This window comes from Herpailurus yagouaroundi, unplaced genomic scaffold (assembly GCF_014898765.1).
Source record: "Herpailurus yagouaroundi ecotype Mexico unplaced genomic scaffold, PumYag 162, whole genome shotgun sequence".
In the NCBI taxonomy this organism is placed as follows: domain Eukaryota; kingdom Metazoa; phylum Chordata; class Mammalia; order Carnivora; family Felidae; genus Herpailurus; species Herpailurus yagouaroundi.
Window position 1 is genome coordinate 40,468,180 of NW_024412403.1, and position 130,791 is coordinate 40,598,970.

Here is a 130,791-nt window from a genome sequence, read left to right on the forward strand (position 1 = left end):
TCTTCTTCTTCTTCTTCTTCTTCTTCTTCTTCTTCTTCTTCTTCTTCGTATAACAGCTAAGGGCAAAGGGTATAAAAGCAATAGAAAAGATGAAATAATAAAATGTCACATAAATGCTGATGGAGTACATTATGCAAATCGATACTATGCAAGTACTTGAGAACAGTCTTAGTGATAAAGAGATGTGAAAACACGAGTAAATTTCCTCAAAAAGGATTGCCAATCATCAGTGACTGATTACAAACACAAAAACTAACCCTTGAGGAAGAATAATGGTTCTGTTCTCACAGGTCCAAGTTTTAACCTTGAGGGAAATGCTGGCTTCTAGAAATAGAATAGCAGTAGTAGCCACATTTAACCAGGACTGAGGGTCAAAAAGGAACTGCCCTGTGTACTCACAGAGTGTCTGTTTCTGAGTGTGGTGAGGAAAAGGATCAGTTTTCACAAACTTAGCAGTTAGGCCTAGGGATTTCTATATTTTTGTTGGAATTGTATGCTTGAGAATTACTTTTCTCTGTCAAAACTACTGTTGAATAATAACGTTGAATCACTCTACCAGGAGTAAAATTTCAAATTATTTAAAACCCCTACTTACATTTATGTATGTATGTATGTATGTATGTATGTATGTATGTATTTATGAGAAAGAGATAGAGACAGAACAAGAGCATGAGCATGAGCATGAGCAGAGGAGAGAGACAGAAGGAAAGAGGGAGAGAGAGATTCCCAAGCAGGTTTCATCCTCAGTGTGGAGCCACACAGGGCTCAGTAACACACGCCTGGGACTATGATCTGAGCTGAAATTGAGAGTCGGAAGCTCAACAGACTAAGCCAACCAGGTGCACCCAAACTCTTATTTACTTTTAAATTACATTTTCTGGACATGATTTTAATTGGGGGATCTCTCATCCCTCCTTCTTTAGCAAAGGATGGAACATGTGAACTAGTCAACTCTCAGGAGTACTTCTGTAAGCTTAAATTCTGAAATTCTGGTGTTCTCAAACACCCATTGCTCACCTCCTCTCTCTGAGTCTCTTTCTCTAGGCCACATTTCTTCTTTGATCCCAACCAGCCGTTCTATAGTCAACCCCACCCTGCTTAGTAGTCTCATACTGGTATATTTCCCCATTATGATATTTTCACCACTTTCCTGAACACTCTCCCTTTCTCATCTCTCTAGTACATTCTCTGAACCAATCACTGTCCATGGATTAATACAAGCACCAGCTTCTATTCTCTTTTATCATCAATGCCTTACACACTGGGAAAGGTGAACCACATAGCAATGTTTATTGATATTCACACAAAGTTATGGTTTCTACTTTAAACTGAACCATTAATGTGCTTGCTATTATAATTCAACAAAATTATAATATTCAAAGAATTCAAAGAAATTCTTCTTTTCCAATTCTTTGAGACATTTATTATAAATATTTACTACACTCTTTAAATCCCCAACCTAGTCCACAGTTAGAAAGGATGAATCTCAGTAAAAAACTCCATAACTTCACTACCATATTCAGTTGTCTATATGTAATGCCACCCATTCCTTTTTCCTTTTCTTCTGTGTCTGAGATCAGATTTATCCTATTCTCAGAGAGTAAGCCTTTGACCCATGAACTAAAAAGTTTCTTTTCTTTCCTTCTTTGGGCTCTCATTTCACTAATTATTCTCTTTCTCTTTTGCATTATTGAAATTCTGTTTCACTTATCTAATTAAAATAGTTTAAGTCTTCTTCAACCTAAAAACAACTCTGCCTCCTACCACCCCTCCAAAAAAACCAAAACCAAAAACAAAAGAACAAAAACCCAACCCTCGCCGCCCCCATAATTTGCCTCAATATTACTCCCTCTTCCAGGAGGTACTGACTTATCTCCCTTCCTCCATTTGTGGTCAAATGTCTCGAAAGAATGCTTTATACTTACTTTTGTAAATATCCAAAATTTCCATTTATTCCTTGTCGATGGTGTATATACTAGTGTAAACTCAGTTTAGTGTTTGTGGAAAGCTACCTGTCTTTGGGCAAGTTATATAATTCTTCTAAGCCTATACAATTTTCATACCTACCATGAAAAAGTTGGTAGAGGAATTGAAAGGCATAATGTTATATAACATTTGCACAATGCCTGGCACTATATAAGTGTTATGTGTAAATGTTCCATAAATATTACCTATTATTATTCATATGCTTTTATATTTTTATTCCTATTATTTCTGCTATTGTTCTTCTGTCCACTTCTGCCTATAACCTCATCCTGGCCAGAGGCATCAATGACCTCTCAATTGTCAAATCCAAAGAACAATTTTAAAAGCTTTATTCTCTTGGAATGTTAATATATGATGCTTGTTAGATGCCTTTGCCACTTGAAATACTTTCCTTATTTGAGGTTTACAATGTCTTTCTTAGTTCTTTTCTCTGCTATTCCCACACAGTGTCCCTTATTGACTCCTTATTCTTAGTGAGCTCTTAAAGGCTGAGTTTCATCAAGATTTCATCCTTGATTTTATTTCCTTCACTTTCATGCAGGTTCCTTAAGATAATTCATTTCAACAAGGCTAATGACTCTAGTTCCACATCTTCCCCGAGCTCTGAAACTTTACTTCCAGTTGTATACTGAAGGGCTTCCCACAGATGTTTCATAGACATATCAAAATGAAATGTCTGCAATGGAACTCATTGGTATTCCCCTCAAATAATCCTCTTCCTGCAAACTTTGTTTTAATTGTCTCCCTCTTAACAGTAGTCTCCAATTCTAACTTTACTCCGATCATATCTCAATTGAAATGTTGAATTCATCTTTTATTTATTGGCTTTGAATTTCCAGTTCATCCACCACAAAATTATCTCAAACATCAAATGTCAGCACCACCATGTAAACGTATGTAACAGTACTGAACTGTACACTTAAGAGTAGTTAAAATGCTATATATTTTGTCATGTATATTTTACCGCAATAAAAAAAAAATAAAATACTGGGAAAACTTCTTTAGTATTTCCCATTACTACAGAGGATATTTCAAAACCTGGTTCCAATTTACCCCTGAGAGTTGCTGCTAATGTTTCCGTGATTGTTATCTTCACCCTACCTGTTGAACATCCTAGGACCCTTTACTACCACTGGGCCTTTGGCATATATTGTTCTCTCTGCTCAAAATAAGTTCCTTGTTTTATTATTATTATTATTTGTCCAATGAACTCTTATTCATGATTTAATCTCTATTTTCTCTTCTGTTAAATTTTCTCAAAATCTCCCAGGCAGAGAGCCAGTGACTTCCTTATAAACACTCCAATAATAGCATTATTACATACACCTTATCACCTTATAGTTATTTATGCTAGACTGAGAACACATGCATCAAAAGACTATACCTCATTAGCCTTTTTATCCTTAGTTTTTAGTGGAATTCCTAGAACAAAGTTGCTACTTATTATGGGTTGCACAGATCAATGAATGAGAGTACATAGAAAAATGGCAAATAACATCACAAAAATTCCTGTTACACTACTTCATTTAAGATGCCATCAATTCTTAGAAGTGTCGTTATTTTATTTGCAATTGAGAAGGAAGCAATTCAGCCAATTAAGCTGTGATATAATACCTTCTTGAAACTTTTATTTTCAAAAATTTTATAGTTATCGCATGAGCTATTTTAGGCTTATTTAGATGTGCAAAAGTTTTGAAATGTAATTTATAAGCAAACTGTATCATTTTGGGCAGGTTATATAACTTTTCTAAATCTCAATCCCAATTGCTTTTGGAATTTCTAAAATATATTCGCTTTCAGATTCCACTCTTTTGAATCTCTTTTTGACTTATTCATCAATGAGCATGTTTTCATACCAATTGTCATTCCCTGGGCTGCTAAGTATGTTGTGGATGAAGTTACTTCTTCCATCTTCACTATTTTCTTCAAAATTTTCATCTAGACTCTTGACTTCCTTTTGGCAGTTTTTCTACATTTTTTTAATGTTTATTCATATTTTGAAAGAGAGAGAGAGAGACAGAGTGCGAGCAGGAGAGGGGCAGAGAGAGAGGGAGACACAGCATCCGAAGCAGGCTGCAGGCTCACAGCTATTAACACAGAGCCTGATGCAGGGCTCAAACTCAGAAACTGTAAGATCATGACCTGAGCCAAAGCTGGACGCTCAACCGACTGAGCCCCTCTGGTGTTCCCCATTTGGCAGTTTTTGATATCTGATACTTTATAAGTCTTACTACAATGTGTTAATAGAGAGTTTTCTTTCAAAACAAGGACCTGCTTCAGATGGTGACTACATGGTTAGCTGATTGAAAATCATGAAGTTGCGGTTGTTCACTCACATTGGCAGGAATAATGACAAGTCATTATAGTTTCAGTAAGCTTATTTTTAAACTAGTCCAGTGGATGTACACTAAAAAACTAAAATCAAGAAATAAAATATTGGGGCACCTGGGTGGCTCAGTCGGTTAAACATCTGACTTCGGCTGAGGTCATGAGCTCATGGTTTGTGAGTCCCAGCCCTGCGTGGGGCTCTGTGCTGACAGCTCAGAGCCTGGAGCCTGCTTCGGATTCTGTGTCTCCCTCTCTGTCTGCCCCACCCCTGCTCATGCTCTGTCTCTCTCTCTCTCTCAAAAATAAACAAATATTAAAAAATATATAAATGAAGTAAAATATTAACACTTGTGAAGAAAGCTTCCTAGTTACCTCTTTCAGAAAGCATTTATCTCGTTTATCAGCTTAGCCATTCACCAGCCATCTGCATGTGTGCGTGCGTGTGCACAAGTGTGTACCCATGCATATGTATGCAAATACAGAGTAGCATTTTTGAGGAGATATTTTTCAGAAATAGCTTGAAGTTAAAATTCACCATGGAGGAAACATTTGGTCATTGGCAGTTATGCACAGCGTCATGGTGATACATTGCCTTTCTTTATCAATGCCCACGACCTTCATTTAGTGTTTTGGTATTGACACTATAATTTTACAGCATGTCAAAGAGCTCCAGTATTCATCAGCTTATCCTATTTGACTCAACATATATTTATTCAGTTTTCTGCAGTTGAATCACATGTTGCTGGAAGTGAACTGACCAGCAATTAGCTGGAAGTTTCTGACCAGCGGATGTGAAGGACCTTAAAGATAATCCTGGGCTACAATTGGATTGGTCACACCAATTTCTCATTGATGTAAAAGTGCATTCATCTGTTCTGAGGTGTATGCAATTTTCCTTTCCTTCAGTTGCGTTGCTTGGTGTGCGACAGCCAACCTTTTTATAAACAACTCGGTAATAAATATATGTGTCTTACATTCTTGGATCTCATTAGAGCTTTTGGTTGTTCTTTACAAGAAATTTATAGAGTTGTGTTCATCTTCCCCCCCCCCCCATGAATATTTGCTTCATTAATATCTAATTCATGCTCCACTGCTCTGAGTACATGCCTTTCTGAGTACAAAATAACTTATTGTTTCAATACTGAATCACAAAGTAAGTAATCTTTTTGATGACATTTTCAGCAATGCACATAACTCAATTTAAGTGACAATATGAATAGCCATGATGGAGTTCCCATATGTGCTGGAAACAGCAGTTACATCAAGACTGAGCCAGCAGTGATGCTTAGTTGCCATCAGTTGTTAAAATGTTAGGGAAAAAAATTGTTCCTTATAAACAACAAAATATTGTTGATTCCAAGGGAACTCAGCACAGTGACCCTTCTAGAACTTCTCTGTTTTTTTTCTCCACTCACAATTCCATCCATTTACTTCTTTCTCAATAGATGACATCACTTCTTACCCTACTTGGAGAACTCTCAAAATTTTGAAGTGTATTTTATACCTGCTGACTTTGCTTTCTTTCTCACCATCACTTGCTCTTTACCTCAAAGTACTGTGACCTTCTGCACTACACTAATGAAATGGCAGGTGGGAAAGTCACTGATGGGAATCACAAAACAAAATGGCCCTTTTCTCTGACCCATGCTTTTCATTCACTATTCATGATTTTCACAATTTTGACTACCCATACTTGACATTATCTTTTCTTCCTACTTTCCTAACACTTAAAGCAGGGTTTTTCAACATATTTAATTGTGTTACTTATCTCATTTTTCTTTTAAGAAGCTCAAATTTCAGGGCACCTGGATGGCTCAGTTGGTTGTGTGTCTGACTCTTGATTTCAGCTCAGGTCAGGATCCCAGTGTTGTGGGATCAAGCCCCAGGTTGCTCCACGCTGAACGTCAAGCCTGCTTAAGATTCTCTCCTTCTCAGGGACACCTGAGTGGCTTAGTCAGTTAAGTGTCCAGCTCTTCAGCTGAGGTCATAATCTCACAGTTCATGAAATCGAGCCCCACCTCAGGCTCTGTGCTGACAGTGAGGAGCCTGCTTGGGATTCTCTCTCTCTCCCTCTCTCTGTGCCTCCCCCACTCATGTGCTCTGTTTCACTCTCTCTCAAAATAAATAATAATAAAAATGATAATAAAACAGGGGAGAGATGTGACACCCTCCTTAAAAAAGAAAAACAGACTCTCTCTTTCCCTGTACCTCTCTCTCTCTCTCCCTCTCTCTCACAAATTAAAAAATAAAATAAAGATAAAAAAGAGAAGTTCAAATTTCACAAAAGGAAGAAGCCAAGGGAGGTTGGTAAAAGAAAGAGGTATGTTGAGGGCAAAATCCTCCCAGAAAGTCATATAAGGAAAGGGATTTGTAAACACAACTTTCATCTCTGCATGTCTTAACTCTGATTTTCTCCCATGGAGGGTAAAGGGGTTAAGGCAAAAATTGTTGGGCTACAGATGGTAGCAAATGTCCTCTCAAGCATGAAGAAAAGGAAGTGAGAGTGTTATCTTTCTCCCATATACCAAAGGCTTACTAACATTCAGTAATATGCTTTTTTTTAAAGGATTTTTAAGTTTATTTATTTATTTTGAGAGAGACAGAGACAGAGCAAGTGGGGGAGGGGCAGAGAGAGAGGGAGAGAGAGAATCCCAAACAGGAACCCTGCTGCTGGTACAGAGCCTGACTCACGGCTTAAACTCATGAAATCTGAGATCATGACCTGAACCAAAACCAAGGATTGGTCGCTTAACCAACTGAGACACCCAGGCTTCCCTAAAGTTTTTATTTAAATTCCGGTCAGTGGGGCACCTGGGTGGCTCAGTCGGTTGAGTGTTCGACTTTGGCTCAGGTCATGATCTCCCAGTTTGTGGATTCGAGCCCTGTGTGGGGCTCTGTGATGACAGCTCAGAGCCTAGAGCCTGCCTCAGATTCTTTGTCTCCTTCTCTGTCTGCCATTCCCCACTCACACTCTGTCTCTCACTCTCTCTCTCAAAAATAAATACACATTAAAATTAAAAAAAAAATAAATTCCAGTTAGTTAATATACAGTGTGATATTCATTTCAGGTGTACAGTACAATGATTCAACACTTCCATACAACACTCGGTGCTCATCACAAGTGCACTCCTTAATCCCCCCTCACCTATTTAACTCATCCCCCCACCCACCTCCCCTCTGCTTTTAAAATTTTTCTTTTTTTAACATTTATTTATGTTTTGAGAGACATAGAGAGACAGAGCACAAGTTGGGGAGGGGTGGAGAGAGAAGGAGACACAGAATCCGAAGCAGGCTCCAGGCTCCAAGCTGTCAGCACAGAGCCCGACGCGGGGCTCAAACTCACAACCCATGAGATCATGACCTGAGCCGACGTCCGACGCTTAACTGACTTAAGCCACCCAGGCGCCCCTAACTTCCCCTCTGCTTTTTAAAAGTCACCACCTGGGGTGATTTCCTGGTTCACAAAAATTTTTCCTATTTTGGGAATAGGCCATTAATAAGCAAAAGTGGGAGCTTAGGGAACATATGTGTACTCTGAATATCTGGGGTTAGCTGATCAAATTGGGCATGTATATTTGGTATCCTTGGAATTCAAAATTTAGAAGGGAGAGAAACAAAGGCTGTCTGGGCATTTTACCTGTGTGTTGTAATAAATGTCAACACCTGGAACGAAAATGCGTTCCTTCTACTCTTCTTCTTCTTTTTTTATTTTGTTTTATTTATTTATTTTTTTTGATGTTTATTTATTTTTGAGAGACAGAGAAAGAGCATGAGCAGGGGAGGGGCAGAGCGAGAGGGAGACACAGAATCCAAAGCAGGCTCCAGGCTCCGAGCTGTCACCACAGAGCTCGATGTGGGGCTTGAACCTGAACCCACAAACCATGAGATCGTGACCTGAGCTGAAGTCAGATGCTTAACAGACTGAGTCACTCAGGCACCCTGTGTTCCTTCTACTCTTAATAGTTGCCCTGGTCCATGCTCTTCTGATAAAGTATACTGTTCAGTTTTTCAGTTAAAGGTATAATTTCATATTAAATACTGCATAGACCTATAGTGAGAATCTACCATTAGCTGATCCCTCAACAGAGAGATAAAAAAACAAAACAAAACAAAAAAAACTCTGTAGGTTCAGGATGTGTTTTCTCCTTTCCTGTCCCTTAAAGACTTTGGAATAAAAATTTTTTTTTTTTTTATTTTTTTTTCAACGTTTATTTATTTTTGGGACAGAGAGAGACAGAGCATGAACGGGGGAGGGGCAGAGAGAGAGGGAGACACAGAATCGGAAACAGGCTCCAGGCTCTGAGCCATCAGCCCAGAGCCCGACGCGGGGCTCGAACTCACGGACCGCGAGATCGTGACCTGGCTGAAGTCGGACGCTTAACCGACTGTGCCACCCAGGCGCCCCTGGAATAAAATTTTATTCACAAAGTATACATGATTTGGATTTGGAATTTCACTTTATTTGGAATTTCATTCCAAAGTCCAAATCATATATATTTTGCAAATAAAGTTAAGTTATATGAGAATTTTGGTAGGTAAACATTGTTAGATAATTTTTTTTATATCAAGTTAAATGTGATTCTCAGAATTTTATTGTAAAGTTCAACCCATTTGTTTTGTATCTCTTAACCATTTGTTTTCCTTATTATGAGGGCTCTGAGGATGGTTGTATGTTCAGAGTTACTTTTTATTGTCTATATTTTACAACACACCTGTGAGTTAGCAAAATATGATTATTCATACTGTACAGATGGTGGGACTAAGGTATAATGCCATCTAAAAGCTGAATAGCAGAGTCGGAACCAGAATTTATGATTCCCTAAACCTTTATGTAGAGCAGTATTTCCAGTGCTATCCCTGCCCTCTCTTTAGTGTTTGTGAACAAAAGGCTGCATATAATTGCAGTCTCTAACAAAATGCCAACTACTTTTTCAGGATGGCTCTGGCTCTTTCACTTGAATGGAAATATATAGTTTATGGAAATGTAGATCATGGCTATCAGTAGTACTCAGGCATCTAATCTTGTATAAATGTTTCAGTTTTCCAAACTTGGTCACAAATATAGCATCAATTCATCTTTATATCATCTTAGGTTTGTTTTTTGTTTTTTTTTAATTTGTTATTTGTCTTCTCTAAAGAGTGTGTCAAACATATGTTTGTTTAATTCTTACCTTATTTGATTTCTTCTTTAGGGTATGTTTATTAAAACAAGCAGTGATCTCTAGTAGGAAAAAAAAAAAAAAAGAAGCTGAAAGAAAATAGCACACGGCTAAGTCTTTAACCCTATGTGCCAGTTTTGGAAGACTACCAGTTTAGTGACCCAGAGAAAATCATGTTTTATGACAAGAAATCTAAAAATTCAGATTAAACTTATTTTACTATAGGTAGAGAAGGAAAGGACAGAGGGAGAAAAATAATTTGGACTTACACTTTTGTTTTACTTCTAAAGAAGCTGTATGTCAATATTAATAAAAAAAGTTGTTTTCCTCTTGAAAAACTAAGTACAAAAAGAAGAGATATTGGGCTAACCTAGTACATGTTTTTCCCAGAGCCAGTTTTGGAGTAACTAGATTAACGAAACACATAGGATAATATTACAGTTGATTTTCCATAATGCAGAAATAGAAATAAATCTTTGCTGTATGTATCACCTATATAATATCTAACTTAAGGTTCCTTAAAGGGTTTTCAAAGTTAAGTTTACCATCCATTCCATGTCATTCAGACTCTCTTTCTGTCGGTTAATGAAGCGCAGGGGCTAACCTAATTCATATGATTCCCATCTGTCATCGCCACAGCGGTGACGAAGCCCAAAATGAAATTCCATTCTTCATTTAATTCCTGTAGCTTGATATTAGTCAGGTAATCAAGCACAACTCCTGGGGTCTTGTGTTTTCAGATGAGGAAACTAAGGTCAAGTGACTTGCCCTGGGTCACACAGCAAGACATCATAAGAACGGGGAAAAGATCCAGTAGCCTTGGACTTTTTCAGACGTTACCAAGACCGCTGAACCATACTACCTTCTCAGGTAATTGCCTTCTTTGATATCAAGCGGGTCACATTACCTCTTTTTTTTTTTCTTTTTAAGCAGAATACTGTGTTTTGTTTTGTTTTGTTTTTTCTTTCTTTCTTTCTGTCTTCTTCTTTTAAATGGGCATTTAGAAATGCTGTTCTCCACTTAGCATTTCTGGTAATTATCTTCAAGGAAACCGGAATACAAATTTAAAGTACTCATTAACATGCTGATTAGAAATTTCTCTCAAAGACTCAAAAGGCTAGAAGAGACCCCCAGAGATCATCTGATCCAGCCCCTGACTTCAGGCATGTTTCACCTAAACAGTCTCCAGCAGATGGAAAACTATATTTATGACCCCCAAGGAGAGAGTCTCCAACCTCCTTTGGTAACACAATCCTGTGCTTAGATCTGCTTTACTATGTAATGGATTATGAGCGAAATGTAGAAAAAGAAACTGCCCTCTCTTGGAATGTCAGATATTACTAAATGACTAATATTAACCATAATTTATATTTGTTTTAATATAACTGATCAACATTTTTTATTCTATCTTGGAAAAGTCTAGTTTATCATTAGGCATTCTCTTGACATAAAACCTGTTGTAATTTATTTTTCCAGGGTAAAAAATACTCAGAATATACTGAATCTTTGTAATGTTGAGTTATAATGTCTACCCCTTTTATTTCTGTGCTTTTTGCTTCTGCAATGCAGAATATGTCCCATGGAAATACTAGTACTTTCGCTCAATCCTTACCCCAACTCCTCAACCAGGATAACCTTAGGCTGGGTTTGAGAAAAATGTGAGAATTAAGAACAGTCTCTGATGGCTTAGACATTAATGATGATCTGGGTACAAGTTTATATCCTGACTTGTTCATGGGAATTGTCTTCATCACTTTCTAATCTCCTTAGCAGATTGTGAATGGAGCTTCAAAAAATCCCATCTCCATAATCCCAATCCCATTTCTGCATCATTCCTTTTAGGGAATAATCTAATCTCTGCCCATTTATGCTTCTGACCTAGAATAATTTTGTCTTCATGAAAATTAGAGTGTCTCTATAAAAATATTAATGAGTACTCTACTGAATCTCTATATTGAATAGCAGAGATTATTCTTTGAAAGAAAAAAAAAAATTCCTAGCTCAAAATACTTAAGAGAATGAGAAGTTTACCTTAAGGGCTGGCTCCTCATATCTACACAACCAGCTTCAATGAACATGAATTATATCCTGGGCACTGAAGGTGGTGGGAACATCCTGTCATTTCTTTATAAGTTAAGATATTTAAATGTATCAACAACTACTGCAGATTTCTCAGAGACTACCTTCCAGATCTTCTCTCTTCTTGTATATTCTTTGCTTCCTTATTAAGACAAATCTATGAGACAGGTCAAGTATTGGCTTCAGAGTTGGGTTATCTGAGTTTCTCACTGTAGACCTTTCACTGGCCAACAGTGAAGTTCAGCAATTCTTTGCTATGGGTCTTGATATATTTATTTGCAAAGTGAAGAGCTGATAATAGACCTATAAGATCTCTTTTGCCTCTAAAATTTTAGCATAGGGATGCCTGGGTGGCTCAGTCAGTTAGGTATCTGACTTCAGCTGAGGTCATGATCTCTCGTGGTTCATGAGTTTGAGCCCTGCATTGGGCTCTCTGCTGTCAGTGCAGATCCCGCTTCAGATCCTCTGTCTCCCCCTCTCTGTCTTTCCCCCACACGTGCATGTGTACTCCCTCACTGTCTCAAAAATAAACACTTAATAAAAATAAAATTTGAGCATAAGTGAATGAACAAGTGAAGAAATGAATGACAGAATAAACTTCTTGAACATTTTGATCTAGTTCCACCTAGTTTATCTTTCTTACAATAAAATTGAGTGATTTGTTTAAATATGCATTTTTAAAATGTATTTCATTGTAAGCTAACTTTTGATTGGATATTGTTGACTCAATATTGCAATATTTATTGGACCCATATGTGCTAGATATATGAAAGATAAAATAAAACGCAATCTGTTACTTAAACATTTAAATATGTCAGTGGTTAATACTATGGATGCAGCTTGAGTCCAAAATTAAATATCAATTACATAAAACTTTGATTAAATACTAATGTGCTATATCCCTAGGGCAGAATTTAGAACAAAGTATTAAACCAGGTCTGTTTCAATAAGAAATTTCATGTCAGAATTTGTCCAGATATCTTTTACTGCCTCTCCTAGGAATCTGCCAGGGCTGATATGAGAAAGCATCAAAAATACTCCTGCCAGATGAAGGCTGGATAGATTAACATTTTGTACACATCTAACCATGACATAGTAATAACAAGGAAGAGCATAGCACATTCATGTCAGTAAGGTCAACAGTGCTCTTTATAATGTTAGAGGTGTTAGGGAGGTACCATTGAAAAAACAGTCTCCAACTAGAATAGCCCAACAACGTTATGTGGAACCAATGATTCATACTTGATTTAAAAATTAGTCTCACCTTTGGTAAGTAAAATGCTGTCCCTTCAAGATGTCCACATCCTACTGCCTAGAACCTGTGACTATGTGTTGTTAAATGGCGAGGGGGAATTAAAGTTGAAGATGGAATTAAGTTTGCTAATTAACTGACTTTAAAATAAGGAGACTGGGGCAACTGGGTGGCTCAGTCGCTTGAACGTCCAACTTCAGCTCAGGTCATGATCTCGTGGTTCGTGAGTTCGAGCCCCGCGTCGGGCTCTGTGCTGACAGCTCAAAGCCTGGAGCCTGCTTCAGATTCTGTCTCTCTCTCTCTCTCTCTCTCTCTCTCTCTCTCTCTCTCTGCCCCTCCCCTGCTCATGCTCTGTCTCTCTCTGTCTCAAAAATAAATAAAATATTAAAAATAAAATAAAATAAAATAAAATAAAATAAAATAAAATAAGGAGACAATTTGGGAATATCTGGGTGGGCCCAATGTAATCACAAGTGACCTTAAATGTGGAAGAAGGGCAGAAGAGTCAGAGTCAGAGACAGATTTAAAGATGCTACCCTGCTGGCCTTGAAGATGGAGGAAGGGGCAAGTAGCCAAAGAATTCAAGCAGCCTCTAAAAATTGGGAAGGCAGGAGGCAGATTTGCCCCTTGAGCTTCCAGAAGGAACACAGCCCTGATCAAACTTTGATTTTAGTCCAGTGAGATCATTTCGGACTTCTTGCCTCCATAACTATACAACAATACATTTGAGCTGTTTTAAGCCACTAAATTTGTGATAATTCATGACAGCAACAAAGGCAAACTCATAAGCATCCTTCTGATAGTAAAACCAAAGGTAAGCATTCAGTAGAGAGATGAGGAGAAAATAGCTTCTGAACAGGCTCCCTTATAAGACAATAGCTTGTGCCCACTAATCTCTGCATAGTACATGAGACTCTGCATCTCCAGAGGCAACAACTATTATCATAAAAACTGTTGTAACCTATAAAGTCTCTTCTGATGTGACAAACCAATGTGCCTTAACCCTCTTAGTACTAGTGACTTTGCTGGTGGGGTTAGTTGTCATCATCCAAAATAGATTATTCTTAATTAGGCAGAGACCCCATTTTAATACTTCTTTATATCTCTTTATGCTGTATATAGAGTAGGCCATCACTAAGTATGATTATTGATTGTGTTATCATAAGAACCTCATAATAGTCTTAGGTAGAGAGTAATCTCCAAACTGGGTGTAGATACATATTAAGAAGATTTCAACAAACGATGTCCAGGTCTTTGTTTATGAATGGTTATTTTAAAATTCTACAATATAAACATAATATTAAAATTTTTATTTTTATTTCATGTTTTGAAATAGTGCCTGTAACCTAAATTGTAATTCTCACAATTACAGTAGAAGTAGAGAAGGCGAGGATTAGCAATTCTCCTATTAAACCATGTAAAAACAATATAGTATTCTCTAGGAGTCTGAACATTATGTACATTCGGGTACTGTGTATCATTTCTGTTGTGTCTATCAATAAGTTCAGACTTAGGTAGTTTGGACATTCTTGTATGTCTTTGCATCAGAAATGTCTAAAATTATTTTCAAAATTGTTTTAATATTTCATCTGCTTTTAGGCATCTTTGAACTTCCAAATTACCTCCTTGAACATAAGAGAAACAGATGTATAAGGAGATATGTATTTTAATATATATGTAACATATATATATATTTTTTTTTAATTTTTAATTTTTTTTTTCAACGTTTATTTATTTTTGGGACAGAGAGAGACAGAGCATGAACGGGGGAGGGGCAGAGAGAGAGGGAGACACAGAATCGGAAACAGGCTCCAGGCTCTGAGCCATCAGCCCAGAGCCTGACGCGGGGCTCGAACTCACGGACCGCGAGATCGTGACCTGGCTGAAGTCGGACGCTTAACCGACTGCGCCACCCAGGCGCCCCCGTGTAACATATTTTTAAATGAAGATAAATTTCTTAAAAAAATTTTTTTTTACATTTATTTATTTTTGAGAGACAGAGAGAGACAAAGCACAAGTTGGGGAGGGGCAGAGAGAGAGGGAGACACAGAATCCAAAGCAGGCTCCAGGCTCTGAGCCATCAGCACAGAGCCGGATGTGGGGCTCGACCTCACGAACTGTGAGATCATGACCTGAGCTGAAGTCGGAAGCTCAACCGACTGAGCCACCCAGGTGACCCAATGAAGATAATTTTCTAAATTCAATATATTAATTATATTCCAGCTTTCCGAAAGATTACCAAGCATAAATTTACAGTCATAAATTCAATTAATTACATAATTTTATTAGTGGCCCAAAGTTTTTCAGCCACACATTGTTCATTGTCATCTAATTCTTGATGTACCTCTAATATCTTTATTGGACTTATAACTTCGTTAGAACAAAATTCATGTCTACTTTATTTTCACATCCCTCAGAGTTACTCACCAGCATTACATATTTTATATAGTAACTGCTCTAGAAGTGTTTGTTTCAAGACTGAATAAAACAATGAAGAGAAGGCCACTTAAATGTAGCTTGAAATAGGCCTTACAAAAAGGCCACCTTATTTGTATAGAAAACACAATGCCTTTGTTTTAGTAAATTATTTATACTTACTAATTTACCAAATTCTAACATCCAGAACCTCTCTTAATTTCTATCCATTTGAAATAGAAAGTGAAATAGCTATTAAGGTTTATTTTATTGAAGAACCAAACCCATTACCCCTATATTGAAGTTCATTTCTATTTTGCTTGGTAGTAGTTCTGCACTCTAGAGTCCTTATTGGATTGAAGAGCAAATATATACATATGTTCTGTTGTGCCAGGGGGCACAAATTCTGTCTTGATTTACTCATGTGCAACTACTATTAACATTGTGAGGAATTCAGGGCAAAGTTTATTTTATTTTTCAAAAAGGATCATGTTGTTACATATTCCAAATAACACATGAACTCTCTTAGACTATAAAACCAATGATGTGCAGCCACACACATTTAGGGTACTCATTTAGCTTTTTCATTGACTAAATGTCTGACTAGTCTGACTCATTCTTTATGGCATATATTTTTAAAAGCAAGATTTGACAAAGAGAGAAATGAGGTGAATTTCTGGAACTATAAAGCATGGGTTCAGAAATTATAGAAAAAATTCTACATTTTAACGTTAAAACATAGCGAACACTCTGAAACATAGGGAATTGTTGCACGCATTGTTTGGCTATAAATGTACAAAGCTTATCCATATGTTTTGAGATACTCTCATTTGAGTGTTGTTGTTTAGTCAAGTAGAAGAAGCTGCCTAACTGCTGTGAATTTGGAGAAGTTGATAGATGGGGATCCTTGTGGGGATGTTGAACACTGAAAAGAGATGGGAGCCAGGAAGGGAAGTACAACAGGAGATCCTTCTGTAGCTTACACTTCTCTGATAAAACCTTAAATTCCTCTGTGAGTAAATGTTGGAAGGAGCAACCTTAGACAGTCCACGCTCTTGGCTATCCTGCCCCCCGAGCTCATACAACCTGTCTAGTCACCGTCACAAGGGAATTGACAAGCAGACCCTACAGCATTGCCTATAAAGTTTAAGCACGCTAAAAGAGTCTGTCCTTATATATTCTGGCTCAATATCTTACTAACTAAAGGATTTTGAAAATCCATTTCATTTCTCTGTTGGTTATCTACCTTTTATATGAAATAGGAGATTTTTAGAATTTGCCAATGATTATTTCTGTCCTACACTTATGTCTCTAAATTTTTAAATGCCACCTAAGTTGGCATGTTACTTATAATTTTGTTTATAAGTAGTTATACTTTGTACTGTAGCATTATTGAATGTAAAACAAAATAAAGTGTAAGGTAGAGAATGAAATGGCAAAATATCATGCAGTATGCCCCAATTTAAACCAAAGTGTAACAGGAAACAAAAATGGGGATATCCACACAAAATCCTCACTTAGACCTAAGATACAATTATTTATTGGTTTTGAACCAGGCTCTTTAGATATATGTTGTTTATGGAGATATATAATGTTGGGTGCCCTTCACATATAGGGGGGCTTGAAATTGAGTATGTCAAGTCAGTACAAATATACTAAATACACATGTCACTTTGGCATTAAAAATATTAAAATATAGAATAATATAAAGATGTTATTGCATTGTCAAGTTTAAAAAATATATGTATCTTTCAATAGGGAAATGATTGAAGAGTATGACAACACATCCTTTCTGAACCCAAGGAGCTTAGGATCTGATGCCGAGGAGAAAAACAACAACACAAAGAAACCTGCAATGTATCTTCTTAGATAATAAAAACCAATGTTAGATACACATTCCTATAACAAGTCTATTATAAAAATAATGGAATCAAGGACAAGAAAAACAGATTTCTTTTTTAAATTAAGGAGAAAGAAATAGACTAAAGGTGGGAAGGTTGATAGAGTGAAGGTATCTAGGAGTGAGTGAATTTCAAAGTTTTTTTTTTTTTTTTTTTTTGATTTATTTTTGGGACAGAGAGAGACAGAGCATGAACGGGGGAGGGGCAGAGAGAGAGGGAGACACAGAATCGGAAACAGGCTCCAGGCTCCGAGCCATCAGCCCAGAGCCTGACGCGGGGCTCGAACTCACGGCCCGCAAGATCGTGACCTGGCTGAAGTCGGACGCTCAACCTACTGCGCCACCCAGGCGCCCCTAGTGAATTTCAAAGTAAAGATATTATTCGAGAAAATTGAAAGGTTAGCTGGGAACAATAATATAGGTAAGCAATACCTTGTTACTGCTTATTATGTGTTTAGGCCTATTCTGGGTGTTTTATATGTATTAGCTCATTTAATTCTTTCCACAGCCAAATTAAGGTGATATTATCCTGATTCTATATGCATGAAATGGGCATGGAGAGGTTCAGTGATTTGCCCCAGGTCTAATTAGCTGGAAAATGGCACAGTTGGTTACAGACCCAGGTAGTTTGTGTCCAGAGTCAGCACCCTCAACTTTGACATTGTACACCTCAAGAGCCAACAGAGTAGAAGAGGGCATCCATTCAAATTATAACCTAAGATACAAAAAGCCAGTAATGGCAAATATCCGGTTTTCAAAGAAGAGGAAACTATTTTATGAAATACTGTAAAAAACAATATTAAACAGATTATTAAATTATGTTTTGTTAATATTTGGAAAAGAAATCATTGATTAGAGTATTTTAATCATTGAAGTGAGTATTTTAATCCTCGGGTATGAATTATGCCAAACTCATCTCTTTTACCTTTATGGTTACTGTAACTATAAAGCATGAATATAAATAAGACAGGTATAATGTACCTTGATTTTAGCAGAAATGTCTTTCTGTCTTATTAAAAATCACAAAAATCTTCAAAATCATCTTAAAACTGAAAGTTAAATAAAATCTTGATGGTTTCGTATAAATGGATTCAGACATAACTACAATGCCTCAAAAGTGCTTATAAGTGAATAAATACAAAGATGAGTGGATGTCTTTAGTGACGCATGAAAAGTTTCGTTTTGGGTTTTTAGGTTAAAATTATCCATCAATCAAATACAGGATGGGGAGGACTAAGTAGGAATTTATATTTTTAAAAAAGTGCAAAAGCTTTACTTAACTAAAAGTTTGATATGATTCAAAGAATGGTAGTCAAAAATGCTAATGCACTCAAGGGGAGCGCTATCAGAAATATGGTATCAGAACAACAGAGGTAATGAATGGATGGTATAATTCTAAGATCACTTCTAAACAGTTATGTTCCACCTGAGTGACACATAATGAAGGGAAATAGGAGAGCAACCTGGATGGTAAAAATTTGGATGCTTAATGAATAAACAACGGAAGTTTAGTCTGTAGAACAGATGTGTGTGTGCATGTGTGTGCCCACATGCATGTGTGTTCCAGACTAAGTATTGGGAGTATGTTGATCTCTTTTTGAGAAACAGGCCAGCATGATCTGACCCACATTTTAACAGGACCACTCTGTCTGCTATGCTGTGACAAAAATGGAGTGATGTAAGGATAGATGCAAGGAAATAACATAGGCAGTAATGATCCAGATGAGAGATAAAGGTTACCTGAATCGGGATGATTCAAAATGATGAAATACTATGTCTTTTTGGCTTTAGCATAACTTTAAAGGTGAAGCCAATAGGATTTGGTAGTTTGGTAGTATTATCTGCAGGGTGTGAAACATCATATGCCAAGGTACTTTGGCCCGAGCTATATGTTATTCAAATAAAATTCCAGATTTTAAAGAAACCTTAGAAACTTTCTAATCAAGACTTTGATTCTTTAAAGGAATCCTGTCTACAACATGCTCCTGCTCCTTGAACACTTCCTTGACAAGGAATTTACTAACTCACACAGCACCCATTTTGGAATAGCTCTGGTTTTAAGCACTCTTTTTCTTACAAGGAGCCAAAGCCTACTTCTCCATGATGAACAAATGTGATAGTGTGTTTTATAATAAGAAATATATATATTTGATCTTCATCCTGTTTTTGGCATAGAGCTCCTAAAACCCTTGGATTTTTCTAAGGGATAAGAGTGAGATAAGGTATCTTGATATTCATGACAAAGCCTTTTCAAACCCACCTGACTTTATGTTAATGAGGTGACTTTTGGAAAGCACTTAAGGGTGGGGGGATGGTCACTAGGGAAACCAATATTGTAGTTTGGGTGTTGGAACTTTCAGTCCCATCCCTGCAACCTCGGGGGAGTAGAGAGGGGTTGGAGCTGGAGTTCAGTCACCACTGGCTGGTGATTTAATTAATCATGCAATGTAATGAAGCATCTGTGAAAACCCAAAAGGACAAGGTTGAGGGAGCTTCTGGGCTGGTGTATCAGAATGCCTCTATGTGCCGCTGTGCCCTGGGTTTCAAACTCCAAAGGGAACAGAAACTCCTGCATTCAGAGCCTTGCCCTTGGTTATATCTTCTTCTGGCTGTTGATTTGTATCCTTTAATATATTTTGCAATAAACCAACAATCTAGTGAACAATCTAGTGTTCCTGAGTTCTATGAGCCTATCTAGCAAATTAATCAAACCCAAGGAGGAGCGTGGGGAGGATGGGAATCTCTAATTTATAGCTGCTCAGTCAGGAGAACAAGTAACAACCTGGACTTGTGATTGCCATCTGAAGTGGGGGCAATCCACAAGACTGAACCTTTAACCTGTGGAATCTCCAAATAGTATCACTATCTCCAAATAGTATCAGAACTGAGTTGAATTATAGAACACCTAGGTGGTGTCTGAGAATTGCTTGGTGTGGGGGAAAAATACACACACTGGAATTAGTGTCAGAATTGTAACAACTGAATGAAAAAAGATGAAAAACCTGGTAGGAAGGTGGATAAAAGAAAAGAAAAGTGGGGAGGAACTGTATTTGTTTCTTCACTTCAAGCATGGTATGTGGCATTAGGTTTGTAATAAATATTCTTTGCTATCTGGGCAATTTGGAAGAAGAGCATTGGGTCATAATGATATGACCATAGGGTATTAGTTCATTTCTTAATGAGATTTCAAAAGAATCAAATTAAAATGTTTCCTCTATCCACTATGCTTATATATGTGTCTTATTGATTCAGTGAGTTTGTTTATGACAATGGTGTGTTTTTTCATGATAGTGGTTTTAAATAAATGGAAAATACCTATGTATTCTAGTTTTTTAGCTCCTTGGTATCTCAGCTTCTCAGCTATATTTAAGTGTACATTCCCTTTAAATAAGGAGCAAACACAAAACATACTGGTACAGTTTGGTCACCAACTAATCAGAATGGATGCCAGCCAGTCTGGTGTATATCAGCTAAATATCTGCCTGCTCAAACTATGGGAGAATCAAGCTATTAGAGTGGTGAGTTTAAATACTACATATTTTTATTTTGTCTTTATTGTAATGAACAAGCCCTGTCTTTAGCTCCTGCTGTGCACTTTTGGAGGATCTTCCATATGGTTGCTGCTAAGTATTTTGGCATTTTCCCAACTGTTACAATTGGGTCAGTGGGGGGGATTGTATAGGAGTAATAAAACAAGGGTGACTGCAGCAGGGAGGAGTACGATTACTACACACATAACAGCTTATTGCCTCATGCATTCAAGCACAGCTCAATGCCATTCATTACAACAGGCAGCCAGAGTAAACTGCCTTTTGCCACAGAGTTTACACCAGAAAGGCCAGGCTTTGGGCGCAGGGACTAAGTGTTCTTGTTTACATTTTTTCCCCGTTTCCTTACTTCTCCATTTTCCTATAAAATCTAGAATAATTTGAAGGAGTAAAACAATTACAGTTTGCATATTACCATGCCATTCTGAGAAAGTTTCTTGAGCAGTCTCTTAGCTAAATTTTAGCAACAACAGCAGGATTCTCAGTGGCACTGAGGATTTTGATATGAGAGAGAAAAAAATGGGGAAGTGAAGTCTGACTCCCACAAACACTTAAAAATCCTTGAGACATGATTCATAAATCCAGAGATGACTAATAGTATTGACACTATTCCTGAAGTGTTTTCCCTGACAGAATTGACATGAAACAAAGGCTACTATCATTTTTATCCTATGGAAGGCAGTGTTGCTTAAAGCACTAACAGATTGGAAGGAAAAAAGTTCACAGCAAAATTAATATTCTAAACAGTAAAATATTAAGTTGAAATATGCGAGCGCGCGCGCGCACACACACACACACACACACACACACACACACACACACATGCTTAAGTAAAACAATGAATTTAAGGTCTTGATCCTAAGATTGTATTTTCCATATTTATGCTTATACACATAAGTATTCTTTGAATAATTTATTATGCTTTTCCTTTAGGGGCTCCTCCCCCCCACATTAAGCACTAATATGCAGCTATATAGCATTCTAATAGGTTCACAGTACAGCCATGATTTTTTTTCACGCAATGGCAAGAAATCGAGATTTTAAGAAATAGAATTGGAGACGTTTAAACCGGTAGGCAAACGTGTGGATTTATTTTTTTTTAATGTTTCCAGCCAAGAATTGTAAATACCAAGTGTTGCATTAAAAAAGTTGCTCCTTATTCCCTTCCTGCCCCGTCATCCTCATGCTTAGGAACAGTGTACCCTGAGACACGCCGGGTGGTCAGATCCATGGGCCCAGGACTGCAGGTGAACGCCTCTAGACCCATGGGGGGCTGCGCCGGCCAGCGCCACGGAGATCGCCGGACCCTCAGGGCGGGAAAGAACGTGAACTTCGGGGACAAACACCGCTGGGGCACGGACCACAGCAGTGCAACCAGCCCCTGCACTTATGAGAGTACTGATACTGACAGCAACGGGATGGTCATAACCCAACTGGTTCCGGGACGACCCACACTTGTCCTAAAACGCTGGGAGCCCCACTTCCAGCTTCCCCCGAAGCAGGGAGGAAAGGGCTAATTAAGGCTCATCTCTCTCTATATTCGGCAGGGAACCCAGGCACAGAAGCTACCCGGCACCGCTCACGGTCTCCCGCGCTCTGATACCACCGCAAGCCCCCTCCTGACACGCCACGCGGCGACCCCGCCGGCGGGAAAAGCGGGCAGCAGCTGAGGTGAGGGCAGAGGCAGCAGCTTCAGGCGCCCCAGTGCGCAAGCGCGCGCGCCTAATGCGCAGGCGCCGCCTAGAAGTGACTTCTCCAAAAAGTGTCTTAGTTCTCGGTCACCTGAGCTCGGGGGTGACTCGGCTGCGGTAGGCTTCGCAGCTACCCGCCCTCTGCGGGTCCTGCCTGGTGACCCCTCCCTCTTCTCTTGCCCATCGCTCCACCACCCCAAACCCTCCAAGGGCCTGTCCTTTCCGTTCTGCCTTTTCCCAGCCGCGGGTCGGACCGGGCCGAGCCGGGCAGCCTGGGCGCGGTCTCCGACCATGGCGTCTCTCTTCAAGAAGAAAACCGTGGATGGTGAGTTCAGGCCGGGCCGAAGGGGCCCAGCTCGGCGTTTCCCTGGCGTGTTTTGGGGTCTTCCGGCCACGATTCTTTCTGCTGTCCCTAGGGGCGGGGCTGGATCAAGTGGGCCCCACAGGTGACCGCCCTCGTGCGTCACTTCTCTGCTTCCTCATCTCTTCTGACTCGCCACACCTCAACCTCACCTGGGCAGTCTGGCTTCTCTCTGATAACACGACACACACCACCTTCACCACCCCCACCCCCGCCCGATTTTTCCTTTAGCGAGGTGTTGAGCATTTTAAGGAGACAGGATTCAGCTGGCCTTAACTGTTAGACTGTGATTTGGTCAGTTGCGTGTTGGTTTGATCTGTTGGTTTGTTGCTTCTTCAGTTTGTAGCTGTGCTATTTACAGACGTATGAACAGGAAACCTGTACTGAGCTGGAGGATGGTGTAACAGGCTCCAGTTCCAAAATGAACCTGGGTCTGGGTCGTTTGGCCCTAAGAATATCCCATCAAAGAGATGTGAAACAAATGCTTTACTGGCTCCAGTAAAAATATAAAAGGAACCTAAGGAATGTGCCTTACTTAGGTTTAGTTTTCATAATGTATTTTTCCTTCCCTTTGCTTGTCTTTTACTGTCTAAAGTAAGAGATGTGATATGTATTATCTGCATAGACGTTTCCATTTTAAGATACTCGCATTGTTTTGGACATTTAGCTCCACGTCATCTTAAGAGGAAAAAAGTGAATGTATAGAAATATACAAAATGGTGTTTATTAGCAATTACTGTAATGTATATTTATATAACGCTGATTAGTTACTCTTGATATTTTCATTGACTGCCACCAGGAATCAAATTCATTCAAGCTATTTAAAAATCGTGTTTCCTATTACATGTTGAGTCTAGGTTGCTGCTGGTTCAACTAAAGAATCACTTCTTTGTAAGGGTCTAACTCTGCCACAAAAGGAGCAGTGGTAGCTAGACAGTGATTGGTACAAACAGGGTGCTGAGTCCAGACCTGGGGTAACTCCTTCTTTCCTTTGTATTGACTGTTCCAGTGCCAACAACATTATTTTGGTGAGGATAACAAAGACATCATTTTTACTTTGCCACTCTACCCATCACTTCAACACATAATGTCATTTTAGCCCTCATTTAGCACACAGCATAATACATTTTTGCTTAACCTGAGTGGGTAAAAAAAATTTTTTTTTCTTCAATTTATGGACTTTTTAAGTAACTAAGAAGTACCATTTACAGTACCTGGAACACATTCCAAGTAGGTATAGGATGTAGTACAATTATGAAGGATGGATTTTATTTGAGAATGCTGTCTAATCTTTAATGGGGTACTTCCCACCGCCCCCCTCCCCCCCCCACACACTGTTTCAGTACCAATATTGTGGTTTCCAGTTATTGTATAGTACTTCAGGGGAGAAAAGGTTTTTTGTTTCAGTTTTATACAGTGAGAATTGACTAAGCAGAGGAAAGGAGTCATACCTTTGTTACTGTGATGTTACCAATTAGATTTTTAAAAAACATTTTAATGTTAAAGGCCAAACAGCTTTAATTGCCTAATACCTGTCAAATATTTTCAAAGACAAAAATATCAGTTCTGTTTTCTCATTTCTGTGCTTCTTGGTGCTTTTGGCAGCCTAGTGACTATTGTACTTGAAGTATATAGAGCAGAATAAAAAAAAACACAGTGAGGATGTGCAGTGAGGGTATTTAACTGTATACTCATTTGCAGTTGGGTTAATTCATCCAAGAAATAATGTTTTTTGCTAAAGAGACTTATTTGTGAAAATAAAGTCTTAAGGACTTTAGCCAGGAGCTATACTACTGATTTAAAGATTTATGTGAAATTCTGAATGCAAATTTGCCCACCATGCACATTTACTATAACTACTGCTACTACTTACTATAACTGCATACTTGTTTTTTTTTTTACATTATCACGTCAATTCAAATCACTTAATGACTTTTTAATTATATATTTGTACTTTCATTACTTTGATATAGAGCTTTGTTGATATTTTTACTCCTTGTTTTATTAAAAAGGTGTTTTGTTTAAAAGGTGACAGCATTCTTCTTAGCAGTAATGAGGCTATATATTATAAAATGTAATGTATTTTTATGCATTTCTCCCAGATCCTTGGACTCGTTGATTATTGATCATAAGATCTTTTTGCTGTATGCTGCCTTTTTATCTGTTTCAGCAGTAATGAAATTCTGATATATAAGGGAAATATGTAACTGCTTATAGATCTGGAGAATAATTGAATCTTTTTGTCTCTTTGGATTGGCTGGAAGAGTTGCATACTATATCATTAAAGACTACTGCACTTGTAAATTAAAAAGGGAGACAACATTACAGCACTTATTACTATTCAGAGTTATGTTTAATTCATTTTTGACACAAAGATGAACAAGTCTCTGTAGTGTATACTTTGTTACAGAAATTAATGAGAATTGTACCTCAGTGCTATAGAAGAGAAAGATTCCTTTGAACTTGAAATTACAATTGAGTATTTGGTTTTCCTTTCACTGATTTTTAAGGTATATACATAGGGTAATGTGTGTACAGTGTTTTTCCCCCCTATGTGGACTAATAGTGACCTATTTATTGAAACTAATTATGAATCTGTAAATCAGGATGCATTGAGGATTTGTCATAAATGGACAACTAAGTGTGTCTTTTAAAAAGTGAAATTCTTTAAGCCATATGTGTGTGTGAGTGTGGTGTGTATAATTTTTGTCTGTTACCTTCAATAAAGACAAATTTGAGGTCCTACTCTAAGCCAGCATTGTGTTGGCATTTCGTATACAGCATCCTATTTAATTTTCACAAAACTTTTAAGTATTATTATTATTCTCACTTTATAGGTGAGGAAATTGAGATACAAAAGACTAAGTAATTTGCCCATGGTCACACAACTTAGTGGCAAAACCAGGACCTCATCCCTTGAGTATTATCATTGGTATTTTCTTATTAGAGATCCTATGGCATGATTTAATTTTGCTGTTCTTGCTAGTATATGGAATTCTCAACTTTTAGTAGGCACCATGTAATGATAACCTTTTGTCTGGGAATCAGTCTCTTTTTCTCTTGGAATTACTGGTAGAACTCTATTTTTAACAGTGTTAGAACTAGAAACAACCTCCTTTTGCTAACTCTCCTTTGAGCCAGCATTTCTGAGGAAGTATTTTCCAATCTCTTTCTGCTCTACACGTACACTTCTTGAAGGAGTAGTGTTGTCTTCTATCTCCACCCCTGTATTTCTCAGACACTCCCCCCGCCCCCTCCCGTTCTATAGCAGTTTGCTTTACATCTTAAGTGATAAGATCTTGCTAAGATCATCAATGACTCCTAGACTGCCAAATGACCATTTTTTAGTAATCATCTCTTGGGTCTACGTTTTGCATTTCTTTATTGAATAATTTCTTTATTGAATAATTTCTTTATTGAAATTCTCTTTTGGCTTCCATGAAACTCTTAATATTTTCCCCAAATTCCTCTGACCACTGTTTTTTCTTTTTTTTCTTACACATTTTTCTTTTCTTTTTTTTCCTTCTTCCTCCCTCCCTCTCTTCTTTCCTTTCTTCATTTTTTTTTTTTTTAAACTTGGTCCTTAAATGTTAGTGTTCTTGTTGGTTCTATCTTGGGCTACCACTATGCTAATTGTACACTCTCTCCCTGCATGATATTATCCAAACTCCTATTATTTTAGTTATTACCTAAGTGCTGATGGATCACAAATTTGAATCCCTAGTTATATTTTTCTAAGTTTTAGACCAACGACTTACTGAGTATCTCCACCTAGATGTCTCAAAGTACCTGAAATTAAAGGGACTCCAAACAATTCATCACCATCTCCTTGAAGTCAGTTCCTTTCCTGAGTCTCCTCCTCCAGTGTTGCCAGGTCCTGATTTTGCCTCCTACCTTTAATTATTACTAAGTTTTGCTCCTTTTGCCTCTTAAATATTTGACACACATGATTTTTCACTGTGTGCCTGCAACTTCTGCTCTAATTCAGATCCCATTTACCTCGTACTTTATTACATCACCTTTCTGCTTTTCTTCTCTATAACTTCATAGCTCTTTAATTGTTTATCTACAGAGTTGCCTTGTGATTTGATCCACCTGAAATCCGAATCAGACTATGCTACTCCCCAGTGTGAACTCCTTTTTTATATCACTGGTACCAACAGGATCAGTGAGAGCTCTTTGATAAGGCATATATGGTCCTCCTTGATTTGGACCTTGTCTTTCTTGTCATAACTCTGAACATTTTACTGTCCAGCAGTATTGTTCTTATATTTGTCAGAACATACCATAAATACTCTTTCTCACTCTGACGTATTTTTGCTTACGATGTTCTTATGCATAGGATCCTCTTTTTCCCTTCTCTGGCTAACCTGCACTGTCTTGGGTGTTTTTCTTCCCCGAGAACTTTTCTCTGATGCCATCTCAGACTACGTTAAGTACCTCACTCCTGTATTCTCATTTTTTTAAATCTCTGCTTCCTGACCTGCATTCATTGGAACTAGAGTAGATCCTTATGTCCTTGCAAAGTTGGATTATGCTTTTTCTGAGTTTTTCCTACTTTCCATATATGCAAGGTAGCAGAGACTTCAGAATACATGGAAGTATCTCTGTAGCAGATTAAATTTAGAGACACATTTTCAAAATAACAGTATTTACTAACCAAAAGTAGTGTTTCCAAAATCCAGAGCTTACTATAGTCTACATCCATTTACCATTGTCACCCACCTACAAGTTCAGACGTAATTGAGGAACCCTACTGACAAGACGAGGCAGCTTCTTGGTTTTTACCTTATTGGGATTGTATCCATGTACGCTAATAGTCCAGAGTTCAGAATCTGTGACATTTTGACTAATTTGGGATGAATCTCCTGTCAAAAGGCCACATTTGTGATATCTTAAGAGAAAATAAAACCCACTATCTATATAAACTGAATTCTATCCAGAACTTTTCTGCTTTCTACCAAATAAGGTAGATCCTTCTGGTGCTGTCTACAATACCTAGATCTTTCCTAGTATGCTGTGTGTTCCCTTAGTGCTTGTTGTTCTGGATATTTAAAAACTCAAATTTTACTTTCTGTTTGGCCCCTATGTTCTTGGCACAACAAAGAAAAATAACTGAACATGGGATTCAGGAGCACAGTACTCTCTTCTGAGCATTTTTCTCAGTAAATGTAGTATGGTTATTTCTGTAGGAACATGTCTTCCTCTTGTATTTCTCCATCCCTAGCATGACCCCAAAGACTAGTATTTCTTTTCATGCTACTGTTTTCTACTTTCCAAGTCCATTAAGTCTGTAAAACTTCCCTTTCATAGGAGCTTTCCTGGTCATTCCCTCACTTGCCTAAAGCAAGAAAATGCTCTTTCACAATTTTCTGAACTGAAGCTGTTATTGATAATGGTACCGAAGCCTGTGTCTTTGAGGACCAGTTGAGACCTAAAGATCTACTGACACATAGCCCATCTGAAAACCTTCCTTCAGCCTTTGAAAAACACTGATATTTTACTAATAATAAATTAATATGAATGAATTTCTCAGGGCTGAGTGAGTTGAGAGTTTACTGGGGGCGGGAGGTGGGGAAGCATTCCTTTTATGCTACCATAGGGCTAGACTCTCCTGTTTTCTCTTTAAGTTTATTTGTTCATTTATAGAGAGAGAGCATGAGTAGGAGAGGGGGGCAGAGAGAGAGAGAGAGAGAGAGAGAGAGAGAGAGAGAATCCCAAGTGGGCTGTCAACCAGATGCAGGGCTCAATCCCAGGAACCTTGAAATCATGACCTGAGCCAAAATCAAGAGTTGATCATCCAACTGACTGAACCACCCAGGTACCCCTCCTATTTTCTCTTTAGTATTCCAACTCTTCCTTCCAAGAAAGACCTGCTGAGAGTTTCAACTTCAACCTAGTTTTTAAATAGATCCTTGGCTCCCTGGACCAAATGTAGAAGAAATCTGTTAGCACAATCCTCCACAGTCCTTTCTCTTTGCCATAGTTGTTTTCTGTTTTATTTTTTGTTCTTATTTTTTCTTTACTATGTATCAAAACTGGTTAATTAAACTGATACCATTCCTCCCTGATTTTTTTGGTTTACCATTTCCAAAGCCTAAGAAACAGATTTGCTTGCATGTCGAATTCTGATTCCTCCCTACCCAGTCCCTCATTGTCGTTTTCCTTCTGCCTCCCAGTAAATTTGGTTCCCAGAGCCAGCATTTCCAGGAACTGACCTTTAACATTTCTTTCTTATCCCTTAACTTTTGAGTTTGTAGCATTTTTGCAGTTATTTTCTCCTCATCAACCCAAGAAGGTGGCACATCCCTGCATAGCCAGGACTACTGTCCTCTTTATTGTTGGGTGCGCTCCACCACACCTCCTTTACACTGGTGGTTCTTCTGTTCAGTCATGATCAGGGTGTATCTAATGCCCATTACCCTGCTATACCAGGGCCGCAGGCCCATCACCACTTCACTCACAGCTGCTGCAGAGATGGTAGATGAGATCTAAAGTGGATGTGCCCTCTCGTCTCAGCTCTTGATCTCCAGAGCAAGTTAGTAAAAATGGTAAAGCAGGATGTGGGAACATTTTGTGCTCCTATTTCAATTCATGTGATGGCTAAATTTAGGACGACTGATAGGCAATAAAATTGCTTAGATCAAAACTATTTTTTTCTTTAAAGAAATAACATTTAAAGCAGAAAATATGGTGTATTAGATTAAGATTTTGTTATGACCTTATAGTAAACATGACCTTGTAGTAAAGCACAAATCCTGTATACGGTAGGGAGGATGCTGTCCAGTAGACCAACTTGAATCCCACTGAATGGAAAACATCTGCATGTTGTGCCTCGGGGCTCCTAGGGCATAATTCTCAACTACCCTGTAAACTTGAGATAGGCTCCCTCCTTCTCCCCAGAAGAAGGGCACTTTAAACATGTTTAAAATATAACTCACAAATTAATGAATGCCTGTAATTTAAAGTTTTTTTTTTTTTTGTTTTTTTTTTTTTTTTTTTTTTTTTTGCTTTAATCCTGAAATGTATAAATTGTATATAAATAAGCAGGATCTGGAAGGACAGTCGTAATTCAAGTTGGGGCCTGGACTCAAATCCCAGTAGAGAATTCTAGTAAACTAGGCTGGACTACATTATGGAGACTCCTTTTGTTTTGTTTTTATTTTCGACTTTTTTTTCTGTAAGCAGATACACCTTATTGACTCAGAACCGAGAAGAGCCGAATGACCTTTTCTGTCTGTATCTTGAGCCCAGAATTTAAGTCTGTGATCATTCTAGTGCATACATGTATATTTCATTCAGTAAAAAAGAGTCTGAAAGGCTTGAGATAAGCTTTTAATACCTACAGTGGAATTGACTTGGGTGGCCTTCTCTAAATGTTGTGCTGGGTATGGGTGGGTAAAAAGGGTGATGGGTGGGGTGGCTCCAGACCCTTTTTATCTCTCAGAACATACCACAAAGAGAACATACCGTAGTCACAGCCATGTAGCATTGCCATTTTAACAATGTGGAAGTTTTTTATTACTACCTGTTAAGAAGTGCTTCACAACAACCCCACAAGGCAGATGAAGTGCTGGAATCTAAAAACTGGGACTGTTTGTTTGTTTTTGCCTGGAGAAGGAAGCACACTATGGACAGGAGTCCAGTGCTGCTCCATCTCCTAGATGTCAGCAACACCCAGTACATGTTTCTATTATTGTCTTGACTCAGAATGAAAAGAGGCAGTAGGAAATTGTAAGGGAAATATCTGGTTATGTCAGTGCTCTATTTTTCCACCGTACAAAGAGATCTATCATAGTTTGGTAAAAGATCTATCATAGTTTTGTTATTGTTAAATTATCAACCATCTTTCTTGGTAACAGATAGAGTTTATTATACATCTTAAAGGAATGTGTTAACTATGCCTATGAGGCACATTCTTTTACATTTCAAATATCTTTGTACTCCCTTAGGTCACTGCTAACTATACTATATTGGGACAGTAGTTGGCATAAAGTGCAGTCAGGATACAAATAGATAAATAAATAAAATACTTGTGTTCCTTGCTCTGAAAGAGCTTGGGAGGAAATTAGACCTACCAAAAAATAAATAGAATGGAAAATAAACTTGGCCTAAAAAAACATTATAAGTTTTTCAGAACCATATTCAAATTATTCCTTCTGAATTATCTAGAAGACCAAATCATTAAATGTGGGTTTCAGAGTTTTTTTTTTTTTTTTTTTTTTTTTTTTTTCTAAAAGGTAAAGGATAAGTTTTATAGGATATGCCTATCATCTCATATGAAGAAAATGTTTTACTATCTTTTTCTCATGATAATATGGTTTAAAGTGTTATGACCGTATTTTAGTATGCAACATTAGATGTTCTCAGTTTATAGCTTAGAACTGTTTAAATATTAATAGGTGTATTAACTATGATATGAGGCTATGGAATATGCAGTAGTTAATTTTCTTTATTTTTCTTTCTCTAATATACAGTGACAGTTATGGTACACATAGATACATAAAATTGAAGTAAAACTGTTTTGATTAAGTTATATGTTTTGGTAAAATTTCCTGTCATAATAATGTGTTTTGCCAACAGAGATAGCTATATCTATTTTCTACTCTATGGTTCTCTGATACCAATGGGGTGTCTCCAAAAAGTTGATCAGTCTTAACACTCGCTGGAGTTAGCACAGAGCCCACTGGTTCAAGGCTCAGTCCTACAAGACTGTCCTCATTTTAGATGCCAGTCACAAGTCCCGGGTTGCCACCAATACGTCTGACTAACCAGCTACCAATTCTAGAGTCCTCATAACTCTTTCCACAGTGTGATAATTTGCTAGAACAAGTCGTAGAACTCAGAAAAGTGCTTTACCTAGGAACAGCCAAATGGAAGCAAAGTTTTGGGGACTGTAAGTGGCACAAGATCTTCCCTGCCCTTTTTTGGGGCATGCTGCCCTCCCAGCGTATCAGTGTGTTCACCAACCCAGCAGCTCTCCTAATCTCTTTGTTCAAGAGTTTTTTATAACCTAGTCTTCAGCCCCACTCCCTTCTCCTGAGGTCAGAGGGCTGGGGCTGAACTTCCCATTCTCTAATCAAGTATTTGGTCTTTCTGGTAACCAGTCCCCTCCAGGAGCTATCTAGGGGTCCCCTTTCTTGAGTTAAAAGATATTGCTATCACTAAGGAAGCTCACTGAGGGTTTTAGGAGCTCTGTGCCAGGAACTCCAGACAAAGATCAAATATATGCTTTTTATTACATCACCCTAATAATGAAAAAGTATATATCGATAGAATTCTAGATCTTCTCCATCAAGGCTTTCAGCAGTTGCTTTGCATCTGTGTCAGTTATCTGGACACAATTTAATTTGTCAATATGGTGGCTTCTCTTTCATCTCTGTACTCTTGTGGCTTTAGAAGACTTTCATCACTATCTCAGTATTACCATTTCATTTTATATTAGTTGAGTTTAGGGACTTTTCAGTACACAAAGATGTTATACTCCAAAAGTTTATTTGTAATTTCATAGTTTTAAATTTAGAACATATTTTCTGTTGAAACAGTAGGGTAAGTGGTGAATGTTTTTATACCAATTCGTTGGCTTTGGCAAGATAGGGTGCCAAGTTCAAAAGAAGAAAATTAGGAGTCTTTGAGTGTTGAGGATGAAAAGGCTCGTGATCGCTTTTAAAGATAGGGAAATAAGAGCTTTGCCACTTAGTGTCTGTCTGCACCTGTCAGAGGAAAGATTGTGTGCTGTGGACTGAATTGTATGCCCACAAAATTCATGTTTTTTGTTTTTTGTTTTTAAGTTTATTCATTTTGAGAGGGAGAGAGAGAACACATGTGAGCTAGTAAGCTGGGGAAGGGTGGGGAGAGAGAAAAAGTGCAAGTAGGGGAGGGGCAGAGAAAGAAGGAGAGAGAGAATTCTAAGCAGGCTTCAAGCAGCACAGCATGGACTTGGGCTTGATCCCATGAACCATGAGATCATGACCTGAGCTGAAATCAAGAGTTGGATGCTTAACTGACTGAGCCACCCAGGCACCCCTGCAAAATTCGTGCTAAGTCCTAACCCCTAATGTGACTGTATTTGGAGATAGGGTTGTAAAGAGGTAATTGAGGTTAAAAGGTTATGAAGATGTGACCCTAATTCAGGGCGAGGGTGACCTTATTAGAAGAGAAAGAGGTACCAGGGATGGGCACACACACAGAAAAGGCCATATGAGAACACAGCAAAGAAGGCAGACATCTGCAGGCTAAAGAGAGAGACCTCAGGAAAAATCATACCTGCCAATACCTTGACCTTGGACTTTCAGCTTCCAGAACTGTGAGAAACTTAGTTTTCTGTTTTTTAAGCTACCCAGTCTGTGGTATTTGTTATAGCAGCCGTAGGAAACTAATAAATTGTGTTATTTTAGAACAGAATCCCAACCAGTGCTCCATGGAACATTAACATCTAGGAAATGTTAATAGAGATTCTTAAAAGGAATTCTTGACTTAACAAATGTAGGAAATAATCTATAATATGTTCTCCACTTAAGAATTGACTGCATATTCATATACTAAATAGTCTTAGAGGCCTTGGAGCAAAGAAACCTATTCAACTATTAGGGGCAGAGGGGCAGAGAGACAGGGAGAGAGAATCTCAAGCAAGCTGCATGCTATCAGCGCGGAGCCTGATGTGAGACTCCGCTCACCAACCATGAGATAATGACCTGAGCTGAGATCAAGAGCGGGCACTTAACCAACTGAGCCACCCAGGTGACCATGGTTATTTTTATTATGAGTAAAGTTATACATTATACACAGAAATGTATAAGGTTGGTGTTCCATCAGTAAAAGGATAACGAGTGTTGGCTCTGTCGTTTTATTTGAGGTGAAATTCACATAACGTTAACCATTGTAAAGTGAACAGCAGTTCAGTGGCATTAGTACTTTCACGATGGGGTGTAACCACCATCTCTAGTTCTAAAACATTTCATCACCTCACACCAAAATCCTGTACATGATAAGCAGTGACTCCGCATTCTCTCTCCCCAACCCCTGGCAAATACCAGTCTGCTTTCTGTCTTTGTGATTTGTCTATTTTTTCTTTTTTTTTTTAATTTTTTTTTAATGTTTATTCATTTTTGAGGCACAGAGACAGAGCATGAGCAGGGGAGGGGCAGAGAGAGAGGGAGACACGGAATCCAAAGCAGGCTCCAGGCTCTGAGCTGACAGCACAGAACCCGACACGGGGCTTGAACCCAGGAGCTGTGAGATCATGACCTGAACCGAAGTCGGACACTTAACCGACTGAGCCACCCAAGCGCCCCTATGATCAATCTATTCTGATATCTCATCTGAGTATAATCATAAAGTGTTACCATTTGTATCTGGCATCTTTCACTTAGTATAATATATTAATGGTTTATTCATGTTGTAGTATGTATCAGGACTTCATTTCTTATTATACTCCAGCTCTCATACCTAGAAGTGGAGTTGGTAAGATCATATGGTAATTTTATGTTTAACTTGTTAAGGAACCACCAAATTTTTATCCACAGTGGCTGAAACAGTTTACATTCTTACCACCAATATATAAGGGTACCAGTCTTCACATTCTCATAACACTTGTTATTTTCCTTTTTTGTTTTTGATTATAGCCATTCTGGTGGATGTGAAATGTCTCTCATTTCCCTTATGACTAATGATGTTGAGCATCTTCTTTTTGTGTTTATTGTCCATTTCTGTATCTCCTTTGTATAAGTGTCTATTCAGGTCCTTCAACCATTTTTAATTTGATTGTCTTGTTTTTGAGTTTTAAGAGTTATTTTTATATTCTGGATACTAGACTCTTGACATATATGTGTGTGCGTGTGTGTGTAGTCTTGTTTTGGTATTTTAAGAGTTATTTATATATTCTGAATACTAGACTCTCTATATATTAATAAGTTGTGTGTATGTGTGTATATATATATGTATATATAGTTTGTATATATTTTTTCCTTTTCTGTGGGATGTCTTTCCTTTGGTGCACAGCCTTTAATTTTAACAAAGTCCAATTTATCTTTTTTTTTCTTTTGTTGTTCATGCTTTTAGTGTCATATCTAAGAATCTATTGCTAAGTCCTAGATCATGCAGATTTACTCCTATGTATTCTTCTAAGAATTATGTAATTTCAGTTCTTACATTTGGGTCATTAATCTTTTTTTAGTTAATTTTCATATACATTGTGAGGTAGGGGCCCAATTTCATTCTTTTTCATGTAGACATCCTATTGTCCCAATGCCATTTGATAAAGAGACTATTCTTTCTGTTACCATTGTTTTTAAATCTACTTCTTGACTAGAAAGGTACTCTAGTGAAGTGATTAAGATTACTGATTCAGGAGACAACACTTGGATCCAAATCTGGCATTACTGCATACTATCTTGTGACCTTGGGCAAGTTATTGAAACTTCCCAACTCTCAGTTTTCTTTAAATGTAAAATAAGGGGCCCCTAGGCGGCTCAGTCATTTAAGAGCCCGCGTGACTTCTGCTCAGGTCATGATCTCTTGGGTTCATGAGTTCGAGCCCCGCCTCGGGCTGTGTGCTAACAGCTTGGAGCCTGGAGCCTGCTTTGGATGCTGTGTCTCCCTCTCTCGCCTCTGTCTGCCCCTCCCCCACTCACACTCTGTCTCTCAAAAATGAATAAATGTTAAAAAAAAATTTAAAATAATAGAAAAATCAACTCCATAGCATTATTGTCGATATTATATTGCATAATATATGTACAACACTTCGCAAGGTTCCTGGTAATGAAAGATCAGTTTTGGCAAGAATTACCATCAATATCTGTGATTTTTTAAGAAATTACTATTTAGTAACAGCTAACCCAAATTATAGTCCCTTGGACCTAGACTAGCACTTTAATTCTTCAAAAGATGGGACCTGATGGGTCCAAATGAATAAATTAGAAAAACTTCAAGATTGAGTGGAACTTTAATAGTGTATCAGGACATTGTGTGTTATTTACTCCTTAACAATTATCCTTATTTTATGAATAAGCAACCTGAGGTTTAGAATATTAACTAACTTTCCCAAGATATCATCATATAATGATCAGGTGGCAGAGGGAGGATTCAAATCCAGGTCTGCCTCATTGGAAGGTCTACTATTTCACTCTGTTGTGATGATATGATGACTTAGTGACCTGTCTTCCTGCCTGGAATTTCATATAATACTGGGGTAAGAAGAGATGAAGAATGTGTTTGTGACATATTTATGTGCTATATAAAACATTGCATAGTATCAGTTCTCTAAGGGAATCTTTTATTGTGATGTATATACACTTTTGGATACTATAGCATATCTGCAGTTATCTTTTGTAGTTCTTTAATTAATATTTATGGTCCAAGTTTTAATATATTTGACTTTATATATATGTACTATATTGAATTAAAAAAATTAACATCTAGTAAAACATGGTTTCTTTTTTTTTAATAAAGTCTCCAAGTCTGATATTTTAAATGGTATTGAAGAAAATTACATTTAAGTTTTTTTTGTGATTCTCTTAGATGTAATAAAGGAACAGAATCGAGAATTACGAGGTACGCAGAGGGCTATAATCAGAGATCGAGCAGCTTTAGAGAAACAAGAAAAACAGCTGGTAAGTAGAACATTAAATTTCAGCTTAACTTTTCAAACAAATTTGGAAATTAGTGTTAGAATAATTAGCTAACTAAGAAAAAGACACATGGCAGGTGGTAAGTGATTTACTAAGAAATGGCATTTTATGTCTTCCTGAATTTTCTGCTTACCTTCGTTTATTGTGTCATTCTGCTGACTTTTATCAGGATTCTGTGTATTCTGCTGATTATAAAATCAAATTATTCTTCAGTTTGTAGAAGTCATGAATGCCCAGGAGGAAATATTTCTCAAAACACAGCTACTTTATTGTCAGTTAACAACAAAGATTAAATGGTCCTGAATAACAAAAAGTTACAGGAAATAATTATGTTAACTCACAGATATCTTACTTGATGTTTTAGTGATCATTATGTCTGTGATAATGAATGTCCTTTTTTTTAAATAGACTGTCTTGCTTGTCTTTAAATATTTTTATGTTATGTTTTTATATGTTGCTTTAAATCTTTTAAACAAACAGCATGATTGACGTATTATTGACATGCAGTAAACTCCATTATTTAAAGCATATAATTTGATACATTTCAGCATATATATATATATATATATATATATATATATATATATGCTGAAACCTTTACTACAATCAAGATAATAATGAACATCCCCACCATCCGGAAAAGTTTCCTTATTCCCTTCGCAATTACTTTTACCTATCCATCCCTCCCTGACACCCTCCTTTGCAGTAAATACTGATCTGTCACTGTAGGTTAGTTTACATTTTCTAGACTTTATATAAATGAAATCATATAATATGAATACTTTAATTTTTTTTTTTTTAACATTTATTCACCTTTGAGAGACATACAGAGTACAGTGGGGGAGGGGCAGAAAGAAAGGGAGACAGAATCTGAAGCAGGCTCCACGCCCTGAGCTGGCAGCACAGAGCCCGATGGCAGGGCTCAGACCCACAAACCGTGAGATCATGACCTGAGCCGAAGTTGGATGCTTAACCAACTGAGTCACCCAGGCGCCCCTATGAATACTTTTTTTTAATGTGGTTTCCTTCAGTCATAATTATTTTGAGATTAATCAATGTTATATAATCAGTATTAATTTTTTAATTGATGAATATTACTTTATTGTATGGGTGTTTTCATGTTTATTTATCTGTTCAACAGCCAGTGGATATTTGGGTTATTTCCAGGTTTGGGCTATTTTGAATGAAGTTGCTATTAAGATACAATTGGAGTCTTTGTGTGAACATATATTTTCGTTTCTCTTGGATATATCTCTAGGATTGGGATTGCTAGATTATGGGGTAAATGTATGTTTAACTGTGTAAGAAACTACTAGACAATTTTTCAAATCAGCTGTAATGTTTTCTGTTCCCACCAGCTAGATATGAAAGTAAAGTTGTTCCACAACCTGGCTAATAGTTGGAGTCAACAGTCTTTACATATTAGTCATTCTAGTGGTGTATAGTAGATGGTCATTTTAAATTGCATTTCACTTATTGCTAATGACGTTCAGCATCTTTTCATGTGCCTGTTTGCCATTTACATATCTTTTTGCCAAAAGTGTCTATTGAAATATTTTACCCATTTTTTTCATCATGTTGTTTCCTTTTGTTTATTTGTAAGAGCTTTTTATATATTTCAAATATAAGTACTTTATTAAATATGTATTTGGTAAATATCTTCTCCAGTTATTGGCCTTGCCTCTTTTATTTTCCGAATAGTGTCTTTTGTGGAACAGAAGATTTTTATTTTAATCAAGTGAAATTTCTTCTTCTATGACTAGTACTTTTAGTGTCCTAAGAAATCTTTCTCTAACCCAAAGTCGCTAATATTTTCCCTTCTGTTTTCTCCTAGAAGAATTATAGTTTTAGTTGTTACATTTAGGACACTGAACCATATTGAATTAAGTTTCACTGTGTTATCAGGTGAACATGGAGGTTCACTTCTGCATCTTTTGAGCTGATGGTCATGCAGTTTTTCTTCTTTAGTCTGTTAACCTAGTGAATTGCATTTATTGATTTATTAAAGTTAAAATCAGGCTTTTGCTCCTGGGATAAGTTACATTGGTAATGACGTGTTTTTTTGAGATACTATTTTCAGTAAGCTGAAATTTGTTAAGAATACAGTAAAACCTTGGTTTGCGAGCACAGTTCATTCCAGAAATGCTTGTAATCCAAATGCTTGTAATCCAAAGCACTTGTATATCAAAGCAAATTGCCCCATAAGAAATAATGGAAACTCACATGATTCGTTCCACAACCCCAAAATATTAATATAAAAATGATTACAATATTGTAATACAATACAAAATAATAAGGAAAATACAAAATATAAAGGAAAATAAGCAAATTAGCCTGCACTTACCTTTGAAAACCTTTGTGGCTGGTATGTGAGAGACCAGAGAGAGGAGGGTTATTGTGTAGGACAACTTTCATTGTCACTAACAATCAATACTATCTATTGGCTCAATGGAATCTTTTTCTTTTCATGCAGCTTTACAGAGAACCTATCCAATGATACTTGCTTTTGCTTCCTTTTGAGGATTTCACGTTAAGTGTGACATTGCACTGTTGTTAAACAGATTTGTTGTTTGCACTGCCACAGCCTTATTTGGGTGTGCTTTTCTACAGAATTTTGCGCTATATCTCACATTTTACACATCTCCCTAATCTCATTTGAAGTGAGGGATTCCTCTGCCTTTTCCTCCTCCTTCACTGCAGACAAGATGCAGACATAGACTTCTTATAAAATCTTGCAGTTTCAGCCACTTGCATACCTTGTTTGTACTTCTCGATAATTTCCTTAACTTTCACCATAATCATCTCCTTCATCTTACCGCCTTTTTTTCAACCTTTTCCTGTGTGGGGGTACACTCACACAGATGTTGACTACAGTACAGTATTTATAAACTTTTGTCATATACTGTATTTAATGTAACTGACAATAAGGCAGCAGGGGAAAGGGTCTCTATATGAAGGCAGCCTGACCTGGAATGAAGCAGAACATTCCTAAGCTTACTCTTGTTTGGAAAAGCAAAAAACCATCCATTGGTGCTTTGAAGTGACAAAAAATACACTAGTGCCAGTTGTGGGCACCTTCCAACATTCTGAAAAATCACCAATTTCTGCCAAACATCTCAGTCTAAGATCGAGCATCTGAGCATGGGAGACGATCACTCACAATTCCACAGTGATATGGAGAGAGAGAGAGAGAGAAGAACCATTGGCTCAGTTGTGATCATGTGACGTTCATCATCACACACTACTCATATTGCAAGACATCGCTTGTTTATCAAGTTAAAAATTATTAGAAATGTTTGCTTGTCTTGCAGAACACTCGCAGTCCAAGGTTTTACTGTATTTGCATCTAGGGGTGCTGGGTGACTCAGTCAGTTAAGTGTCCAACTCTTCATTTTGACTCAGGTCGTGATATCATGGTTGTTGGATCAAACCTGTGTTGCATATGGAACGTGCTTGAGATTCTCTCTCTCCTACCCCTCTTCTGCCCCTCCTGTATGTGTTATCCCTCTGTCTCTCACAAAGAAAAAGTAAAGAATATTTGTATCTGTGTTTGTGAAAGATACTGATTTGTAGTTATCTTTTCATGCAGAGTCTTTATTTGGTTTTGACATCTGAGTGATGCTGACTTTAAAGCATGAGTTGGTTTCTCATTTCTTTACTGGAAGAATGTGTATTTCTTCCTTAAATATTTGAGAAGATTCATCAGTAAAGCTGTCTTTGTGGATAGGTTCTTAAACTACCAGTTCAGTTTTTAGAAAAAACAGCTACAGAATGGATCATCAGATAATCTTTTTATTTTATTTTATTTTAATTTTTTTTTTTACATTTATTTATTTTTGAGAGATAGAGAGAGACAGGGCACAAGTGGGAGAGGGGCAGAGAGAGGAGACACAGAATCTGAAGCAGGCTCCAGGCTCCTAGCTGTCAGCACAGAGGCCGACGTGGGGCTCGAACTCACAAACTGTGAGATCATGACCTGAGCCGAAGTCGGACGCTCAACCGACTGAGCCACCCAGGTCCCCCAATAATCTGTCTTTTTAAATGAGCTTTGGTAGTTAGCATCTGTCAAGATCCATGTTTACTAAATGTTAAAATGTAATGACCTGTTATTCATAATGTTCCCATATTATCCTTTAACATCTTTAGGATATGAAGTGATGCCCCCCTTTGCATTCCTCATCTTTGTAATTTTTATGCTCTCTTTGTATCACTTTTTCCCCTCATCTATCTGGCTAATGGTCTATCAATGCCAAAGGTCAATCTCTTATAAAAAATGGCTTTTGATTTCATTAATTTTCTATATTGTTTTTTCTTTCCTATTATCTAGATTTCTTTTATTGTTTATATTTTTACTTGTTTACTTAGTGTTTTACTTTTTTTTTACTTTCTCTATTTTGAAGCTTATGAGATATTCATTTTTTTCTAACATAAGCTTTAATGCTATAAAGTTCCCTCTAAGAACTGTTTTAACTATAGCCCACACATTTTGATATGTTGCATTTTCCTTTTTGTTCCAAGTTCAAAATATTATCTTATTCTCCTGAGATCTTTCCAACCCATGACTTATTTAGAACCATGTTGTTTAATTTCTGCTTATTTATGATATTCCTTCCAGTTTTCCAGATTTCCAGTTTTATTTCATGTGGTTAGAGAACACACTTTGTATGATTTCAGTCCTTGTAAATTTATTGAGCCTTGTTTTCTGATACAAAATGTGGTATATTTTGGTGATTTTTCTTCTTTTTTAGTGTACACTTGTAAAAAGAATGTTCTGCTGTTGTTATTTTAAAAATAAAAATGTTGTTTAGGTCAAGTTGGTGATAGTGTTTTTGTAAGTCTATAGCATTACATAGTCTCTCTTCACATGTTCTAACAATTATAGCCGTGCACTTAAGAGAGAAGTTGTTGATATTCCTCATACTAATTGTGTATTTGTTTCTCTTTTCAGTTCTTTCAGTTGTGCTTCCCATATTTTTTTTTAATGTTTATTTATTTTTGAGAGAGAGAGAGAGCGTGAGCAGGGGGGAGGCAGAAAGAGACGGAGACACAGAATCCGAAGCAAGCTCCAGGCTCTGAGCTGTCAGCACAGGGCCCGATGCGGGGCTTGAACTCACTCTTGAACTGTGAGATCATGACCTGAGCTGAAGTTGGACACTTAACTGACTAAGCCACGCAGGCGCCCCTGTGCTTCAAGGTTGAAGCACTGTTCTTAGATGCATGCACATATAGGATTGTTTTAGTATCTTTATATTATGAAATATATCTTTATCATTATGAAATGCCCCTTTTTATTTCCTATGATATTCCTTTCTCAAGTTTTTTTAAATCTGATATTAATGTAGCCATTCCAGATTTTCAGAATTTAATAAATAATTATAGAATATATTTCCTATCCTTTTACTTAGTTTTGTTTTTTGTAATTAAATTTGGTTTCTTGATATAGCATATATTTGGGTTTATATTCTTATCTAAAATGACAACTTGCCTTTTATTAAGGTGTTGGATGAACCTTCTTACTTAATTTAATTGTCTATATAATTAGCCTTAAATCTACCCTTGTGCTTTTTTCTCTGTCCCACCAACTCGTTGTTGTTTTTTGTTTTTTGTTTTTCTTTATCCTACTGACTTTTGGGTTGAGCTTTTTCCTTTTCTTCTGGGGCTTTTTGTGAATACTATTTTGTAGACTTGCTTTGTGTTTGTGGATGAAGGTACTAGTTCTGTCTTTCCCATGTAAACATATGGAATAAATTGCCCTCTCCAATTACTCTTTTTCTCTGACCTTATGACTGCCTCTTCCTGTCTTCATGATCAGGGAGAAAAGGGTATATGATGTGTGTTTGATTTTTCTTCTGAAATAAATCATTGGGAACGACCTATCAATGATTTTTCCCCCTGTTTTTATTTCCTTTCTTAGGAATTAGAAATTAAGAAAATGGCTAAGATTGGTAATAAAGAAGCTTGCAGAGTTTTAGCAAAACAGCTTGTTCATCTACGGAAACAGAAAACAAGAACTTTTGCTGTAAGTTCTAAAGTCACTTCTATGTCCACACAAACAAAAGTGATGAATTCCCAGATGAAGATGGCAGGAGCAATGTCTACTACAGCAAAAGTAAGTGGGGACCTTTATATCCATACATTTATAATTTTATCTAAGATATTTAAATGTCAGTATTCAAATCAGATTTAAAAGTACCTCCTGATGTATATGGGGTACAGAATCTGTGTAATATTTAGTAAAAGAAGTTATAAGACTAGATAATCCAAATAAATACTTCTAGATTTTTTTCATTGAAATATAGTTAACATACAATATTATATTAGATTCAGGTGTACATAGATTCTTTACTGATTTGTTTTACTATAAAATTTCTTTGTTAGGACATGTTGATTGTCCCAGGGTCACATTTAGCTTCTAAATTTTTTAAATTGACTTAAAGTATTATTTGCTTTTTCCCTTAAATTGTCAGAAGATTTTTGGTCTTGTTATTTCATTAAGCTGTAAGTTTTGATTACTTCTGAGTAGTAATTTCCTCTTGATCCATTTTCATGTATATGTCAGAAGGACATGTGATTTCTGTCAGAAGGATTTACCAGTTAATTTTGTCAGAAAATTATGTTTAACTTACACCCTTTGTATAAAAAAATAAATGTTTTCACTCTGGAGTTTAAAGGACTTTGAGCTTTTTGATTTTTTAATAAAGAGCCCCTTGATGTGTATGAAGTACTGTGAAGAATAAGAAGACTTTTAAGACAAAGGCGCTGCTCTCACAGATTTTATTGTTCAGTTGAGGATGGGGTGGGAGTAAGGAGCAGGGAGGTTAAACTATTTCTAACGGGGAAACTATCCACTATACATCAGTGTGTGCTAAATTTCAGTGAACTGTTCAGATCTTTGAATTGAGTGATCTGAAAGACTTTTAGAAGACCTAGGTGTGAAAAATATCACTAGTTGTTAAATATAAGGAAGGAGAAGTATTTGAATATGGAGACCAAAAGAAAAGAAAGCCACAGAGGAAGAGCAAGTATGAAGTTCATATTAGAAAAATGGTATGTACAGTGGATTCTTGTTACTTGAAGTAGTTAATGTTCTGTAGTTGGGAACACTGAGTTAGTGAGTATCGAATCATTGCTCCTAGGGGAAATACAAGGTTAGGTTCCTGTGAGCCTTTGGTGACAACATTTTTGTCAACCAACTTATACACTAACATTGTTTAATGTGTGTTTCTGTTGAAGGACTCCATATTTAATAAGTATTATTGATTCATTAACATTGAATTCATGCCTAATCAGAGCTAATATGTATTTTTCCACAAACACATTATAGCTTCCTGCACTTAGGAGCACTACACAACACTTTAGTACTATGGTTGGGGCCATTTTAAATGGCAAAGTCATCAACAAAAGTTACAAAAATGTGGCACTAAATAGACCACAATAAGGACACTTGTGTACAGTATGAGAGTTGAGACAAGAAAGCAGAGGTCACCTTGTTTGACCTCAGCTGGAAACAATCATGTTGGATAACTCAATTTTTTTGCCGTTCCCTGTGTGTCCACAGAGAACAGAAAAGCACTGTGAGTATTGGTCTGCAGTTACAAATAAATTTAGTGAGTAGGCATATCCACACATATGGAATCCAGAAATATTGAGGAGCAACTATAATTGTTTTTTAGATTACAGAGCACACGAATATAGAATTTGCCTTTCTCAGGTGCAGTAAGTATAGTGACACATTATGTTCTTAAAAAAAATGGAGGAAATTTCAATGTAAGTTTGTTCTGTTAATTTACTCTTGATGGATCTTTGTCATTTTACAGTAAAAAATACACAGTTAAGAGCAAAAACTTTCGTTTTCCTTTTTTGTTTTCACAAGTGGACAGGACTAAACATCTAATTTGGGAAAAGATCATATGTGATGATCACACAGTTGAGCTGGGTCACCTTTCAGTAATAAGGGGAAAACCATCTACTTTGCAGTTTTTTCTTTTACAGGTAGTAGGTTAGGAGAAGGTACTGAATATGGTCCTGCCATGCAGAGATGGCTGAACTGGAATTTTCACTTAATTATCTTAGAAATGTCTTAATTCCGCAAATACTTGTTTAGACCCTCGAGTAGGTACTATAACAAATGATGGGGATGAAGTAGACAGCAAAACCAGGCAGGGGCTTAAAATGGACAGTCTGTTCCAAAAACAGCTCACTCGAAGAGGTGGTTCAGTGTAGTGATTAGGAGCATACATTTTGAACCAGATTACTTGAGTTCAAATCTCACTTCTATTCAGTAGCTTTAGGACTTGTGGCAAGTGAATTTGCCTTTCTGTGCCTTCATTCTCCATTTATAGTGTAGGGAAAATGGTGATGCCTAGTACATAAACATTTGTTAGGTCTAAATGTCTTTTAACTTTAAATGTTATATATAAATAATTATGCTTTAGGTACAGGGCCTGGCACATAGTTAAGGCTATATAGGCATTTACTGCTTTATCATCATTCTCATCGTTGTTAGTATTAAGTTGCAAGTAATATAATTTACATCAATAAATGGAGAATTTCATTTATAACAAGTGAGATCAGTGTGGCTAGACGGCAGCGGTACAAAATAAGACTAGCTTGTTCAGCAGAGTTTGGTGGTGGTTGGTCTCAGGGAATTCTGGAATTTGGCTTTTACTACTGAGAGCAATGGAAAGCCACTTGAGAGGTATGCGCTGGAGGGGGATGGGGGAAATCCAGTGTTACTAGTTACTTTGGCTGCAGCATTACATACAGATTGAGAAAAGACTGCTTGGTATCTTTGAAACTGATGTGTTTTATATTGTATAGTATCTTTCAATACTGAACTAACTGTGTAATACATATGTAAATTTTCTATATAATATGTATAAAATATTTGCCCATACTAGATAGCATTAATCTCTTTTAATGAAATAACTTGTGATATAAAATGTAAGAATTCTTTTCACATTTTTTTGTAAAACTCGTTCTGTTCATTTCTCCAAACCGTGATTTAAAATATGTTAACGGTTTAAGTATTCATGCTGTGTATCCTTTTTCATTTAGACATCAAAAGCTAAGTGACAAATTTTGTAAAATTTAAATTACAATTATTTTCAATTTAGACATTAACTGCTTCGCACATAATAAGCAAATGTAGTTTTTCCATTTGAATAGCATTGGATTTTTTGTTGTTGCTGACAATGTTTTTTAATTACTTTATTTATTTATTTATTTACTTATTTATTTATTTATTTTGCCTACTGTTCATATGAGTTTTTCACCTGGTCTTTATTATACAAGCAGATGGTTAAGCAGATGGTATCCAAATATTTCATTTTTTTCTAGAATACTTTGTACTCTTATATTTGATGATGACAGAATGTATATTTTTAGAAACCCTGTATCTAATTTGATGTGTTTCCTTTGAACTTATTTCATAGTAAAATTTTTCCAATTATGTAGCCAACACGAATCTTTTCATATATTTAAAGACAATGCAAGCAGTTAACAAGAAGATGGATCCACAAAAGACGTTACAAACAATGCAGAACTTCCAGAAGGAGAACATGAAAATGGAAATGACTGAAGAAATGAGTAAGTTTAATAACTTATAATGAAATTTGCAGTTTTTTCATCTTTGAGTTAGCCAAGTTTATTTACTAGCAACCTTATATTCTAATCCATAAAAGGACAAATGTTGAAAAAAATGATATAGCACCCTTCTGAATAGATGTCTGTATTGTAACTCTAATAATTTTTATTTAATTAAAAAATTTTTTAAATGTTTGTTTTTAAGAGAGAGAGAGCAGGGGAGGAGCAAAAGAGTAAAACACAGAATCTGAAGCAGGCTCCAGGCTCTGAGCTGTCAGCACAAAGCTTGATGGGGGTCTGGGGCGCTCAAACTCAGCTCAAACTCACAAACCGTGAGATCATGACCTGAGCTGAAGTTGGACGCTTAACCGACTAAGCCACCCAGGCACTCCTAATGCATTTTTAAATTGGCAATGTATAAGGCTCAAAATTCTATCCAACTTTAGTGGAAGGAAAAATATAAAATATGATATGCCATATTTCTATGCCATATTGGCCACAGCAGTTTTACTTTATTGATTAGTGCAGCAAAACCAACTTGTGAATAAAATAACTTCCTGATATGAATTTGATAGTTTCAGAGTTGTGTTGATTCTTTCATACTGTAGAAGATGTGTGGTTTTATTGGAGGTAGAGATAATGGAGCTCTTCTGTTATTTTTTTCTTTTCCTTTCCAGAGTTACTTAATACTTAGTTTTCTTCTTTTTGACTATAAGCTAATTGCATGTTGTAGTAGAAATATAGGGAATACAAAGGAATGAAATTTATGAAAAATCTATTATCACATCTCACAGATATAGTTACTGTTAATATGGTATGTTTCTTTCCTATATTTTTCCATATCTTATAGTAGTTAATCCTATTATATGTGTAATTTTGAACCTTATTCTGCTTTTAAAAAACATACTAGTATGACATACGCATGTACTTATGACCTTAAGTCTTCTCTGAAGTCTTTTTTTTAAATGGCGTTAATACTGCATAACATTGGAGCTCCTGGGTGCCTCAATGGGTTGAGTGTCCAACTTCGGCCCAGGTCATGATCTCACAGCTTGTGAGTTCGAGCCCCGCGTCAGGCTCTGTGCTGACAGCTCAGAGCCTGGAGCCTGCTTCAGATTCTGTGTCTCCCTCTCTCTCTGCCCCTAACCCACTCACATTCTGTCTCTGTATCTCTCAAAAATAAACACTAAAAAAAAATACTGCATCACATCGATATTAAATAATATCATCTTAATTTATTGAACCATTCTTACATTGGTCAATAAGACTGTTTTAAAATTTGTATTTGATAATCCTTTGATAAATGTTTCTATATTATTTTTGTCTACTTTTCTGAATCTCAGAGTATTAACGTTTATAAGGCTTTTGGTTTATACTACCAAATTCTTCCCAGAAAGACAATACCAATCTTTATTTTGCCAGTTACAGCATCTGGTCAACATTGAATAATTACCTGAAATGATATGTTAAACTGATATCATTATTTTGCAAAGATATTTCCTAATTGTTTTACAATTATGTACAGCTATGCCAGATTAGTTCTGCATAGTTACTAGCATTTTAATTTAATGGCATGTAGTGTATAAAATAGTGTCAGATTAAATTACCAGATTAAATTACTAAACTCACAACTGTTCAAGTATTCAATTTCAGAATATCTATTTTCCTTTTAGGAGATAATGAAATTGTATGTGTATCTTTGATAGTTCAAAAATTTTTTTAGCTTTCACTTTGAATCTTTAAAAATATGACTTTTTTGAATCATTAGTGAATTTTTAATGACTGTGAGAATTGTCATTTATATAATGATTGCAGTATCATGTTTATGTGGCTTCCAGTGATGGCACAGGTGTGAGATCTTAGAGGAATTAACTTTTCCATTAAGCTATAATGAAGAGAATCAATAAGCTCATACTTACAACTCTTATCTATCATAGTTTTCATTTATGTTTTAGTACTTGGCAAATGAGTCTGAAAGAATAGTAATTGTTGGTGATTACTCATTTCTTCTATAACCTACTAAATTACATTAACAGTGTTTCATTTAAAGGTAAAGTCAAGGATTCAAGGTTTAAATTGATAGATCTTTTTCCAATTGATATTTATGTTGTGCACTGCTGCTCCAGATCTTGTTCACATTCAAGTTTTGGAAACAGGTTCTTTGAGAAGTCTGTATTATATATATATATATGTATATATTTTTTTATGTATATATATATATACACACACACACATATACACACATACACACATATGTATATGTTACATAACCATATTTTATATATATGTATGTATACATATATTTATAAATGGTTAATTACAGTTTTTCTGAAAGCATTCTTTTTAATCCCGGATTATACCTTTCTGTTATTCCCTTCTTTCATTTTTTTTCTTCACTACTTCTTGAGGCACTTACAGACTTTGACCTGGATTTCCCACCTCCATCATTACTTCACTAGCATTGGATTATAACAGCTGCTAAATTATTTTTCCAGAAACTTATCTCTGAGCATGCCAGAGATTCCTTTAGTTGCTTCTTGCTGACTTCAAAATAAAATTCTCAGATGTAAATCAAAAACAATTTTCAAGTCATGCCCCTTTATCTTGCCAGTGAGCAGAGGTAAAAGGACGGTCTCCACAAGTTGAATAGGTACTAAATGGAAGAATTGAGACTCTAATTGAAGTCTTGACATTTGCTTTATTTCTTCAGAGATGATATTTCATTTTTTGTCCTTAAATTTAATATAACCTTTTCCAAATTTACTTTTTGAGCTAACACAAAAAATCAAATTGTCAAATCATGCTCATACCAACCAGAGAGCTTTATTAATATTGTCAAGGATACAAGCAATTAAGATGCACATGTGAAACAGGGAGAGGGCTGGGACATCTCAGATTATTCCCCAGATCTTTTTTTCCCATATCAGACATAAGCTCTTTGACCCAGAATAATAGATGATGTGGCTAATGAGGTTTGCATATCATCTCATGTTGAAGGAAACATTTAGGTTATGAAACATCTTAAATTTATCCCTCAGATGGTTATCTGTCTTAGCTGATATTTCCTAGGAAGTCATCGCACATAAACTCCTACATTGTAGGTTTGTTTACTATAGCAATCCTAAACCAAGGACATTCTGCTAACAACATTCCATAGACAAGGACACTCTTACTGGCAAATATTAGTCTGTTTACCAGGAGTACAATTAGCAGCGTACTTACAAGGAGATAGACTTTATTACCTGTCTTTTTTTCCTTTGGGGGCATCCCCCAGTGATCAGGAGAATGATTATGGTCCATCTGCTTTAATTCTTTCCCTCCTAAGCATTTTCCACTCATGCACACAACAGAAGGACTTAATCTTCCTTGAATATATCCCTATTGTCTTCCACCAAGTCTTTGCTCATCCTATTCCACCTGTTTGATCAAATGCTTTGCAGCCTTCAAGGACCACCTCACATGTTACTTCCTCCCAGTTGGATGTAATCTCTTCCCTTTTTATAATCATTTTATCTTAGTTACCACAATCTGATTTTTTCTTTTCTATTTTAAGTGTAAACTACTTAAGGTCTTCATTTTTCTCCCTTTATCCATTAATTGTATTTGTACATGCTAGGCCCTTTGATCCAGGGATAATAAGGCATAATCCTAACATGATACCTTCTGTACAGAAGGCTTTCCATAAATAGTTTGGGAAGAGAAGGGAGGAAGAGAGGGATATAGCAGTAATAATCTTTGCACGGTTAAATTGGACATCATTCTTTACACAAGTTTAATAAAATATTGAACCTTAGATTTTGTTAGAATATTCTACCTACATGTTGAATATAAATTTAAGTTGAAAAATAATTATAGGTATAAACAGAGCAAATTGTCTCCCAAATATTTATAAGATACTTGATTCCTAAATATTCTTCCATGGTCAGATTTAACAGCTACTAGCTCAATGAATACAATTTGTGGAATCATATTTTAAAACTTTAGGGGTGCCTGGGTGGCTAATTCGGTTGATCATCTGACTCTTGATTTCGGCTCAGGTCATGATTTCATGGTTTGTGACATCAAGCCCCATTTCGGGCTCTTTGCGGACAGCATGGAGCCTGCTTGGAATTCTCTCTCCCCCTCTCTTTCTGCCCCTCCATAACTTTCTCTCACTCAAAAAAAAAAACAAAAACAAAAACACTTTAAGCCTTTAGCTGTGAATTTCATATAGTTGTTGTTTATTAAATACACATTTAAAAAAATCAGGGTAGACTTGTTTTATTATAGGAAAATTTGTGTTGCAACGAAAATTACTCCAGATTTAGTAACTCAAAAATGTATAAGTGAACTTCACGAACATTTAAAAAGGACTTCTGTAGTTTGTTGGTTAAGTTTGCCCTTGTGTAATATACAAATATTACACCTGGACCACCTTCTAAAACTGTAAATCTAACTTGAAATCGGTTTGAAAGTAATTGCTTTATTTCTCCCGTTCCCCCCAAGTCAATGACACACTTGATGACATCTTTGATGGCTCTGATGATGAAGAAGAAAGCCAAGATATTGTGAATCAAGTTCTTGATGAAATCGGAATTGAAATCTCTGGAAAGGTATGAATGTCTTCTTCTCTCAGTTAGAAATCGTTTCTACCACTTTTGTCACTGTAAGCTACCTTTCCTGTCAGATGCGTGATTTTGTATTTGTTTGAATGTAAAGTAAACATCTTTGAAGCACATCCTTTGTGTCCTTGCCCCACATTTGGTAATGCACATTTTTTCCCCTTTACCTTTAATATAGATGGCCAAAGCTCCATCAGCTGCTCGAAGCTTACCATCTGCCTCTACTTCAAAGGCTACGATCTCCGATGAAGAGATTGAACGGCAACTCAAAGCTTTAGGAGTAGATTAGTCAGAAAAACTATGATATTTTGCTTACTTACAATTATTTAGTATAAATCAGGCACAGTGCAGATTTCCTTTTACAAAACACATTTATTTGCAAAAATGAAGACCACGAGCAAACAGTTGTTTCCTAACCTATGGCTATTTTGAATCTTTTACCAAAGAATGACAAGGATGCAAAAATGGGAACAGTTGGATTTTAATGAGAACTATTTAGGAGCGAGGATGTGTAAAAAGTTGACTTCTTTTTTGCATGGCATAGAGAAATTATATTCATTACGTAGTGTTTACGTTCTATGTGTTTTTACACGGAATACAAAAATCTTGTTAAATGCCACTAGGCACCAACTAAAGAGACTTGTAAAAAATATTAAAAATATATCATTAATTCTGTATCTGTTGCTTGTCCTTTGTGAGTGATATGTGTTAGGACCATAGGCGGTTCAGCTGCCAAATTATTTTTAAATGAGCCAAAAGAAGAGTGCTATATAAACATTTGTCTTAAAAACTGTCATGGGTTTTTCCTTTTTCCTTTTTTTTTTCCTTTGGGAGAACATTCTAGTTGGTAAGTTTATTACCTTTCAAAATGTGCTTGGCACCTGCCTTAAATAGAACAAATATATTGTGCACATCTTTAAATTATTTTAACTGACAGAAAAAATTACATTTTAAATTAATATTGAGGCCTCTTAGAAAAATTATCCGGTTCTCTTTTGTAAAAGCTTATAAAAATGAAAATAATTAGCAAAAACAGACACTGAATTAATAACATTTTATAGTAATAAAACTACATTTTGGTCTTTCTTCCAAGAACTGAGAAAATTTTCCCCATGTGAGATACTATTTAATATGTTTAATTTTGATCTTTATTGTGTATATTGAACACTCTAAATGGAAGCCATCTTTAGTTTAAGACTACTATGACAATACTTAACCTAAATTTTAAAATAAAAATTAGCATTTTTTCCTTGGTAAATAAACTACAACTTTGTCAGAAATTATTTCCTAAATGTGTATTAATGTATTAGCAGTATTTTTTAAGGTGAAGTTGCTATGGTATTTAATGTATGTATAGAAAGTGAGGAAAAAGTAAAGTGGCAGATTAGAGAATTTAGGATTAGGTTAGTTTGAAAAAGTTCTGTTGTAATATATGGGTTCTAGCACATCCCACCATAAACATTGGAGGAGAGATCAGTTAGGTGTGACCAGATCAACATCTGATGATGGACATTTTGGTCTAATGTTGACAAGGTAAATCCATTTTAGGGCTAGTATCCATATGGCATATGGATTGGTGGGACGAATGAAAAGTTAAACTATTTAATTTATAATTCATGAAGCATTGTATGATGTTCATAGATAAGGTTGCATTGTTTACAGTATTAGTTTCCCTGAACATTGATGGGTCAAAACATTTTACTGGATTATGGAATGTTAACCCAGAATTTGTTTTGATTCTTGGATGTACATAATAATGCCAACTAACTTTATTTACTTTCTTGTTTACATGCGGGGGGGCTTTTGTTTTTAAAAATTATTTTGTTAAAAAGATTCCAATAAAGATTTATTGCTATTATGCTTTTTTCCCCTTTTACTCTGTTTTTGGCTTCTGCTAAAGTTAACATTTTTATGCATATCTGGTAATTTTTCAAAAGAATGATTTTTATTATTTTTCTGGAAGGAAAATAGGTAACTCTGCTTCTTAAATTTTAACAAATGTCTTTCCTAAGAATTAGCAGTTGGTACAGGATTGATGTTTGTGAATGGAATAAGTCTAAGAATTGGTTTCACGTGTAATTCATCTGATGATTCCTTTTCTAGAACTTGTAGGGGATAAACATTTTTAAATACTATTTTTAAGCAGATAAGTCTTAGTGATTTCCTTTATTTTCAGGCAAAGCTGGATACTACGGAAGGCTTTGGGACTCAAAGTAGAAGAGCCATTCTGATTTGGTTATATTTATAAAATGCTCTTGTAGCAATTTTCACAATCGTTGTAAAATTATGTTACACTATCCTTGACTAAAAATGAAACTTACTCTCCACACTTAAGATTCGGAAACAAGGATTCTTATACATTGAGTTTAATGAAAATAGAGTTGATCTTTCAACAATGTGGGTATTGGGGCAGTGACCTATGCAGTCACAAGTCTGCATATATCTTTTGCCCCCCCCCCCCAAAACTTTACTAATAGCCAGTAGCCTTACCAATAACATATCAACACACATTTTGTATGTTAACTGTATTATATATTGTATCCTATAGAGTAAGTTTAGGGACAATAAAATGTTAAGAAAATGATAAGAGAAAATACATTTATGGTACTGTACTGTATTTATTGAAAAAAATCCACATATAAATATGTGGACCCTGCACAGGGTAAACCCATGTTGTTCAATGGTCAACTGTATTTTTTGTTTGTTTCCCTAATTTCTCTTTTTTCGGTGAAAGGATTACTTTAACAACTGTATTCAGACAAGAGGTTGCCAATAGAGAATGGAAAAGTATAGCAATACCTGTTTTACCAAGAAGGATGCAGTCCAATGTCACATTCTGTTGGGATGTAAAAGTCACGGGTGGAAGAGATCTCAGAATACCAGAGAAGTAGAATGTGGTTAGAAAATAAAATCATTTGTCAGGTGACTGTGTTGCATAGATTATATTCCATGCTTGGAGAGGAGTACCTGGCTAAGGCAGGGGCCAGTGGAAAGGGGTTCAAGATTGTGTCTCTGTAGACACAGGGAATCTGGCAGCCTTGGGCTTTATTCAACCTGCACAGTGATGTATATTCTATTACTTGCATCTGATTGCCTTTAGGAGAAAAGTGCATTTTCCCCTCAGCCACAAGTACATTCCTTACTACCCAGTGGCCACACTTCTAGCCTGATCCCTGTGGACCTAATTTAAATATGTGCACTCTTATTTTTTTTGTGCACTCCTATTTTAGATACTCTTACGTTAAAACTAGGTGTGTGTCCAGATCTGAAGAGAGACTGATAATAACTTTCTCCTTTGATTACCATTATTCTGCAGGAATAGGTTTTTTGCAGCTGTAGAAAAACAGATCAACTTTCCAATTTCCTCTCTGTAGAAATTGAGTCTCCCATAAAGGGACTTGACACCATTCTTCTAAACTTAGTTCCTTTGAGTCAACTGGATTGAATTTACCTTAGAGGAAGCCTGATGAATGTGACGGCTGATACAAGGGACTCTAACTGTTGGGACAACACACAACACACACTCCCCTTCCCCCACCCCCATCTCCCCCAGAAGTTGAGAGCGGGTGCACAAAGACACATTGCTCCCATCCCCAAAACACTGAAAATATTTTTTACTAGATCAATTTTTCCACCATTAGAGATGGAAGGGTCAATGGATGAATGTCAACCATCTGTGCAAGATAAAATTGAATGTACCAATTGGTATAAGTGACAGATCTTTCCATTTTAATGGACTATTCTGAATTCCTAAAGATTTACCACTGAAGAGTTCACAAGAACTTTAGATGGAAAGACTATTGCTAAAGTCAGGTTTTGCCATTTATTCCTGAAAGTATGAACACATAGATAACTGCATAGCAAATTACATTTGTCATTTATTTAATTGCAGTTTAGGATTCTAAATAGCATTAACCATTTTCTATTTTTATAAAAAGATCAATCTATATTAAAATATCTCTTTATATATATATTTTTTTTAACGTTTATTTTTGAGACAGGGAGAGACAGAGCATGAACAGGGGAGGGTCAGAGAGAGAGGGAGACACAGAATCCGAAACAGGCTCCAGGCTCTGAGCTGTCAGCACAGAGCCCAACGCGGGGCTCGAACTCACGGAGTGCGAGATCATGACCTGAGCCAAAGTCAGATGCTTAACCGACTGAGCCACCCAGGTGCCCCTAAAATATCTCAATGTAGTTAGAATAGTCTCAAAAACTTTTTAATACAAATAAATTAATTCTAAATACTAATGCATTTATAACTAATGTGAATAACTATAGATTTGTTATTTTGATATTAAGTATTGATTCAAAATAACTCCTTTGGGGCGCCTGGGTGGCGCAGTCGGTTAAGCGTCCGACTTCAACCAGGTCACCATCTCGCGGTCCGTGAGTTCGAGCCCCGCGTCAGGCTCTGGGCTGATGGCTCAGAGGCTGGAGCCTGTTTCCGATTCTGTGTCTCCCTCTCTCTGTGCCCCTCCCCCATTCATGCTCTGTCTCTCTCTGTCCCAAAAATAAATAAACGTTGAAAAAAAATTTTTTTTAAAAAAACAAAATAACTCCTTTTAGGGAGAAAAATTATTTCCCAATGCTAGCTGTATCTAAACCTGAATGACTTTATGGATGAATGTCTGATATCATATATATGTGAGGATGATATAAGCATTTATACATGCTTATTTTTGTTGTATAAAGTCAGATGAAACATTTTCAGATTTATATTTAAAGTGCAAAAAAGTCACTATTCTAGATTTATATTGCATTATTTTTTTTTCTATTTGCAACTTTCAGACATGCATATATGCATTTTTGTGTATGTATCTAGTATATATGTATGTATATATATCCTATTCCTGCCTTTTACAAACTCAAGAATCCCTTCCCAATTAACGTATGTGGTAAGCAGGTGAATTATACAGAGAAGAACTTAAATATCTACATGGCTCAATAATATGGAATTTACTCTTGAAAAATAAAAGTCCTTGTATGTATATTTTGTTCAACACCTCCTGGGTGCTAGATGTGTACTTAAGCATAGATGATTAAGCCACTGAAAACAATCTCTTTTTGTTAATATATCAAAGTTTCTAGCAATCCAATTAATGGTGATTATGTGTGCATAAACATATATGATCTATAGAGATTATGAAATAATGTGTGATCTTTATTAGTATCACTAAAAGCAGACTGGACAGTGTAATTTATTAAGCATTCTAAATCATTAATAAAATTTGGTCTAATTGTTTCCATTTTTGTTATATAAAATAAACATTGCCAGCAGATTTATATTTTCAATGCAAAAAAAAAATCACTTAGATTGCTATTATGTTACCATTTGCTTCTATTTGCAAGTTTCAAAGAAGTGCATTCTTATAAATTAAATATGTTCCTTAGATATAAATCGCTAAATTAAAATACTTGATTGTCAAACTTTTTCATCAATAACAAATCATATTCTAGCCAATTAAAACAAAGTGATAGTCTTTTTGATAGGATCCTGATGATTTTCTGGGTTGTGAGACTTAAATAGTGTTATTAAATTACGCACCCTTCAAGTTTGTAGCAATTGTTAACAGCACACTCCTTCATTGGTAATATCACAACAGCACATTTCTTCATTTAACGAAGCTCGCGTGCCCACTACAAGCACTTTCCTAGGCACTGGACAAACAACAGTAAACAAGCCAGACATCATTCCTGCACTGTTGCAGCTTACAAAATAGTTTGGGTTCAGAATCCATAAAGCCTATTTTCTATAAATAAACATCAAAAAAGCTAAATCTTTGGGAAGAATAAAAAGATCAAAAGTGTCGCTTCTAATTAAGATTTATTCCTAAATGCACTAATAAAATTCTAACGCACCTCCAGCTCTTAAGTGCAAACAATTTAGTTCAAACCAACTATTAGTGCTGATGGTAAACAGGACATTGGTCACAATTTTCTAATTGTATTTTCTATGGTGATATTCTTTATTTAGCAATATGACTGAAATATTAAAAAGCTAATAAACAGCCTTGGGAAAAGGAATCTTGAAAGACCCATGTGCACACTCCTTGTGTGCGTGTGTAGATAAAGAGGGAGTGAGAAAGACTTTGAAAGAATTATTGTTTTATTCCTATTGGTATCTTTGGCTTAAAGATGTACAGTTTGGCTTCTGAGAATATTTTAAAGAAAATAAGTCACCAATATTTAAATTGTATTAATTTTTTAAAGTAGAAAAGTGTCTGCAAAAGTTGTTGATATAAAATATTTGAAGCCAACCAAATAACTAATTTCTATTTTTGTTGGGGAAGAGAAAGGAAAGAAAAACAGAAAAATTGGATGTTACACAATAGTAAATTTTATCTGCATTCAAGGTGCTCCTTAGAAATAGTAAATAAACTCTGATTCAGACTTGTTTTCACCCTTTTTTCTCTCTGCCTTCTATTGCAAAACCAAACTCTTACTACTTCTTTCTCAAGATTCAGTTCTTCAGCCATTCGCATGATCTCTTGAGAGGAAGGTTTATTCTGTTCTCCAAAGTGTCTCTCCAGAGCATCTTTAGCAGCGATACTGAGTAGGGAGGGGTATAGAGAAGGGTGAGATTAAGGTGTTTTAATGATGTTTTGGCAGATCAAAATTCAATAATGTTGCATTTCATAAATATCAACATGGAAATATTTAAAGACTCTGAAAACATTTCCAAAGCTTCAACAAAGATAAGTGTGTAGCCTGTAGAACATTTAGATGCTTGTGTTACACAGGGTACCGTAAGCAGAGTCACAGGAAGAAATAAGGGAATTTAGAGTTTCTATGTTTATCCAACTTTGTGCCACTAGAGGGCACTGACTTCCTGAAAAGGAAATGAACACTTCTGTGGGCATTTCTAAATGTCCCTCAGAAATCATTTAAGTTATTTATAATAGGTGAGATGTTTAGTGAATAACTCATCGACCAAAACAAAATGTATATTTTAGCATTTCCTCTGTAATTTTCACACAAATTACCAAAAGATGAGCCAACAGTCTTTCTAGCTTGAAATGCAAGGAATCATGTTGGACTTTAAGAGACTGAAATACTGATTGCTACTTTTGCTATTTTTAATAACATAGATACCATATTGCCAGAGCAAGACATATCTGAAAGGACAGCAGAAATAAACACTTTGTATAAGTAATTAATTCTTGTTTTAGCCAAAAACCTGTGGAGTGAGTGTTCTTGAATCAAATAACATACTTTTCCATCAAATGTTAAAAAATTACTAGCTCTAGGTTATTAAATTATGCTTTTCCACCAATCTTGTTTTTTCAATGGACTCTATTCACCATGCATTTGTGTTATGTTGCACCTATATTATCCTCAAATACTCTTCCATATATATATATACACACACACACTATATATATATATCTATATCTATATGAACATATACATAGATATACTATATATATGTATATATTCCATTTCCTCTATACCTTTTAATGTCTCAAAAGAATACCTTATAGTTGTTCTTCGCTTCCTTTTCCTTTCATTTGCTCCCACTTTTTCATTGTATAAAGCTGTAATGGGGAAAAGAGAAACAATTGCAAAAACAAAGTAGGTTTTAAAAAACTGTCAGATTTGAGTTTCAAGTTTTCTTTATAAAACAATGCAAAATAAAGTCTATACATTTTTGTTTTACAGTTTTGCATTCTGTGTTATTTTATAGTACAAGACCCAACACAAAAATGTTAAGGCAGAAATACTAACTCTGCAAAGACAAACGTCTATAAATGATGACCCTACCATAGTTTCCTTAGAACATTTTATTGAAATGCTCTCAAACTTTGCTCTTTATCCAGCTTTGATGGTAGTATGAGTAGGTAATTTTATTACATTAGCAATTGCTTACGTACTTATTTGGAAGACTGGTGTGTACAAATTCTCTGCCTACGGTAATATTAGGTTATAAAAATTCCTGTACTATCACTATGATATAGCACAGAGGCAAAAAATCTGGATGTGTTTAAAAAAAAAAAAAGTCATGTCACCACCTCGTGCCTGTGCCACGTTATCTAGAAACCTGTTCTACAGCTTATCTTCTCACTCGGTTTACCCTTCTCAGTAAACTTATTCCTATGCTTTCATTATCCTTCCTTTTTTTAGTATTATGAAACATTTTTTGTAATATGAAATTTATTGTCAAATTGGCTTCCATACAACACCCAGTGCTCATCCCAATAGGTGCCCTCCTCAATGCCCACCCCCCCCACCCACCTCCCCTCCCTCCCACCCCCCATCAACCCTCAGCTCATTCTCCTTTTTAAGAGTCTCTTATGCTTTGGCTCCCTCCCTCTCTAACCTTTTTTTTTTTGCCTTCCCCTCCCCCATGGTCTTCTGTTAAGTTTCTCAGGATCCACATAAGAGTGAAAACATATGGTATCTGTCTTTCCCTACCATTGTTTCTAGGTTAAAACATCACACATCCCTCAGAGATCTAACTTCAGTACCTCCGACTTGCTCTGCTTCCTCCAGCCATTTTGATAATATTGCTTTTAGTTTGCATGCATTTTTAAAGCTGAGCTGCAGGTTTTCAAATCGGCAGATAGTCGTTTGACTGAATTCTGAGCCATGCACAGCTGCCAGGGCTTCCCCAACATTGGTTTGGGTGTATCCTGTGAGAGGGCAATAAAGACCCATTAGCTCCAGCTGTTCAAGAAAGATTCCCTTTGGTCTTTCTTTTGGTCTTTAACTATGAAGTATTTCTTTTAAGCATATGCATTGGCAATTTAGAACTGTTTAGTAAGTTCCATGTAGAATTGTCAAGTACTTCAAAAAATACTCTTAGTTAATTTTTTCTAGAAGGCAAAGCAATTCAGACAGGAATGTCTGCCATTCACAGTACTTAGTGACATTGGATAGAGGTGTCAAACATTTTATAAGACACTAAAACATTTTTGCTGTCTTTATTAAATGTCTGATGATATATGCTAAAAAATACAGTGTATTAAATATGATGCATAAAATGTATGATATACCACAAATATTTTTATCTCAACTATAAAATTTTCAACTATATTGCTAAAGGGTACCAAGTAAAACTAAGAATTATGTTTACTTTCCCTAAAAACATGTTTATTACAAGACCGTGATCACCCAGTATTTTACGTGTATCTTCGAGGACATTTATTATATCATTTGGTAATGCTTCAGGCCAAAGATCCTCATCGATTGTCCCAAAACATTTTTAGAGTACAAGTTGATATCAACCATCAGCATTGAATTTGAAATATTAACAGCAATATAAATAGCTCATTGAAAATGGTTGTTGTAAAGATGCCTATTGCTGTGTTTATCATATATAGTCATTGCATATTAATTCAGGGCCTATAGCTATATATTTGTGTGCATAAAATGGTTACATACAATGCCCATCAATAAATATTACAAAATTACCTGTGGTTCATTCCACAGGTGCGGAGGGTGGAACTATCATTTTCAATCCATTTAAAAGATACACTACTTCATGAATTTAAATCAAGGTTAATTTTTATAGTTATTTTATGTTAAAAAACACTATTGAATAGAAAGCGTGCAAAGGCTATCTACAGTTCACAAAGAATTCCAAATGACTATAAAACACATGAAGTACCGCTTTTCAATCTTCACTCAAATTTAAAATGAAAGTACCATGAGGTACCACTTTGACCTATCTGATTTACCTGATTTGCAAAGACCCAAAAGATTAAACCACATTTTTCTTCAACAATTTTATTCTGTGTGCTGTCGGTCACTGTTCTAAGTGCCAAGGATATGCTTAAGGAAAAATAAAAATAAAAAATTCCTGCCTTCATAAAGATTATATTCTGAGCAGTTTGCCAAGAGACACTCGTGGTGGTAAAATTTGGTACAACCTCTATACAGACCAATTTGACAACATCTATCAAAATTACAAATACACGCACTTTAATTAAGAAATTGTGTTTTTAACATTTGTCCTACATATAAATTTATGTAGGTACAAAATGGCATTTATGATGTGAATCATCATAGGATTTTTTTAAAAATGAGTTTATTTTGAGAGAGAGACATAGTGTGGAAGCAGGGGAGGGGCAGAGAGAGAGAGAGAGGGAGAGAGAGAGAATCCCAAGTGGGCTCTGCACTGTCAGCATGGAGCCCAAAGTGGGGCTCAAACTCATGCACCGTGAGATTGTGACCGGAGTCAAAATCAAGAGTCGGATGCTCAACCAAATGAGCCACCCAGATGCCCCTGTAGGAGGACTGTTTAACAATGTAAGATTGGAGACAACCTGAATTTACCATCAATAGGGACTGATTAAATAATAAATTCATGTGACGGAATTTGATAGACCCATTAAAAAAAACTATTAGGAAAGCTCTCTAAAATAAACAGTTAAATAAAAAATATCTGGGGGCACCTGAGTGGTTCAGTTGGTTGAGCATCTGACTCTTGATTTTGGTTTAGATCATGATCTCATGGTTTATAGGTTCAAGTTCCATGTCAGGCTCTGCTGATCATGGAGCCTGCTCGGGATTCTCTGTCTCCCTCTTTGTCCAGCCCTCTTCTAAATAAATAAACATAAAAAATATTTTGAAAAAAGCTATATTGAAAGGTCTGTATAGTTGCTTATATGTACATAAGGTATCTCTGGAAGGATGCAAAGAAACCTGATAAACAGGAAAGACAAACAGAAAGGATATATTTCACTTACGCCCCTTATGCCTTCGAATCATATGAATGACTTATCTATTCCTAAGTTCAAATAAAATAGAAAAACAAGTACTTCAAGACAAATTTTGAGGTAGGTAAGTGGGAAAAAATAGCATTAACGTAAAAACCTATGTATTTAGGATATTAAGAATTAACAAGGAGATAAAGGTTTTTGTAGGATTTCCATAATTGGAGTAACATATCCACAGCAGAGATGTAGAATGAGAACTGTCTTAGACTTCTGAGTAGAGTATTAAGAGACTGAACAGTAATATAGTAAGGATTTGCAGACTAAGGTGTATGCCTGTTACTCTTAAAAAGTGCATACCTAACTTAATTCTTCTCACTTTAAATTCATTGGCAAACTTCTCAAGTTCTCGGATTTCCGGAGAATCCATGTCTATCGGCTCTTCAATCAGTTTACTTTTCCGCCTGAGTTCCTGCTTGAAATCAGTGACGGTGTGGTCTTCTGCCACAAGAGGCTGGTGCATGGGAGGAAAGCCATGACTCAAGGTGTGGTCAGGAAACTTGTAAAGACAAGGGGTTAAGCTACCTGTGAATAAACAAAGAGAAGAAAGGAAAGGGATTTGTGATTGTCCGCCATTTCTATACAAGCAAAAGTTTTGCACCTTTGAAACCATTATTTCCCTACAGCTGTCAAAATTAAAAAAAGATTTTTTTTTCATATTTATTTGAGAAAGAGAGGGGGAGGAGCAGAGAGAGAGAGGGAGACAGGGAATCCCAACCACCTCCATGCTGTCAGCCCAGAGCCCAACATAGGGCTTGATCTCAGAAACTGTGAGATCATGACCTGAGCGGAAATCGAGTTGGATGCTTAACTGACTGAGCCAACCAGGCGCCCCTAGCTATCACAGTTCTAAAAGGTTAAGTAACATTCAGCCTTCTAAAATAGCAGTCAGAGTAGCTTAGTAAAAATGATGTTTCTTTTCCACCTTCCCCAGAGCAGCAAAAACAAAAATAATGCCAAAGGAAAAAAGCAGGGAATTGCAAATAATTAAAATAGAAATAAACAAATACTCTCAGAAGTATGTTTCCCATTATTTCATTTTTCTCTTAAAAGACACCTGTTCCTGTGAATCTGAGGTTCAACTAAAACCGGAATGTAGATTTCAATCTCTGTTATTTTAATTCATTATGCAAATAATCTGTGATGTTTATTATAAACAAGGCATATGCTTAAAGTGCTGTGCTGGGAAGGTTTCTTAGTATTAGAAAATTAATTTTACAATATTAAGAAGCTCCCCTGTTTTATCAGTCAATGCTTAATTTCAAGGGAAAATAATCGTGTCTTTTTTTTTTTAATTTAACAAAGGCAGGTGAAAAGAAAATAATGAGAACATGAAATACATTAATATGGTTAAATAGATTCAAGGAGTGAAAGGAAAAAAGGTAATTTTTAAAGTTCTATTAAAAGGCAGCATCAAGATTTCTTGAAAAGTATACAATATAATGGAATCATTTCTTGATTATTATTGAAGAAGCAAAACTAATGACAAGGAAGGGTGCAATTCTAGATATGATAGGCAATCGCCCATAAATGATGAAGCATTAGATCAACTGATTGAGGTAAATAATAAATCACAAAAACACTAAAAGATGTAATTTTTTAAAAACTTCTTCCAGATCTCATTCTGTACTAGGAAAGGAGAGTCGCTCTCAGTTGGGGAGCATGGGTGGATGACAGGACAGCATCAGCCAAATTTCGACACATTTTATTTCTGTTTTCCTCATCAATACATTGTTTTTATTGGTAGAGATTTCACTTCAATTTATAGTTAATGACACTTGTATAAGCAAGACATTTTATACAAATAAAATACTTGGTAATTTATTTTTCTTATGAGTATAAATAAATATTTAAGCTAAAAATAAATTACTATAGAATGTATGCAATAATCATTCTTGGAAACACTGAAAAAATATATCAAGTTTATGCTACCTATTATTTTTCTATAAATACATTCACAAATCAAAGACATGAGTAATAATGTAATTTTCTAGAATATATAAATCTTATATTAATATATCAATATGTAATAACCAAAGAATAGTGTAAGTCAGCAAATGATCGACTTGCATTATTTATATGACAATATGTAATTATAAAGTGTGCCCCTTTCCATAGACTATGTCCTTTTTGGGAGCAAAGTAATATACAAGTGAGGAGTTAAACAAAAATAGCATAAAATAAATTTAGCTGCTGTGAAATATATTTGAAAGAAACTATTCCTGTCTAAAAAAATTGATGCTTCTTTTACAAACTCAAATTACCCAGTTTTACTTTTTAAAGTCAGTTAATTGTCCACTCTATGCTTTAGTGGGTGGTATATTGATCAGACAAGATAAAATTTTCAAAAGCAGTTCTATCAATTTTTAAAATGTTTATTAATTTCTTTTTTTTTAATGTTTATTTTTGAGAGAGAGAAAGAGACAGAGAGTGAGTGGTGGAGGGGCAGAGAGCTAGGGAGACACAGAATCTGAAGCAGCCTCCAGGCTCTGAGCGGTCAGAGGTTGATGTGGGGCTTTAACTCATGAACCATGAGATCATGACCTGAGCTGAAGTCGGACATGCAACTGACTGAGCCACCCAGGTGTCCCAATGTTTACTAATTTCTATTAGCTTTGCATTTCTGCTAGTTGAAGTAAAAGAAATTACATAAAAGGAACCCGATCACGTTTATTTTAGGATTTGCTTAATATTTATCTCAAGACTTTGCTTCCACTTAGGCTTTAAGAGTTGGTACTCAGATATATGAAAACAATCTTCACTTCTTGTATCATTCAGAAACACCAAATGTCACTCAAGACACTTAATGATGAAGTACTATGAGAAAGAGTAAAAGCAGCGAGAAAAAAATAAGCTGCTGAGGTTTTTTCTCTACCTTACTATTATTTTTTGTATTGAAGTATATTTGACACGCAACGTTACGTTGGTTCCGGTATACGCCATAGTGATTGGATGACTCTGTGTTTGCTGTGCTTGCTCTAAGTATAGCTACTGCCATCTGTCACCAGATGATGCTGTTACAATATCATTGACCACAGGGGCGCCTGGGTGGCTCAGTCGGTTGAGCGTCCGACTTCGGCTCAGGTCATGATCTCCCAGTCCGTGAGTTGGAGCCCCACGTCGGGCTCTGTGCTGACATCTCAGAGCCTGGAGCCTGCTTCAGATTCTGTGTCTCCCTCTCTCTCTGACCCTCCCCTGTTCATGCTCTCTGTCCCAAAAATAAACATTAAAAAAAAATTTAAGCAATATCATTGACCACATTCCTTGTGCTCTACCTTTCATCCCTGTGGCTTACTCATTCCATACCTGGAAGCCTGTATCTCCTACTCCCCCTCACCCATTTTGCCCATGTCTCTCCCTCTTTCCTTTGGCAACCATCAGTTTTTTCTTTGTATTTATGGGTCTGTTTCTGCTTTGTTTGTTCATTTGTTTTTTTAGATTCCACATATAAGTAAACTCATTTGGGATTTGTCTTTCTCTGACTTATTTCACTTAGCATAATACTCTCTAGCTCCATCCGTGACAAATGGACATCTCATTCTTTAAGGCAGAGTAATATCCCACTGTGTATATATATGTACCATCTGCTGTGTGATTTTACACATTTAATGTATTTTTTTAAATTTTTTTTAACGTTTTATTTATTTTTGAGACACTCTCTGTCAGCATGAACGGGGGAGGGGCAGAGAGAGAGGGAGACACAGAATCGGAAACAGGCTCCAGGCTCCGAGCCATCAGCCCAGAGCCCGACGCGGGGCTCGAACTCACGGACCGCGAGATCGTGACCTGGCTGAAGTCGGACGCTTAACCGACTGCGCCACCCAGGCGCCCCAACATTTAATGTATTTTAAAGCACTTCAGATAACTCATTTTACCTAAGTCAAATTTTTATTTTCCATAAATAATTTGTTACATATCTTTTATATGCTATGCCATAAGGTCTGAATTTATTAGCCTTTGTGGTCATCGTTTTTGATTTTTCTTGCTGACCATAGTCACACACTGCTACAAATCTACGTGATACTTTGTGCTGTGTCCATTTCACACTTGTCATCTTGTCTTTATATAAGTGAAATAGAAACAAATTTTATTCACAATTTAAAATTTAGAAAATTTAAGTAAAAGGAAGTTAAACAACCTCCATTGGATGCTACAATGAATCAACTATACAGCTAAAACCAGATCTAAAGTCCAATGAGCACTGTAATAAACCACACTGAAATAATTACCTCATTCAATTTTTAGGCAATCTGTACTCAGGTAAGCCAAATGTACTTTCCTTTAAAGACATCTGCAGTTTAAATATATTTGGCTACATTAAACATATACTTTCAGATGAAAATATTATAGTTTATTAAAATATTAGAAGAGAGCCACCTCTATTTCTGGAAAATTATAGAGGTAGTTTATACATTATAAATACCCTGGAAAGGGGTGCCTGGGTGGCTGAGTCCCTTAAGCATCTGACTCTTGATTTCGGCTCACGTCATGATCTCACAGTCCATGAGTTTGAACCCTGCATCTGACAGTTCATACCCTGCTTGGGATTCTCTCTCTGCCTCTCCCCTGCGTTCTCTCTCACCCTCTCTCTCAAAATAAATAAATAAACTTAAAAAATACTCTGGGGAAATCAACATTTAAAATATAAATTTGAACGTGAGTCCATGAAAAGTACACAGGAGATACTATGTTCAAAGGTTTGGCATCCAGAGCAAAGGAAAACACAATGTGTGATATGTTTGCATTTTTCATTAAGTGAATATATCCACAGTTATCTGCACAGACACATTTCTCCTGGAATTAACTTTAAACAGAAATTCATGACAGTCATAAGCAAAGGCAAAGTGCTGTGTGTCTCATATGATCCTATATTTGGGGGAGAGTGGACAGTGACTGGTAGGGTATGTATGGAAAGATATTAAATCTTTCTGAAGCACTGATTAAAAAGAAAAACAGGGGCGCCTGGGTGGCGCAGTCGGTTAAGCGTCCGACTTCAGCCAGGTCACGATCTATCTCGCGGTCCGTGAGTTCGAGCCCCGCGTCGGGCTCTGGGCTGATGGCTCAGAGCTTGGAGCGTGTTTCCGATTCTGTGTCTCCCTCTCTCTCTGCCCCTCCCCCGTTCATGCTCTGTCTCTCTCTGTCCCAAAAATAAATAAACGTTGAAAAAAAAATTAAAAAAAAAAAATAAAAACAAAAACAAAAACGGGGCACCTGGGTAGCTCAGTTGGTTAAGCGTCCGACTTTGGCTCAGGTCATGATCTCATGGTTCGTGGGTTTGGGCCCGTGTGAGGCTCTGTCCTGACAGCTCAGAGCCTGGAGCCTGCTTCGGATTTTGTCTCCTCTCTCTCTGCCCCTCCCCTGCTCATGCTCTGTCTCTCTCAAAAGTAAATAAATGTTAAAAAAGAGATGTCATAAAAAAATTTTAAAAAATGGGAAGAAGATAAAAGAAGCAATGAATCCTCTGTAGCCAGAGTCTCATAAACAATTTCCAAAACACGGATAAAGCAGGGTGAGCCTAGAGAAGCACACAGCTAAACCTCTTGGAAGTGTTTGCACCTTCTTTACAGTCTGAAGTATATTTTCTTTTTTTTTTTTTTTTAATGTTTATTTATTTTTTTGGGACAGAGAGAGACAGAGCATGAACGGGGGAGGGGCAGAGAGAGAGGGAGACACAGAATCAGAAACGGTCCAGGCTCTGAGCCATCAGCCCAGAGCCCGACGCGGGGCTCGAACTCACGGACCGCGAGATCGTGACCTGGCTGAAGTCGGACGCTCAACCGACTGCGCCACCCAGGCGCCCCTGAAGTATATTTTCATGTTGTAGATTAATCCACCCAAACCTTTCTTTTATTTGTGTTGAGAGAGGGAGAGGGCACGAGCAGGGAAGGGGAGGAGAGGGAGGGAGAGAGAGAATCTTGTACCATCAGTGCTCAGTCAGATGTGGGGCTTGAACTCACAGACTGTGAGATCAAGACCTGAGCAGAATGCTTAATGGACAGAGCCACCCAGGTGCTCCTCACAAAAGCTTTCCTAAATTGCCGGGTCATATATTTCCATGTGGCGGACGTGGGAGAAGAAAAGAGGTAAATCTTTTAAAGCTAGCAATGGGGAGGCCGAGGTGGCTGGTTCAACACACTATGGTATGGGGCGAATTGCTCTTCCAGAGCACGTGGCTCTGGATGCTGACAATGTCTCTGAGGGTCCGGACTTGAAGCCTTACAAGAACACACAGGGGAACCAGAGGGACACAGTAAAATTCACCATTTTGCTGGAGACATGCAAAGGAATGTGTATTTCAATGTTTTCATTCATTCATTTATTTATTTGTTTGTTTTTCTTCACACCTGACCAAGTGAGGCAAACCAGAAGTGTGAATTGTGATCTTTTCTATGCACAGTGAAAATCTTATCCATATACAGCAGGGATCCTCTGCATGGTTTTGTAATTTATTTGGAACATAGCCATGCCCATTTGTTTCCACGTGGCCTGGGAATGCTTTCCTGCTACAGTGATCAAATTGAGTAGTTGAGAGAATAAGAAAACTTAGGGAAAATGCCTCATGTTACTGCTACGAAACAGTTTTTTCTGATTCAGAGGTTAAAAAACAAACAAACAAACAAAAACCCCAAACCTTCAGAATTACTTCCTCCCTCAGAGTCAACACCACCAGAACAAGTTAGGGAGAAACAAAATAAAAAAGGAGAAGTAGAAAAAAGGAGGAGAAAGAAGGAAGAAGAGAAAGGAAGAGGAAGGAAGGAGTGGGGGAGGAATGAGGAACTGCACAGGGGGAGACAAAGGAGGAGAAGAGGAAAGAAAACAACTTCAGAATGAGAGCTGGGCTCCAAAGTTGACTATTTCTCTATGTCAACCATCAAACTGATTTCTGTTGTCTATTGCATACGAGCAGTTAGAGAGGGCATTTTCGGTCATAATTATCTTTTCTTATTCACTTATTATTAAAAAGAAACAAAACAAAACAACGCGGGTGCCTGGATGGTTCAGTCAGTTACACTTCCAACTTCAGCTCAGGTCATACTCACACAGTTCGTGGGTTCTAGCCCCGTGTCAGGCTTTGTGCTGACAGCTCAGAGCCTGGAGCCTGCTTTGGATTCTGCATCTCCCCCTCTCTCTGCCCCTCCCCCATTTTCTTTCTTTCTCAAAAGTAAACTTTAAAAAAAAATTCATCTTTCCAAACCTCAGCTATTTTATTTTTCTCTTGAAATTAATTTTTTTTAATGTTTTATTTATTTTTGAGACAGGGAGAGACAGAGCATGAACAGGGGAGGGTCAGAGAGAGGGAGACACAGAATCTGAAACAGGCTGCAGGCTCCGAGCTGTCAGCACAGAGCCCGACGCGGGGCTCGAACTCACGAACTGTGAGATCATGACCTGAGCCGAAGTCAGACGCCCAACCGACTGAGCCACCCAGGAGCCCCCCTCTTGAAATTAATTTTTTTTTTAATTTTTTTTTTCAACGTTTATTTATTTTTGGGACAGAGAGAGACAGAGCATGAACAGGGGAGGGGCAGAGAGAGAGGGAGACACAGAATCGGAAACAGGCTCCAGGTTCTGAGCCATCAGCCCAGAGCCTGACGCGGGGCTCGAACTCACGGACCGCGAGATAGATCGTGACCTGGCTGAAGTCGGACGCTTAATCGACTGCGCCACCCAGGCGCCCCTTGAAATTAATTTTTAAATGAGGACTCTCGTACCTCATTTTGGCTTGGCCGTTATACAATATGACCTTGCTGTGTTTAACACACATTACTATGCTGCTGATTTGCTCAGTTTACCCAGGATGGTGGGCAGAGCGGACAGCCCACTGAGCGTGCTGCCTAGCTTTCACCCCCCTTCAGAAACTGGAGAAGAGAAACAATTTCAAATACTCAAGAATTAGCATTTGAGGTCTTTTTGTTGTTCTTTTGTGTTGTGTTCATCTAGAAGAGACTTTGAAGAGCTTTTTTTAAATTTTTTAAATTGACATTGAAAAATTTTTTTTTATTTTAAATAAAGAGAGTAGGGGAGAGGGGCAGAGGAAGAGAGAGAGAATCTTAAGCAGGCTCCTTGATCGTGCAGAATCCCACATAGGGCTCAATCCCATGATTCTGGGATCATGACCGGAGCCAAAGTCAAGAGTTGGACGCTCAACCTACTGAGCCACCAGCCTCCCCTTAAAGAGCAATTTTAATTCACTGTTTCCTGTTATCCATGTTGTAGGCTTTTGAATAATCTAAATTCTCAGGGATGAAGGGACAGAAGAAGGCATTTAGCTGCAACAGTATCTAAAGAGAAGATCATGGGAAAGCCAGGTCAAGTTGGTACAAATTTGCCACAATTCAACCTCAATAAAGTTGTAGCTCTCACCACAACTCAGATAGGACGAGATTGAAACTCAGAGAGGCTAAGTGACTTGAACAGGTTTGTAATTAGTTCATGGTGTGGCTAATTCATCGTGCCCAATGAATCTTTCTCTTTGGTGTGCCCACATATGGATAAGGCATGGTGGATTCATTTCATAATTTAAAAAATCCTCCCTACTAACCTTAATAAATATTAGCTATAGCTCTTCCCTTCCAGTGGGTTATTAATTTAACAAAACATTCAAACTAAATGTAAGCATCAGAGTACGGGTATAAGAGTACCACAGTAAAATAAAGCAATTTCACATCCTTTGAAATATATGTCTTTCTCTAGATTCATTTCATATCGCATACATGACAATAAAACTGTCTTTATTGTAGATAATAAGACGCTTCTGTGGAGTGTGGGCAAGTGGCTGATTTGATGAATGCTCTGAGGCTTCTCAGAAAATTCCAATGACATAGCCAGGTTTCTCTGGTGTATTTTACATCTCTGCGCTCTTATTTTTGAATTCCTGCGTTTTATAACTCAATTTGTGTAGCTTCTCTGGGGATAAAGACAGAAGAGTTCGGATTCTCTGGGGTTTAATCTATGATGCAAAAACCAATACTAAATATATGTCAAAATAATGACATTCCAATAATAAAGCATATCACTCTCAAAAGATATTCAAATATAATCTCGATGCTTGCCACGGTGAGTTTTTCTTTCGGTGACTAAATATAAATAACTTTTAAGACTCTAGCGATACATTCAAGTCTTAGCATGACCATGTTGCTGTTCATGTCACTAATGCAGGCTTTGGATAATTTTAAAGGGCTTTTCTGGAAGCTCTCCTTTTCAACTGCAGTGAGGAAGAGGGTTTGCTGAGTGCCTGCTGAGGGGGCTTGTCAGTACAGCCCCTGCTGCCTGTGGACTCTCATTGTGAGCCTGGGCCTGGAAACTAGAAACGGGTTGGAATTCTCAGGCCAGCTGCAAACCCACTAGGGCAGTAGCCTCAAGGGGTAGGGAGGTGGTAGCAAAAACCATCTCAGTGTTTGGTCTGTGGTGAACCTCTATCCTCTGCCACCTGTTGCTAATTTTGAAGGCACCTCAAGTTGGACCTGGCTTTGTGGTCAGCAAGGCTGCTCCTCCAAGAGACAGTCGCCTACAGCCATGTGCTGGTCACATCTGGTCTTCAAGATCCCAATGTGGTGTGGGCCATACAAAGCATTCTGCCTACACCTCTAGTGGCTCAATGCACATTCTACTATGTTTATAATGAGAGTAGCTTATCATCAACAAGGGCTGTTCTCATTAACCATGAATACTAACTACTAAATATATGAATCATAAATAATCAGTCTTCCAAGGGGAAAAATATGGCCGTCCCCATTTCGTAATTACTAAAAAAAGATACTAGGACTTACAGGTCTTCATTAGTCTTCATCTTACCATAAAGGTGAGGATACTAGTTTATGTAGAATGCTAATTGACGGAATGTAAGTGGAGAACATTGTTTCTGGAATAGCTTTAAGTTTTAATGTTTTATTTAGTCTCAACATGAAAAAAATTGGAGAAATTAAATGTTGAACTAAAATACTTGTTAAATTTTATTTCAAATTTATAGTTGTAAATCCATGGGTTGGGCCCCCCCCCCCCCCACACACACACATCACTTATTAGGGCTGATAACAAGACACAGCAGTTAGAAAAGATTTCCTCAAGAGTGCTTGGGTGGCTCGGTCAGTTAAGTGTCTGACTCTTGATTTCTGCTTAGATCATGATCTCATTTTTCCTGAGATCAAGCTCCACATGGGGCTCGAGCTGACAGCATGGAGCCTGCTTGGGATTCTCTCTCTTCCTATCAAAATAAATAAACTTAAAAAAAGAAAAGATTTCCTTAATATAGGATTCATTTATCTAAAGCTTCTCCCTCAGTATCACACATACTCTCTATTTTCTCACATAGAACCTCAGTAGTTTATTGTCATCCATAAGGTTTCTCTCCCTGTAGTAACCAATATAAAAGGTCAAAGAATACCCAAAAAATATGTAGACAAAATTGTGTACTTTATTAAGCCCTTAAAATCTTTTGTCTGGCCATATCTTAAAATTAAGTCATAAGGTTTGTTATGAATAGATTAGGTCAGATTTTCCTGTTAAGAAATGTGTTATCAGTGCTTTCATACAAGCATCAATAAATAATTAACCTTGATCTAGTGATGCTTTTTTGTCCAGAGGAAAAACAAAAGTAACTTCAACTATTTCAATCTCATTTAAGACTAACAACAACTCAGAGCTGCCACAGCTTTAAACAACTGTCACTAACGCTGCCACGATTCACTCTTAGCTTTCAATGTCTTATTTACCTTCACGGGCCAAATGTCCAGAAGAAATACTGCAATGAGGGAGATGTTGTAGAAGTCTGTGCTGTCTGCTTCGGTAGCCACATGAGTTTATTAACACTTGAAATGTGGCTACTGCAACCGAAGAACTAAATTTTAAATTTGACCTTATTTTAGCTAGTTTATGTTTAAACTTAAATAAGCACGAGAGGCTAGTCACAACCATATTATAACTGGTGACATAAGTAACATCAATAACATCAAGTGACAATCTGCAGTTTGGCAGTAATGAATTAGAGTAAAATTCATACAAAGCAAACAAAAGAGTTAAGCACAGAAGTTCAGGGTTAGAATAAGGGCAATCAGGTGTAACCATTATGATCTCTGAAGGTATCACATATTAGGGAACATTTCAGTAAGTAGTGGTTTACCAGCAATTTCCAAGGCTAAGCGATAAGAATTTCATGACACATTCTGCTAAAGGTTCCCTCAGACCCTCCTGAAGCCAAGACTATGCTGTATGTTAACTAAGTTGAGAATAAAAAATAATAAATAAGATTCTCTCAGACCCAAGAAATCCACCTTAGTGTCCCCAGACTCAACCTCACAAATGCAGACAATTTTCTTACCTGCCATCACTCCATAGGTCGATGGCTGGTTTCCATAATGACAGGAAGGGACAGAATAATGAAGTCCTGTTGCTGTGTTTCCCAACGATGTCACCAGGAAATATGCACACAAACATTTAGGAGTTTGGATCAAAGACAAAATAGACGGGACTGGTAAGAAAATGTATGAGGATTCAAGACACAGTCATTTCATTGCAAAAAGACACATTTATGGGATTCTTAAAGTTATATGGCAATAATTTGTTTTCACTTGGGGGAAATTCCTGCTGAGGAGGCTAAAAGCAGAAATCAAATTTTGTCTTAGGTAACCAGATCATAAATTATCAATGTGGATGATAACAATCTTTAATTATGTTGTGCTCTATGAGGGGTGACTGACCGGTTTGGACATTGGCCAATTGGGAGTTGCAGAATTTTTGTAGGTTCCATCTCATATACACATTACAATAAACTGGAGGAATAATCTCGTAAAATTCTTGTATAATATGGTTGTATATAGTGGTCTTTCTCTAGAAGAATGGATACAGAAACCAACTCTTGAACAGTCATTATCTCTATTCTCCTAACAATTTCTTCCATCAAAGAGAAAATGGCCAAGCAACTGGTCTCTATTTGGATACAATCATAAAAACCCCACTAAATGCAGATGTTGATGAAAAATCCATGACAGTGGATGATGTCTTTATGTTGATGTTGAAATCAAGAAGTTTTCTGGATGCCCACAATCAATGCAAAAATTCTAATAATAAAGCTGGTCAAAAAAAATTGTTGAGTGACTTGAGATCTATAAAGTTTGAAAGCAACATATAAATATTACCTCATTCATAGTTTTACTTGTCTTGTGGAATCAATGTGTATTATGAAAATAAATTTGAATTGCTAAACTTTAATCAAGCTTTAAGCATGAATCACCAAGTTGACTAAAAGTATGGGTATTGATAATAAAACCACTTCTTATGTATTTCCTCATTTTTCCTTCATATCCTGAACATAGTGATAGGTTTGCATAAATATGATTATAAATTCTTGAATAAATATATCATTAAGTATAGAATAAGAATCCTTTGAAAATTCTGAGATACAATCTAGTGATTAGAGATATGAGGTCACTTCAGAAAGCAACATTTTATCTTACTATTGATAAATCTTCAAATTTTCATTTTAAAATTGACATGTAGAAAGAACTGAAGTAATTTTACATTATAATATTTTATATTATAATGATCAAATATAAAAATCTCACTATGCAATCCAAAATTAAACAAACATGAAACCCATGTTATATCCAATGCTCTTTTCATTATAGGCATTATTTCTACTTCCTTACCTAGTGTATTATAATTTGATCTGATGGAAAAATTGTAAAATCAAATGCTATAATCATGTATTTAAATATTATTTAAATATATACTTAGAATAGATATATCTATTATTTAAAATATATAATTAACTGTGATAAATGCTTACATTTAATTATAGCACATATTTTTGGTTAAAATATTTTATTATATTTTCCAAAAAATATGTTTGGGAGACTTCCATTATTGCCTTTTTATTTAAATTATGAGAATCTTTGGTAGATGAAAAAAAAAACCCCTCTACATTAATAATTTTACCACAATCCAGATACATACTCTCTAGATTTAAAAAAAATTCAGCTGCAGATTAATCCCAAACTTACTTATGAAAGAAATTTACTTAATTCAAAACTTTGTCCGCTTATAAATCTACTTTAAAAATTTGTTACTGCATAAAGAAAGGGTGCATTAGCAACACATACCTATTTGTATTTGAGACAATATATTCAAATTTTCAAGTTTAATTTTTACATAAGAAAGTTCTGTAAGAAAATATTAAAATTTCATTAGAGATTGAAGTCTCTTCAGAACTCAGTTTTGAGAGATATTAACTCAGTTTTATGGGTTCTAAATGTTACATGTGTCTTCTAGTTTTGATTTTTGAATTTTGAATTATGCTAAAAGTTTGTTAAAATCATTTAATTATTTTATTCTTTGAAATCCGTAGTTTTTGGTATTGGGAATCATTCAGTTGTGTTTACTGTGAGGTATATGGCTGTTTTTGGACATGGTAAAACCAAATACATCTTTAAGATAAAGATGTATTTAAACACTATTTAGGCTATTGCTTTAATTTGCTCTTGATCCATAAATGCTTACATAAAAATGCTTTTTGGATTAAAAACACCCAGACTCACTGTTACGTAGAAAATCCTCTTTATAATAAAACCAACAATTGAAATTACAACGCTTACTAATAGTTCTTTAACAGTTTCTTAGGTACTTTGGCTTTTTAAATGTACTTAATATTTAACTTAAATTAAAGGAGAAAATAAAAGAAGCGAGGAGATCCTAAGCTAACAAGATCCAAAGGATCCATCCTGAAATCTTTAGGCCCAGCCGCACGGAGACCCGGATGGGAGTCAGTACCTGTAGACATCACATTGGTGGCGTGGTTGGAGACCGGGAGGCACTCGGCAGCGCTGTGATGCATTATCAGAGGCAGAGTTGCAGAAGACTCGGAATTCAGAGGTATAAAGGTATCAGCCGAAGTAAAAGGTTGGCAACTCATTCCCACAAGAGAGTAGAAAAAGGAGGAGAACTGCTGCTCCCCAAATCAGAGTTTGATTATATTACTGTTTCAAAGGGCCGTTTCAAATCTCACTACCTGCATATATACATCAGGAAGGCTCTGAAGCAACCAGGAGGGCGCGTGCTGGTATTTATACTGCAGGGAAATCCCTTTCTACATGTTAATCGTCTTTTTCCCAGGGGTATTGCTTTATCAATCTGAACCATCTTCCTCCTCACCCACACATAATCCGTGCCCAAGAGGGAACCTGGTTCTGGGGTATAGATGGACGGAAAGGGAGAAATCTGAAACTTTGACAACTTCAGTAATTCAGACATTTTAGAAAGGAATCAAGAACTTCAAAAATAAGTGTCCCTCAAAGAAATAATCCTAAAGTGAATTGAAAAATACTAGGTGTCTTTTTGCTACTAATACAGTAACAAATGTTTATATGTGAGAGGTTTTTTTTTTTTTTTGATGACTTCTCACTATATCTTGAAAATAACATAAAAAATACATACTACAAAATTTTAAGAAACTATAAATATTAAAAGTTTAAATCAAAAGGTCTAGAGAAAACTAATGAACAAATATATTGCCAACTACTGATTCAGACTCAACAATGCAATTTTGAAAAACTATGAAAACCATGCTGGGGATACTGTAGCAAACATAAGTAACCTGAGAGCCATAGATATTACTGACATAAGCGATGGCCATACTTCATAAGAATTTTTTTGAAATTTTGTATTATGGAATGTTTCAAGGTAACTTCGAGTTGGTTGTTTTGTGCTAAACTTAACATTGACAAGATAATTTTTCAAAAACCTTGCAACTTGGACACTTTGGTAATAACCAACTGATATTTCATAGGAAAATATAAGGTTACTCAAATCATTAGATACTGCCTGAAAAATATTTATTGTGTGACCTATTTTTTCATGCTGAATTCTGCATCTTTGAAGCTCTCTTAGTTTTCTCCAAGGAGAGAAAGTCAGAAGTAATCAAAAGTATTTATTACACTCTTGCAGAGTTTAGTTTTTAATTTTTCAAACCACATAAACAAAAAAAAATGGTTTTCAATGTGTTTATGAAGAGAATTTACTAGAAAAATTAAAATTATAGAGAAATTTAGATAAAAATAAGTTCCTTGGACAAAGAATATTTTAAAAAATAAGCTAAACGAAAGAGTCATTGGAATATGCTGGTAAGTATATTAACCCAGTGGTAGATAGTGAGGAGCACTGGAAAACCTCCCCGGACAACAAGAAAAAGCTTTCTCAGCAGTTTGTCATGCTATCTAAAATTCTACAGTTGCAATCTTAGACAGCATTTCTTCAATGAAGTTTAAAAATTTTTAACTGCGGTGTGAAATGCAAACCAGAATGCCCCCGTTAAAATTGTATAAAACCAAGGGCACCTGGGTGGCTCAGTGGATTAACTGTCCAACGTCAGCTTAGGTCATGATCTCAGAGTCCGTGAGTTTGAGCCCTGTGTCGGGATCTGTGCTGACAGCTCAAAGCCTGGAGCCTGCTTCATATTCTGGGTCTCCCTCTGTCTCTCTGCCCCTTCCTGGCTTGTGCTCTCTCTCAAAAATAAAACAAAACCAAAAAATAGATGTTTGGTTTGTATAAAACCAAAAACTGGATGTTTTGGTTTGTATAAAACCAAAAAATAGATGTTTCCAACTGTAAATTTATCAGTTTTGTAAGCGGTTTTAATATTGCATTATATTGAGTTGTATAGATCTATTACAATTTGACCATTTCTTTATTGTTGGGTGTTTATAATCACTTTCTGCTTTTTACTTTTATAAATAACAATGCAATAAATGTTTTTATTCTAAACTTTTTTTACACAAAGCATTTTCACAATATAATCTGTATTTTACAGTATTATCTAAATATCCTCCCATAGGACAGGTTTTCAGAAGTGGGATTATTGGGTTTATCTTATTTTTAAAGGGCTTATTTGAAGGGGCACATGCACCACAATGTTTATAGCAGCACTATCAATAATAGCCAAATTATGGAAAGAGCTAAAATGTCCATAGACTGATGAATGGATAAAGAATGTGTGGCATGCACATACACACACACACACACACATATATATATTATATATTGCATATATATATATATTATATGCAACATAATGGAATATTGCTTGGTGATCAAAAAGAATGAAATCTTGCCTTTTGCAACTACGTGGTTGGAACTAGAATATATTAAGTGAAATAAGTCAGTCAGAGACAAATGTCATAGGATATCACTCCTATGTGGAATTTAAGAAACAAAACAGATGACATATGGGAAGGGAAGGAAAAATAAGATAAAAACAGAGAGGGAGGAAAACCGTAAGAGACTGTAGAGAACTGTAGAGAACAAACAGGGTTGCTGGAGGGGTATTGAGTGGTGGGATAGCTAAATGAGTGATGGGCATTAAGGAGGGCATTTGTTGGGATGAGCACTGGGTGTTATATGTAAGTGATGAATCACTAAATTCTACTCCACAAACCATTATTACACTATATATTAACTTGGATTTAAATAAAAAAGAAATACATTAAAAAAATAAAAGCTTAGAAAACAAAAGATTTTTAAAGTTCTTAAAAAAACATTCCCAAATTGCTTTCAAAAAACCACAAAACTTAAGAGTAGTTTTAGGTTCACAGCATAATTGAGCAGAAAGTATGAGAGTTCCCATGTACTCCCTGCCCTCAAATGTGCACAGTCCTCTCCACTATCAAAACCACCCACCAGAATGATATATTTGTTACAATTGAATCCACATTGACACAGCATTTTCACCCTAAGCCAATTATTTCAGAGTTCACTGTTGTTAAATATTCTATGGGTTTTGACAAATGTATAATGACTTGTGTCTACCATTATAGTATCAAGAAAATACAGAATAGTTTCACTGCCCAACACATCCTCTGTTCTCTATTCATTTCTCCCGTCTAACCTCTGGTACCACTTACCCTTTTTATTGTCTACGACGTTTTGCCTTTTCCAGAATGTCATAGTTTGAATTTCATAGAATGTAGCCTTTTCAGATTGACATCTTTCGCTTAGTAATATGCATTTAAGATTCCTCCTGGTCTTTCATGGCTTGATAGCTCATTTCTTTTTAGCACTGAAAAATATTCCATTGTCTGGATGCACCAGTTGATTTATCCATTCACTTACTGAAGAATACTTTGTTGCTTCCAAGTCTTATGCATTATCGATAAGGATGCTAAAAACATTTGTCTGCAGATTTTCGTGTAGACATAAGTTTCCAACCCCTTTGGATAAATACGAAGGAACATGACTGTTGGATTGTATGGTTAATGTATGTTCAGTTTTGTAAGAAACTACCAAAATGCCATCCAAAGTGGTTGTACCATTTTGTATTCCCACTAGGAATGTATGAAAGAGAGAGTTTCTGTTGCTCCATATCCTTGCCAACATTTAGTGTTGTCACTATTTTGGGTCTTAGCCATTCAGGTAGGTGTGCAGTGGTATCTCATTGTGTTAATTTTTTAATTCCATGACAGCATATGTCATTGAGCATCTTTTAATATGCTTATTTACTATCTATATATCTTCTTTAGTGAGGTGCTTATTCAGGTCATTTAATCATTTTTAATTGGGTGTTAGTATCCTTGTTGAGTTTTATGTGCTCTTTTTATATTTTGGATAACGATGCATTATCAGATATGTCTTTTTAAAATATTTTCTTCCAGTCTTTGGCTTACATTCTGAATTAATTTTTCAAGCAATAATAAATTGCTTAATAATAATAATTATTATATTTATTAATAATAAATAATTGCTTGAATTATTGAATAATAAATTGCTATTATTATTTGGTTTCAAATATCAAGAACAAGTTGAACAAAAAATAGTTGTTTGTTATTAGGAGACATGGGGTTTCCTGGAACTCATGGAAATCAGCCCATTGGGAGAGACTGAATAGAAATTAGAAAGCCATCTGCTAAATCTGACTCACCTATCTCCTTTTCCCTGTGTCTCTCACTTTTCTCAATCTCTGCAAAACAGCCTGGCTGATTCTCCATCTATGGCCACTTCACATATCTCCAGATCATATCATGCCTTAAGCTTCTTTTTTTAATGTTTATTTATTTGGAGAGAGAAAAATCACAAGTGGGGAGGGGCAGAGAGAAAGGGAGAGAGAGAATTCCAAGCAGATTCCATGCCGTCATCACAGAGCCCCATACAGGGCTCAAACCCACAAACTGTGAGATCATGACCTAAGCGGAAATCAAGAGTCAGACGCCTAACCGACTGAGCCACCCAGTTGCCCCATGACTTAAGCTTTTAGCCAGGCAAAAAGATTACCTTGCTACTGCTCAGTTTACATTCTGATTGGCCATGGCTATGGATGTGTTCTAGAGGTAAAACACTGTTCCTGGTACCCACACTTATGAATGGATTGGTTTGCACTGGAAGCACTCAGGCATTTGTAGACAATAAGTGATAGATTGGTATCTGGGAAGACATTCATAAAATGCGACAGACGCTGTTCCACCATTTTACAAAAGCACCAGTAGAGTAAAATTGACAATTCTCTTGCATTCTCAATGTCAATAATAAAACTAAATACTTAGGCTTTATTAGCCTGTTAAGACAATGACATCTTATTAATAGAAATTGCATTTTTGATTGCTAATATGCTATCTTTTCATATATGTCATTTGTGTTTAGTTTTGTTAGCAGACAGTATATTTCACCTTTTATAAATTTATTTTTTAACTTTTAATGTGGATTTATTTTGAGAGTGAGAGATAGAGAAAGAGAGAATCCCAAGCAGGCTTCGAACTGTCAACACAAAGCCTGATGCAGGGCTCGAACCCACAAACTGTAAGGTCATGACCTTACAAAATCAAGAGTTGGATACCTGATTGAGCCACCAAGTGCCCCATTCACCCTCTTATTGAATATCCTTTTGTTTTATTATCAATTTATTTATTTTAAAGTATATTAATATTTTTGGTGTTTTCATTTTATGATTAAAATTTTTCTAATTTCTTGTTTGTCTTTTAAATTTATGTTGGACACTGACATACATAATATTTTAGGTAGGAGCTAAATTAGTTGACCTTTTGTGCATTTCTTAATTTTAAGTTTTTAAATTTTCTCTTACCCAGAAATTATATTTATTTATTTTTGCTTTGTGTTTTGTTATTTTGGAGACTTAAAAATTCCCTTTGGGGCACCCAGGTGGCCCAGTCAGTTAAGCATCCAACTTCAGCTCAGGTTGTGATCTTGCAGTTTGTGGGTTTGAGCCCTGCATTGGGCTCTGTGCTGATGGCTCAGAGCCTGGAGCCTGCTTCGGATTCTGTCTCCCTCTCTCTCTGCCCCTCCCTTGCTCCTGCTGTGTCTTGGTCTCTCAAAAATAAACATACATTAAAAATTTTTTTTTAAATTCCTCTTGACATAAGCTGCCATATTCATTATATTTCTAGAGTTTCTTTACAATTGTTTAGATACTAATGAATATTATAGCGCAATTTGAAAACTATCTGATAAATAAAAAGAAAAATATAATCAGGTTAAGCTAATAAAGGAAAATATAGCAGAAGTCTTGGGCAAATTTAGTAGCCTCATTCATCGTATCTTGTCTTCAATTAAACCAAGGAGTTTTTCTTAAATACAGTGTCTAAATTTTGACAGAATGATCATATTGTGCGAAAAACCTACAAATCTAGAAAACATGCTATTAAGAAATAATATTCAAATCTATCTCCAGGTAAGAGAATTGAGAGCTTTTATTTTTTTCATATATATGTTTTCTAATTTCTCCATGTGTTTGCTTGTGTTGAAAACGATAGTGTAGGGATGCTTGGGTGGCTCAGTTGGTGAAGTGTCTGACTTCAGCTCGGGTCATGATCTGACAGCACAAAGCCTGTAGCCTACTAAGGATTCTGTGTCTCCCACTCTCTCTCTCTGCCCCTCCCCGACTCATGTTCTGTTTCTGTCTCAAAAGTAAACACTAAAAAAAATTAAAAAAAGAAAACTATAATGATTCAGCATGTAGATAGATTCTGGAGCCAAACTGTGTGGTCTTTAACTCAAGTTTTACACCTTCGCAGCTATGTAATGATTGGCAATTAACTTCACCTTTCAGTGTCTCACTTTATCTTATCCAAAAAAAATGGAGATAATACTTAAAAATACTCATTTCATTTAGGACAATGCCTCAATAAACAAATGAAAAAACTCTCAATAAATATTAGTGATTATTAATAAGTGCCCTTTTATATTAATGTTTATGTTTATTAAATCTACATTCTTTATGAGTATTCCATCTAATCCTGACATTAATCCAATGAGGTAGGCTCTACTGTACAGACTGGGAAACTGAGGCGTGGAGAAGATAAAGACTTACCAAAAGTCATACAGTAAATACTGGAGCTGGTATAGGAATTCAAGTAGTTTAAAGCCCAAGCAAGCCACATAATACTTACTGCCTTTTATTGTATAAGAAAAAAGTATGTTGATATTGAGATTTATCTAACTCCATTCCATATCTCTATGCACCTCTATAGGTAGACTTTTTGTTTGTCACATGGCTTCAGAGAGAAAACATGGCAAAAAAGATAACTTTCCAAGATATGTAGTGTCCTATATTTTCAGCATCTGGATTGCTATATCCACCAATAAGGAATATGCAGGTATATTACATGAAAAACATAGACATTACCTCTCGTGGGGCAATGGACCGGCACTGCTGAATAATTTAACCCTATCAAATAATTCATTCAATTGATGTTATTATTTCTTCACCAACTTGCAGTTCAAAGCATTTCATACTGATTCAAATTTGTGGGTATTTTAAATATATGGGGTACCTGGGTGGCTCAGTCGGTTAAGCATCTGACTTTGGCTCAGGTCATGATGTCACAGCTCATGAGCTCAAGCCCCGTGCTGGGCTCTGTGCTGACAACTCAGAGCCTGGAGCCTGCTTGAGATTCTGTCTCTCTCTGCCCCTCCCCTGCTCACGCACTGTCCCTCTCTCTCAAATTTAAGTAAACATTAAAAAAATTTTAAATATATGTGTGTGTGTGTGTGTGTATATATACACACACACACACACATATATTTATGTTATATATATATATATATAGTTATATATATATATACACACACATATACATACATATATATATAAATCTATCTACATCTATAACTCTATACTTATATTTACATACATATAGAAAGAGAAGGAGAGAAAAGGAATTAAGATGGGGGATTCCCATTAGGATATGAAAATGAATCTAAATTAATTTATTCAGATACTCTAAGTGGCAATAAAATGTAGTATTCCCACAACTCATAACTTTTGAAAAGATGATGAATTTTACTCAAAGCAGTTTTTTAGGGAAAAGATTATACAGCCATATGGCCTGAAAAGGAACTCTGTCACATTGGAAGCAGACATTATTTAAAGTGCACATCAGTCATGCATGCCATGTTTGGCTCTTCATTGATTGTGAAAACAGCTTTGAATGTGTGCATTATTCAGTTCTTTCTTACGTAAATTCTTTCATATCCAGAAATCAAGGTTCTTTATTGCCCAAGGAAGAGATAATGTCAATGGCTTGCAACCTTCCTGAAGATGAATGCTGTCTTAATGCTGTCTAAAGGGTAAACTCATTACTTATGGAAAATAAATGTCAAGGTGAGACACTGACTTAGGAATGATACTCACCCATAAGGGCCATATCCCCATTGTACTATACAGTTCATGGATAGATTTATCATTTGTCTCACTCACTTAAATAGGATAAGTCTTGTCTAAACAATGGACTGCCGCGCCTGAGTTAATTTAGTTGGGAAACCTCTTTGCTCTGAATTTTATTAGACAGCATGAATATACGATGCATAGAGGTACATTTTGAAGTGTATAAATCTTTGACAAGAGATGTTTTCAATTTGAACCTGAATTAGAAGTTACATTTGTATTTCTTAACCTCATGATGAAAAAAAAAATGATTACTCTTTAGTAGTCTTACTGAGTGACACAGGCATATCATATGGTGTAACAAGAAATAAATACAGAACACAGCAAATTAATTGATACTATGCTTGGTGAGTCTGCCTCCTTTTTTCATTTAGGCATCTCTGAAGATGAAAGAGGCAGAATGTTTTCCTTAGTTACTGCAATGAGGTTATTTAATTATAATCATCTGGCTATGGCTTAGTTCATGATACAAGATAATCTAATGTAGGGGGTTGTAGAAGGGAGACAAGGTAAACAGGGGTGCAAAGTGGGAGATAGAAAGGTGTTTCATTTCCTCTGATAGAGATCAAAGGCTAAGTTTGATTATTTGGGATTGTCTCGGTGTTTTGTTGTTTTTGAGGGGGGCAGAATATGTCAACTAAAAAAATCAGTCATTTCTGTGTAATTCACGTTTTGTTAAAAAAAAATTATAAAAGTGAATTTAAGCAAGACTTATTGCAGATTATAGTGAAGAAATAGAAAGCTTTCAGCAGAGTCATACTATGTTCTGCCTTAACACTATCCACCCTAAAATGTTATCTATACCATTTATATCCTCTTCTACTTACTTTTTATTACCATGTTTAAAAGTATAATTTATGCTTTTATATTTCCTACTTATATTGCAGGAATGTCATGAGCAGATGAAATCTTTGTAAATTTCTGTGTCATCATTTGAAGAACAGAAGATCTAATAACCTAAATTTTCACAAGTCCTTACTACCCTGAATCAGATATGGCTAAGTCTCTCTCAATAATTCAAATGGAGAAAATGAATGGCTTGATGGATGTGGGAGAACTAAGTGCCAGTAGACTAAATGTATTGAAAAATTCCAGTGATTGAGAGACATTATTCAAAAATAATGCTGAGGCCAATTCTTGGCACATAGGCACATAGTACTATGTAGTGCTCAATTATTAGAAAAGAACGTTTTTATTTTTAATACATTTCTAACATATGAATTCATATTCAATTAACTGTTTACTGAACATCTACTCTGTGACCCACTTGCCCTAAGTGCTTTGAAATATGTTATTTCATCATTTTATTTAAATGAATGTAATTCTAATGATCTCCAAGGGGTTTTATGCTAATCTCTGTCCTTTATTTTCTCAACATTGTTAGATATGTTTCATTAAATATTGTCAGGCATTTTTTACATTTTGTAAATATCACTATTTGTATCTTTACTTGAAATTGCTTCTTTTATATTTCTTGTAGTGTTACTATCACAGAAATATCCAAACATTCGCACTTTACTTTGAAAATAGTAATCTCTCCAAGTACTAGAAGTCTTTTGAAGTAGTAACTGGACAAGTCTATGGAGAAAAATTCAAGTTTAGTCATTTAAGAAGCAAGTAGATCCGGTTTGTCTCTGCAAGGAAAAATGGAGAGAATAGAGAAAGACAATTTAAGGAGAATACTTCCTCATGCCCTGAATAACAGCAATTAACATATAAATATGTTGTAAGAGTGTGTGTGTGTCTGTATACACACACACACATATTTATATATATTTGTAATTAATCAACTGTCTAGATCTTAGGTCTCTGAATAAAAACAAACATAATTACATTATTCTTGACAGAAACCCAGAAGTTTAATAAAAAATGAAGGGTTCAATAAAGGGTAAATAAAATTAGAATTTCTTTCACTGAGACACCTGCCTTGCACTAGATTGAGTCTGCAAATCAAAACCACTCTGTTTTACCCTGAAGAAAGGAACTATCTCTGAGGATAAAGCTGTTCTTCCCACGGTTCTCAGAGAACATGTAGGCTGTAAACAAAGTGTCTTGACACAATTTTTAAAAAACTAGGTAAGCTAAAGTTTGAATTATAAAGGATGATCGTCTAAGTAAAACAATGAACTCAACTAGACGTGTTTATGACAAAACTGAACACATAAAAGAAATAAAACCAGTAAGTGTCATAAAACCAATGGCATTGATATTAAGAAACATGGATACATGAAAATTAAAATGTGAGTTTTAATAAAGTCATCTAATGAAACATAAAGTTGAATCTGACCAGAATCACTTAATCACTTCACACTATGAAATAAGATGACTTAAGAGTACATTATGTATTAAATTGAATATAATGTTTCTAACGAAAAATTGAATCAGTGATTCAGAAGTCATAAATGATGAATTAAAATACTGATATTTACAAAATGTAAAAAATGCATGACAATTACTTTTCCAAATAGATTTCCCTTTAATAAATATATGTATTGACTTGTTGATATACAGTGAAATGAACATGTTTCTTACTTGTATTTACTTTAACTCTCTGTATTTTCCAAGAGGTCAAATAGATTGGAAAGGGTAAGGGGAGAAGGAAAGAGGGCAACTTAGAGGGAGACGGGGGAAGGGAGTCAGAGGAAGTGAGATGGAGGGACTGAAGAGGATGAATCATATACGACGTATTTCAAGACCCTTGAGAATCCTATTTTATGGTAGGTAGGAACAGGTGCATGGAACATATATAGCAGAGAATGCTACCTATGTTTCACATATGACAGAAAAGGAAATTATACCATCATATGATTCAGTTCATTATGATAGAGGTAGTAAGCACAATATAAAATATCATGAAGAGTTTTGTCTTCTTAAATTATTATTCTTAGTATTTCCTCTATTGGTACTTGATGCCCATAATTTGGAGAGAAAATTTAGGGAAATAAGGATGAAAATAGGAGTAGAACAAGTTCCTAGAATTAGTCAATTACGCAAGTTTGTAAAGCTAACTACAGAATTTCAGTTTACAAATGGTTAGTAATGAGAACAAAAGTTCTTTGGAGTTCATAGGGGCTTTGTAATATTTTAATTGCTTCTTTTATATTGAAGAGCAAAGTACAAATCATAATGGTATTGAGAAATAATGACCTAATGGAGATTAACATGTAAGCACCCAGAAAAGCCATTTCATTTTTATTCATACCTGAACTTTGGACACATACTTCTGTTTAATGAATATTGGTGTATTAAGCAGAAAAACATCATCTGTTCAAACACACTTGGTAGTTTAAGGTTTCATTTTTCTATCAAACATCTTGCAAGCCAAGTGATTTCATCAGCATATTCAAATCAATGCCCAGCACCTGTAAAAGGTCACTTGTAACACTTTGAAACAGAAGATACAGAAGACTTGAACCTAAAAACATTACAGTGGAACTGTTTTCTAACAAAATAGTTTTTAATATTTCATATTTACAACTTGTCAAATTCTAATAATTTCAAAATCATTTATACAAATGTCAATGTAAGAATTTTGTTTCTGGTGAAAATGTTTTTAATAATCAGTGAGAAAAGAAAGTGTTATTTAATAAGTGGTCCTGTGACACTTGGCTTATTTTTGAAAAACACTGGAATAAGACGTTTGCTTCTGAGCATATTTCAAATAAGTACACATGGATTGAAGTGTGTTATTTAAAAAAAGCAATCTTCCAAACAAAATTTATAGGTGATTAACTCATGATATAAATTGACTTAAAAACATTTCTTTTAATGTTTATTTTTGAGAGAGAGAGAGGGAGAGAGAGATGGAGTGTGAGAGGGGAAGGGGCAGATAGAGAGGGAGACACAGAATCCAAGGCAGGCTCCAGGCTCTGAGCTGTCAGCACAGAGCCCCATGTGGGGCTTGAACTCATGAACCGCAAGATCATGACCTGAGCTGAAGTTGGACGCTCAACCAACTGAACCGCCCAGGCACCCCAACTTTAAATTTTTTTTTTAATTTAAGGAAAAGGCATGCAGATTTGGCTACATATATACATATTTTAAAAGGTCTTTATATCAAAATCACCATAAACACACTAAGTTGATACTTTGAAATCTGGAACAATGGCACTCCTATAACCTAGAAAACTTTCTGTCACAATAGAAATGCTGCATTAAATCAATTTTTTTAATATGTGTAGCTGAGCTATACATGGAAGGAAAGGAAGAAAAGGAAGGAAGGAAGGAGAGAGGGAGGGAGGGAGTACAGGAAGGAGGGAAGGAAGGGAATCTCTAGATAATAGAAACAAATAGGGGTAAATATATTAGTGAATCAATACCACATCTGGGTTGCTGGTATGGTCACTTCAAACCATGATTTTTATGTTTCTGCCATGTTTGAGACACAGAAATCTCTGGCACAGATGTCTGCACAAGGATCGAACCTTTTCAAGCACTCGTGTCCACCCTGAGTTCCTTGGGTCCTGCCAGGGAGTAGTTTGCATGTCCCCTGTCTTCCTGTGCCAACAGCACTCTGTTCTCAGCCTGGAGAGTTTGAGGGCACACATCTCCCTTTCCTCAGGTCTTTAGACTTCTGGAAATATAATCCAGGAAGCCTTGCCCCAAAAGTCATGGAAAGACTTTAAGAGATGGAAAGAAAAGACGGGGAACGAAAAGAGAAAATATAAATGAACATTTCCAGAAAGTATTTTACCCGACATTCTAAGACTTATTTAAAGGAGATTGCAAATAGAAAATACTGTGCCAGTGGAAGTCATTATGAAAATTATTTATGGAGAGCTTGAGGCTGGAATCCAGCTGTGAAGAATGAGTAGTAATTCAACTGAAGGAAAGACATTCTAGGCTGGCACAACTGTAAGACATAATTAGAAAAGCTGCAGAGAGGGGTTGGAGGAAACAGTAAGCAACTGGACCGTTTTCTTGCCAGTTTTCATGGCCACCAGGACAATATCCTAATTACACTACCATTTTCAAACACTGACTTTAAATTAAAAAAATCCAAATCTCACTTTATCCAAATAAATAAATAATCTTGGATGTCGAGAGGCGCTGGAACTTGAATAATAATAATTAAAAGGAACAAAAAGAATATAACTACCATAAAACCTCGCCAAATCTCTTCATATGTGGATCTCTCCAGTATAATGATCTTTACTACATTTTTAAAAATTACATATTTGAGATGAGTAAGAATCATGTATGTGTCCACATACTTCCTGGCCTCATCCACCGCTATTGGAGAAACTAGACTTTGGAATACGTACATCTGTTGATTTTAAATGATGATTTGCAGTGCTGTATTATCTTACTGAAATCATATTATCACTTTATTATTATTTATTATTATTTATTATTATTTAGTATTATTATTATTTAGTATTATTTAGTATTATTAATACATATTATCACTGTATTATCACTTACTGAAATCATAGCCTTGGAGACAGAGCATCAGTGCCTTCTTCAATTAACATTGAGTATTAAAATCTAAAAGATGATTTTTGAAAATGAAATGAATACTTTCATGGGAAGTTTAAAAAAAATCAGGGGTGCCTGTGTGGCTTAGTCTGGTAAGCACCCGAATTTGGCTCAGGTCATGATCTTGTGGTTTGTGAGTTCAAGCCCCAAGTCCAGTTCTGTGCAGAAAGATCAATGTTTATTTATTTTTGAGACACAAGGATAGCGTGAGTGGGGAGGGGCAGAGAGAGAGGGAGACACAGAATCTGAAGCAGGCTCCAGGCTCTGAAATGTCAGCACAGAGTCCCACATGGGGCCCGCACTTATGAACCATGAGATAATAACCTGAGCTGAAGTTGGATGCTTAACCAAATGAGCCACCCAGGTGCCCCTGTGCTGACAGATCAGAGCCTGGAGCCTGCTTTGGATTCTGTATCTGTGTCTCTCCCTCTGCCCCTCCTCCACTAGTTTGTTCTCTCTCTCTCTCTCTCTCTCTCTCTCTCTCTCTCTCAAAAACAAACAAACATTAAAAAAAAAATAAACTTAACCCCTTTGGCTAGAAGGAATCAGGCTTCTTATGAGGATATGGAATAAGTTATGATACCTTACGAAAGTACACATAAATGAGACACATTAATTAAAAAACAGAAGCAACCAAAATAGATGTGACAAAAAAGAGGCAGATCTTTGTAAAATAATGTGGCATATATTTTTTCCAGTGAATTTAAGATAGTTTTATTAAATTGTGCAATCCATTTTTGCAATTAGTATGGTAGATACCAGTTTACAATGAGGGAATCAAGTTTCAAAAAATTAATCAGTGGCAAAAATAGAATTAATCAATGATTGTAAAGCACTGAGAAAATTCATTTCTGACACTAAGTCAAGAACAGGACTAGTCCTACATTAAGGCTAATTCACAGATGCGCACATGATATGTGAGAGCGGGAGAGGTAGAGTGAGTGAGTGAGAGAATCCCAAGCAAACAGGGCTCAATCCCACAAACCATGAGACCATGACCTGAGCCAAAATCAAGAGTCAGAGGCTTAACTGACTGAGCCACCCAGTGACCCCTGAACATGCCCTTCTTACTCCCTAGATATCTTCACTCACAGGTCTTTGATGATGACCACTGGTTATCGCTTTACTAGACTAGTCCCCTTCTCTTATAATTAGGGTGACCATATAGTTTATTATCCAAATATGGATAGCTTTTAGAAGAAACGTGTTATTTTAAAAGTTGTACTGTGGAACAATTTTTACTGTGTGAACTGGGTAACTGGATATAGATAGGGCTCCATATGATGTGTGTCTGGCATGGTTGAAGAAGCAGTTATGGCTCATCATGACCGTTACTTGTAAGATTTATATAGCCCAAAACAGAAACCCAAATGGACATGTAAGGAGTATATTTTGGGGGTGCCTGGTTGGCTCAGTCAGTCAGGCAGCTAACTTTGTCTCAGGGCATAACTTCACGGTTTGTGAGTTCAAGCCCCACACAGGGTTTTCTGCTGTCAGCACAGAACCCACTTCGGATCCTCTTTCTTCCTCTTTCTTTGCCCCTCCCCCAACTCTCACACACACACACACACACACACACACACACACACTCAAAAAATAAACAAACATTAAAAAAAAAGGACGTATACTTTGATAGGGGGTTTAGAAATAGATGGTGGGAATATTTAATTTGGGCATCCTGGTGGGATAGCTTATAACTGAGGGGCCAAAAATACATATAAAATATAGTAGAGGGCAAGGACATTCACTTTCCATAGATTAATGGGAATAAAATAAAAACCAACTATCCACTATCCAGATTTGCTACAGTGACTTAGGGAGTATTTTTTAAATATTGATTAAAAATAATATGACTTTCTTCCTTTTATCAACTAGATTATGATTGCTATCTAAAATTTTATTGAATTTAATATTTGAGCTCTAATTTAAGGCCTACAATTAATTTTTAATTGATTTTTTCATCGGATGGACCTCAAAAGCATTATGCTAAGTGGAATAAGTCAAAGACAAATATTGTGTGACCTCACTTATATGTGTAATTAAAAAAGAAGAAAAAAACATGTTCATAGACACAGAGAACAGATTAGTGGTTGTCACAAGGTGGGGGTGCAGGTGGGCAAAATGGGTGAAGGGGGTAAAAAAAAAGTACAAATTTTCAGTTATAAAATAAGTAAATCAGAGGAAGTAAGGTAAATCATGGTGGTTATAGTTAATAATTCTGTATTGCATATTTGAAAGTTGTTAAGAGAGTAAACCTTAAAAGATCTTATCCCAAGAATAAAAAACACTGTAACTAGTGTGGGAGGGGATGTTAAATAGACTTACCTTGGTGTTCACTTTACAATATATTCAAATATCAAATCATTATGTTGTACACCATCTGAAACTAATATAATGCTATATGTCAATTTTATGCCAATTACAAAAAAAAAAAAAAAGAAAAAAAACCCACTAGGACATATGTGTTTAAGAAGCCATATAAAATTTGGTTAATAATTTCTTTTTTTTTTTTTAATTTTTTTTCAACGTTTATTTATTTTTGGGACAGTGAGAGACAGAGCATGAATGGGGGAGAGTCAGAGAGAGAGGGAGACACAGAATCAGAAACAGGCTCCAGGCTCCGAGCCATCAGCCCAGAGCCCGATGCGGGGCTCGAAATCACGGACTGCGAGATCGTGACCTGGCTGAAGTCGGACGCTTAACCGACCGCGCCACCCAGGTGCCCCAAATTTGGTTAATAATTTCTATCAATATATATTCATATCATTTTCATTTCATAGCATAGGTATTTTTGCATGTGTTTAAAAAGTCTAACAAATATATTTTAACTGTCTACATATTTCATTATATATTGGTGTATTCATTTAATGTTAACTTATTGCTGAATAGTTAGGACAATTTCAATATTTGACTAATTACACATGCACTCATGAAAATTTTATTTATAAATATGTGCTAATACCTGTGGTTACTTCCTTAGACTCCTAAAAATGAATTGTTATGAAAATGAAAATGGATTGTTGAAAAGATAGGAACAATGTTAAGAGCTGAGATACATACTGCCAAATTACCTTCTATAGAAGACCTTTAAGTTTATACTCTTACCAGCTACTCTGGAATGTGAAGTTGTCAACATGCCCTTGAAGTATTGAACAACAGTATGTGGATAGAAAGAATATGGTGTCTGATTTTCAACTACATAGTTTTGTTTGGTCCTGTCTTATTTATTTATTTAAAGAGGCAGAGTATGCAAGTGGGGGAGGGGTAGAGAGAGAGGAAGAGACAGAATCACAAGCAGGCTCCAAACTGTTAGCGCAGAGCCTGATATGGAGCTTGAACCTGCAAACCGTGAGATTATGACTTGAGTGGAAGTCAAGAGTTGGATGTTTAAATGAGCCACCCAGGTGCCCCTGTTCGGTCTTAATTTTTTATCGGAGAACACTAATATGGAAGAATATTGAATGCACTGTCAATATTATTATATATATATATATAATTTCAGCAGTCTTCCCTTTCCATTGATACCATTATACTTGACTAATTTTGAAGACTGGCATACAGGAAGGAAATATTAAAAATGACTAACAGGCACAATCATGCTAGCATTGCTTAAGAATATGAAAGCCAGGAAAGACTTTGGAAGTTATCTACACCTCCAAGAATTTAGCAAACTACTTAGGTGACAAATGGTCAGTTCTGGAAGGCTTTTCAGAAGAAGTCTTCCAACCTAGTCCCACAGTTCTTTTTATGAAAAGGACCTACAGACATTAACTGGCTTGTCATTACCACCTGACTGCTTGGTTGCAGCATTGAGTTATGAAAGAAGAGATGTTGGGCAGGTGGGGTTGCAGCAGGGGTCCAGGGAGAGCTGGTAGTTTTCTGTCTGTTCTTGGCAGTCTTAATTGTGGATAGCATCAGAAATATTCTCTTCCAAGTTTTGTAACAATAAACCCATCTGCCATCTGGGGATGCTGATAAAAGCTCAGGATATTTGCATCTCAGAGACTTCGCACTGGTAAATCTTGAGGAGGCATGCACATGTTCCAGGTGCCCAGTGAACTAAGCTGCCATGATAATGCAGAGCAGGTGTAAGGAATATTCCATCTGTGCAGTGTAGGAATTAGACGTCCTTCTTTAGAAAGTGAAACAAACATACATATTTCTCAAGTGTTTGTTTGGTCTCACTAAATATTCCCTCATCTAGGTTGCCTCAGTAAGAGAAAATATAGATAAGAAAAAGAACAGGGTGTATTATAATTCATAATTCAACCAGTTTGTTTCCTTCATTTGAATAATTGCTCATTTAAAGCTTCCATTTATTGGCCTTGTTAAAAACATAGTCTTTTTTTCTTTCCATAGTGGTGTCTTTTGCATTAGTCATTCCATTTTTAGAACATTTACTCCTCTCTGAGTCTTCCCCAATCAGTCTGTTCAACAAATACAAATACAATTAATTCTTTAATGTGAGTAATTTCATTTTAACAGCACTTTAAGTGTAGTGGCTTTTCCAAAATGGTACCACCCCCATGACTGTAACATTCCGTCCTTTCACTCAAAGGCTTTGGAAAAGTAATAGAGAAAAAAAATGGTAACAAGGAGAAATCAGTTCCATTAGCTGCTGTGATGTTAATTTTTCTATGTTAACTTGGCTAGGTTGTAGTCACCAGTGATTTAAAATTTTTTTTCAACGTTTTTTTATTTATTTATGGGACAGACAGAGAGACAGAGCATGAACGGGGGAGGGGCAGAGAGAGACACAGAATCGGAAACAGGCTCCAGGCTCCGAGCCATCAGCCCAGAGCCTGACGCGGGGCTCGAACTCACGGACCGCGCGAGATCGTGACCTGGCTGAAGTCGGACGCTTAACCGACTGCGCCACCCAGGCGCCCCGTCACCAGTGATTTAATCAAACACTAACATAGGTATTGCTATGAAGGTATTTTGCAGATGTAGTTAATATCTATAAGCAGTTGACTTTAAGAAAAGGAGATAACCCTCAATAATATTATCGACCTGATCCAGTTAGTCAAAGGCTTTTATAAAAGAGCAAAAATTGAGATTTCACAGACAAGAAGAAATTCTGCCTCAAGTGTGCAACATCAACTTCTGAGTTTCCAATAGGTTGACTGTCCTAAAGATTTCCAACTTGCTAGCCTCCACAAACATATGAGCCAATTCCTGTAAGTATATGCATGCATGTACGCACACATGCACACACACATTCTATGATTCTACGTGTCTAGTTCTCAGGAAAAACCTGATACAGCTATTAATCACATTAGTGTTCAAGATTATCAGCTAGCTGAATTATCCTTACTATTGTTAACAACAATACCTTGCTTAAAGTAGCAATTCTAATCAGAACTGGAAGAGACGTGAAATGCACAGAAAAACACAATCCATGAGATTGTACCAGAATATGCTGGGATTTCAGAATTTAAAAGAGTTTAAAGTATGTTTTAAGGTAAAATTATAACTAAAATTAGTCAGGTATAAATGTAAAACTGAATGTGCTAGCAGCATACATTAAATAAATTGTAAATTGTATTGTATTGACAATAGAAAAATCTCCATGATCTGTTTATAAATGGTTTCCAACTTCATACACTAGCATGGATAGTGACATTCCAGATGGTCAGATAAATGATTATTTCTGGTGCTGTCAATATCCTATCTAGTATCACAGTCTAGAGAACTGCAAATTTTATAGTAGAATAAGACAATAAAATATTGTGAAATATTACTGTGAAAAAGGATTTGAAGTAAAACTATCAGGGCACCAATGATATCATGATATCCTACAACCTGACCCTACAAATATGTGCCTAGAATGAAGCATTCTCCAGAGCTAGTATTTAAACCTTTTTCATAAGCTATGACTCAAGTCCTCTACATGTTTACTTGAAACATTTTTGCAGTTTCTTCTCAAATGGCAAATATTGCCAAAGCATTGCCATATGTCAAATGTAACTCAAGAAATGTCAGATTTTGTGGATACAGAAGATGTTAAAAAGAGGATAAATATATTTATAGAATGCATTGCTATTGAGGGAAGAATCAGTTAATATTGTCACATTTCTACATCTTGCAAAGTATCAATATACTTTTAAATAACTATTAATAAGAAAGTTGATAAATATTCCCTCCCATAGTAAAAAAATATTTATTATTCTTAATGTACATATCTACCTAGGTATACTGGCAGATTTAAGCAAACAGCTTAAACACTTGAGAAAACACTTAAATTATTTCTAAATCAAGGGTTGCTTACCACAATGTCATACATAGGCTGCATTTAAATTTTGTGTTATCTATATTTACTATAATCTTAATAGCAAGTGATATAACTGGGTGTTCAAAATTTATATACCTAGAACAGGACAGAAAACACAAATATACCCACAATTATATGGTCAAGTAATCTTTGACAAAGGAGGAATGAATATCCAGTGGGAAAAAGATAGTCTCTTCAACAAATGGTATTGGGAAAACGGGACAGTCACATGCAAAAGAATGAAACTGGAACATTTTCTTTCACCAACACAAAGATAAACTCAAAATGGATTAAAGACCTAAATGTGAAATCCAAAACCATAAAAATCCCAGAAGAGAGCACAGGCAGTTAATGTCTCTGACATCGGTCAAAACATTTTTCTAGATCTGTCTCCTGGGACAAGGGAAATAAAAGCAAAAATACACTATTGGGACTTCATCAAAATAAAAATTTTCTGCACAGCAAAGGAAACAATCAACAAAACTAAAAGGTAACCTGAATAGGAGAAGATATTTGCAGATGACATATCTAATAGAGTTAATATCCAAAATATATAAAGAACTGATGCAGCTCAATACCCCAAAAATGAATAATCCAATTAGAAATGGGCAGAAGGAATGAACATATTTTCTTCAAAGAAGACATCCAAATGGCTACAGACACATGAAAAGATACTCAACATCACTGATCAGGGACATGCATATCAAAACCACAATGATATATCACCTCACACCTGTCAGAATGGCTAAAATAGAAAAACACAAGAAACAATGAGTGTTGGCAAGGATTGGAGAAAAAGGAACCCTCTTGCACTGTTGGTGGGAATGCAAGATGATGCAGCCACTCTGGAAAACAGTATGGATTTTCTGCAAAAAAACCTTAAAGCCCAGTAATCGCACTACTGGGTATTTACCAAAAAAAAAAAACAAAAACAAAAACAAAACCCACTAATTTGAAGGGATACACACCCCCCCCATGTCTATTGCAGCATTATCTACAATAGTCAACTACAGAAGAAGCCTAAGTGTCCCTCAATAGAAGAATGGATCAAGAAGAGGTGGTGTGTGCGTGTGTGCGCGCGCGCGTGTGCGTGCGCACACACACTGGAATATTATTCAGTCTTAAAAAGAATTAAATCTTGCCATTTGCAACATAGGTGGAACTAGAGCATATAATACTAAGTGAAATAAGTCAGAAAAAGACAAATACATATGATATCACTCAGAGGTGGAATTTAAGAAATAAAGAAAAAGTGAGAGAGAGACAAATCCAGAAACAGACTCAACTATAGAGAACAAACTGATGGTTACCAGAAGGGAGATGGGTGGGAAGATGAAGAAATAGGGGTTGGGAATTAAAAAGTACACTTATCATGATAAAATTTGAATAAAATATAAAAAAAAAAAAAAAACACAACTTTACATACCACGCTGGTAATCAGAATAGCAAATTATACCAGCGCTGAGTTTAGATAAGCAAATAGACTAATTAATACCCGAATCCCTGTATTTCCCAGCACAGGATCCTTATGACTTGGAAAATACTTCATGTACTTTTCTAGGTCCCAGGTTTTGGCATTTGACCATCAGGACATTTACTGGGCATTCACATTCACCAATACTGTAGACACTCTTGCACATAAGCAAATCACAGCCAGACCTTTCAGTCTTAGAATTAGTCTGTTACCACTTGTTAATCATGATAAGCGTTAATAACACAGGGGGAGATAATTTGTCATCATCTTCTAATGGCAGATAATCTTCTATCATAAAAGCAGGCACTTTTCACAAAATTAGGATTTATTTTTCATTCTATTAGCTTTTGCGTATTCAAAGTTATCCAACTTACGCTTACAGAGTGGTTTATTGACAAGAGACTGTACATTGTGAGGTGTCAAGGATGGGCCAGGCAGTCTCCAAGTATAGTCTGAGAATTTTAAGTGCAATGGGATAAGTTGAAGTTTTCTTATTCAGACTGAAACTCTTAAAAAGTTCCATAGAGGCAGAGAGGATACTTTCAGTCAACTGACATAAAGACAGAAGTTGTTTAAGAGAACAAAAGAGGGTTTCTTCAAAGGTATGTCAACTCAAATCCTCAATAAATTAGCACCAAATGGAATTAGTTACTTTTCTTGCTTATACAAGCAGATGCCTGGTATTGAATATCATTTAGTGATACAGCAATGAATTTTATCCTCAAAAGGAGATTAATACTTTGAATTAATACACAGTATTTTTTATTCAGGTCAAGTAATGTGTGCCCACAATGATAGGTGATAATACATGGCTTTGCTGCATTTTGTTAGAATATGCAAGCACTCAATATTTTTGTATGGAAATCACATTAGATTTGTTTTACGCTAGCAAGCCCACAAAAGTTTTAGGAATTCTGTTTGTTTTGTCAAGTTGGGCTATAATGCGAACAGAAACTAGGGCAAGAGCTGTCCACGCACCTTCACTGTTAAATTCCCATAGGGGCCTCTCTGGTTTGCGGTAAAAAAAAAAAAAAAAAAAAAAAAGCCTATGATAGGTATTTATTGAATACATTTAAAGAATGCACACACTGTTTTGGAAAGGAATTTGAGGTCACTTACTGCAAAAGAACTTATAATTTGACAATTAAAAATGGACTAAAAAAAGAAATCTCAAAAGCTATCTATCCAAAGGGAAGCAGAGAGTGGTACTGTAGACTTTGGTCCAGGTCCTGCACTAAGGGAGACAGTAAATATCCCAAGAATTAGTATCATAGTGGCAATCACTGTGTAAACGGAGTGTAGCATGAAGACACAGATATTAAATGGGGGACGGTTGCCAGAGAAGATTCTAGAAATGCCCAGAAAGTTGACATGAGGAAACTACTACATTTATATGCATTTTGTCTACTACACAACTTTACCTTCAGGGTGACTCTGCTTTGCCATTTCTCTCCTTATTTTTCTGCCCTAGGAAAATAGTAGTTAACTGTTGCTCAAAAGATGTTGGAGGAATGGGGTAAATCAAAGTTAGCCAGTTTCTGAGAGTTAATACATGGTGCTAACCCTTTTGGTTCACTCATTTATTAAAAAACAAAACACAAAACTTTCTAGGGGCTCCTGGGTGGTTCAGTCAGTTAAGCAAGCAACCAACTCTAGATTTCGGCTCAGATCATGATCTCATGGTTTGTGAGATAGAGTCCTGCATCCAGCTCGTGCTTACAGCAAGGAGCCTGCCTGGGATTCTCGCTCTCTCTCTTGCCTCTGCCCCATGCACTCTCACTCTCTCTCTAAATAACTAACAGTTAAAAAAAAAACTGTCTTAAAAAAATTTTTTTAACGTTTATTTTTGAGACAGAGAGAGAGAGACAGCACGTGCAAGCAGGGCAGAGAGAAAGAGAGACACAGAATTCAAAACAGGATCTGGTCTCTGAGCTGTCAGCACAGAACCTGATGAGTCAGAGCCTGATGCAGGGCTTGAACTTACGAACTGCAAGATCATGACCTAAACCGAAGTCAGACGCTTAACCAACTGAGCCACCAAGCTGCCCCTAAAAAATAAACTTTCTAAGGTAGGGATTGGTCTTCTCTCCTCCTTCCGCAAAACACACTCTAGCAATAAATTGCAAGCCTTTTTGCAAACTGACACTAATCTTTCCATTCTGATTATTTTTAAATGTTATTTTAAAAGCAGCTTTAAGTTTTTAATTGTTTAGGTTGTTTTCTTGAATACATCAGATAAATTGTTTTCTTAATATCCTGTTCAAGAAAACTAAGACGTATAAAGACATTTTATTAAAATTTCAAAAAAAAAAGTTGAAAGGAAACCAAATTTTGGTGCCTAAACTTATAAATCTTCATTAGAAAGTTTCAAAAGTTTTATTGTCACAAAAAAGGTCATTAAAAGTCTGAGATTGATAATTTCACTGCATTTAAAAATGAACCTTTAGAAAATGAAATTCAGTTTAGGCAAAACAACCTTATGCACCTTGAATAGTGCTCAACGTTATTTAATTTTCTAGCTCCTCACAATCCACTTTTATTCTGTTCAACGTGGATTGCTTTTATTCATGATACTGACATTTGCTTCATGTACACCAGCAGGTGGCACTACACACACCTAGAGCCAGGAAAACAAAAGGAATTAAGAGTTATCTGAGAGTGTTGATTACTGTCAGGAAAATAGACTTTTCTTAAAAACAAGTCTATTATTTTTTAAGTAATACCTATAATGAAAAGTCAAAGCTTGACTTCTTAGCACGTTTATGAATTATACAGAGATGATCAAAGATACATAGAGACAGGGAAGCACCTAGAATGCACACTGAATGTGTTTCTAGGACAAATAGAAAGAGAGCAGATCATTTTGTAGTTTTGCCTGGTGCCTGGAAGGCCCTTCAAGTGGCATTTTCAGGGGTTCCCAAATGTACTGAATTTATTGACTAAGAAAAATACTCCATGATGAAACTGGAATGAATTCTGAATCATAGGTAAGTGACAATTATTTTGTTTCAGTTCTCAAGAAGAAAAATGTAACATTTTATTCTATTTATTTATTTTTTATTTTTTTTTAAATTTTTTTTTTCAACGTTTATTTATTTTTGGGACAGAGAGAGACAGAGCACGAACGGGGGAGGGGCAGAGAGAGAGGGAGACACAGAATCGGAAACAGGCTCCAGGCTCTGAGCCATCAGCCCAGAGCCCGACGCGGGGCTCGAACTCACGGACCGCGAGATCGTGACCTGGCTGAAGTCGGACGCTTAACCGACTGCGCCACCCAGGCGCCCCCATTTTATTCTATTTAAATAATCTTACCACTGAAACCATAGATACATGAGGGAATGAAATAACATTTTTTAAAAAACTAAAGTCATGCTCTGATACAAACTATCTTCTAAATTTGCAGTATCAAAGCCCACATTAAACTCGTCTGCTAGCATAAAACTTGCCAAATATCACAAAGTATGTGAAGAAAATAAAATCTACTGAGTGAATAATGATTTACTCTGTATCCCTCATTATAAATGAAATAAAATGCATGCTTTTTTCTGTTTAATATATCCTCGTCAATACTCTAGGACAACACAGTAGAAAAGCCTTCTAGATGTGGGCAGCCAAATCTGGCTCATCATCAGTTTTGGTAAATACATTTTATTGGAACATAGTTATTCTCATTTGTTTGTGTGTTATCTATGCATGTTCTCACACTATAACAGCTTCACCTTCATACTGGACCCCTTTACTGTGCTTTACTTTTTCACAGGGCTAATCTTCCTCTGATATTTTGTGTATTTTCTGTCTCCCATCATTAGTATATAAGATGTCTGAGGCCAGGAACTTTGTATCACGGTACTATCCCTGGTTCTTAGAGAATTTCATAACACTTTGCTGCTCAAAGTATGATCTGGGGACCAAGCAGCATGCGCATCACCTGGGAGATTATTAAAAATGCAGAATTCTAGAACTACTACATTAGTAGCCAGACAAGACCCAAGTGATTAGTATACACATTAAAGTCTATGAAGCACTGGCCTATCACACTTTTAGCTTTTCAATAAATATTGGATGACAGCATAAAGTTCGGATAGAAGATGGTACTTAGCTGAACACATAGATGGAGGTAGAGAGAAGCCAAGGGTAGTAATGGAATTTCCGGTTTAGGCAATGGGGCAGGGGGTGGAGCCATTCAATGAGACAGAAAACACTAGGCATAGGCAAATGTATGGGTAGAAAGACAAAAATTTAATTTTACATATTTTGAAGTTGAGTCTGTTAGGAACAGCCAGTAGGTAATTGAATATAGAAACCTGAAGTTCAAGAAGAGATTAAAATTAGATAAACAGATTTTTTTTTTTTTTTTTTTTTTTTTTTTTACAGATATAGGCTACAACAATTCAGAGACACACTTTATATGTATCCCAATTATATCTTGGCCAGATGAAGACAAACTAGGGTGCTCACAAAAACATTGTTACTTAAATACTGAACTAACAGGTTAAGTGGTGTCAGCTATAATTCCCATGGACTTAACTTTGCCGGGATTGAACACACCTTGTGGTTTGGAAGGAGACTTCCTGCTACCAATTACCCAACATGTTCAATCATTTTAGTCTGTGGTTCATATTATGAGTCAATACTGGCTGATACTAAATAAATGTTGTGGTCATAGTTAACTGGTTAATGCTAAGGTTTAGAGAGACCAATCTGCATGGGGCTATCATTCTGAAGCTCATGCCTTAGCTATGGATACATTAGACTCATGGTAGGTAATCAGAATAAATATTTAGGGGGCAATTCTTTCTGCTTCACTGAAGCATTTAACTTAATTGATTACACTCGGCATTTACAGATAGTGAGGATCCTTGGTCGTAAATTGCTCAGATGATTATCCTCAATGGATGATGACATAATTAAATAATTTTTGTTTTAAATAAAAACTGTACACAAACAGTGGGCTGCTTCCACTTGCTTGCTGATAAAATAATTTAGAAAAATTACAGAATTTAATTACCAAAAAGTATCAGTTGTAACAGAGAATGCCAATGGGTATGTGGTCAGTTTTTTTCATTTTTACTATTAACTCAGCAAATTCTTAAAAACAATGTCAGCTATAATGAAGGAAAACTGGTGTGTTTACTGGTCTCTGTAATGTAGGGGGTTCAGTTTGCTAGTGGGGATCAAATAGAGTGCACTTATATATGTAAATGGTATATGTGATTTTGCTTAGGTATTGAACTTCTGGGAATCTCTTCTCAAGAAATACTTCAAAATAGAAGAAAACATTTATTGAATAACACGTTGGCTAATCGATTAATGAGTCCCCCCTACCCGATATTTTTTTAGTTATTTTGCCGTTATGAACTAATCAGCTTTTTTTGTTTGTTTGTTTAAACCTGTCTCTACTTTCTCTAAAAAAGCACAACCAGGTTTTGGAATATCTGTTCTGAGCTTCCTTGTGCGAGAGAGAGCAAACTGAATAAAGAGGAACGTCCAGCTTTTGGCAGAAAATAAGCAACATGATGCTACTGAAGTTGGAGATTCGCTGACAAGCTCCAGGGACATGGAGACATTAGACTTCCAAAAGACTAAGAAAAGGCCAGGGATCAATGAAGTGTGCATATGTTCCTGGATTGGAAGGGGGGTTGCTGCAGACTATGTTTAAATGAGACTGACAGGGAGCCACAGAAAGACCACACCCCCTCCTCAGGATTCCTAAGGACTTGAGGTCTGCTGTTCTGAGGCTCAGAACCCATTACCCTCAGTTTCCCAGATTACTTATCTCCAAAGTTCTTAAAAATTCCCAAGGAAGGCTGAAAGTTCTCTGTGCCTCTTTCATAAGTGGTTAGAGTTGTTGCAACATCTTCAGTATTTGAGAAATCTTTTGCACAAAGAGGAACTGTCAGAGTCTCACTTTGTGTTTAAGAACTTGATTTTATAAATCCATTAAACGTAATCAAATTCTCCTATTCAGTTGAAACCACATGACTAATATATCAGGTTAAGTTTTTGGAACCTATAAAGGTATACAAACTGCACAGAAATCGTCACAATATGAACTATCCTAAGATCTATTTCTAATCATAAACACATGTATGTAAACTGGCCACAAAATATTGTAAATATTATAATTACATACTTAGCTTGGCTTCCTTCAAAAGCAGAGCCTGAGACAAAGGCTTGTAGGCAGGTGGTTTATCTGGAGACAATGCTGGGGAGCAAGAGGGAGGGACAAGCCAAGTGGAATAAAGAAGGAAGGAAAGCCCGTCAAGGTTGCCTTATGGAATTGGTCATCACTGTCGGCACCTAACGCTAAGTTCCAGAGGATGTTCTTAGTTACCTTACAAATGCATTTCATAACTATTTGCCCAGGAAACAAAACCACTCCCATCCTCCTTGGTCAAGAATGGATTCACCAGTGTTAACTCCTTCACACTTTTTCTACTTGGTGGGTGCCAAGTAGATTCTTGCAAGGACTTGGACACTAGTTTCAAACCCTGCACGGAGCAATCATCATGGCAATGTCCACAGGAACTGATGGACCTGGCGAGGTTAGAGATCACCTCTAACGTTCATTTGCCGTAATCAGTTTTGGCTGAATATAGTGCCATCAATTTGTTTTAATTTTTTTTGTTACATAATTTTACTTCTTTTAATGTGCCTCTCACTCTCTACTGATATCCCATGGGAACAGTTTTTCCTCTGCAGTTTAGAAGTCCTCTTTTCCATCCTTGGGGTGGCTGGCTGGCTCAGTCATTTAAGCAGCTGACTCTTGGTTTCAGCTCAGGTCATGATCTCATGGTTTGTGGGTTCAAGCCTCACATTGGGCTCTGCACTGACAGTGAGGATTCTGCTTGGGGTTCTCTCTCTCCACCTTTATTTCTGCCCCTCCCATGCTCTATCAAAATAAATAAACAAGAGAAAAAAAAGAAGTTCTGTTTTCCATTCTCAAGTGCCATTGGACTAGAGGGAAAGGAAGATTTTCACCTTGTTTGTTCCGCATTCTGCCTTTAAGGTTATTCACCACCCACTCCTCTCAAAACCTCCTCAGCTTTAAATGTCATATCATCTAACTACATCATCTACACTCCCTTTTGATTGCTCTCACCAATGGAATCTGAATTCATTGCCACTCTCCACAGCATTATTCGTGACCTAATTCTTGTTGATTTCAATGTCTATTTGATTAATAATTCTAGGATACTGGTCACTTAGTTCCTTGATTTCTCCTCCATCCTACCTCCACCACTAGTGGGCATATGTTAGACTATGTTATTACCCATAATGGTGACATTTTCAATTATGTCTATGGAAATATCCAGCTTTCCATACATCATCAACTATATATATATTTGATAACTCTGACATTATTTAAGCCCCACAAGGACTTATAACCCATTGATATCTCTACTTTTTTTTTCTTTTTTCTTTTTTTTTTTAGCGTTTATTTATTTTTGGGACAGAGAGAGACAGAGCATGAACAGGGGAGGGGCAGAGAGAGAGGGAAACACAGAATCGGAAGCAGGCTCCAGGCTCTGAGCCATCAGCCCAGAGCCTGATGCGGGGCTCGAACTCACGGACCACGAGATTGTGATCTGAGCTGAAGTCGGACGCTTAACCGACTGAGCCACCCAGGCGCCCCGATATCTCTACTTCTTATTGTTGCTCTCTTGTGTTCTCATTCTCCTCATGTGAATGCACTTTCTTATCATGTATTCTGATACTCTCTGGCATACTTCTTCAAAGCTCTTGTCCTTCTCTCTTAGTATGATGAAATCATACAAGTAAAGCCATTTTGCCTGTTTTGTGCATCTTCCTACAGAGAGGGAAAGGCCTCTTGAAAGGCCAGGCTAAGTGATACCTGACACCCATGATCACCAGCCTCAAGTGGGCTCTGAATGCTGCTCAAGAATCATGTATTTCCCCAATCCACTCATTCTCTCCTTCTGTTTCACATTGATTTCATGCCATTTCCTCATTCCTTAAATTTCTAACTTGTCCTCTCTCATCTTTATTCTCTGATAACTACCTGGCTTCCTATTTCACTGAGAAAGCATAATCAGAAAGCTTCTAGAAGCTCCCACTACCTTCTCTCCCACTTACCTGCATATTCATCCATGTCTTCTACCTCATCTTCAATTTCGATGAGTGGTACCTCCTTTTGCATTCTAAATCCTATTAGTTTTAACCTCCCAAGGACATCTTGCCAACAGGACAGGTCCAGGTTTTATGGGGCCAGAGCTTACCAATTTTAAGGGCCCTCTTTAGGAAAAGAGTACAAAATAATAAATATAAAATTAGGTAAAAAATAGAATTTATTTAAAACAAAATAAATCACCATAGATTTCAAGTATAAGAAATTTGGGGGGAAATGATGTATTTTATATTATTGATAGTTTAGAAAAGTTTATTTCAACTTGAATACTGGTAATGTCATGTAACTTTGGGGATTATTGTCAATACATATAAAATATTTTAAAAATATTTCCCTACCTGAGATTTAACCCATCAAACAAACGTGTTCTTATATATCCCATGATTAAAAATTCTTGGCACTACTTGGCCCCATTTTTTTTTAACTGTAAAACTATTTGAACTCACTCTATTTCCTCCTCTCCCATTCTTTTCAAATTCACTACATTCAGCCTTAATCTCCAGTGTCACTGCTTTTGTCAGCCAGTTGAATTCAAACTCCTACCTTCTCCCTCTCCTATCTGCAACCCTGAAAAACCCTACCTGGGATCATGTAAATTTCATATATCCAGTTACTCAGGCCAGAACTACTGGAGTCAACTCTGATTTCTCTTTGCTCTTATGCAATCTTGAGAGAATCCCACAGGCTCTACCTCCTAGCACCTCCATTGCTACCATCCGGGGGTAAATCACCATCTTCTCTTGTGCAGATTAATACAACATCCTCCTAACAGGTTGGTCCCTTCCTCATTATGGACCAACCAGTTAGGTTTCTTTTAATTAAAAGCCAGTTTCATCCACTCTTGGTAAAGCTTCGGTAAAAATTCCACTCAGCATTAAAGGCAAAATGCTTATATGATTCAAGAAGTTCTGTGCAATCTGGACATGACCTTCCTGCCCTCATTTCCTCCACTCTTCCTTTGCTGATTCAGGCTTCCTTGCTAGTTCTTGAACATCCAGGCAGGCCCCCAAGTGGCCATTTCCTTCCAGGGCTCGAGCTCCCCAACCCCATGCTGCTGAAACTTAGCAGCCCTTTTTGAATTTACTCAAATTTTATTTCCTGCCCTGCCCCCCTGGTCGTTCTATTTTAAATTGCACTCTCTTCACATTTTCTATCATCTTTTTCTGATTTTTCCTCATAAAGTACTCACCCCTACTAACATAGTATAGAGCAGTTACTTTGGTTCGAGTCTGTTATCGCTTGACCTCACCCTTATTCTCCAAGAGGGCAGGGATTTGTTTTATGGCTACACTGTTAGAACACGGAAGATCATCCAACAGAGCAGGTACTCAAAAAAAAAAAAAAAAAAAAATTGGGGGCTAAATGAAAAAATGAGAAAGTGACTATAGCTTTTGCTTTTCCTCATGTTCTGATGTATCTCTCATATGCAAATATAACATATAATCGGGATATTCTTTAATAAAGGCTTTCTCATCTTTTCATTGCCATGTTTAGTTCCTTTATATTTATGGTAATTGATGTTATTTCTACCATCTTAATAGTTTTGGAAATGCTATTTTTCTACATCATATGCTTTACTCCTTTGTTTTCTGTTAGATTGCTGAATTTTCCTTATTTCCAGTTTACTTCCCTGCTGATTTATTTTTTTTATTTACTTTTTTTTTAATTTTTTTTTCAACGTTTATTTATTTTTGGGACAGAGAGAGACAGAGCATGAATGGGGGAGGGGCAGAGAGAGAGGGAGACACAGAATGGGAAGCAGGCTCCAGGCTCTGAGCCATCAGCCCAGAGCCCGACGCGGGGCTCGAACTCCCGGACCGCGAGATCGTGACCTGGCTGAAGTCAGACGCTTAACCGACTGCGCCACCCAGGCGCCCCATTCCCTGCTGATTTAAAAATTATATGTCAGCCTTAGACTTCCAGACATTCTATTCATAGCTTAATTTGCTAGTCTAAGCAACAAAATTTTTTTAAGCCAAAGAAACTAGCTCTGAGCTCATTTACCATATTCTCGCTTGTCAGTCTGTAAAGGCAGAGGTACAAGTGAAATTTTTAATTGCAACTTTTAAAATTACACAAAACTTTATACTCAAGCACATCTTGGCATAAATGGGAACTTGGAAGGTGAAACTCTCTAATTATGTAGTTAGAGAACACTATATAATTACCTTATCATTACCTTATCACTATATAATTACTTTAGGACAATCTGACCACACAGTAGATTCACTTGAGGAACTTTTAAATAAGCAGTAATGCCTGGGCCCCATTCCAAATCAATTAATCATAAAATATTGGGGACAGAGTCCCCAGCAAGTGCCTCATGTGATTCAACTATATAGTCAGAACCGCGCATTAGTACTCTAAATCATTCGCATGCCTGAAATGGCAACACCTAGATTTTATATCCCAAATATCTCCATATTATTCTCAATGTCTATTTTATGTTTATACCAAAATTATTATCACAAATACAGTTTCACAGCATTCAGGTTTTCATCCTTCATGCTATTGAATTTCTTACTCATTAGAAATTATTTTGGAATAATAAATGTTTTATATTGTAAGTATTCCCACCATGGTCAATTACAAGCTACCAACTTGCTGTCACTAAAAGTTGAATTGGGAAAAGATGTGTTCAAGCAGCTTTCATGCACCTGATGGCCTGCTCCAGGACCCACTGAATATTAAGGCTATCAAACATTCATTACAGAATTATAGATCTATTACCTCATTGTATAAATGAAGAATTCGAGATGCAGAGGATTTGAGTGACTGGTTTTAGATAAAAAAATAGCTTAGTAAAACAACAGTTTTAATTTATATGAAAACATGTGTAAACACACACATACATACACACATTAATAAATGAGGTCTCCAGGTGCCTTGGTGACTCAGTCGGTTGAACCAGGTCATGACCTCACCGCCGGTGAGTTTGAGCCCCACGTGGGGCTCTGTGTTGACAGTTCAGAGCCTGGAGCCTGCTTCCGATTCTGTGTCTCCCTCTGTCTCTGCCCCTTCCCTGCTCAAACTCTCTCTCAAAAATAAAATAAAAACGTTAAAAATTAAAACAAAAACAAAAACAAAAACAAGGGTCTCAGTTAACCTAACACTACAGGCATACTGCAGAGATATTATTGTAGGTTCAGTTCCAGATCACAACAATAAAGCAACTATCTCAGTAAAGCAAGCCAAATAAATTTTTTGGTTTTTCAGTTTTACACTATAGTCTATTAACTGTACAATACCATTATGTTTAAAGAACAATGTATATACCTTAATTTAAAAGTACTTTTTGCTGGGGCACCATGATGGCTTGGTCGGTTGGGCATCTGACTTCGGCCCAGGTCATGATCTCAGGCTTGTGAGCTCCAGCCCTGCGTCGGCTCTGTGTTGACAGCTCGGAGCCTGGAGCCTGCTTCAGATTCTGTGTCTCCCTATCTCTCTGTGCCTCCCCAGCTCACACTCATTCTCTATCACAAATAAATAAAAACTTAAAAAAAATTTTTTTAGATAAAAAAATTAAACAAAATAATACTTTATTGCTAAAAAATGGTAACCATCATCTGAGTTTTTAGCATGTTGTAATCATTGATCACAGATCACTCTAATTAATAAAATATGTTTTAAAAATGTTTTTATTGGGGCGTCTGGGTGGCTCAGTCGGTTGGGCGTCCGACTTCGGCTCAGGTCATGATCTCACAGTCTGTGAGTTCGAGCCCCGCGTTGGGCTCTGTGCTGACAGATCGGAGCCTGGAGCCTGTTTCAGATTCTGTCTCTCTCTCTCTCTCTCTCTCTCTGCTCCTTCCCTGCTCATGCTCGGTCTCTCTCTGTCTCAAAAATAAATAAACATTAAAAAAAATAAAAAATAAATAAAAATGTTTTATTTAGGGGTGCCTGGGTGGCTCAGTCGGTTGAGTGTCTGACTTCAGCTCAGGTCATGATCTCACCGTCCAGGAGTTTGAGCCCCACGTTGGGGTCTGGGCTGACAGCTCGGAGCCTGGAGCCTGCTTTGGATTCTGTGTCTCCCTCTCTCTCTGCCCCTCCCCTGCTTACACTGTCTCTGTCTCAAAAATAAACAAACATTAAAAAAAAAAATTTTTTTTTTTTAATGTTTATTTTGAGAGAGCGAGAGAGTACGAGTGGGGGGAGGGCGGAGAGAGAGGGAGAAAGAGACTCCCAAGCAGGCTCTGCGCTGTCAGCACAGAGTCTGATGTGGAGCTCCATCCCATGAACCATGAGGTGATGACCCCACCCAAACCCAAGGCGGGGATGAGCCACCCAGGCACTCCTGTAATACTTTTAAAAACTGTTTTGAAATGTTGCAAGAATTACCAAATTGTGACACAAAGACCCAAAGTGAGCAAATGCTGTTAGAAAAATGGCACCAAAATACTTGTTTCACGGAGGATTGCCACAAACTTTTGTGGCTTTTGTAAAAAATGCAGCATCTGTGAAGTGCAATAAAATGAGGTGTGCTTGTATTTACTGCTGATTTTTCTTCTAAAGTGTGAAGTCTCTTCATTACTCATTAAATGCTTTTACATAGTAATAAGAGGTGTTTCTGGTTTATCTATTATGATCCATTTTTTTTTCCTGTCTAGCCTTCTGTGACTAAATTTTGTTTTAATATTTGCTATGAAATCCTGTACTCCTCGGGGCGCCTGGGTGGCGCAGTCGGTTAAGCGTCCGACTTCAGCCGGGTCACGATCTCGCGGTCCGTGAGTTCGAGCCCCGCGTCAGGCTCTGGGCTGATGGCTCAGAGCCTGGAGCCTGTTTCCGGTTCTGTGTCTCCCTCTCTCTCTGCTCCTCCCCCGTTCATGCTCTCTCTCTGTCCCAAAAATAAATAAACGTTGAAATCCTGTACTCCTCTTTTAAAAATACAGCTTGGCTATTTTTTACATATTTTTCCAGATTTACTTATATTTTTAAAATTTCCTTAACAAAATTATTGACAATTAAATTTATAATTAACCAATTAAATTTTACAGCCAATTAAATTTATAACTAAAGAAAATTATTAACTTAAAAATTAAGAATTTCTATTTGTAGAATATTGATGCAAGTATTATATTGTTGGCATTATGCATGAATTTTTTTCTTTATATGCAGCATAATTGATAAGTTTTATAGACAAATAACTTTTTCTCAGCCAATTAAGTTTTCTAGGTATAAAATCATGTGACTACAATAAACTATGTCATATATATGTACACACACGTACACACACACACACACACTTGACCCTCATTAGTCACAGATTGTGCATTCGCAAATTCACTTACTGAAATTTATTTGTAATCCTCAAATCAATACTGCCAATGCTTTCATGATCATTTCGGATCATTTATGGACATGCACAAAGCAGTGAAAATTTGATTCACCCTACGACACACATGACCAGCTGAGGTCAAAGAAGGTCACACTCTTCCTTGTTTCAGCTCTTATATTGTGAACAAGTGTCCTTTTCCTAGTCAGTTTAGTACCATGTGTTCTGCATTCGTGTGCTTTTTGTTGGTGATTTGTTGTTTAAAATGGGTCCTTGGGGCGCCTGGGTGGCGCAGTCGGTTAAGCGTCTGACTTCAGCCAGGTCACGATCTCGCGGTCCGTGAGTTTGAGCCCCGCGTTGGGCTCTGGGCTGATGGCTCAGAGCCTGGAGCCTGTTTCTGATTCTGTGTCTCCCTCTCTCTCTGCCCCTCCCCCGTTCATGCTCTGTCTCTCTCTGTCCCAAAAATAAATAAAAACGTTGAAAAAAAAAATGGGTCCCAAGTATAGGACTGACGTGCTGCCTGGTGTTCCTAAGAAGGCTGTGATGTGTCTTAAGGAGGACAGAATACAAGTGCTGGGTAAACTTTCATTCAAGCATGAACTCTCATGTTGTTGTCCTTGAGTCCAATGTTAATGAATCAACATGACACATCCATGATAAAGAAGAAAAAATTCATTGATTTGGGCATGAGGCTGCTCTAGAAAGTGAAGTCACACCTGTCATGCTTGATGAAGTTATGGGAAAAATAGGAAATGGCTAAATTTGTGAATTTATGAGATGATGATATTAAAAACAGTGTTGTGGACATCACTATTGTGAGGCCGAAAGCCAAAATAATTTACAGTCATGTACCCAGAATCAGGAAAATGTTAAAACTTTCATGACTAGTTCTTTATTATAAAGAAATACTGAACATAATTACTTGTAAGAAATATATATTAAATAATGTCTTTAATAGAAACACATAAAAAACAAGTGTATGTATACATTAATTGATGAAAATATTGCGACCCCAAGTGTAAAGGACCTAACTTTGTATTTTCCTGGGGAGTAATAGCCTAATATCACTAATTCAATGTTTGTGATGACTATATAGAACTGAACTACTATTGTGCATGTGTGTGTTAAACATTATCTAAAGAAGAAACATTACCTAAAGTTTCATGACCATATAAGCAATTTGTACTATGCATGTGTAAACACGCACATATAGATTATATACACTTGAATTTTTCATCCAAAATTTTAAGCATTTTCACATGGTATTATGAATTATTTCTCACCATTACTTTTAATGTCTACTTCTGAACTATATTATGGATAACTATACTCATGTAACCATTTTCCTAGTATTAAAAAGTTTATTTTCAAGCCTCTGCTGTTAAAAATAATATACTACTGAAATATTCATGCATTTTATTCTACAGACGGGATTATTTCTTAATGATAAATTCACAGATCCCTTTTCTACTGTCAAAATATTTCAATATTTCTTATAAAAATCTTTAAAAATTAATGTTCTCATTTTTCTCATAAATGTAAAAGTGTATAACAATCATTTTGAAACTCTTGTAAGAAACATCAGAAATATACCATTTTTGTTCTACCTTTTGGAAAAAACAGTATTCTCACTGTCTTTTTACATAATTTCATTAACTTAACTCAGGATTTAATTATTATCCTATTTTCCCTTTTTTCATTTTTTTAATTTGACATGGCATGCAAATTTACAATAAATTAGGTTATCTCTGTATATTTTTTATTTAATGCTCAAAGTTAAATCCTGTTCAGTTATAATACCCAGATAATGAGTTCCTAATTTTTAGGCATTTCTCACTTTTTTAGCAAGTCTTTTTGTAATTAACCATTAAGATGATCTCTATGGTTGCATATTTAACTGTTACCCCTAAATAATGTGTGACCGGGCACTAATTTTTTAATTTCTAAGTACTGTAGATATTGTTTCATTTTCTCCTATTTGATATTGCACAGATACATTTTGAAGGCAACCTGATTTTTGTTCCATTGTACATATCCTATTTACATTTTTTTAAATTGTTGTTCAAATCATTGAATCAAATTACTGGAGTTGGTTGTAAGTCAATCATATAAAAGTTGGTCCTTGAGCCATGTGGAAGTTAGAGGTGCCAACACCGCATGTAGTCAACACTGAGCATAACTTTTGACTCCTCCAAAACTCAACTGCTAAGAGTCTACTGTTTATCAGAAGCCTTACCAATAACATAAGCAGTCATTAACACATGTTTTGTATGTTATATGTATTATAGACTGTATTCTTACAATGGGGTAAGCTAGAGAAAAGAAAATGTTAAGAGAATTGTAAGGATGAAAAATACATTTAGAGCATCGTACCATATTTATAAAAAAATCCATATGTAAGTAGATCAGTACAGTTCAAATCTGTGCCGTTCAAGGGTCAACTGTATTCACATGTGTTTTCATCACATTCTAAAATTTAACTATTTAGCATTTGAAAATCATACATATATTCTTTAAAAAATAACCATATTAGTATTCCAGTTAAAAATATCTTAATTGATGAAACATTACAGGACAGTTATTTCTACATGTGTTTCCTCTCTATGTTACAATCTCTACATTATAAACATGGATTATAATGTCCATGTTGCTTAGAAACATGGACAGGAGATAATAGAAAATACTTTCAACTAATACCATAAACAATGTGATTGAAATATTTTTATATTTGTATTAATGGCATTATTTCCATTATTTCTTTGCACAGTGGCTTTTTCTCCACCAAAATGTCTTCATTGTAACTAAAATATGTTAAATAAATTCTAAGACAATATACAATATCTTAAACTTCCTTTAAGAAGCTGTTATTCAATTGCCTGATAATATTTTTTTTAATTATTTTTATTTGAGTATAGTTGACACACACATTTGTTTCAGGTGTAAAACATAGTGCTTCAACAGCTCTACATGTTACGCTATGCTCTCCACAAGTATAGCTACCATTTGAAACCACTCAATCCTATTATAATATCATTGATTAGTTGTGATGAGCACTGGGTGTTTTATGGAAGTATTCAATCCCTATATTGTACACCTGAAACCAATATCACACTGTATATTAACTGGAATTTAAGTAAAAACTTGAAAAACAATATCTGACTGTATTTCCTCTACTGTTTCTTTCCCACTCCTTTTCACCCATTTTGCCCAACCCCGCACCCCCTTCCCTCTAGCAACCACCAGTTTGCTCTCTGTATTTATTGGTCTGAACAAGATAAGGATGTCCACTCTTGCCACTTTTATTCAACATAGTACTGGAAGTCCTACCCACAGCAATCAGATAAGAGAAAGAAGAGGCACTCATACTGGTAAGGAAAAAAGGTTAATAAAACATTTTTTAAATAAAAAATAAAAAAGAAGATGACATCATACTCTACATAGGAAACCCTGAAGACTGCAAGCAAAAAACTACTAGAAAAAAATGAATTCAGTAAAGCGGCAGGACACAAAATTAACATCCAGAGAAATTTCAAAAAAACTCCATTCACTATTGTATCCAAAAGAATAAAACACTTAGAAATAAACTTAACCAAGGAAAAAGAAAAACTTGTAATTTGAAACTGTAAACCACCGATGAAAAAAATTGAAGACAACACAAATGGAAAGATACTCCACGTTCATGGATTATTAAATTAATAGTTAAAATGTCCATTACCCAAAGCAATCTACAAATTTAATGCAATCCCTATCAAAATACCAACAATATTTTTCACAGAATTAGAACGAATAATACTAAAATTTGTAGGGAACCACAAAAGACCCCAAATAACTAAAGCAATCTTTTTTTTAAGTTTATTTATTTATTTTGAAAAAGAGTATGACTGGGAGAGGGGGAGATCAAAAAGGAGAGAGAGAACCCAACCAGGCTCTGTGCTATCAGCTCAGAGCCCGGTGTGGGGCTCAATCCCACAAACCAAACCGTGAGTTTATGACCAGGGCCAAAATCAAGAGTCGGATGCCTAATTGACTCAGCCACCCAGATGCCCCTGAAAGAATCTTGAGAAACGATAACAAAGCTAGAGGTACTACAATTCTGGATTTCAAGGCACATTAGAAAGCTGTAGTAATCTAAATAGTTGCCTGATGCTATAATTAGTTATTCTTTTGTATCCGTTGGGTTCCTTGTAAAGCAGACATATTCAGCTTGCTTCATCTATATTTGAAGTTGAACTTATTAACATAAAATGCAATCCTATGGCTATGTTTATCAATTTGTATAGATGACTGTTTCAGTGAAGTTCAACGCAGACCTACAATGTTGGCAAAACAAAATAGCTACTCATAACATTAAGTAAAATTTAACTTGTTTCTCTCAACACTCAAAGCAACTTAATTTTTTTATACAAACCCTACCAGCATCTCTTCACCCACATCAAAATTGTAGACAGATAATGCTCATCAAAGGTGGGTGCGATCAATATGGACTAGACAGTAGTCCATTTCTTTACAGACCTTTTGAAGATGTGCTCAAGACAGTTGGTGTTTCCTTCTTATCAACTCCTCAGTTTGGAATTTGGCCCTCAGCCATAGTTTCCTTCAGCTTCCACTTATGCATTGTTATTGGGTTCTGCTCGGAGTGTAGTACTTTTTATGACTCCCTTTATAATTTAAGACAATGAGTAGTACTCTCTAATGAGCTATTGTTGCCATCTGTTTCCTCCACCAATTCCTGGAATATTCACCTGCCCTGATCATACATAAAATTTTCATTTTAGGGGCGCCTGGGTGGTGCAGTCGGTTAAAGCGTCCGACTTCAGCCAGGTCACGATCTCACAGTCTGTGAGTTTGAGCCCCGTGTCAGGCTCTGGGCTGATGGCTCGGAGCCTGGAGCCTGTTTCTGATTCTGTGTCTCCCTCTCTCTCTGCCCCTCCCCCATTCATGCTCTGTCTCTCTCTGTCCCAAAAATAAATAAAAAACGTTGAAAAAAAAATTTAAAAAAAAATTTTCATTTTAACCCCCAGTATGACAATTTTTCTAGACTTTTTGATATCCCTCTAGTACTATCTGTTGGAACTGCTTTGCTGGCCATTTCAGTTCATGCATTTCTCCAGAATGCAACGTAAAGGTGGAGACTAAATTAGAGCAAGAAAGCACTTATAAAAAGCCACTAAATTGGGAAAAATCCGCCATGGTGGTTCTCTTCTTGGCTAAGAACATAAGCTATTACTCCATGTTCTTTGTTGACAGGCAATGGGAAAAAATATTTATGAACTGTAATCTTCAATGCAATTAATAACATTTTGGAGATGAACTAAACTTGAAAAATTGCAACCATATATAAGTATAATCAACTTTTAAACCCTCTACAGTGACTCCAACCTGTCTGTGCAGGGTTGTTTTCCTTTTCTTTTGGCAGAAGGGAATATGTTGCCATTAGTGGTATGATGATAAATGTTTCAAAAATAGCTTCCTGGGGAGGAGGGAGGCCTGATTTGCCAATTTCTGTGGTGTAAGTACTCCAACTACGGCTGATTGCAAGCATGATCTTTTGAGAAGAGATGTCCATAATCCGTTCTCAAGATCTGGAGCAAGCCAGCTCCAACACACCCATTGTACTGAAATCTGTCTGAAATTTAGTTCTGTTCACAAATTATGTGACTTGGGTCAAATCTTCTCATTTCTTCATTTTCTAACTATAAAATAACATTTACCCTGAGGGATTTTTGAGAAATAGAGGTCCTATGTGCAAAGTAATGTGCATGTTAGCAAATAATAAACACTCATGGAATATTATCTATTATTATAGTTGTCACATCCCTGCCTTACGGCTGCCATCACACAATACCCCAGACTGGGTGGCTTAAGCAACAGACATTTATTTTCTCCCAGTTCTGGAGGTTAGAAGTCCATATCATGCCATTGGGGTTAGTTTCTAGTGAGACCTCTCTTCCTGAGTTGTGGGTGATGGTCTTCTCACTGTGTCCTCACATATCTTTTCCTCTGTGCATGTGGAGAGAGAGAACTTTGTGTCTCTTCCTTTTCTTATAACAATATCAGTCCTCTCAGATTAAGCCCCACCATATGACCCCATTTAAATACCTCCTTAAACGCCCTATCACCAAATCTAGTCATATTGGTGGTTAAAGCTTCAATGTGTTAATTTTGAGGGAAAACAATTCAGTCCCTAACAATAACTGCAATTCTTTGTTTTTCCTCTCTGTACTTGCTATCTCCCAAACATGCCCATGCATTCTTTGCTTTGGTCTTGCTATTTTCCCTATCTATATCTCACATTTATAGACAAGTTCAGATTATCAAATCCCAATATATCAAAGCTCATCTTAGCTAACATTTCCTCCAGAAATACCTTCCCGATCATCCCAACAAAAATTCTCTCTCCCACATTGAGCTCTCAAGAAGCTTGTGTTATATCATTCCTATGATGCATATCTCTGACAAGTAACATGCTATATTTCATCCTTTTTGAGATGTACATTTTCCTCTACTTTAAAATCTTGAAAATACTTTGGCCAGTTTTAATAATAATATGATATAGGAATATTCCTTCAAATACTCATTTTGCCATTGATGTCTTATATATACCCACCATTATGTGTACTTATACAAATTAAAAGTGAAATTGTATTCATGTGAATTACTCTTCACATATGAAAAATTCAATTTGGGGTCTCTTTATTCTGTATAAGATGGTTCTCTGGTACATATTTTAGTTCATTCAACAACTTGCATATCAGATCCCAGCTCGTATGTACAAATCCAAAATTAAGAGAAATGATTAGCCTTCTATGTGTTGTGTGATTTTTAATTGAAATTTAAAGAAACTTAATTCAAATGAGCTGAAGAAAAAAGGGAATTCATATTAACTAAAGTATAACATTTAAAATGGTAAAATCATAAAAAAATATGCAATAACCATGTGTCAGAGGTGGCATAAGTTCAAAAGGCATTTGAAAAGATAAATAAACAGGTGATAGATCTTTCCAATATAAATTTAAAATACTGTTTCCCTACTCCTGATAGTTAATAATGGCCTACGTGGTAATCTTTTTTACTTTTAAATATTCATCAAGTGGACATATTGACCTAAGGTTTATAATAAGGAGAAAACTATTTAAAGTACAAGAGATTTGCACCGGATGCCTTTAGAAGGTTCATAAAAGTGAAAATTGCTTTAAATTCAAACATTAGCATTTTCTAACCTTGAATACTTCAGTTACTCTCCTCTAAGAGCATTGACATCTAATAGTCATTGCAAAGAAGGTAAGCCCTTTGGTCCCTTGATTTCCATTTTTTGAACCTATGTAATTGGTGCCACTTTTTATTTGATTCAAAACATATTATGAAATCACTTATAAAACCAGTATGGAGTTTAAAGCACAGAAGCAGTAAAACCAATTATATCTACAAAAATCAGTCAAGGGATTCACAAAATAAAATAATGTAAAGCATGACATCATACACATAAAAAAAAATTTTAAAGGAAAGAACTGAGATGGGTCCAAAGACTGTTTGAAATACATTTATCAGTGAATAAATCAAATTAAGACACTAAAGCTTCCATTCTATAGATTGGGGATAGGAGTAAGGTTATAAGTAATAAACATAAATAATAACTGGTAACGTTGGTTTGAAGGTGATAATTGCTAAGGAAAGAACAGAATAGAGAAGCATTTGAGGACTGAGTTTGTGGGGGATTGAATGTGTGTGGGGTTGAAAGTATGGGTTGTGGGGAAGGGGGGGCAGTATGATATTAAGGACAGGGATCAATATCTGAATCCTTAAGAAGATACAGTCTGAACAAAGACTTGGAGATGCTAGGGAACTAGCATTTCACACAGAAAGAACAGCTGAAGCAAATGCCTTACAGCAGAGGGTTCCTGGTCTGATCAAGGGACATCAAAGAGAAGGGAAGTAGTAAAAGAGGAGCTCAGAGAGGCATCATGTGTGTATCTGTTGAGGTGCCAACTAACATCCTTTCTTTCTCACCTCTCCTTCACTCCAGACATTGCTGCCTCAGCAGGCAGGCAGGATCTGCCGTCACTGCGTTCCCAGGGCTGTTTGAATAGCACTGTGAAGATGCCCATGGGTTCTGCTCTGCTCTCCTCACTCCTGAGGAAACCTGAAAGTGCCTGGATACCATGCCTTAGAGCAGCTCATGATCAATGGGGGATGACTGCTTCCCCCATCATGTCTAGTTACAGAGGACCATGACCTCAGAGGGCTCCTGAGGATTGAGCTATAGCTGTCCACAGAGTTAACCAGCTCAATAGCTCATCCTTGGTCATTTCTCCTCCTCACTTTGTTGTCTCTAGTTTCTACACTGGTTCTCCAGAATTACTTTCTGAAATAAACTTGTTGCTTGTAAGCACTTGTCTCAGGCTCTACTTTTTAGGGAAGTGGAAGCAAAGAGAGAGCAGAGTGACCAGGTCAAGTAAGATCATATAGGTTATTTAAGACCTGGTAAGACTTTGGCTTTAAATGCAGGTTTTGGGACCAAAGAGTGAGATGATCTGACTCCAAAAAAATAGACATAGAGAAAAAAGAGAAAGGGGATTCACTTAATCAGATAGAAGAACTCTAGGGGCCCCTGGGTGGCTCAGTTGGTTAAGCATCCAACTCTTGATTTCAAGCTCAGGTTGTGATCCCAGGCTTGTGGTGCTGAGCGTGGAGCCTGCTTAAGATTCTCTCTCTCCCTCTGCTCCTCTCGCCTGCTCACACTCTCAAAAAAGTAATTAATTCACTGAAAAAGAAAAGACCTCTAGGTGACCCAGAGCATCTGCACATGCAAAAGCACCAACTCAATAATTTCGTCTCAACAATCTCACAGGTTTGTAAATGGATTCACAGCAGTTATTCTGACAGTCTCTTTTGCTGGTGGAAAATAAGAAAATTGTGCCTTTTCCCTCAGATTGGCATAAACCTTACATTCTGAGCCAAGTGGAAAGAATTCTAAGTAGACTCTCGAGGGTTTGTAGAGTGGATGAGGAATTAAGCTGATTGTAAATGAGATCACTTAATTTTAATTCTCTCAACCCTTGTGTATAACTACTATTCATAAAAGCAGAAAGCATTTTCAGTACACATAGAATGTAATCCATTCACCAAAATTATGCTAATACCAAAAAGCTTGCTTTTTATTTGATAGTCCTGGGAATCATTTCTAAAGAATAGACTGGTACCCAAGGCTTAGTGTTTAAGAATCTGCTGCTAGCACCTCCAAATACCATGCATTGCTTTTTCTTGGAGAAACAGGTGAAATCTTGATGCTTATTTTATTATCTTCAAATTCTGTACTGATAAATGTTGCATCCTACTACAACGGAACGACTTCCTCAGTATAACACTAAGAGAGAGGAATGTCAATTTCTAACTATTTAAACAAAAAATGTGCTGCACTGTGGTACGCACTATTTCAACTGAACTTATTTTGGAATATTAACAATAACTTGGATGATAAATGCTTTTCTTCTTTTAGTTTTTTCATTTCAGAGAGAGAGAGGGAGAGAGGGAGAGGGAGAGGGAGGGGCAGAGGGAGAGAGGAAGAATCTTAAGCAGGTTCCATGTTCAGCGAGGAGCCCATTGCAGGGCTGGATTCCACAACCCCGGAATCAGGACAGGAGCCAAAATCAAGAGGCTGACACTCAACTAACTGAAGCCACCCATGTGCCCCTCTCTTTCTTTCTTCTAATGGAAAATGTGATCATCCAGAATAGTGTATGTCAAAATATTATATTTTGTTTAATGATAAATTTTTGTGTAATTTTAATTGTAATTAAAATTATACACAATATTTTATCTTAAGTATCTTATTTTAAATACATTTTTGTGTAATTCATAGGTCAGGAAACATGGAGAGATTTTATCGTATTTGGAAGCTAGTAATTTACCCTTTTTAAAGAGACACTTTAATGGACCCTGGCAGAAGGCAAAATACTCTTGGGTTGGAGACACAAGACGTTTTTTGCTTGAGAGACAACAAGGTATAAGAGCTTTATGTTCCAACTATTGCTTACCCCCCTTTAAACTACCAAAGAAGTCTCATGCGGGTGAGGTGCAGGTGAGCACAGATAGACGCTGAACATGCAGTGAGTTTGTGTCACAACTAGAGAATCCAGGGTTAGGAAAGCTCAATCTTTTCTAAGAAAACTGCAAGCACATTGGCCCAATCTCCTCACCAGAGGGAGACATTATCTTTATTATACTGTTGGTAAAAAAAAAAAAAAAAAAAAAAAAAAAAAAAAAAAATCTGCCCTGTGCTCTAGAGGGAGACTTTGTCTTCAAGGCTGTTCACTATATAAACATCCTTGATACTCTGGCACAAAAAGTTGTCAGTGCCTCTGTTTAGATATGAATAAATGTGAGAGACTCATAACCCTGCATTATAATCGGTTTTTGTAATAGAATTCAGGCTCATGGCAAAAAAAATTAGCACCTTAAGAAAAATATATAAAATAAACAAGATCCTTTCACACTATTGAGATCATAGAATTCTTTAACTTGTCCTTTGCAATTAATTCTTAGTGTAAGCATTTTTCTATATTAAGACATATAGATATACCTGAATATTTGTATACAAATGCAGAAAACCATTATATGGATATATCATCATGAGAAGGGAGATGATTCATTTTCACAAATACCCAATAAAAGCTGTGCTAATTAATAATAGGTTTACAACCTATTGGAAATATAGATGAACACCTCCCAGCCCACAGTGGAGTCCCAAACCCTTAGATACTTACTTCCTCATTCTTCTTTCCCTCTCAGTTCTGCAGTTTATTTTCAGGGGCTTTGTAATGAGCAGGCACCAAAGAAAAGAAGGAAGGAGGGACTGAAAGTCTCTGTATCATCTCAGGGAATGTACATTTACTTCAGTCAGACTACTTTTTGCCTAACATGGTCATAGGTACCTGACATCCAGGTAAGGCTGTAACCTCTGCAGTACTCAGCCAATGAGGAACCAGGGGAGGGACTTGCACATTAAGAGAGAAATCGCGTGCTGTAACTGTTACCAGTATGCCTGTCCGTCAGACACCCGCTCTTCCAAGAACCTGGAGGGGTGCCTGGGTGGCTCAGTCGGTTAAGCATCGGACTTTGGCTGAGGTCATGATCTCACAGTTAGTGAGTTTGAGCCCCGCATCTGGCTCTGAGCTGTCAGCACAGATGGAGCCTGCTTCAGATTCTCTGTCTCCCTCTGTACCTGCCCCACTCTGCCCACACTCTATCAAAAAAATAAACATTAATAAAACAAAAACAAAAACACATTGATTAAAGCCTTGCTTCACTGTGCTCTGAGTCTCTGCGTCCCCCCTTTAATTGGGTCAATGAGCTTATTTCTAACACCAAAATGTATCAAATTAATTCTGGTAAGTAAATATTCAATTCTTACAACTTTTTGCTCGTGCAAACAGTGCTGTCCTAAACTTCCTTGTACTTACGTTTTGAATACTTCCTAGAGTATAGATGTATGATTCACAACCAGGAGGATGTATGATTTACTATTGGGTCAAAGAGTATGTAAGATTTTAATTTGAAGGCTATGAAAAGGATCCATTAGAAACTTTTTCTCACAATTCTGGGCATTAGTGTGACAGAATAATGGCTCTCCAAAGATGCCCACATTCTAATCCTCAGAACCTGTGTATACATTACCTTACATTGCAAAAGAGACTTCGTAGGTGTGATTAAGGTAAGGATCTTGACAGGAAGGATTATTTTAGAATACTGAGATGGGTCCAATGTAATCACAAGGGGCCTCTTATAAGTAAAAGAGGCAGAGAAGGGGATGGGATGAAGGGAGAAGAGGTTGGACTGATATTCATGCTGGTTGAGGACCACGGATCAATATGGCAGCCTCTAGCAACTAGGAAACAAATTCTTCCTTAGAGGCTCTAAAAGGAACACAATTCTGCTAAGACCTTAGCCTCCTGAAACTCATTTCAGACTTCTAACTTCCATAACAGTAACATCATAAATGTGTGTTGTTTTAATCCACTTACTTTGTGACAATCTGTTACAGCAGCAACAGAAAACTAATACAATAAGAGTTTTTAATCTTTGGGGCGCCTGGGTGGCGCAGTCGGTTAAGCGTCCGACCTCAGCCAGGTCAGGATCTCGCGGTCCGGGAGTTCGAGCCCCGCGTCGGGCTCTGGGCTGATGGCTCAGAGCCTGGAGCCTGTTTCCGATTCTGTGTCTCCCTCTCTCTCTGCCCCTCCCCCGTTCATGCTCTGTCTCTCTCTGTCCCAAAAATAAATAAACGTTGAAAAAAAAAATTAAAAAAAAAAAAAAGAAAAAAAAAGAGTTTTTAATCTTTGCCAATATAAACAGGCAAAAGCAGCATGTGGGTTTAAAAATTTGCATTAATTTAAACAAGAATGAACCTGAGTTTCCTTAATGTGGTGGTGTGCATTTTTATTTAAAGTTAGTCTTTTCATATTCAGTTAAAGATTTTGTTGTTTTTGCTTTTGTATTTAGGAAATTCTTCCTTTGCAATAAATGCTGGAAACACTTTTGTCTTTCTGTTTTTTCATGTCTTATAATTATATTCCTGATATACCTAAACTTTTTTTCCAACAGAAATTTAAACTGTATGTATAGTTAAATGTACTGGGTTTTTTTGTTGTTGTTGTTATCGTTGTTTTCTCCTTTTCCTCCCAGATTTTGAGTTCATGTAAGCCATAGAAAGTTTTTTTTGTTTTTGTTTTGTCTCCTAAAGTATAAGAAGATCTAACAATGTTTTATTCAATTACTTTTAATGCTTTTATCTCTAAATCTTAGTTGCTGTATTGAAAGTGCCTAGAATAGAGCCTGGGCTAAAAGTGCTCAACAACATGTGTTGAATAAATAAATTGATTTATGATTTATTTGGATGCAATCACTGAGGTAAGGACAGAGCTTCATTCATTAAATATTTCAAATGACTCGTCAGTCATCAGAAAACTGTTAATTGAAAAGCATAGATTTTACCCAGAGATCAGAAGTGATTTTTTGTTTTATTGATCCTGATACATCATTGTATCTATTTCGCTGTTTTATATTGTACTGTTGCATTTGACAATATGCCAAATCTGTGTTAATTTTTACAGCTTCATTATAAAATATGATCTCAGAGTTAAAACTATGAGTTTATAATTAAGCTATAAGCATTGTTTTGAAAATTCTTGCATTTTTTTCCTTAATAAATGTAGGATCATTTTCAAAATTTCCCATCTGTAAAATAATCCTGTGATTATTTATTAATCCCAAGGAAATTTGGTATTTTTTTAACCCCAAACAGGGTTTTATGTAAAATTTTGTATAATAAGATTTTAGGTTTGGAGATTCTCTTTTGGGGTTTTCAGAATTCTCTTTTAACTTATGGGTATAGTGCCCACTTACAGATATAAGACTTTGCATATGTTTTTGAGAACATGCACAAAATTAGGAGGCTTTCTATAATTACCCGGAAAGAGAAGTATGAACTTTGACTATGTTCCTAGATTGAATTTCAAGTTTGCCCCCATATAATAATTTAATACAATGCCAACCAAATGTCAGGATTATTTTGTAAAATATAAAAATATACATAAAATCTTCTAGCATGGTACCTAAGCATATATAGGTAAAATAATTTGAAAAATAAATCTGCCAAAATGAATTTGGCAAATAAAATTTGAGGAAAATTTACCTATCTAGGTATTATATTATGATGATATATTTACTAAGGAAACATGTCAACAAGCATGAGACTACTACAATGGAATAGTTAGCTTGAAATAGAACCTGCTCTGTCAATATTTATATAAGTTGAGTTTGTAAATATGTAATTATAAATCATCAGGAACCAAGGAAATAGTCAATAAATGGTTTTGAATCAGCTGACTAGATTTTTTTTTAAACAAACCTATCTATATGCTCTTTGTGGTGAGCCCTCAAGATTTCATACCTGGCCCCTGGAAACTGATTATAATGAAACATCATTCCCATGATTATGCTGTGTTATGGGGCCCACTTGACTTTAAAATAGGGCAATTGTTCAGGTGAACCTAATCTAATCACATGAGCTCTTTGAAAAGTAGAGCTTTTTACTACAGTAGAAGAGAGAGTCAGAAAGATCTCAAGAACACGGGGCTCAACTTCCTGGCTTTGACAGCTGAGCAGGACATTAAGAAAAAGTGAGGGTGGTCTTAAGTCTCTGCAAGAGGTCCCCTGGCTGAGAGCCAGGAAGTAAACGGCAACAACAGCCCCACAGCTGCATGGAACTCAATTCTACCAACAGCCCAAATGAACTTGGAAGGACTCTCCCCTAAGCCTCCAGATAAGAGCCCAACCCAGCCAATGTCTTGCTTTCAGCCTCCGGACACCCTAAAAGAAAGAATCCACTTGAATCTACCTGCACATCTGACCTACAGAACTATCAGCTAGTAAACTGTTGTTGCTTTAAGCTGCCATGTTTGCAGTGATTTGTTATGTAGTAATAGAAAACTTTGTGGCCTAAAATGTGTTTTTGAAAAGTTTTTAATAAGAAAATGTTTATGCTATCGTTAAGTGGAAATTATGGAATCCAGACCTCACATATAATTTATATTCATCACCCTAGAAAAATACAAAAGTACATTTACAAAAAAATATAAACAGGGATTTATGTAATAAAGAGATAGAGGTTGTACTCCTCTTTGGCAGAGTAAGATGAACCTCCCATAGCCTCTTCTTTGAACTATTTATTACTCACAGCTGCTATTGAAGAGGTGGGCTTTTAGGTGTTTCTGTCTGTATGCACCCAGTACAAGCTAAGCCAATCAAATTGTCAGTCCTTGGGAATTTGAAACTGGAATTCATGATAAAAGTAAGTGGGCCAGTCATTTTCTACTACGTATATTTACTTTAGCATTAAAGCAGCAACAACAAATTTACAGAGAAAGGAAATAAAACTGGCAACAGAAAAGGAGAAATGATAGCTCTATAGCTCTCGATTGTTCTCTTTTAAGCATCTTCTGTCTTTGCTGGCTGTGCGTTTCCTAAAAGTACATGCATCTGTTCAATCAGTGCCCCTTCTGGCATTAGGCTGTTTCAGTAGGCTTAGGTTTCTTACAACCAATTTACAAAAAGACAGTGAATAATTTTAATTTTCTTCCGTGTATTTTTTGAAGCACCCCCAAATTTTATATTAAAGATATAGAACTTTTATAATCAAGCAAAATGACTTTCACTTAAAAGTTTAAGAAATATGCAAGGAAAAAATTTAAAAATCAAGCAATATACCTAGGTGGTCAAAGTGAAAATGCATTATACATATTTATAATGTAGCTAAGTCCCAAAAGATTTGAGGTGGCTTAGAGTAAAATATATACATTGTAGCCAAAATTCATTTCAAAAAATAAAAATTACGCCAATTATGGAGTTAGTAGATATCATGCCAGGAACCTTGAATAAGAAAACCATGGCAACTGAACATAAAATTTCAGTTTCCTAGCAGTCAAGGGGGAGAGGAAGCACAAGAATGATTTTCTACACATCTTCTGATTTAAAAAAGCACCCCATTCTTTAAAAGAGGCAATATCCCTCCTGATTTTTAAGTCTGAATGGAAGTTCTTTCATATATTCCCTTATAGAATTATCAAAAGTGAACATTAGAAAACTCAAAAAAATGTCATCTAAGATTATAATTTGACCCCTAGAAATCTGTGTCTTCGCAAGGTAAAGCAATATGCCTTGGATCAGATAGAAATAAGATTGGTGAATGATGCAGAAATATATTCTTGCATGACTACTTCTTTATTTTATAATATTTAAATTGCCATTTATAGACATCATTTCTCGGGTAACACAAATCAGCAATCTTATATGCAGCTTTGCCGTTATATAAACATAAAACTTGGAAAAATCTAAGGGATGGTTGCTTGACATGCATTTTGTTTCACCTTTCTCAAAAATAAACTTGGCTCCTAATTTGGTCTTGAATGGATGGTCCCTACCATTATCCAATAAGACAGTTAATCTCTTTATGAGCGTCTAGAGTTCAAACATTTTGTGTTCTTGATTAAAGTGAGAGTCATGCACTTTAAATGGCAGGTGTGCAAGTGGTAAGGTAACAACCACATGATTAAAAAAAACACAAAAAGATAGGAACTTATTTGTATCCTTCCCTAAGTACTTCCACCTATCAACTTTGGGCAACATGGTGCATGTGTTAATAAGAGAAAAACATAATAACCCAGAGAGTACAAAATGTAGACTTGGAAAGTAAATACATGCTGCCCAAGCATTAGAACTAAAATTCTTCAAGATGAACCTGTGAGAAACATTTTTGGTTTGTTGAGAAGATATAAAATCCAACGTGGTGGGAAATTTCTGGGAAATGACATACATATGTGCAGTGAACAACAACAACAAAAAAATAGTATATATTGACCTGAATCTTAGCCAGCTTCACACACCGTTGTTTTTTTGTTTGTTTTTGTTTTTGTTTTTCTTTAACAGGACATTAAGCTCCATTTGGGTGGTTTACAGGGCTGAACTTTCAAGGGCACTAAGGAAAAGCTATAGTTTCATTTCTGTTCCACAGACATCACCTTCCTATTACGGCCAAAAGCCAAGATCATGAAGGTGATTTGGACAAAGGCCCAGTGTAATCATGGCTATGTCAGGTAAAGTGAAACGTTTAATTATAATCCTCATTTTCCAAATGCTTTCTTCGCTAAATGGCTGATCAAACATGAACACAAGCTGCTGGGTATGTGTGCAGACAGATGAAGGAAATTAAAGAAACAAGCCTGTTTGTGTAATTCTTAGCTGTATGAGAATCATTCTTGAACAAATATGCGAGAGTAAAAATGAAGGATAAATATGAAAGGGGGAGAATACAGAGACTGAGGTTACATATGGCCTTCACTGACAATATCACACTGACAGTAATAGAAAGTGAGAAAAGACAAGGGTTAAATTTTAATATGCAGGGACTATGCCAAGGCAATTTCCACAAGAGTCAATAAAGCATGGCATGATATTAAAATTCTTGTAAAAAGAGGGGCGTTAGCACAAATCAATACGGGGACAAAGCTGGTGGGAATTCTTTGTGTACATTAAGAGTTTAGAGAGTAAGAAATGAGTTGGGAAACAATAATGTAAGAAAAGCAAAATTACGATCATTTATAAAATCAGCAAATATTGGATATAAAAATAGAAATATAAAAATATACATATCCCACGGTACAACAATTCTTATAATTTTCTATACAAATAGGTATGAATGTATGTATATATCAGTGTATATACATGCTTTATATATAGGTATATATCTATATACACAAAATATATACTGATGTACTTATATATCTGGATTTCATTGCAGTATTATTTGTATTAGCCAAAACTTGAAATAATCTGAAGTATCAATGTCATACATCTTTTTAAAGGAAATGTATCAGATGTAATAAACTAATTTAAGTAAAAAAAAAAAAAAGCAGATTGCATGCTGACATGAAATAAAAACGTATATACATTTTTATGCACATAAAGATTTGAATTTTTTTTTCCACGTTTATTTTATTTTGGGGACAGAGAGAGACAGAGCATGAACGGGGGAGGGGCAGAGAGAGAGGGAGACACAGAATCGGAAACAGGCTCCAGGCTCTGAGCCATCAGCCCAGAGCCTGACGCGGGGCTCGAACTCAAGGACCGCGAGATCGTGACCTGGCTGAAGTCGGACCCTAACCGACTGCGCCACCCAGGCGCCCCTGCACATAAAGATTTGTAAAAATAGATATGCACATTGATATGCATATTGCTGTATCTGTGTAAGTGGAGGAGCAAATGGGGAAGGATGTACAACTCTTACCAGTTGTTAACTTCAAAGATGGCAGTGAAGGGGCAAAAGCAAGAGATTTCATTTCCTTATGTACTTTTTAAAAGAGCTAACGGTATGGGTAAATGTTTACTTTTTCTGAATTTCTAGATTTTTAATATATAATGATTTTGGATTATGTGTCCACCTATATATTAGTTATTCGATTTACTTAGATTGTGTAATTATAGAGATTTTTTATGATAGGACAAATATATCTAATACATCTTTCACTGAAGGAAGATCATGATTTTTACATGAATATATAATTTTTGTGTTTTATCACTTAATAAGAACATGGCAAAAAAGGACAAGGACTTAGGAAAGATTAATTGAATACACACAGACTTTAATACCAGTAAAACAATGACTATTTCTTCAAAATATTAAAAAGTGACAAATCAATGGGAAGCAAATTCATAGGAACTAAAAGGAAATGACAGAAAAGGCACATTCAGAAGATATGAGATCTGGTGATTCATATAAGCCATACTCAAGAGGTCCTCAGAGGATTTGTTGAATTATTGAATGGACTGTCACAAGATTGATGGAAAGTGAGCCTCATTATATGCTTGCATGTATAAAAACAAAAATAAAAGCTGTAAGGAAAACAAAGATAAAAGATGCTATAAAATCAATATAAAGTACGATGAAAGGGTGGATGAAAAGGTGCCAAGGCAAAGAAAATGAAAAAGGTGGATGTAAGCTGTGTGATTTACACTTGGCAGAGAATATAAAAAGATAAGTGGCAAGCTATCGCTACATAGAAGCTTTGCCTAAAGGAAAAATCAGAGAAATCACAAGCATCAGGACAACCATGACCCGAGTCAAGGGAACGACATGATGCTGCACGTTAATCAATGTAAGAGAAGCTGATTAGGGTGTGAATCATATTCCTCTTTTCATCAAATGAGAAACAAACTGGAGAAATCGAAAGACTAATAAAATCGCATCTCTGCCTTATTAATCAGCATTTTCAAAGAAGCTCACTTGTGAAGAAAGTTTAAGAAAATCTTGGCACCCAGAGGAAAAATGTTTTAAGAACTTCTCTAAATTGTAAAACATTTGAGATTCTATGGATTTTCCTATAGAGCCTGCCTCATACTTTATACAAATTATATACCCACAGAACATGCAAGACTCTTTCATCTAAAATTATTTCTCTCTTGGGGCACCTGGCTGGCTCCAACAGTTGAACGTCTGACTTTAGCTCAGGTCATTATCTCAGGGCTTGTTAGTTCGAGACCCACGTCAGGCTTTGTGCTGACAGCTCAGAGCCTAGAGCCTGCTTCAGATTCTGTGTCTCCCTCTCTCTCTACCCCTCCTGTGCTCATGCTCTCTCTCTCAAAAATAAATAAACGTTAAAAAACAATTGAAATTATTTCACTCCTAGTTTCGCCCAATTTTTTTTTTGTTTGTTTCCTTTTTTTCCCTTCTATTTAACTCACAGCTTTGGATAACCATGCTTTATTTCTTCAAATCCATAATAAATATTTTGTAAAATATTTCACTGCTGTCTTCATTATGCTGATAGCCAACTTATGTTTTTCAATTAAAATTATTATGAAGGATTATCTCAGTTATAGATGAGTTGAATAGCATCGCATCCTGTCACTGCAAGGTGGAAATTAAAAAGAAAGTTGAGAGGATCCTGGGAAGATGGCGGCTTAGGAGGATGCTGGGCTCACCGCGCGTCCTGCTGATCACTTAGATTCCACCTACACCTGCCTAAATAACCCAGAAAACCTCCAGAAGACTCGCAGAACGAGTCTCTGGAGCCAAGCGCAGACGAGAGGCCCACAGGAGAGGGTAGGAAGGGCGGAGAGGCGGTGCGCCTCCATGGACTGGCAGGAGGGAGCCAGGGTGGAGGGGCGGCCCGCCTGCCAAGCAGAGCCCCTGAGTCTGGCTGGCAAAAGCGGAGGGGCTGGAGGGAGTGTGTTCTGACAGCAAGCGGGACTTGACACCTGGAAGGGTATAAGCTAACAGCTCTGCTCAGAGAACGGGAGGGCTGGAGGACAACAGGAGGGAGAGTTGTTGAGCCCCAGACGACAGAGCTCAGCTTGGAGGGGAACAAAGGCGCTCACCAGCGCCATCTCCCTCGCCCATCCCCCAGCCAAAATCCCAAGGGGAACCAGTTCCTGCCAGGGAACTTGCTTGCACAGTGCAAACACCCAATGCTGTGCTTCTGCGGATCCATCCCTCCGGCAGGTCTGAGTCCCTCCCGTGCCAAAGGGCCCATCCCGAAGTGGATCTCCAAGGGAAAAGTGAGCTGAGCCTGCCCCTCCCGCCCCCGTGCACCTTGCTGATCCACCCCAGCTAATATGCCAGATCCCCAGCACCACAAGCCTGGCAGTATGCAAGTAGCCCAGTCGGGCCTCGCCACCCCACAGCATATCCCGCCCCTAGGAGAGGGAAAGAGAAGGCACACACCAGTCAGACACTGGCCCCAGCGGTGGGCTGGGGGTAGACATCAGGTCTCAAGCGGCCCCGCCCACCATCGCAAGTTATTCAAGACAGCACAGGGGAAGTGCCCCGCAATCCCTCACCACTCCAGGGACTATCCAAAATGACGAAACGGAAGAATTCCCCTCAGAAAAATGTCCAGGAAATAACAACAGCTAACGAACTGATCAAAAATGATTTAAACAATAGAACAGAAAGTGAATTTAGAATAATAGTCATAAAATTAATTGCTGGGCTTGAAAACAGTATAAAGGACAGCAGAGAATCTATTGCTACAGAGATCAAGGGACTAAGGAACAGCCAGGAGGAGCTAAAATAATGCTATCAACGAGTTCCAAAATAAAATGGAGACAACTACGGCTCGGATTGAAGAGGCAGAGGAGAGAATAGGTGAACTAGAAGATAAAATTGTGGAAAAAGAAGCTGAGAAAAAGAGAGATAAAAAAATCCAGGAGTATGAGGGGGAAAATTAGAGAACTAAGTGATGCACTAAAGAGAAATAATATACACATAATTGGTATTCCAGAGTAGGAAGAGAGAGGGAAAGGTGCTGAAGGTGTACTTGAAGAAATAATAGCTGAGAATTTCCCAGATCTGGGGAAGGAAAAAGGCATTGAAATCCAAGAGGCACAGAGAACTCCCTTCAGACGTAACTTGAATCCATCTTCTGCACGACATATCATAGTGAAACTGGCAAAATACAAGGATAAAGAAAAAAATTCCAAAAGCAGCTAGAGATAAACGTGTTCTAACATACAAAGGGAGACCTATAAGACTCGTGACCGATCTCTTTACTGAAACTTGGCAGGCCAGAAAGGAATGGCAGGAGATCTTCAATGTGATGAACAGAAAAAAAATATGCAGCCGAGAATCCTTTATCCAGCAAGTCTGTCATTTAGAATAGAAGGAGAGATAAAGGTCTTCCCAAACAAA

General features: G+C 36.5%; 2 protein-coding genes and 1 long non-coding RNA gene across 3 annotated transcripts; 2 read left to right on the forward strand and 1 right to left on the reverse strand.

Annotated features, from left to right (window-relative positions):
* Positions 1-10,272: 10,272 nt before the first annotated feature.
* LOC121035774 (uncharacterized) lies at positions 10,273-22,343 on the forward strand. Its single transcript, XR_005793064.1, has 3 exons — positions 10,273-10,343; positions 16,978-17,076; positions 22,215-22,343. It is a non-coding gene; the product is annotated as an uncharacterized LOC121035774 (long non-coding RNA).
* Positions 22,344-22,386: 43 nt separating this feature from the next.
* CHMP2B (charged multivesicular body protein 2B) lies at positions 22,387-52,391 on the forward strand. The gene is made up of 6 exons (XM_040484227.1): positions 22,387-22,683; positions 36,238-36,329; positions 42,262-42,456; positions 45,833-45,935; positions 50,418-50,524; positions 50,712-52,391. Exons 1-6 carry the CDS (start codon positions 22,650-22,652, stop codon positions 50,820-50,822), a joined length of 642 nt encoding a protein of 213 aa, XP_040340161.1. The 5' UTR covers positions 22,387-22,649; the 3' UTR covers positions 50,823-52,391.
* Positions 52,392-56,496: 4,105 nt separating this feature from the next.
* On the reverse strand, positions 56,497-75,292 carry POU1F1 (POU class 1 homeobox 1). The gene is made up of 6 exons (XM_040484228.1): positions 75,016-75,292; positions 72,569-72,640; positions 61,552-61,776; positions 59,002-59,166; positions 58,011-58,071; positions 56,497-57,085 (listed from the first exon to the last, which is right to left on the reverse strand). The coding sequence occupies exons 1-6, from the start codon at positions 75,155-75,157 to the stop codon at positions 56,875-56,877; spliced, it is 876 nt and encodes a 291-aa protein (XP_040340162.1). The 5' UTR covers positions 75,158-75,292; the 3' UTR covers positions 56,497-56,874.
* Positions 75,293-130,791: the final 55,499 nt, after the last annotated feature.

Bases quoted from the DNA above. Each gene is read 5' to 3' on its own strand.
- CHMP2B (XM_040484227.1), top strand. From the start codon at position 22,650: ATGGCGTCTCTCTTCAAGAAGAAAACCGTGGATG. The intron at 45,936-50,417 runs GTAAGTTTAATA...GTTCCCCCCAAG, and splicing joins GGAAATGACTGAAGAAATGA to TCAATGACACACTTGATGAC. The intron at 50,525-50,711 runs GTATGAATGTCT...CCTTTAATATAG, and splicing joins GAATTGAAATCTCTGGAAAG to ATGGCCAAAGCTCCATCAGC.
- POU1F1 (XM_040484228.1), bottom strand. From the start codon at position 75,157: ATGAGTTGCCAACCTTTTACTTCGGCTGATACCTTTATACCTCTGAAT. The intron at 61,777-72,568 runs GTAAGAAAATTG...GTTTATTCACAG, and splicing joins GACCTATGGAGTGATGGCAG to GTAGCTTAACCCCTTGTCTT. The intron at 57,086-58,010 runs GTATTCTTTTGA...CTCCCTACTCAG, and splicing joins AAGCGAAGAACAACTATAAG to TATCGCTGCTAAAGATGCTC.